The following is a 108,906-nucleotide window of genomic DNA, read 5'->3' on the forward strand; positions in this document are numbered from 1 at the left end:
CGGGCCCAAGGATCTAAGGGTCTCAGCAGCCCCGGAAGTCATGGCCGGCCCCTAGGCTCCCTCAGGGTAGAGCACCTGGTGGGACGTGGCTGCTCAGGGCATGAGTGTGGCAGCAGGGGTGAGAGCAGGGCCAGAAGCAGGGCTGGGAGACAGGCTGTGGTGGTGGCGAGTGCAGGGAGCCTCCAGTCCGGGGACTACATGGCAGGGGGCAGGGGGACTGGAAGGGGAGGTCTCAGGGACACTGTGGAGAGAAGGCTCCCAGTACACAGCCACTGTGAAGGGGAGAGAGAGGAGCAGGAAGGAGACTTAGGCACCAAGAGAGCTCTGACAGGGCTCCCTTCCCCTACACTCCTCCTCTGGGAACCCACAGAAGGAGAGCTTCCCAAACCTCTAAAGGCCAAAGCCTTCCTGGCTTGACCTGTCATAGCATGTGTCCTCTTAAAACACTTATAGCCCCTTAGCTGTGTGTCACTAAATGTCCATGTCAAGGTCAATACCGTCCCATGTGGTCCACCTCTTCCCTGGGGGTCCATACTCACCCTCCAGGAGCTTGGGCACAAAGTGGGCGGCTGCCTTGGTCTTCTTGACTCGATTTCCCTTCATGACTCGGCCCTCCTTGTCCAGGCCCATGTACCAGGCCCGGCCAGAACGACGCTGGCGATAGAGTGCAGAGGCGTACAGGACATAGTAACTCTCAAAGATGCACTCCTTAAAGCGACACTCAGCTGTGAAATGTGGCTGAGGAGACAAAGACCCAGAAAGGCACACAGACAGAAAGACAAAAAGACACATCACTGAACAGAAGGGAGCCCTGGGAAGAACAAGGCAGGATATAATCCATACGTTTGAGACTGCGAGAGCCAACTTCTGAGTCCACGCAGGAACTGGGAGAAAGGGAGGATGAGGAAGAGTCTGGTGGCCCCCCGAGGGCCGGGAACTAGACTTCTGGGGGCCTGGGATAAGAAGATAACTTCTCTCTGCTCTACTCCCAACCTCTCACCATCCAGGGCACCTGGAGGGAATTTCTGCTTGGAGGAGTTCCTGAATCCTTCCCCAGCATCCTGAATGACTCTGGGGAAGTGAGTAATAATGAGGTCTAGAGGAGGTTGGAGAAGACACAGGGGTCCTAAAAGGTTGAAAGAGTTGGACATTCAAAGAGCCTGGGGGTATTTAGGAGGCTATTGGAGGAGAAGGGATTGGAGGGACGCTAGAGGAGGTGCTTGGGAGCGGGCAGTGAGGACAGGGTGTCGGCAAGAGCTGGAGGGAGAGGAAGCCCTGAGCTGCAAGATATCTGTAGTTGGGAAGGCTGTAGCTAGGGGACTCCCCTGACTGCAGGCCACCCTGCCCCCTTGTCTCACCGAGCTGTAGAGCAGCCCCTCAGCGTTCATGGCCACGTAGTGACCCAGCTTGGCACTCTGGATGGTGACTACACGGAGCCCCACAGGGATCAGGTTGAAGTGGGCTGGGGGTGGAGAGAAGGGGTATCGGTACCCCAAGCCTCCAATCCCCATCTGAGCCCCCCCTCAATTATGGTCCTAGTTCTACTTCTTCCTTTGCGGGGTCAAAGAGCCAGACTGAAAACAACAGAACCTGAAGCCACAATAGGACTGTCATCTCCTATGCCTGCGCTCCCCCTTCCCACCCAGCAGCTGGATTCCCCTCTCACTGAAAGAGCTGGTGTCTTCTGGGGTGCCCTGGATGCTCCCATCGGGATTCGCCTGGAGGTAGAAACCCTGGCGGCAGAACAGTTTGGTGACGATGCCTTTGAGCTGAGGCTCTGGAGAGAGAGACATTCATCTTGGAACATGACATCTCTGTTCCCAGAAACATTGCTACACTTGGCGGGATCAGAGGAGAGAAAGAAAGGAGGATGGAGGGAAGGAAGAGGGTCCCAGGGCCCCAGCTCCCTGACCCTCTAAGCAAGCTCTCTCCCACCTCTCTTTGACTCCAGAGGAAGCTGGGGTGTGGGTCCCTTCTGCTTCCTCTAACCAGCTTTCAGTTTAATTGATTGAAATGTATTTAAAGGCTTAATTCCTACTCTACAGCTCAACCAGGATGGGGGGAGGGGAGAAGAAGGAAGAGGAAAGGGAGAGAGATATGGAAACGCAGAGGACAGAGGGAGACAGGCAGAGCTGCTGAAAGTGCAGTGTGTTTGCGAATGTGGGGGGCATTAAGGTGACCCCAGGGTAGGGTCGCACCCTCAGGAGTGGGGGTGGGACTGGACCTGACGCTGACTCAGCACCTGCTGCTGCAGCTGCCGCTCGCTTCGCGCGGGCCTCGCCTTGGCCCACCGCCGGCCTGTCTGACACTGACCCATCTGTCTGTCTGTCTGTCTGTCAGTCTGCTGGCTCACGGGGGCCCAGCCCTCCCTGAGGCTCAGCCTCTCCCCTTCAGCCAGGTAATCCACCTGGGATGGGGGATATTCGGTACTAAACCAAGGAAATGGGGGAGGGGCCAGGAAGCTGGTGAGGCAGGCTGACTCACGTGGGGGCTGGGTCCCACACAAAGGGTGGGCTGCTGACCGTACCACTGCGGAGGGCCGGCGGCGGGGGGAGGAGGATGCCAGCGGGGGGGTGGGGGGTCTCCCCCTAGGGGAGCTGAGAGCGGACGGGAGCGAGGCCAGAGGGACTTCCCGCCTGTCGCACCGGGACGGGGACCACAGGCTAACCTTCACAACTCTCTTTGCCTGGCGCTTGCGGCCGAGTTCCCGGTACCCCCTCGTAGATGGTACGACCACCAGTCTCCGTGCGGCTATCCAGCCGTGTAGTGTGTCTGAGTTCCTCGCGGCAGAGGGTCTCCTGAGCCCGTGGGGCCCGATTTCTGAGCCGCGTAGGCGGTCATCGGGGAGTGCCCAGCTCCCTTCTTGAAGTGCAGGTCACGGGAGGAGGGCGCACAGAGGGGCGGACTCGCGAGGTAGCTGCAAGGACACCCGGGGGAGAGCTGGGGAGATTGGTACCGAGCCAGGCAAGCTCGGCGAGGAGGAACGGAGCCAAGGCTCGGAGGAGCGGGAGAACCGGGGCGGGGACGGGGCTTCCGGAGCCGCAGAAACCCTCTGGGTGACCCAGGCTTCCGGAACCCCCAGGCCCCTCCGCTCGGCATTGAAAGAATCGAGAGAGGGGGCACGTAGTAAGAGGATGGTGGGGGTGGGGACTCCTGTGTTGGGAGGGGGGCGAGCGGGAGCACCAGGCTTAGCCCCTCAAGCCTTCCCCTTGCCCTCGAAAGCGAGGAGACTCGGGGTTATGGACGCGAGACAAGGGAAACTGAGGCATCGTCTGGCCGAGGGTTTGTGGTCCAGGCCCACCCCCTTTCACTTTCGGGCAGTCCCCGTCAGTCGGGCCCCGCTCTTCCGAGTCCCTGGCCTCAACCTCCCAGGCAGAGAGACCCCCGGCCCGGAGACCCCGCCCCAGCCACTCACCCGGGCAGCGGTCCGGTCGCGCGCGCCGCCCCCCCCGCCCCCCCCGCACATGCGCACCTTGGACAGCAGGATGAGGAGCTGCTTCTGGCAAAGGAACTTGGTGCCCCGGGGACACACGCGCCGCTGCGCCGACACGGGCCGGCTGCCCCCGGGCTCGTGGACCTCCCGCTTCTGCCGGATGAGGCTGCTGGCCAGTGCCGCCATGGCGCCCCGGGAGGAGACACCCCAAAACCGGCAGGCTCCCGGAGCGCGCTGGGCCACCCCGGAGAAGCCCGCTAGCTCACCAGGACATGCTCTTGACTCTCCGGTCCGACTCGCCGCCTCACCCACGGGACCTGAGGATAAGCCCTAGACGACCCCCACCCCAGGCACCAGCTCCCACCCTTGGGCCTCGTGCTAGCTTCGCCAGACCCAGCAGCCTATGTACCTCTCAGTTGACCCCACCCTCCACCTTTGCCCCCCACAGAAAACTCCCCCTTCTCTGATCTCCAGTGTCCCTGTCCCCCACTAACACTATCCCAAAGCCAAGACACTCAAATTTTCCAGGATGTGGTTCCAATATCCCCAGGCACCTTTCCACCCTATTTCCGGGCCCTGCACTCCTGCCAAAGCCACTCTTGTAATTTTAAGGGTGTGGGTCCTTAGCTTTGGGGATATTAGCTCACCCCACCCCTGCTGGGGTGCTGCCAGTGTCTAGGAAGAACCCAACCTTGGTGTCTTTTCTTTTGCCACCCTCTAATTGAAGAATCCCCCACTTTTTTTCACTGAAGTCCCCAGAAAAGTATGCCTTGAAATATCCAGACTGTTGCCAATCAGCAAGAAGAGGTTCCCAGACCCTGTCTCTGGATGATACCGCTTTTTACCAAGTCACCCCCATTTCTAGTGGCACAGCATTCCAGCTGCTGAGCCCCTTTCCTCACCTTGTTACCATCCACTCCTTTTGAAGTCACCTCCAAATCCGCCCTTCCTAGTGGTTACACCAGGTGGTTGTCTGGAGGGCCCTGTGTCACCTCGGAATAAGGAGCATAGGTTTTTGGCTTTTTTCCTTTTTTCTGACAGCCCCTAATTTCCTCGGGGACAGCTGGTGCTGTTTAGATCCCACGCCCTCCGATCCAACCAGCCCCCCGAGAGAGGAGTGCACCCACGTTGTCACGGGTCCCCAAATGTGAACAGACCCGCTATAAGTCAGAGCGCATCAGAGCTTTCTGCGACAGGGCTTCCTTGTCCTCCCTGGGACTGCCTATAGCGCCCCCTCTTCCTTCCCCGACGCCCCTCAACCTGTCCTCTCTTGTCGATCCGGGGACAGCTGGCGCTGGCTCCGGTTCCAGGCTCCTCCCTCCCTGTAGCCCACAAGCGGAGCTTCCCCCCACGCCCGGCTAGGCGTCCCGGACCCCAGGAAGGAGTGAGAGTGTCTCCGCAGAGCGCGCTGGTCTGGCGAAGTGAGCGCTGGGCCTGGCGGCTGGACCAAGCGGAGCGGCGGCAGCGGTAGCGGCTGTGGGAGGCTGAGGCGGCGGCGGCAGCGACAGCGACTTCCCCCTCCCCCGAGAGCCGGTCCGGGGGCGGAGACGCCTGGAAATAGGGGGAGGTGAAGCTGGGCGGGCGGAACCCCGGGGTTCCTTGGAGGCAGGGAGTGGCGACGGTCTTAGAGACTGGCGGAGCCGAGGCAAGGCCGCATGTCTCGCATGTCTCCGGGTTCAGAGGAGGAGGGACAAGGAGGCGACTTCACTGAATGGAACTCTGGATGGGGGGAGAGGTTGGGCTTAGATAGATGGAATGGCGGATGCCCCGAGAATGGAGAAAGGGACCCTACTGCCCGGGATGGAGGACAGAACTGGATGAGGAAGGTGGGGGGAATAACTGAAGAGATAGCGGTGGTGGTGAGGTCTAGCCTGGGGTGAAATCCGGCCTCCTTAATGTCTCTGCTTTTGTGTGAGACAAATTGGTCAGTCCCTGGTCTCCATACCTTTCTCCTTTACACGTTCTTTCAGCAAATATATTACCCCCACCCCTATTGACTCCTAAGAGAAAAGACCATAAGAACAGGCGAGAGATGGATGCCAGAGGCTGCACCGGAGTGGGAGAGGTGCTGGCCACAGATTTGGAAAGTGGAGAGGCCAGAATGGAACGACCTGTGCCAGGGATGGGGCGGGAGGAGGGTGGGAGGAAGCGGAGGAACCGGCGAGGAGGCTTTCTAGAACGGGCTCTTCACGCTCAAAGGGCTCAGCCTGTCTCCCAGGTGAGGGGAGAGCAGTCCCCTCCACATCCCGCTGGCCAACAGAAGCACATTCCAGGTTAGTAGGAACAGCGTCTTTAATGGGCCCCGCCTCCCACGCCGGCTAAGCCGCCCCCCCTTGCGTGCAGCCTTGGCCGCTTCCACAGCGGCGCGCGGAGCGCGGGCAGGGTCCCTGCGAAGCAGGGCCAACGGCCCGAGCAGCGAAGCGGCGCCGTCCCCCGCACGGAGCTTTTGGCCACTCAGAAAATAGTGGGGCAGCGTCCCGGCCTCGAGCGCCCAGCAGCCGCTCACACGCCCAGTAGAGCAACGTCCGCAGGAGGTGGGGCGCCGCGACCCTAGTCCTGGCCACCAGAGGGCGCAGGAGCGCCTGAGCCGCCGCTCAGCAGGGGAACGGATATGCGCGTCTTGAGCGCGAGCTCTTGGCGGGCGAAGCAGAGCTGCCAGCCGGAGGCGTCCGGCCGCTCTGTGCCGCCGCCGCAGGGCACCAGCTAGAAGGAAGACGACTCCGAGGCCAGCGGGCCGGCCCACGAGTGGCTCCGAGGCCCCTGGGGCCAGCCGGCCACGGACACCACGGGGATCAAGTCGAAAAGCAGGAGGCGGCGCGGGGGCCCAGGCGCAGCCAGGAGGATGGTGGTGACTCCCGAGTGGCGGTCTGCGTGGACTAAGCGCGGGGCACCCGGAACCGGAAACGGGGACTCAGTGACCGCAGCCAGCGAAGCAGAGAACCAGGCAGCCACCTGGGCGGGGCACAATGTGGGCCACGCCTCCGGAGCCTCCAACGGCTGTGGCACTGGGCTAACGTCGGTTGCTTTGGTGACGTCACCATTCCGTTTTTTTCAGTGGTGAGGGAAAGCCAACATCGGTTACGTCTTGTTGAGGCAACTCTGGCACTGAAACATTACTAGGTGAGTTTTCCAAAGACTCGTGTGCCTCAGGCTCAGTGACGTGTAGCTGGTCCACGGAGATTTGCGGATCCTTGGGAGTTTCTTTGCTTTGGGCTGGGTGGATCGAATCACGTCCTCCTGGGACTAGGGGTCCTAGGCAATCCTGCCATGCCTCCCGGGCCGAGGTTCCGCGTACCTGCTCTGGGAGGAAGAGCCATGTGTAACAGGATCCCACGTCCGGTTGCAGCTCCTGCCCAGTGCCATCTAGCGAAAGCACGGGCACCAGGAGTGTGAAGCCGGCGTCGTAGTGAGGTCCCCGAGCGTAGGGACCTAGAGGCGCAGGCCCCAGATCCAGGGAGCCCTCGCGAATCCCGCAACGAAGCAGCAGGAGCTCTGCCTGAGGAGGAAAGCGAGGGTCCCGGCGGTGAACGAGACCTAAGGAAAGAGAAGGGATCGTAAAGTCGTGATCCAGAGCCGGGGCGGGGTGAGGCGGAGCTGAGAGCTGCAAGTTCCCGAAGGCTGGGAGGGTTACTTAGCAAGCAAAGAGAAAACAAAGTCCTTGGCCTGGAGGAGATCTGGTCCTGGCTTGGGACCTTCACTCCAGCTCGCCTGCACACCCAGCTCCTGGATCAGCTGGGTTAGTTCTTGCAGCTGCGCCCCAGAGCAGAAGTCGATGTCCGTGAGCGGCCGGGCTGGGGCTGGGAGCGGTGGGCCCCACCAGGGAGCACTCCCCCAGACCGCGGAAGCCGTATGGCTCTGTCGTTTGGGGGCTAGGAAATACACAAACGGGAGGAAGCCCAGACGGGCCGTACCTTTTGCTGCGGAAAACTGGCCCCCGTTCTTGGCTCTTCCAGAGGCCAAGAGGGTTCCCAAGACACAGTCCGCCTATGGGTCTGCAGACGAAGGGCCCTAAATTTAGTCTTGAAAGAGAACAAATAAATACCTCCTCCGTCCTTGCCCTTTTCTCATATGCTGGTCCCCGCCCCCATGCAACGGTTCACCTGACTCAGCAGGTAGAAAGTAGCTGTTTGGCCCCTCCTAAGGAATGCAATAGCCTCCTTCGCTGCCCCTTGTCTACGTCCCCTTACCTCTTTTTCAGAAGAGGCTAGTGGTTTGCGGCTTCCCTCTTAGGGTTAGCTACAAAGGCTGGGAAGAGAATGGATAGGAAGATTCAACAGGTAACTTCTTCCCGCTGCCTGTAAGGCCACGCCCTTAAATTATAACCACGCCCCTTTCTGGAGACTGTCGGGGTGGTTCCGGACCAGCCCGGCCTCCAGTCAGAGTTCAGTCACTCCTTTCGCTCTGCAGAGATCTCGCGGCCATCCTGGGAGTTGTAGTTTGTCTTCAAAGCTACCAGGGCGTTGGGGCCACGCCCCCACATCCTTTCCTGTTCCGTTGAAGTAGTGCCTGATGGAAGCTGTAGTTTCTATGGAGGTAAGCTATTCTCTGTCTTTATGATAAACTATTCTGTGTCTTTACAAGGCCAGGTGAAGCGCACAAACACTCCTTGCGGTTAGAACAGAGGCCTAACAGGATGGATCTGAATAGCAAACAATAATGAGGGACATACACTAGGGAATGCGGAAAATTGGGGACTCTACATCTCACTTGGGAGTAGAGGAGCCCTGGTCATTTAAATCTAGAAGGGTTCTTGCATGCAATTATAACTTCAGTTTAGAGATGAGACTGCAAGCCTAGAAAGGTTGCACATGACTTGTCCAAGTTCAGAGCTCAGCCAGAGAGCTGTTGGAAATGGGCTCTCCAGCTGGGACGTATCTCCTTGGAATCGGTGGTGGTAACGTTAGACAAGAACACACCGATAGTGTGCATGTAGTGACCCAGGGATGGACATCTGACTCAGGGAAGGGACATATTAGTGTTGCCCACCTCAGACACACAAGTGGTGTCAGGGAAAACACTTTGGAATCTCGCAGTTTATGTGTGTATACAGAAGAGTTATCAGGACTGAAAATCAAGTCCAGAGGAAACTCCAGCTGGGCTAGGGCAGGGCAATGAAAAATTATCAGGGGAAGGAAATGGCTTTCAGCGACCAGTGCTATCATGGACACAGCTTAAGTCCAGGATGAACCTAGGAGTAAGAATAATAGGACAGAAAGATAGGACACCAGAGACACGCTCACAGATTAGACCAATGCATACTGGACCAGGAATTCTAACATTCTTTTTCCTAGGGGTCTGTCTCCCCAGTGAACTAGGCCTAAGTCCATGGGCAAGAAAACTAAGTGGAGACACCTCGAACTATTTAGAGGCCTATGAAGGAGGGGACCCTCAGAATCCAGGGCTCAATTTGGGGAGCCTAAAACACAAGGTTTCCTAGTCACTGACAAAGAGAGGTCTTCTCCCTCAGTAACCAAGAGCCCCAAACACAGCCCAGAATGGGGGAGGTAAGTTTCCATACATCTGGTCGTGAGCCAAGAGACCAGATGAGGAAAACTGAAGCCTGGCCTCTTTCTCACAGTCCGGGGAAATCAGGCACTGGGTGTCCATCCCCACATCTTACCTCCTCCGTAGAGGGTGGCTTCTGAGCCACGCTAAAAATAGCTAAGTTCTCTGGTCTCTGGGGGAGCTTTAAGATGCCGGGGGTGGGTGACAGGGAAAGGAAAATTGCTCTAAACTCTAAAGCACTGCTCTCCGATAGCATTGTCCATGATGATGCAAATGTTCCAAATCTGTGCCGTCAAATGCAGTAGCGGCTAGCTCCATGTGCCTACTGTGCACTTAGAAGGTCGTGGCACTGAGGAACAGAATTTTTTGTTTTTTTTTTTGGCCAAGCCATGAAGCTTGCGGGTTCTCAGTTCCCCGACCAAGGATTGAAACCCAGCCACAGCAGTGAAAGCACCAGGTCCCAACAACTGGACCGCCAGGGAACAGAATTGGATGCCAGGGAAATTCTGTTCCCTGAGGAAGAGAATTTTTAACATTTTAACTTAATTTTTAACAGAATTAATTTTCCTTAATTTTAACTAATTTACATTCTAATAGGCATTTGGCTAGTGGCTACTGTAATTGACAGTGCAGCTCTAGGGCTTGGGGATAACGGATTTAGCTAGACAGCGATGGAGGGAAAGCAGGGATACTTTAGGTCCTCATCAGGTCCTGTGGAATTGGGCTGGAGTGGATGTCCTAAACCACCGACAGAACACTTCTCTTGTCTCTTTACTCCTCATGCATATCTGTCCCCTCTTTTTCTAAGTTGCTCTGAGCACACTGATATCCCCACACCTTGATGGTCTCCGGTGAGTTGTTGGATGTCTCTCGGTGAAGGCGCCTGGGAGACAGAGCTTCTCACTTGTCCCTGCCTGCTCTGAACTGTCTCTGGCGGGCGTCAAACACCACATGCCCTAGCCGGGTGCCTGACCCAGGACAGTAGGGCTTCCAGCTGGTTTTGGGAGGCGTAGACATCTGGCGATAGTTCTGGCAGGCTGGAGGAACTGTATCCATGCGGTGCTACACCCAGTCTTGGCTGCCTGCTCGCCGGGAGGGTGATTGGAGCTCAATCAGTACAGGTACTTCTGAGAAGATTTGCGGGTCATTGTAGGCCACCTGAGCCCTGGGAGAGCAGGAGTTCTGACTGGATGGGACAGAAAAGTCCATGGTATGCGCTGCCCAGCATCCTACTTTCGAGGAACTGCCTCAGATATAAATGACTGTCGGGTCTGATGTGGGCCCAAAACTTGGACAGAGTCAGTTCCTAGAGGGTTCTTGTGGAGGCCGGGGTTTGGGATAAGGCATGAGTTGTTATGGAGGCCTGATCTCTTGGATAAGCCAGAGTCTTGAGTAAGGGCTGGACACTTATGGGGGCCAGGATCTCGATTAATTCCCGAGTATTTGTGGAAGTTAAGGTCATGTGTATGTTCTGAGCTCCTGTAATTTCCAGCATCTTAGGTAAGGCCACATCTCCTTTTGACTTCAGTGGCTTGGGTAAGGCCTGGTTTCTTATGGAGGTCAGAATCTTGAGTAAGGCCTTGGGTCCTGCAGACTCCAGAATCTTGGGTAAGACCTGGATTCTTGTAGTCTCCTGAGTCTCAGGTAAGGCTTGAGCCCTTATGGAGGCGAGGGGTTTGCACAAGGCCTGGGCTCTTCAGATTCCTGGCAAAGGCCTGAGCTCTCGTTGACTCCAGAGTCTTGGGCAAGGTACGGACGCTTCTCTGGCCCAGAATCTTGGGTAAAGTCTGGACTCCTAGAGACTCCTGAATCTTGGGCATTACCTGTACTCTTGTCACATCCAGAATGTTGACAAGGGTGTGGGCTATTATGGAAGCCAGTTTTTTGGGAGAGCTCTTGACTTTTATAGAATACAGTCTCTTGCTTTTGTTCCAGATTCCTATAGACTCGAGAATCACGCATAAAGCCTGAGCTCCTCTGAATGTCAGAAGTTTGGAGAAATGGTGTGTTCTTGTGGAGACCAGAGGGTTGGGTGAGATATGGGCGTATAAAGAAACGTCTATCTCGAGTAGAACCTAAGCTCTTCTGGGAGCCAGAATCTTGGGTAATGACTGGATTCTTCTGAAGATCAGAGTCGTGGGAAAGGCTTGGATTCTTGCAGAGGTAAGGGTCTTGGGTAAGGCCTGGAAGCTTGTGGAGGCCTGGATCTTGAGCAAGGCCTGGGTTCTTGGGGAGACCTGGGTCTCGGGTAAGGCCTGGGTTCTTGTGGAGGCCTGGGTCTTGGATAAGGCCTGGGTCCTTGTGGAGGCCTGGATTTGGGGTAAGCCCTGGGTTTCTGAAAACTCTACAGTGTTTTGAAGGGCCTGGGGTCCTTTGGAGGACAGAGCCTTGGTTGAGGCCTAGACTCTCATGAAGTTCAGGGGGTTGGGGCTGGTTTGGGGTTTGGGAAGTAGTGGATAACTGGGGAGGGATGGGGCCCTGGGAAGAGAGGACAGACTGAGGAGACTTGGAGGTTGGGGGAAAGGTGGGGGTTTGTATTAAGGTGGAGGGCTTCTGGTGGTTGCTGTGTTGAAGGACAAAGGATCTGGGAGAAACAAGAGGCAGAGAAAGAGTGCATGGTGGGGGCATGGTGCATGGTGAGCTCTGGGCACTGGTTGGAGAATGGAAGCAAGGTTGAGAAGGTGCAGCATCCTTGGAGTACACCAAGAATGTGGGGTAGACTGGAGTCTGGGGGTCTGTGTTTCTCTTTTCAAAACTGCCAGGATGGAAGCTGCAGTAAGGGAAGGTCTTGGACTGTACCAATTTGTCTTTGGCATCATTTGAGATCTTCCCTTCCATATTCCCCAACTCCAGGTAACCAAGTATGGATCCTGTGGAGGGCTTGGCACTGTCCCTACTACATTGCTTCAGTGTTTGCTCTGCTGTACCAGAGCTCACCAGACCATGCCCCTCTTGGGGCCTGGAGGGGGTACCAGCCCGTCCACACTGAGGCGGCATCCAGCAGCAAGTTCTTTCTGGAATATCCAGAGTTCTGAGGCGGACACACATGGAATAAGTTCTGCTTTACCCTGCGGTCATGGTAGACCACATGGCCGGAGGAGAGGCCTTGGCTAAAGGCAGACAAGGTAGAGGGAATAGAACCTAGGATGGGCGTAGGGGTGGTGGACGGGACTTGAGTGTTCGTCAGGGCCATGCCCAGCCCTGGGACAGAGGTTGTGGCAGAGATCGGGACAGGGACTGGTGTAGGGGCTAGGGCAGGAGTAGTAGCAGGGGCAGAAGTTGGGAGAGGGACCAGAGTGTTGGCATGGATATAGGTCAGATGAGCATGGGTCAGGGTGCAGACAGATATTTGGCCCAGGGACTGGGCTGAGGCATGTGAGGTGTCCTGGTCTTGGGCCTGGGCTGGGGTCTGGGCTGAGGTATGCTCAGGGCCATGGACCTGGGCAGGGCTGTGCTCAGGGGTGAGGGCTGGGGAGGGGGTCTGGGCCTGGGGGGTGGTGTGCTCAGGGGAGTGGAATGTGGAGCAAGTCTGGGCCTGAAGTGGGGCGTGCTCAGAGGGGTGGGTGGAGGAGAAGTTCTGGGCTTTGACAGGAGTGTTCCCAGTGGGGTGCACTAGGGAGAAGGCCTGGGCCTGGGCGGAAGTGTGCTCATGGGCGTGGCCTCCGGAGCAGGTCTCAGCCTGGGTGGGGGGCGGGTGTGCTCAGGGGTTTGGGCTGAGGAGGTGGGCTGGGCCATGGCAGGAGCATGCGCAGGGGGCTGAACTGGGGGGCGGGTCTGGGCCCGGGCTGGGACCTGGGCTATGTCAGAGTCTGGTGTCTTAGTCTTGCTGTCTTGGGGCAGGTGGAGTGGAACCACGTCCACCTTGCTCATCCTGTGGAGCTTGGAAGATGCCTCCTGCCTGGAGTACAAGGTGGCTTGGGACTTTAAGGCTGTGAGCGGAGGGGCCTCCCCAGCTCCCACTACCCACTCCATACACAGTCCCCGTGGAGCCTCCGTGGAAGCCCCAGCCCGTCCACACTGAGGCGGCATCCAGCAGCACTCAGAAGAATTCTCGTCATTTGTGTCTGGTATCCAGGAGATTGGGTGGTGGTTTGGGTGCCGAGCAGGAAGCTTGGGCGATGGGGGAAGCGGTAAGAAACTCTTGAGCACAGGTTCTTGGGATCCACGGAGCAGCGCATGCACATGCGATGGCTGCCTACACAGCTGGCTTCCTTGTCTGGGGGAAAGGCGAGATGGGTCAGGGCCTGGCTTCCTGAGGGGCTGAGAATCAAGGTAGGGATAGAAGAAAGGGCACAGGCCCACATCCCCTGAGCTCACGCTGGCGCCCACTCACCCTTGGAGAGCATACGATTGAAAAGTACCCGCAAATAACCCTTCAGATGCCTCCAGAGCTGAGGGAAGCAGGGGAGGGGGGAGACCGAGAGCAGGGTTAGCCCTGAAATCCAACCCTTGTCCGGCCACACCCAAGCAGCCCTCCCATCTCAGCCCCTTCAAGGCCCCAGGGCTCCCCCAACTCCGCTGCCCAGATCCTGCTCTGACCATAGTCACCACATTCATCCCCAAGTTGAGGAAGATGAATCTGATTAGGAGCAAAAGAATTGAGTCTCCTAGCTCCTGGCATTTCCTGGGGATGGTGCCAGAGCATGGCTCGGCTCGGTAGAGGGCTCGCTCACCCATGACCAGGGGTCCAAGGACTGCCTGGGTCCCCTGGCCTCCACATAGTCACTGGGAGCCAGACTGGGTCATAATGGGGCAGGTGGTGAGGTCACAGTGAGGGAGGGGGATGAAAAGGAGGACCCAGGGTAGCATTCCCTGGTAACCAGGGTCAGGTAGGCTGAGCCTGGACAGTCAAACAGGGCCCGGTGGCCGGCACACCTCCCCTCGAGTGGTCATTCATTTGCTCACCACCCACTGACTCACTTGTTCAAATGACACATTCCGTCTCTTGGCCCCTCTTGAGACTAGGAAGACCTCGGCCTCAGAGGCCTGCTGAAGACCTGGTTGGAGTCCAGAGCCTCAGCCTTCTTCATGCCCTTCACTGGGCGTGGAGCTGGACCTGCCCAGATGTGGAAACTCCCAGGTTGGAAGCAGCTTCTTGTATGAGGCTCTTTGGGGACAGGGACAGCTGAGACACAGAGGAGGTGCCCAGACACCAGTGGTTTGGAGTCTGCAGCTGCAGAACTACTTAGTGCATGGTATAGGACCAGGAGGGGCCTGCTGTCAGGACTGTGCCCACTAAATCAAGGGGACCCTCAGGCCAAGAAGGGGACACTGGCTTCTTATTGCAGGAAGCCAAGGGCAGGGACCAAGGCTGGCAGAAGGAGTGGCGCTTCCAAGCCACAGACCACCAATGTTTCCTGGACTCTGGCGCTCTTTATTCCTCTCTCCATGCCCTGCCCCCCCGCCCCCCCGCGACCGCCCCCATTTGCCGCCGGTCAGTTCATTTTCCCAGTCTGGCTCCTGTGCAGAGAGGGCCTCGAGGCCGAGGTGGAAGGTAGCAGTGACTTGGCCCACGTTTGGCTCTCCTGCGGTTGCCGCTTCCGCTCCAGGCTGTCATACACCTGATAGTTGGCATTGCCCCCCGGGTTCCGACTGAGTGGCATGAAGGTGGGTGGAGGTGGAGGGTGCTCGTTAGCCTGGACGTCGGGCAGGGGCTGGGAGGGGCGGAGGAGCAGCGCTGAGCTGGGAGCCGGGGCCCGCTTGTACGAGGCCCCGGCCAGCACCGTGAGGGAGGCGGACGTGGCCAGAGGGCGCCGCACGGGCAGCATCTCGGCCCATTCGGCCACCCGGCGCCGCACCTCGTGGGGATCCCGGGAGTAGTTCAAGTGTCCCGTGAAGGGGTGCGGGCTGCGGTTGGGCTGGCTGTGAGCACAGCTGGGGAGGCTCCGTCTGTGGGCCGGGGGGGAGTTGCGCCGCCAGGCTCCGGGCCGGCAGCCCAGGAATTCTTACATTCCTTTTTCCCAGGGGTCTGTCTCCACAGTGAACTAGGCCTAAGTCCGTGGGCAAGAAAATTAAGTGGAGACACCTCGAAAAATTTAGAGGCCTATGAAGGAGGGGACCCTCAGAATCCAGGGCTCAAGTTGGGCAGCCTAAAACACAAGTTTTCCTAGTCACTGACAAAGAGAGGTCTTCTCCCTCAGTAACCAAGAGCCCCAAACACAGCCCAGAACGGGGGAGGCAAGTTTCCATACATCTGATCGTGACCCAAGAGACCAGATGACGAAAACTGAAGCCTGGGCTCTTTCTCACAGTCTGGGGAAATCAGGCATTGGCTGTCCATCCCCACATCTTACCTCCTCCCCAGAGGGTGGCCTCTGAGCCACCCTAAAAAGAGCTAAGTTCTCTGAGCTCTGGGGGAGCTTTAAGGTGCTGGGGGTGGGTGACAGGGAAAGGAAAATTGCTCTAAACTCTAAAGCACTGCTCTCTAATAGCATTTTCCATGATGATGGAAATGTTCTAAATCTGTGCCGTCCAATACAGTAGCCGCTAGCTCCATGTGCCTACTGAGCACTTAGAAGGTCATGGCACTGAGTAACAGAATTTTTTTTTTTTTGGCCAAAGCATGAAGCTTGCGGGGTCTGAGTTCCCAGACCAGGGATTGAAACCCAGCCACAGCAGTGAAAGCGCCAGGTCCCAACACCTGGACCACCAGGGAACAGAATTGTATGCCAGGGATATTCCGTTCCCTGAGGAAGAGAATTTTTAACTTAATTTTTAACAGAATTAATTTTCCTTAAATTTAACTAATTTACATTCTAATAGACATTTGGCTAGTGGCTACTGTAATTGACAATGCAGCTCTAGGGCCTTGGGGATGACAGATTCAGCTAGAGAGCGATGGAGGGAAAGCAGGGATAGCTTAGGTCCTCATCAGGCCCTGTGGGATGGGGCTAGGGTGAATGTCCTCAAACAACCGCAGAACACTTCTCTTGTCTCTTCATTCCTCGTGCATATCTGTCCCCTCTTTTTCTAAGTTGCTCATCACACACTGATATCCCCACTCCTTGATGGTCTCCGGTGAGTTGTTGGATGTCTCTCGGTGAAGGTGCCTGGGAGACAGAGCTGCTCACTTGTCCATGCCTGCTCTGAACTGTCTCTGGCGGGCGTCAAAGACGACATGCCCGAGCCGGGTGCCTGACCCAGGACAGTAGGGCTTCCAGCTGGTTTTGGGAGGCGTAGACATCTGGCGATAGTTCTGGCAGGCTGGAGGAACTGTATCCATGGGGTGGTACACCCAGTCTTGGCTGCCTGCTCGCCGGGAGGATGATTGCAGCTCAATCAGTACAGGTACTTCTGAGAAGGTTTGCAGGTCATTGTAGGCCACCTGAGCCTTGGGCGAGCAGGAGTTCTGACTGGGTGGGATAGAAGTCCATGGTATGTGCTGCCCTGCATCCTCCTTTTGAGGAACTGCCTCAGATATAAATGACTGTCGGGTCTGATGTGGGCCCAAAACTTGGACAGAGTCAGTTCCTAGAGGGTTCTTGTGGAGGCCAGGATTTGGGATAAGGCATGAGTTGTTATGGAGGCCCTATCTCTTGGATGAGCCAGAGTATTGAGTAAGGGCCAGACTCGTATGGGGGCCAGGATCTCGATGAATTCCTGAGTACTTGTGTAAGCTAGGGTCATGTGTATGTTCTGAGCCCCTGTAAATTCCAGCATGTTCGGGAAGGCCTGGAAGCTTGTGGAGGCCTTGGTCTTGAGCAAGGGCTGGGTTCTTGGGGAGGCCTGGGTTTGTGGTTAGGCCTGGGTGTCAGGAAACTCTGCAGACTTTGGAAGGGCCTGGGGTCCTTGGGAGGACAGAGCCTTGGTTGAGGCCTTGACTCTCAGGAAGTTCATGGGTTTGGGCCTGGCTTGGGATTTGGGAAGTAATGGATAACTGGGGAGGGATGGGGACCTGGGAAGAGAGGACAGACTGAGAAGACTTGGAGGTTGGGGGAAAGGTGGGGGTTTGTATTAAGTTGGAGGGCTTCTGGCTGTTGCTGTGTTGATGAAGGACCCGGTATCTGAAAGAAACAAGGGGCAGATAAAGAGTGCATGGTGGAGGCATGGTGCATGGTGAGTTCTGCGTACTCGTTGCAGAATGGAGGCAAGGTTGAGAAGGTGCAGCATCCTTGGAGTACAGGAATTTGGGGTAGACTGGAGTCTGGGGGTCCGGTTTCTCTTCTCAGACCTGCAAGGAATGAAGCTCCAGTAAAGGAAGGTCTTGGACTGTTCAAATTTGTCTTTGGCATCATTTGAGATCTTCCATTCCATATTCCCCATATTCTGGGCCTGGGCGGAAGTGTGCTCATGGGCGTGGCCTCAGGAGCAGATCTCAGAATGGGGGATGGGTGTGCTCAGTGGGGTGGGCTGAGGAGGAGGTCTGGGCCTTGGCAGGTTCATGCGCAGGGGGCTGAACTGGGGGGCGGGTCTGGGCCCTGGCTGGGGACTGGGCTGTGTCAGAGTCTGGGGTCTTAGTCTTGGTCTCTTGGGGCAGGCAGAGAGGAACCACGTCCACCTTGCTCATCCTGTGGAGCTTGGAAGATGTCTCTTACCTGGAGTAAAAGTTGGCTTGGGACTTTAAGACTGTGACCGGAGGGGCCTCCCCAGCTCTCACTACCCGCTCCTTCCACAGTCCCCGTGGAGCCTCCGTGGAAGCCGCAGCCCGTCCACACTGAGGCGGCATCCAGCAGCACTTAGAAGCCTTTTCATAATTTTTGTCTGGTATCCAGGAGTCAAGGTGGTTTGGGTGCCCGAGCAGGAAGCTTGGGCCATGGCGGAAGCGGGAAGAAACTCTTGAGCACAGGTTCTTGGGATCCACGGAGCAGCGCATGCACATGCGATGGCTGCCTACACAGCTGACTTGCTTGTCTGCGGGGAAAGGCGAGACGGGTCAGGGCCTGGCTTCCTGAGGGGCTGAGAATCAAGGCAGGGATAGAAGAAAGGGGACAGGCCCACATCCCCTGAGCTCACGCTGGCGCCCACTCACCCTTGGGGAGAATACGATTGAAAAGTACCCGCAAGTAACACTTCAGATGCCTCCAGAGCTGAGGGAAGCAGGGGAGGGGGGAGACCGAGAGCAGGGTTAGCCCTGAAATCCAACCCTTGTCCGACCACACCCCAGCAGCCCTCCCATCTCAGCCCCTTCAAGGCCCCAGGGCTCCCCCAACTCCGCTGCCCAGATCCTGCTCTGACCATAGTCACCACGTTCATTCCCAAGTTGAGGAAGGTGAATCTGATCAGGAGCAAAAGAATTGAGTCTCCTAGCTCCTGGCATTTCCTGGGGATGGTGCCAGAGCATGGCTCGGCTCGGTAGAGGGCTCGCTCGCCCATGACCAGGGGTTCAAGGACTGCCTGGGTCCCCTGGCCTCCACATAGTCACTGGGAGCCAGACTGGGTCATAATGGGGCAGGTGGTGAGGTCACAGTGAGGGAGGGGGACGAAAAGGAGGACCCAGGGTAGCATTCCCTGGTAACCAGGGTCAGGTAAGCTGAGCCTGGACAGTCAAACAGGGCCCGGTGGCCGGCACACCTCCCCTCGAGTGGTCATTCATTTGCTCACCACCCACTGACTCACTTGTTCAAATGACACATTCCGTCTCTTGGTCCCTCTTGAGACTAGGAAGACCTCGGCCTCAGAGGCCTGCTGAAGGCCTGGTTGGAGTCCAGAGCCTCAGCCTTCTTCATGCCCTTCACTGGGCCTGCAGCTGGACCTGCCCAGGTGTGGCACCTCCCACTTTGGAAGCAGCTTCTTGTATGAGGCTCTTTGGGGACAGGGACAGCTGAGACACAGAGGAGGTGCCCAGAGACCAGGGGTTTGGAGTCTGCAGCTGCAGATGTACTTAGTGCATGGTATAGGACCAGGAGGGGCCTGCTGGCAGAACTGTGGCCACTAAACCAAGGGGACCCTCAGGCCAAGAAGGGGACACTGGCTTCTTATTGCAGGAAGCCAAGGGCAGGGACCAAGGCTGGCAGAAGGAGTGGCGCTTCCAAGCCACAGACCACCAATGTTTCCTGGACTCTGGCGCTCTTTATTCCTCTCTCCATGCCCTGCCCCCCCGCCCCCCCGCGACCGCCCCCATTTGCCGCCGGTCAGTTCATTTTCCCAGTCTGGCTCCTGTGCAGAGAGGGCCTCGAGGCCGAGGTGGAAGGTAGCAGCGAGTTGGCCCGTGCTTGGCTCTCCTGCGGTTGCCACTTCCGCTCCAGGCTGTCATACACCTGGTAGTTGGCATTGCCCCCCGGGTTCCGGCTGAGTGGCATGAAGGTGGGTGGAGGTGGAGGGTGCTCGTTAGCCTGGACGTCGGGCAGGGGCTGGGAGGGGCGGAGGAGCAGCGCTGAGCTGGGAGCCGGGGCCCGCTTGTACGAGGCCTCGGCCAGCACCGTGAGGGAGGCGGACGTGGCCAGAGGGCGCCGACGGGCAGCATCTCGGCCCATTCGGCCGCCCGGCGCCGCACCTCGTGGGGATCCCAGGAGTAGTTCAAGTGTCCCGTGAAGGGGTGCGGGCTGCGGTTGGGCTGGCTGTGAGCACAGCTGGGGAGGTTCCGTCCGTGGGCCGGGGGGGAGTTGCGCCGCCAGGCTTCGGGCCGGCAGCCCAGGAATTCTTACATTCCTTTTTCCCAGGGGTCTGTCTCCACAGTGAACTAGGCCTAAGTCCATGGGCAAGAAAATTAAGTGGAGACACCTCGAAAAATTTAGAGGCCTATGAAGGAGGGGACCTTCAGAATCCAGGGCTCAAGTTGGGCAGCCTAAAACACAAGGTTTCCTAGTCTCTGACAAAGAGAGGTCTTCTCCCTCAGTAACCAAGAGCCCCAAACACAGCCCAGAACGGGGGAGGCAAGTTTCCATACATCTGATCGTGACCCAAGAGACCAGATGACGAAAACTGAAGCCTGGACCGTTTCTCACAGTCCGGGGAAATCAGGCATTGGCTGTCCAGCCCCACATCTTACCTCCTCCCCAGAGGGTGGCCTCTGAGCCACCCTAAAAAGAGCTAAGTTCTCTGAGCTCTGGGGGAGCTTTAAGGTGCTGGGGGTGGGTGACAGGGAAAGGAAAATTGCTCTAAACTCTAAAGCACTGCTCTCTAATGGCATTTTCCATGATGATGGAAATGTTCTAAATCTGTGCCGTCCAATACAGTAGCCGCTAGCTCCATGTGCCTACTGAGCACTTAGAAGGTCATGGCACTGAGTAACAGAATTTTTTTTTTTTTGGCCAAAGCATGAAGCTTGCGGGGTCTGAGTTCCCAGACCAGGGATTGAAACCCAGCCACAGCAGTGAAAGCGCCAGGTCCCAACACCTAGACCACCAGGGAACAGAATTGGATGCCAGGGAAATTCCGTTCCCTGAGGAAGAGAATTTTTAACTTAATTTTTAACAGAATTAATTTTCCTTAATTTTAACTAATTTACATTCTAATAGGCATTTGGCTAGTGGCTACTGTAATTGACAATGCAGCTCTAGGGCCTTGGGGATGACAGATTCAGCTAGAGAGCGATGGAGGGAAAGCAGGGATAGCTTAGGTCCTCATCAGGCCCTGTGGGATGGGGCTGGGGTGAATGTCCTCAAACAACCGCAGAACACTTCTCTTGTCTCTTCATTCCTCGTGCATATCTGTCCCCTCTTTTTCTAAGTTGCTCATCACACACTGATATCCCCACTCCTTGATGGTCTCCGGTGAGTTGTTGGATGTCTCTCGGTGAAGGTGCCTGGGAGACAGAGCTGCTCACTTGTCCATGCCTGCTCTGAACTGTCTCTGGCGGGCGTCAAAGACGACATGCCCGAGCCGGGTGCCTGACCCAGGACAGTAGGGCTTCCAGCTGGTTTTGGGAGGCGTAGACATCTGGCGATAGTTCTGGCAGGCTGGAGGAACTGTATCCATGGGGTGGTACACCCAGTCTTGGCTGCCTGCTCGCCGGGAGGATGATTGCAGCTCAATCAGTACAGGTACTTCTGAGAAGGTTTGCAGGTCATTGTAGGCCACCTGAGCCTTGGGCGAGCAGGAGTTCTGACTGGGTGGGATAGAAGTCCATGGTATGTGCTGCCCTGCATCCTCCTTTCGAGGAACTGCCTCAGATATAAATGACTGTCGGGTCTGATGTGGGCCCAAAACTTGGACAGAGTCAGTTCCTAGAGGGTTCTTGTGGAGGCCAGGATTTGGGATAAGGCATGAGTTGTTATGGAGGCCCTATCTCTTGGATGAGCCAGAGTATTGAGTAAGGGCCAGACTCGTATGGGGGCCAGGATCTCGATGAATTCCTGAGTACTTGTGTAAGCTAGGGTCATGTGTATGTTCTGAGCCCCTGTAAATTCCAGCATGTTCGGGAAGGCCTGGAAGCTTGTGGAGGCCTTGGTCTTGAGCAAGGCCTGGGTTCTTGGGAAGGCCTGGGTTTGTGGTTAGGCCTGGGTGTCAGGAAACTCTGCAGACTTTGGAAGGGCCTGGGGTCCTTGGGAGGACAGAGCCTTGGTTCAGGCCTTGACTTTCAGGAAGTTCATGGGTTTGGGCCTGGCTTTGGATTTGGGAAGTAATGGATATCTTGGGAGGGATGGGGACCTGGGAAGAGAGGACAGACTGAGAAGACTTGGAGGTTTGGGGAAAGGTGGGGGTTTGTGTTAAGTTGGAGGGCTTCTGGCTGTTGCTGTGTTGATGAAGGACCCGGTATCTGAAAGAAACAAGGGGCAGATAAAGAGTGTATGGTGGAGGCATGGTGCATGGTGAGCTTTGGGCACTCGTTGCAGAATGGAGGCAAGGTTGAGAAGGTGCAGCATCCTTGGAGTACAGGAATTTGGGGTAGACTGGAGTCTGGGGGTCCGTGTTTCTCTTCTCGGACCTGCAAGGAAGGAAGCTGCAGTAAGGGAAGGTCTTGGACTGTTCACATTTGTCTTTGGCATCATTTGAGATCTTCCATTCCATATTCCCCATATTCTGGGCCTGGGCGGAAGTGTGCTCATAGGCGTGGCCTCAGGAGCAGATCTCAGAATGGGGGATGGGTGTGCTCAGTGGGGTGGGCTGAGGAGGAGGTCTGGGCCTTGGCAGGTTCATGCGCAGGGGGCTGAACTGGGGGGCGGGTCTGGGCCCGGGCTGCGGACTGGGCTGTGTCAGAGTCTGGGGTCTTAGTCTTGGTCTCTTGGGGCAGGCAGAGAGGAACCACGTTCACCTTGCTCATCCTGTGGAGCTTGGAAGATGTCTCTTACCTGGAGTAAAAGTTGGCTTGGGACTTTGAGACTGTGACCGGAGGGGCCTCCCCAGCTCTCACTACCCGCTCCTTCCACAGTCCCCGTGGAGCCTCCGTGGAAGCCGCAGCCCGTCCACACTGAGGCGGCATCCAGCAGCACTTAGAAGCCTTTTCATAATTTTTGTCTGGTATCCAGGAGTCAAGGTGGTTTGGGTGCCCGAGCAGGAAGCTTGGGCCATGGCGGAAGCGGGAAGAAACTCTTGAGCACAGGTTCTTGGGATCCACGGAGCAGCGCATGCACATGCGATGGCTGCCTACACAGCTGACTTACTTGTCTGCGGGGAAAGGCGAGATGGGTCAGGGCCTGGCTTCCTGAGGGGCTGAGAATCAAGGCAGGGATAGAAGAAAGGGGACAGGCCCACATCCCCTGAGCTCACGCTGGCGCCCACTCACCCTTGGGGAGAATACGATTGAAAAGTACCCGCAAGTAACCCTTCAGATGCCTCCAGAGCTGAGGGAAGAAGGGGAGGGGGGAGACCGAGAGCAGGGTTAGCCCGGAAATCCAACCCTTGTCCGACCACACCCCAGCAGCCCTCCCACCTCAGCCCCTTCAAGGCCCCAGGGCTCCCCCAACTCCGCTGCCCAGATCCTGCTCTGACCATAGTCACCACGTTTATTCCCAAGTTGAGGAAGGTGAATCTGATCAGGAGCAAAAGAATTGAGTCTCCTAGCTCCTGGCATTTCCTGGGGATGGTGCCAGAGCATGGCTCGGCTCGGTAGAGGGCTCGCTCGCCCATGACCAGGGGTTCAAGGACTGCCTGGGTCCCCTGGCCTCCACATAGTCACTGGGAGCCAGACTGGGTCATAATGGGGCAGGTGGTGAGGTCACAGTGAGGGAGGGGGACGAAAAGGAGGACCCAGGGTAGCATTCCCTGGTAACCAGGGTCAGGTAAGCTGAGCCTGGACAGTCAAACAGGGCCCGGTGGCCGGCACACCTCCCCTCGAGTGGTCATTCATTTGCTCACCACCCACTGACTCACTTGTTCAAATGACACATTCCGTCTCTTGGTCCCTCTTGAGACTAGGAAGACCTCGGCCTCAGAGGCCTGCTGAAGGCCTGGTTGGAGTCCAGAGCCTCAGCCTTCTTCATGCCCTTCACTGGGCCTGCAGCTGGACCTGCCCAGGTGTGGCACCTCCCACTTTGGAAGCAGCTTCTTGTATGAGGCTCTTTGGGGACAGGGACAGCTGAGACACAGAGGAGGTGCCCAGAGACCAGGGGTTTGGAGTCTGCAGCTGCAGATGTACTTAGTGCATGGTATAGGACCAGGAGGGGCCTGCTGGCAGAACTGTGGCCACTAAACCAAGGGGACCCTCAGGCCAAGAAGGGGACACTGGCTTCTTATTGCAGGAAGCCAAGGGCAGGGACCAAGGCTGGCAGAAGGAGTGGCGCTTCCAAGCCACAGACCACCAATGTTTCCTGGACTCTGGCGCTCTTTATTCCTCTCTCCATGCCCTGCCCCCCCGCCCCCCCGCGACCGCCCCCATTTGCCGCCGGTCAGTTCATTTTCCCAGTCTGGCTCCTGTGCAGAGAGGGCCTCGAGGCCGAGGTGGAAGGTAGCAGCGAGTTGGCCCGTGCTTGGCTCTCCTGCGGTTGCCACTTCCGCTCCAGGCTGTCATACACCTGGTAGTTGGCATTGCCCCCCGGGTTCCGGCTGAGTGGCATGAAGGTGGGTGGAGGTGGAGGGTGCTCGTTAGCCTGGACGTCGGGCAGGGGCTGGGAGGGGCGGAGGAGCAGCGCTGAGCTGGGAGCCGGGGCCCGCTTGTACGAGGCCTCGGCCAGCACCGTGAGGGAGGCGGACGTGGCCAGAGGGCGCCGACGGGCAGCATCTCGGCCCATTCGGCCGCCCGGCACCGCACCTCATGGGGATCCCAGGAGTAGTTCAAGTGTCCCGTGAAGGGGTGCGGGCTGCGGTTGGGCTGGCTGTGAGCACAGCTGGGGAGGTTCCGTCCGTGGGCCGGGGGGGAGTTGCGCCGCCAGGCTTCGGGCCGGCAGCCCAGGAATTCTTACATTCCTTTTTCCCAGGGGTCTGTCTCCACAGTGAACTAGGCCTAAGTCCATGGGCAAGAAAATTAAGAGGAGACACCTCGAAAAATTTAGAGGCCTATGAAGGAGGGGACCTTCAGAATCCAGGGCTCAAGTTGGGCAGCCTAAAACACAAGTTTTCCTAGTCACTGACAAAGAGAGGTCTTCTCCCTCAGTAACCAAGAGCCCCAAACACAGCCCAGAACGGGGGAGGCAAGTTTCCATACATCTGATCGTGACCCAAGAGACCAGATGAGGAAAACTGAAGCCTGGGCTCTTTCTCACAGTCTGGGGAAATCAGGCATTGGCTGTCCATCCCCACATCTTACCTCCTCCCCAGAGGGTGGCCTCTGAGCCACCCTAAAAAGAGCTAAGTTCTCTGAGCTCTGGGGGAGCTTTAAGGTGCTGGGGGTGGGTGACAGGGAAAGGAAAATTGCTCTAAACTCTAAAGCACTGCTCTCTAATAGCATTTTCCATGATGATGGAAATGTTCTAAATCTGTGCCATCCAATACAGTAGCCGCTAGCTCCATGTGCCTACTGAGCACTTAGAAGGTCATGGCACTGAGTAACAGAATTTTTTTTTTTTTTTTGGCCAAAGCATGAAGCTTGCGGGGTCTGAGTTCCCAGACCAGGGATTGAAACCCAGCCACAGCAGTGAAAGCGCCAGGTCCCAACACCTGGACCACCAGGGAACAGAATTGGATGCCAGGGATATTCCGTTCCCTGAGGAAGAGAATTTTTAACTTAATTTTTAACAGAATTAATTTTCCTTAATTTTAACTAATTTACATTCTAATAGGCATTTGGCTAGTGACTACTGTAATTGACAATGCAGCTCTAGGGCCTTGGGGATGACAGATTCAGCCAGACAGCGATGGAGGGAAAGCAGGGATAGCTTAGGTCCTCATCAGGCCCTGTGGGATGGGGCTGGGGTGAATGTCCTCAAACAACCGCAGAACACTTCTCTTGTCTCTTTATTCCTCGTGCATATCTGTCCCCTCTTTTTCTAAGTTGCTCATCACACACTGATATCCCCACTCCTTGATGGTCTCCGGTGAGTTGTTGGATGTCTCTCGGTGAAGGCGCCTGGGAGACAGAGCTTCTCACTTGTCCCTGCCTGCTCTGAACTGTCTCTGGCGGGCGTCAAAGACGACATGCCCGAGCCGGGTGCCTGACCCAGGACAGTAGGGCTTCCAGCTGGTTTTGGGAGGCGTAGACATCTGGCGATAGTTCTGGCAGGCTGGAGGAACTGTATCCATGGGGTGGTACACCCAGTCTTGGCTGCCTGCTCGCCGGGAGGATGATTGCAGCTCAATCAGTACAGGTACTTCTGAGAAGGTTTGCAGGTCATTGTATGCCACCTGAGCCTTGGGCGAGCAGGAATTCTGACTGGGTTGGATAGAAGTCCATGGTATGTGCTGCCCTGCATCCTCCTTTTGAGGAACTGCCTCAGATATAAATGACTGTCGGGTCTGATGTGGGCCCAAAACTTGGACAGAGTCAGTTCCTAGAGGGTTCTTGTGGAGGCCAGGATTTGGGATAAGGCATGAGTTGTTATGGAGGCCCTATCTCTTGGATGAGCCAGAGTATTGAGTAAGGGCCAGACTCTTATGGGGGCCAGGATCTCGATGAATTCCTGAGTACTTGTGTAAGCTAGGGTCATGTGTATGTTCTGAGCCCCTGTAAATTCCAGCATGTTCGGGAAGGCCTGGAAGCTTGTGGAGGCCTTGGTCTTGAGCAAGGCCTGGGTTCTTGGGAAGGCCTGGGTTTGTGGTTAGGCCTGGGTGTCAGGAAACTCTGCAGACTTTGGAAGGGCCTGGGGTCCTTGGGAGGACAGAGCCTTGGTTGAGGCCTTGACTCTCAGGAAGTTCATGGGTTTGGGCCTGGCTTTGGATTTGGGAAGTAATGGATATCTTGGGAGGGATGGGGACCTGGGAAGAGAGGACAGACTGAGAAGACTTGGAGGTTTGGGGAAAGGTGGGGGTTTGTGTTAAGTTGGAGGGCTTCTGGCTGTTGCTGTGTTGATGAAGGACCCGGTATCTGAAAGAAACAAGGGGCAGATAAAGAGTGTATGGTGGAGGCATGGTGCATGGTGAGCTTTGGGCACTCGTTGCAGAATGGAGGCAAGGTTGAGAAGGTGCAGCATCCTTGGAGTACAGGAATTTGGGGTAGACTGGAGTCTGGGGGTCCGTGTTTCTCTTCTCGGACCTGCAAGGAAGGAAGCTGCAGTAAGGGAAGGTCTTGGACTGTTCACATTTGTCTTTGGCATCATTTGAGATCTTCCATTCCATATTCCCCATATTCTGGGCCTGGGCGGAAGTGTGCTCATAGGCGTGGCCTCAGGAGCAGATCTCAGAATGGGGGATGGGTGTGCTCAGTGGGGTGGGCTGAGGAGGAGGTCTGGGCCTTGGCAGGTTCATGCGCAGGGGGCTGAACTGGGGGGCGGGTCTGGGCCCGGGCTGCGGACTGGGCTGTGTCAGAGTCTGGGGTCTTAGTCTTGGTCTCTTGGGGCAGGCAGAGAGGAACCACGTTCACCTTGCTCATCCTGTGGAGCTTGGAAGATGTCTCTTACCTGGAGTAAAAGTTGGCTTGGGACTTTGAGACTGTGACCGGAGGGGCCTCCCCAGCTCTCACTACCCGCTCCTTCCACAGTCCCCGTGGAGCCTCCGTGGAAGCCGCAGCCCGTCCACACTGAGGCGGCATCCAGCAGCACTTAGAAGCCTTTTCATAATTTTTGTCTGGTATCCAGGAGTCAAGGTGGTTTGGGTGCCCGAGCAGGAAGCTTGGGCCATGGCGGAAGCGGGAAGAAACTCTTGAGCACAGGTTCTTCGTATCCACGGAGCAGCGCATGCGCATGCGATGGCTGCCTACACAGCTGGCATACTTGTCTGCGGGGAAAGGCGAGATGGGTCAGGGCCTGGCTTCCTGAGGGGCTGAGAATCAAGGCAGGGATAGAAGAAAGGGGACAGGCCCACATCCCATGAGCCCATGCTGGCGCCCACTCACCTTTGGGGAAAAGACGTTTGAAAAGCGCCCGCAAGAATCTCTTCAGATGCCTCCAGAGCTGAGGGAAGAAGGGGAGGGGGGAGACCGAGAGCAGGGTTAGCCCGGAAATCCAACCCTTGTCCGGCCACACCCCAGCAGCCCTCCCACCTCAGCCCCTTCAAGACCCCAGGGCTCCCCCAACCCCGCTGCACATATCCTGCCCTGACCATAATCACCATGTTGATCCCCACGTTGACGAAGATCAAGCTGACCAGGAGCAGAAGAATTGCGTCTCCTTGCTCCTGGCATTTCCTGGGAATGGGGCCAGGGAACGGCTCAGCTCCATAGTAGGTTCGCTCACCCATGGCCGTTGCTCCCAGGACTGCCTGGGCCCCCTGCCCTCCACTTTTAACTGGGAGCTTGACTGGGTCATAATGGGGCAGGTGGTGAGGTCACAGTGAGGGAGGGGGACGAAAAGGAGGGCCCAGGGTGGCATTCCCTGGTAACCAGGGTGAGGTAAGCTGAGCCTGGACAGTCAAACATGGCCCGAAGGCCGGCACACCTCCACTTGAGTGATCAATCATTCACTCACCGCCCGCTGACTCACTTGTTCAAATGACACATTCCATTTCTTGGCCCTCCTGAGAATATGAAGACCTTGGCCTCAGAGCCCTTTGGAAGGCCTGGCTGCAGTCAAGAGCCTCAGCCTACTTCATGCCCTTCACTGGGCGTGGAGCTGGACCTGCCCAGATGTGGAACCTCCCAGGTTGGAAGCAGCTTCTTGTATGAGGCTCTTTGTGGACAGGGACAGCTGAGACACAGAGGAGGTGCCCAGACACCAGTGGTTTGGAGTCTGCAGCTGCAGAACTACTTAGTGCATGGTATAGGACCAGGAGGGGCCTGCTGTCAGGACTGTGCCCACTAAACCAAGGGGACCCTCAGGCCAAGAAGGGGACACTGGCTTCTTATTGCAGGAAGCCAAGGGCAGGGACCAAGGCTGGCAGAAGGAGTGGCGCTTCCAAGCCACAGACCACCAATGTTTCCTGGACTCTGGCGCTCTTTATTCCTCTCTCCATGCCCTGCCCCCCCGCCCCCCCGCGACCGCCCCCATTTGCCGCCAGTCAGTCCATTTTCCCAGTCTGGCTCCTGTGCAGAGAGGGCCTCGAGGCCGAGGTGGAAGGTAGCAGTGACTTGGCCCACGTTTGGCTCTCCTGCGGTTGCCGCTTCCGCTCCAGGCTGTCATACACCTGGTAGTTGGCATTGCCCCCCGGGTTCCGACTGAGTGGCATGAAGGTGGGTGGAGGTGGAGGGTGCTCGTTAGCCTGGACGTCGGGCAGGGGCTGGGAGGGGCGGAGGAGCAGCGCTGAGCTGGGAGCCGGGGCCCGCTTGTACGAGACCTCGGCCAGCACCGTGAGGGAGGCGGACGTGGCCAGAGGGCGCCGCACGGGCAGCATCTCGGCCCATTCGGCCGCCCGGCGCCGCACTTCGTGGGGATCCCGGGAGTAGTTCAAGTGTCCCGTGAAGGGGTGCGGGCTGCGGTTGGGCTGGCTGTGAGCACAGCTGGGGAGGCTCCGTCCGTGGGCCGGGGGGGAGTTGCGCCGCCAGGCTCCGGGCCGGCAGCCCAGGAATTCTTACATTCCTTTTTCCCAGGGGTCTGTCTCCACAGTGAACTAGGCCTAAGTCCATGGGCAAGAAAATTAAGTGGAGACACCTCGAAAAATTTAGAGGCCTATGAAGGAGGGGACCCTCAGAATCCAGGGCTCAAGTTGGGCAGCCTAAAACACAAGGTTTCCTAGTCTCTGACAAAGAGAGGTCTTCTCCCTCAGTAACCAAGAGCCCCAAACACAGCCCAGAACGGGGGAGGCAAGTTTCCATACATCTGATCGTGACCCAAGAGACCAGATGACGAAAACTGAAGCCTGGACCGTTTCTCACAGTCCGGGGAAATCAAGCATTGGCTGTCCAGCCCCACATCTTACCTCCTCCCCAGAGGGTGGCCTCTGAGCCACCCTAAAAAGAGCTAAGTTCTCTGAGCTCTGGGGGAGCTTTAAGGTGCTGGGGGTGGGTGACAGGGAAAGGAAAATTGCTCTAAACTCTAAAGCACTGCTGTCTAATGGCATTGTCCACGGTGATGCAAATGTTCTAAATCTGTGCCGTCCAATGCAGTAGCCGCTAGCTCCATGTGCCTACTGAGCTCTTAGAAGGCCGTGGCAATGAGGGACAGAATTTTTTTTTTTTTTTGGCCATACCATGAAGCTTGCGGGGTCTGAGTTCCCCGACCAGGGATTGAACCCCAGCCACAGCAGTGAAAGTGCCAAATCCCAACAACTGGACCGCCAGGGAACAGAATTGGATGCCAGGGAAATTCTGTTCCCTGAGGAAGAGAATTTTCAACTTTTTAACTTAATTTTTAACAGAATTAATTTTCCTTAATTTTAAATAATTTACATTCTAATAGGCATTTGGCTAGTGGCTACTGTAATTGACAATGCAGCTCTAGGGCCTTGGGGATAACGGATTTAGCTAGAGAGTGATGGAGGGAAAGCAGGGATAGCTTAGGTCCTCATCAGGCCCTGTGGGATGGGGCTGGGGTGGATGTCCTCAACCACCCACAGAACACTTCTCTTGTCTCTTTATTCCTCATGCATATCTGTCCCCTCTTTTTCTAAGTTGCTCTGAGCACACTGATGTCCCCAAACCTTGGTGGTCTCCGGTGAGTTGTTGGATGTCTGTCGGTGAAGGCGCCTGAGAGACAGAGCTTCTCACTTGTCCCTGCCTGCTCTGAACTGTCTCTGGCGGGCGTCAAAGACCATATGCCCTAGCCCGGTGCCTGACCCAGGACAGTAGGGCTTCCAGCTGGTTTTGGGAGGCGTAGACATCTGGCGATAATTCTGGCAGGCTGGAGGAACTGTATCCATGGGGTGCTACACCCCTTCTTGGGTGCCTGCTCGCCGGGAGGATGATTGCAGCTCAATCAGTACAGGTACCTCTGTGAAGGTTTGCAGGTCATTGTAGGCCACCTGAGCCTTGGGAGAGCATGAGTTCTGACTGGGTGGGACAGAAGTCCATGGTGTGTGCTGCCAAGCACCCTCCTTTCGAGGAACTGCCTCATATATAAATGAGTTGTGGGTCTGATATGCGCCCAAAACTTGGACAGAGTCAGTTCCTAGATGGTTCTTGTGGAGGTCAGGGTTTGGGATAAGGCATGAGTTGTTATGGAGGCCTGATCTCTTGGATAAGCCAGAGTCTTGAGTAAGGGCTGGGCACTTATGGGGGCCAGGATCTCGATTACTTCCTGAGTACTTGTGGAAGTTAGGGTCATGGGTATGTTCTGAGCTCCTCTAATTTCCAGCATCTTGGGTAAGGCCACATCTCCTTTTGACTTCAGTGGCTTGGGTAATGCCTGGATTCTTATGGAGGTCAGAATCTTGACTAAGGCCTTGGCTCCTGCAGACTCCAGAATCTTGGGTAAGACCTGGATTCTTGTAGTCTGCTGAGTCTCATGTAAGGCTTGAGCCCTTATGGAGGCGAGGGGTTTGCACAAGGCCTGGGCTCTTCAGATTCCTGGCAAAGGCCTGAACTCTTGTTGACTCCAGAGTCTTGGGCAAGGTATGGACGCTTCTCTGGCCCAGATCTTGGGTAAAGTCTGGACTCCTAGAGACTCCTGAATCTTGGGCATTACCCGTACTCTTGTCACATCCAGAATCTTGAGAAGGGTGTGGGCTATTACGGAAGCCAGTTTTTTGGGAGAGCTCTTGACTTTTACACAGTACAGTCTCTTGCTTTTGTTCCAGATTCCTATAGACTCGAGAATCATGCATAAAGCCTGAGCTCCTCTGAATGTCAGAAGTTTGGAGAAATGGTGTGTTTTTGTGGAGACCAGAGGGCTGGGTGAGGTATGGGCGTGTCAAGAAATGTCTGTCTTGAGTAGAACCTAAGCTCTTCTGGGAGCCAGAATCTTGGGTAGTGACTGGATTCTTCTGAAGGTCAGAGTCGTGGGAAAGGCTTGGATTCTTGCAGAGGTAAGGGTCTTGGGTAAGGCCCAGAAGCTTGTGGAGGTCTGGATCTTGAGCAAGGCCTGGGTTCTTGGGGAGGCCTGGGCCTCAGGTAAGGCCTGGGTTCTTGTGGAGGCAGTCCTGGGATCATTGCTGGGGTTCATTGCTGAGGTCTGTGAAAGTGGTACCTGGCGATCCTCAAGTCATTTTGTTTGCACAATGAACATCTCAACAGATATAGAGGAATATAGACCTCACCTTCCATACCAGCTGCGTTCCTGGAATGTGAGCAGATAGGCCTTTTATGAATCACCCTGCTTCTCTGTTCATTTTCATTTGACTAACGTTATTGATCATTTTAAGCTGATTCCATTACGTGGGTCTATATTGAGCACCTGCTATGTGTTTGGAGTCTTGATGGAAAATGCCCACTGGCTGTTTCTATTTCTTTCTCTCTTTTTTTTTCTTTTTGGCCATGCAGTGTGGTTTGCAGGATCTTAGTTCCCCGACCAGGGATTGAACTGGGGCCGTCAGCAATGAAAGCGTGTAGTCCTAATCACTGGACGTCCCGGGAATTCCCTGTGGCTGTGTGGGCCCTGGCACCCCGCACACCACCACAAACCACCTCCTCTCTTCTTTCTATTCTTCTCCCAGTCACCTCTCTGTCAGGGAACGGTATACCTAGGCCTTTCCCGTCCCCTCAGCCGTGCTGGATCCAGAGACCGGGAGGTAACAGTGGGACAGGGCCTCCACCTCCCTGGTCAGCTCCCGCAGCTGCCGTCTCACGTCTCTGGCATTATAGGCTACGCGCCCTGAGGAGCGGCGCCGGGGGATGTCTGCGACGTGGGCCGGGCCCAGGATGGGTGGCTGGGCTGGCGGGCACTGCTCCTGTTCTGCTTGGGGCACCCCCCAACCGTTCTTGTGGCTCAGGGCCTGAGGGCTGTGGGGCGGGGGTTCACAGGGTACGCGTAGGCCTGTAGGCCCAGCTCTGACTGCCTCTCTTTTGAGCGGCCTTCCCTCTACAGTTTGCTGGAAGCAGATGGTCTGGGTAGGTGGCTCCATAGCATCCTGGGCCCAGGGAGTCCAGAACCCCTGGGTGGACTGAAAGCCTTCCCAGTCCTTGGGGCAATTCCAGTTGTGGGAGCAGATTGTTGTGTGCTGACGTGGGGGCTTCTCGTCATCGCTGTCAGTTGTCAGGGGCCCAGGCTACGGGGCGGTGGGCGTGGCGTGCCACAGAGTCTCGACGGCGATGGCGGCGAGTGGGTGGGGGGGACACGATCATTTTCACAGGGTCCATGGTGCACCGAAGGCAGACTGCAGGGGTGCTCTGCTTCGGGGGCTGGGTCTGCTTCCCAGGTGAGCATAACTTAGAAGCTTCTGTGGATCGGGGACAGGTGGGGAGCCTGGCTCCTCCAGGGATGGAGAGGCAGGTTGCAGGAAGAGAAGCTGCATAGTTATGGTGTCTGAGCAGGGAGAGCGGGAGGGGAAGGGGCCCACTTAAGGTCAGGGCTAGAACACCTGGTTTCTGCCTTTCCTATTCCCCAACCTCCCCATCCTCCACTTACCTTTCTCACAAATAACACGAAACACTTGGTGTAAGAAGCCACGGAGTCTGCGCCAGAGCTAGGTGGGGGAGGACACAGTGACTGCGTGGCCGTGGCCATGGGGGTCCCCAGGGCCCCAACCTACTGTGCCCACAGTACTACCGGCCGCCTTCCTGTCCCAGCGGCTCCTGGGGTTAAGCGGGTCACAATGATGTGGGGCTCTCCCTCACAGTGTGCCAAGAGGGAGAGTCCTGGGCCTGTGTTTGACCCTCCAGCCTGGGCCAGGGCTTAGCAGAGACCAAACCCTTCACCTTGCATGTCTCTCCTGTAGCCAGCCACCTGCACCAGCCCATAGGCCCTCTGGCCTGTTTGGTGTCTGTCCCCATCAGCCCCTGCCTGGTCCTCTACACCAGGCTCTGACCTCTGCACAAACACTGGTCCTGATCTTAACTCCCCGAACAACCCCATTACCAATGACCACCTCACCCCAGCACTCACTCCCCCTTTCTCTCTGACCTCAGAGCTGTTCACTGGAAGGGGCTGTGGGCTCGGACCCCCTCCTCCTCCCTCACTGGCAGAGTCACTTCTCCAGGGTTTGTTTCTTCAGAGCCCCACCCCTACCCCCCAACATAACAGCAGGCAAAACCAGCAGTTAAACTTCTATATTTACAATATTCCATCCTGGAGTCCCTGCGCAGTGACAAAGTCATGATGCAATCAAAGGCAGGACTGCAAAGCAGCACTGTGCCAGGACGGTGGACTACATCTCTATTGATTTGTTTGGTTGTGTTAAGCTTATATATGGAAACAGCACAAGGGGGATTTGCGTCCAGGGTTAGGAAAATGAGAAAAACTACTACCCCCCCTACTATTGTTATTACAAAATGGAAAGTACCTATTTCGGCCCCAGGAAACTGGGAACGCAATACACAAATGGAAATATAGGGATGTTCCTATGGAAAACACCCCCAATTGAACAACAGTGGCCCTACGAAGGGGTTGTTGATGATTTTGCTTTCATATGGGTCCACTCTAAAGAAAGGTTAATACTCTGGCAACAATTGCCAGGTGATAAACAGGAGCGTAGGAGGTATTGTAAGTGCTACTAGTGGAGTCAGGTACACAGGAACTGTAGGATATATCGTAAATATTTTTAAGGCACTATTCAAAAAACTTGCCCATGCATTTAAGAAAAAAAAATGTCATGAAGAACCTAGGGGTAAGAGAGGAATAAAGACACAGACCTACTGGAGAACGGACTTGAGGATATGGGGAGGGGGAAGGGTGAGCTGTGACAAAGCGAGAGAGAGGCACGGACATATATACACTACCAAACGTAAGGTAGATGGCTAGTGGGAAGCAGCCGCATAGCACAGGGAGATCAGCTCGGTGCTTTGTGACCGCCTGGAGGGGTGGGAGGGAGGGAGACGCAAGAGGGAAGAGATATGGGAACATATGTATATGTATAACTGATTCACTTTGTTATAAAGCAGAAACTAACACACCATTGTAAAGCAATTATACCCCAATAAAGATGTTAAAAAAAAAAAACTTGCCCATGCAGAAAGAACACGAAGATTGCACTTCTGTATTAAAGACTTACATAATAGCTTGGCTTAACTATTAGAAAATAACCTGCAACTAATGAGAACTTGGGGAATTATCTTGTTAGTACATCTAGAAACTGGGGACATTTTCAGAAAACTGACAAAAATATTTTGAGGTTAGAACATGTTGAGATGTTTTGATTTTGTACATGATGATGAAACCTGCCTATATATAAATACCCGCTCTGAAAAATAAATTTGTGCTTGACGTGCTGACATCTACAAAGGGTGTCAGGTCTTGTTTCCTTCGCCGACGCCGTCCATCCCTCGGGTTTACCTGGACTCGTTGGAGCTGGACTCCGACAATTTACAATATTCTCTTCATCTTTCGCCAGGTTTAAAAATGTGTACAGAGCCACGAAGGGTTGGGGTGGGGACATGGGATTGTCAAGGAATTGTTCTGGGGACAGGGGCTGGGCATTGGAGTCCGTGGCTGAATCATGGGGTCCCCCAGCCCCCCTCCCATGCCCCAGTTTGGGGGGCATCTGTCTACAGGGTTCAGGGCCCAGGTCCCTAGCATTTAGAAGGCAGGGCTGTTTGGAAAGGAGCTAGACCAGGCAGGGGAAGGGGTGGGAAAAGAACTAAGTTTCCATGGGTGGAGGTGGGGGCAGAAGGGACAGTCAGGAGGCAAAGTTCTGGGGAGCCAAGACCAGGGATTTGGGGGTCAGTGGAAGACAGCACTCCACCCCCTATTCAGATTTGGCACTAATGAACCCACAAAATGCCAGCAGGCGAGGATTGGCTCCTTCTCGGCTGGTGTCCCTTGAAACCCTTCCCGACATTGTTCCTCTCCCCAGAGGCCCAAACCGTTTCTCTTTGGGCAGTCACCTTACACACATCCTTTCAAATCAAATTCTTCCTGCTGGTGTCTGCCCAAGCGCCGTCCCCCACTGCCCCCTCCATCTGTTCCTCAGTACAGCTGACCCCGTTCTGTGCCCCAACCTGTCCGGGGAAGCCTTTCTCCCCTGCTCTCCTCCCCTCCCCCCTCCACTGCTCCTTTCCTTCAGCCCTGGGGGCCCAGGGGAGAGGGGGCAGGTCAAAGGAGGGGGTGGGCAGCTGAGGGGAGAAGCTGGCTTGAGACCAGGAAGGGATGTCTTCAGAGGGGGACGGCGAAGGGGGGAGGGAAAACGGGGGCAGAGAGGGAGGGATGAGACATGGCGAGAAGAGGGACGCAGGCGGGACCCCTTTAGCTGCCACCTCCCCCTCTCCTGTATCCTACCTGCCCTGGCCCAGGGCTGAGGAATCCTTGGCACGTTTTGGGGGGTCTTCGCCCCTCAAACCCACCTCAGCAGTTTGGCACGGATGAGCGACTGTCTGAGGACTGAGGGAAGAAGGGCTGCCCTCAGACCGCGGTGAGGGCTTTGGTCAAACATGCACGGCCTCTGTGGGTGGCAGGTGCCACGCAGCCCCCCACCCCACCCCACCCCCCGAACTCTAGGGGAAGGAAGGGCAGAGCTTAGGGTCTGTTCATCTCCTCAGGGTTTGTCCCTCCCCCTCAGCTTCTGTCAGTTTGAAGTCCTTTCACACCTGCTGTGTGAGAAGTTAAGTGCTGGGCCTGAGGCCCTAAGATGCAGGGAAGTGCTGCAGAGAAAGGGGCCGTCTGCATGGGAAAACGTACATCCACACGCAAGAACATGTTTCCACTCAGAAATGCATCCTGGACCCAGGGGAAGACAAGTTCCCAGGCAGCACAGGGATGCAAGATCTCCTCTCTTCCCCGTGGCAGGGAATGTGTGTCTGTCATCTGTGGAAGGCGAGGCCTGCCCGGGGGAGACCGTGCTTCACCTCACTTGTACCACGGGGGATACACATGATTCGCTGGGGCGGGAGGGCTGGGGGCAGGGCAGGGGGGCTGTGATTTCCTCGCTACTTCCCAGGCACCACCCTGCGTCGTCCGGTGGCCAAGGGTCGCTGTTTGTGAACACACCACTTCCAGGGTCTCCAGGGGGTGGGAGGAGGGAGGAGGTGGGGGCACAAATCCCCACAGAAATTCTTTGAGGGAGCCAACATTTGTCCAGGGCGGCAAAAAAAAACCCTCACCCTGCACATGGTTTCTCACCCCCTCATGAGACAGCACACCTCCACGTGGGAAAATACTTCCACGTCCCCACACACCGAAGACGGGTGTCCAGACGACGGAGGGGAAAAAACACCCCCCCAGTTGTTCAAAGGCCCGGGTCCAGAGAAGAGAACGGGCCACTCCGCGCGGGAGAAGCGCACACATCCCGGCGAGGAAACCCATGTCCACCTAAAGCTCCTCGATGTGTCACAGCTCCACACGACAAAAGCCTGTCGCCAAGCCCTCCTCCCTGCCTTCTGAGCTGGCCGGGAGGGCCGGGGAGGGGGGCCTCCCCGAGCCGCCCCCTATACCCGAGTGGTGGAGTGGGGATGGGGGAGCGTGTTGTTGTGGCTGGTAGCGGTGGGGGGAGGCGAGGGGAAGGGCCCAAAGGGATGGAGGGAGGGGGGCGGCGGGGGAGGGGGTGGCCCCAGGCCGCTGGGCAGCAGGGTCAGGGCCCCGGGGGCCAAGAGTGGCAAATCGTCTGGCGCCCGGCGCAGGGCCAGGGTGTAGTCGAGCGGGCAGGCGGGGCCCAGGGCCTCCGCAGGTTTCGCCCCGACGCCCCCGCCCCGCTTCAGCTGCAGCGACACCAGCTCCTCCTCGGGTGGCAGCTCACGGCCGGCAGCAGGGAGCAGGGTGCCCCCGCCGGGCACGCCGGTGCCCGAGCCGCCGGGGCGGGGCGGGGGGGGGGGTGGGGGGGGGGGGAGGCTGAGCCGCCTGCACCGCAGCTCCTGCCGCCGGTCCCGCTTGTAGTAGAGGGCGGCGAAGGCAAGGATGCTGAGGAAGAGGAGGGAGGCGCCCACGGCCACGGTGACGCTGAGCTCCGTGGAGTAGTCTCGGGAGTCCCCGGGGAAGCGGTCGTAGGCCCGGGGGCCCGGCTCGGGCTTGGGCTCGGGCGGCAGGGCGGCCGGAGGCGGGGGAGCGGCGAGTGCCGGGGGCACCAGGGGGCGGGCGCGGCGGCCGGCGCGTGGCATAGGGAGGGAGGCGCGTGGTGGTGGTGAAGAGCTCCGAGTGCAGGTTGTGCAGGTGCGGCACGAGCTCCAGCCAGAAGGCCACCTTGTTGGCGCGGTAGTTGGCGCGCACGCGCGGCTTCAAGCCGATGTGCAGGTACTGCTTCTCCTTGCTGTTGAACTTGCTCCACACCACCTCCTCGAGGCGGTTGCGCTTGGTGTGGATGAACTTGGTGTCCTGTGGCACCGTCTGGTTGGGGTCGCTGTGGACACAGCGCGGCAGGGAAAGGAGGAGTAAGGGTGAGGCTCCCATGAAAGGCAGGGGTGGGGGCGTGCTATGGGAGGAATGAGGAGAGAGATGGACAGAGATGCAGAGAGCTGGGGAGACGGGAAGAGAGACAGAGACGGATACGAAGAGACAGAGAAACTGCCAGAGACGGACGGACAGACAGACAAATAGGGATGAAGCCAGACTGCCAGAGACAGTCTGAGATGAGGACAGAGGGGCAGAGAGGGAAGAGACAGACCACCAGTGACAGAGGCAGAGTCTGAGAATGAATGAGATAGAGACATATGGAAACAGAGACACAAAAGGACATGAGAGACAGCCAGGGGGAAACCAGCGAGTACAGAGTAACCAGATCAAAGCAAGCAGAGATATCAATAGATTTCAAAAGAGAGGGGCAGAGACAGCAATAGACAGACAGACACAAACCCTCACACACACTCAGATACACAGATGGGAGCACTCAGACAGCGGGCCGAGCTCTGGGAGGAGAAGGAGAGAGCTGGGTGGGCAAGGGAGGGAAGGAGAGACAGACACGGAGCCAAAGGCACCAAGTGAGCCCGCCCCCCAGAAAAGACAGGGACCTCTCTGTCCAACTCTTCTGAGTCTTCAACACACACAGAAGAGCTGTCCGGCAGGTGTCTGAGTCGAGAAGGCAAGAGTGCCTTGATGGAGGAATGATGGCCGTGTGAAGGAGAGGGAGAGAAGGGGCTGAGGATGGAGGCGGTGTGTGCCCTGAACTGCAGGGATGCCCGACCCAGCCCCTCCCTCTGGCCCTCACCCGGTCTTGGCGAAGTTGGTCCAGTAGGTCATGACCACGGCGCTGAGCATGACATCATTCTTGGAGAAGTTGCAGGGGAAGAGGTCGGTGGCACCCACCATGGGCACATCAGAGACGTAGGGTAGCTCATCCCCGTGCGCTGCATCTGCCCACTCGGGCTGGCCCTCAGCCTGGCAGTGGTGGTAGAAGGTGTAAAAGTAGACAGGGGACTGGTAGTCAGCGTGCAACTTGGCGGTGGCCACAGCCGGTGCCACCCACTGGTGGCCGGTAAAGAGTGCCAGCAGGGTCTTGCGCCACATCTCGCCATTGTCCCTGTCGGCCCAGTCCGTGTACATAAACCTGATGGTCTCCCGCAGCACATCCTTCCCTCCGGGTAGCCATACAGGTTGTCCACAAAGTTGGAGACGGTGAAGTCGAAGGCGCTGGCGGACACGCCGTCCTCGCTCTTCGCCGAGTCCTCCACGAACTTGAGGCCCTCTCCCTGGTTGACACCGATGAGCATGTCGTAGTTGAGGAATTCTCCCTGCTGCATGAGGATCTCAGGGTCATCGGGGACTATGTCACCGTCCACCACGGGCCCAAAGGCGATATGGTAGCTGGGGAGAAGGGGTCAAGGTCACATCACCTGTTCACCGGCCTCCTCTCAGCTCACAGCCTGCTGAGTCCTCTGCTCAGAAGACCCCTCTCCCCTAGTTAAAACCTTCTGAGCCCTTCAGGGTACTTGACCTCTCAGGAGGAAGTCCTCCCTCAAGCACTTCATGGAGCCTCGTGCACACTGGCTCTCTTTAGGCACCTCCGCCTAGGGAAGGCTTCTGGGAGAAGGCAGGGCCCCGGGAGGGCCTTGAAGTCCACCTCTCCTGGCTAAATGGAATGCTTGTGGCCTGCGGGCACCTCTCACCCTCAACCTCCTTGGAACCAGCAAGGAGAATGGAGGCCTGGACCTGGCCCTCTCCCACCCGCATACCTGGCGGGTGGTGCTGGGCCACCCCGAAGAAGCCCGCTAGCTCACCAGGACATGCTCTTGACTCTCCGGTCCGACTCGCCGCCTCACCCACGGGACCTGAGGATAAGCCCTAGACGACCCCCACCCCAGGCACCAGCTCCCACCCTTGGGCCTCGTGCTAGCTTCGCCAGACCCAGCAGCCTATGTACCTCTCAGTTGACCCCACCCTCCACCTTTGCCCCCCACAGAAAACTCCCCCTTCTCTGATCTCCAGTGTCCCTGTCCCCCACTAACACTATCCCAAAGCCAAGACACTCAAATTTTCCAGGATGTGGTTCCAATATCCCCAGGCACCTTTCCACCCTATTTCCGGGCCCTGCACTCCTGCCAAAGCCACTCTTGTAATTTTAAGGGTGTGGGTCCTTAGCTTTGGGGATATTAGCTCACCCCACCCCTGCTGGGGTGCTGCCAGTGTCTAGGAAGAACCCAACCTTGGTGTCTTTTCTTTTGCCACCCTCTAATTGAAGAATCCCCCACTTTTTTTCACGGAAGACCCCAAAAAAGTATGCCTTGAAATATCCAGACTGTCGCCAATCAGCAAGAAGAGGTTCCCAGACCCTGTCTCTGGACGATACCGCTTTTTACCAAGTCACCCCCATTTCTAGTGGCACAGCATTCCAGCTGCTGAGCCCCTTTCCTCACCTTGTTACCATCCACTCCTTTTGAAGTCACCTCCAAATCCGCCCTTCCTAGTGGTTACACCAGGTGGTTGTCTGGAGGGCCCTGTGTCACCTCGGAATAAGGAGCATAGGTTTTTGGCTTTTTTCCTTTTTTCTGACAGCCCCTAATTTCCTCGGGGACAGCTGGTGCTGTTTAGATCCCACGCCCTCCGATCCAACCAGCCCCCCCGAGAGAGGAGTGCACCCACGTTGTCACGGGTCCCCAAATGTGAACAGACCCGCTATAAGTCAGAGCGCATCAGAGCTTTCTGCGACAGGGCTTCCTTGTCCTCCCTGGGACTGCCTATAGCGCCCCCTCTTCCTTCCCCGACGCCCCTCAACCTGTCCTCTCTTGTCGATCCGGGGACGGCTGGCGCTGGCTCCGGTTCCAGGCTCCTCCCTCCCTGTAGCCCACAAGCGGAGCTTCCCCCCACGCCTGGCTAGGCGTCCCGGACCCCAGGAAGGAGTGAGAGTGTCTCCGCAGAGCGCCCTGGTCTGGCGAAGTGAGCGCTGGGCCTGGCGGCTGGACCAAGCAGAGCGGCGGCAGCGGTAGCGGCTGTGGGAGGCTGAGGCGGCGGCGGCAGCGACAGCGGCTTCCCCCTCCCCCGAGAGCCGGTCCGGGGGCGGAGACGCCGGGAAAGAGGGGGAGGTGAAGCTGGGCGGGCGGAACCCCGGGGTTCCTTGGAGGCAGGGAGTGGCGACGGTCTTAGAGACTGGTGGAGCTGAGGCAAGGCCGCATGTCTCGCATGTCTCCGGGTTCAGAGGAGGAGGGACAAGGAGGCGACTTCACTGAATGGAACTCTGGATGGGGGGAGAGGTTGGGCTTAGATAGATGGAATGGCGGATGCCCCGAGAATGGAGAAAGGGACCTTACTGCCTGGGATGGAGGACAGAACTGGATGAGGAAGGTGGGGGGAATAACTGAAGAGATAGCGGTGGTGGTGAGGTCTAGCCTGGGGTGAAATCCGGCCTCCTTAATGTCTCTGCTTTTGTGTGAGACAAATTGGCCAGTCCCTGGTCTCCATACCTTTCTCCTTTACACGTTCTTTCAGCAAATATATTACCCCCACCCCTATTGACTCCTAAGAGAAGAGACCATAAGAACAGGCGGGAGATGGATGCCAGAGGCTGCACCGGAGTGGGAGGGGTGCTGGCCACAGATTTGGAAAGTGGAGAGGCCAGAATGGAACGACCTGTGCCAGGGATGGGGTGGGAGGAGGGTGGGAGGAAGCGGAGGAACCGGCGAGGAGGCTTTCTAGAACGGGCTCTTCAGGCTCAAAGGGCTCAGCCTGTCTCCCAGGTGAGGGGAGAGCAGTCCCCTCCACATCCCGCTGGCCAACAGAAGCACATTCCAGGTTAGTAGGAACAGCGTCTTTAATGGGCCCCGCCTCCCACGCCAGCTAAGCCGCCCCCTGTTGCGTGCAGCCTTGGCCTCTTCCACAGCGGCTCGCAGGGCACCGGCAGTGTCCCTGCGAAGCAGGGCCAACGGCCCGAACAGCGAAGCGGTGCCGTCCCCCGCACGGAGCTTTTGGCCACTCAGAAAATAGTGGGGCAGCGTCCCGGCCTCGAGCGCCCGGCCCAGCTCATCCAGCAGCCCGAGGCAGCAGGCGCCCGCATTCTCGGCTCGCGCCAGAGAGGGCGCGGGCAGCCGCTCACACGCCCAGTAGAGCAACGTCCGCAGGAGGTAGGGCGCCGCGACCCTAGTCCTGGCCACCAGAGGGCGCAGCAGCGCCTGAGCCGTCGCGTGCCCTTGCAGCAGGGGAACGGATATGCGCGTCTTGAGCGCCAGCTCTTGGCGGGCGAAGCAGAGCTGCCAGCCGGAGGTGTCCGGCCGCTCTGTGCCGCCGCCGCCTGGCACAAGCTAGAAGGAAGACGACTCCGAGGCCAGCGGGCCGGCCCACGAGTGGCTCCGAGGCTCCTGGGGTCAGCCGGCCACGGACACCACGGGGATCAAGTCGAAAAGCAGGAGGCGGCGCGGGGGCCCGGGCGCAGCCAGGAGGATGGTGGTGACCCCCGCGTGGCGGTCTGCGTGGACCAAGCGCGGGGCACCCGGAACCGGAAACGGGGACTCAGTGACCGCAGCCAGCGAAGCAGAGAACCGGGCAGTCACCTGGGCGGGGCACAATGTGGGCTACGCCTCCGGAGCCTCCAACGGCTGTGGCACTGGGCTAACGTCGGTTGCTTTGGTGACGTCACCATTCCGTTTTTTTCAGTGGTGAGGGAAAGCCAACATCGGTTACGTCTTGTTGAGGCAACTCTGGCACTGAAACATTACTAGGTGAGTTTTCCAAAGACTCGTGTGCCTCAGGCTCAGTGACGTGTAGCTGGTCCACGGAGATTTGTGGATCCTTGGGAGTTTCTTTGCTTTGGGCTGGGTGGATCGAATCACGTCCTCCTGGGACCAGGGGTCCTAGGCAATCCTGCCATGCCTCCCGGGCCGAGGTTCCGCGTACCTGCTCTGGGAGGAAGAGCCATGTGTAACAGGATCCCACGTCCGGTTGCAGCTCCTGCCCAGTGCCATCTAGCGAAAGCACGGGCACCAGGAGTGTGAAGCCGGCGTCGTAGTGAGGTCCCCGAGCGTAGGGACCTAGAGGCGCAGGCCCCAGATCCAGGGAGCCCTCGCGAATCCCGCAACGAAGCAGCAGGAGCTCTGCCTGAGGAGGAAAGCGAGGGTCCCGGCGGTGAACGAGACCTAAGGAAAGAGAAGGGATCGTAAAGTCGTGATCCAGAGCCGGGGCGGGGTGAGGCGGAGCTGAGAGCTGCAAGTTCCCGAAGGCTGGGAGGGTTACTTAAGGCTGGGAGGATTACTTAGCAAGCAAAGAGAAAACAAAGTCCTTGGCCTGGAGGAGATCTGGTCCTGGCTTGGGACCTTCTCTCCAGCTCGCCTGCACACCCAGCTCCTGGATCAGCTGGGTTAGTTCTTGCAGCTGTGCCCCAGAGCAGAAGTCGATGTCCGTGAGCGGCCGGGCTGGGGCTGGGGGCAGTGGGCCCCACCAGGGAGCACTCCCCCAGACCGCGGAAGCCATATGGCTCTGTCGTTTGGGGGCTAGGAAATACACAAACGGGAGGAAGCCCAGACGGGCCGTACCTTTTGCTGCGGAAAACTGGCCCCCGTTCTTGGCTCTTCCAGAGGCCAAGAGGGTTCCCAAGACACAGTCCGCCTATGGGTCTGCAGACGAAGGGCCCTAAATTTAGTCTTGAAAGAGAACAAATAAATACCTCCTCCGTCCTTGCCCTTTTCTCATATGCTGGTCCCCGCCCCCATGCAACGGTTCACCTGACTCAGCAGGTAGAAAGTAGCTGTTTGGCCCCTCCTAAGGAATGCAATAGCCTCCTTCGCTGCCCCTTGTCTACGTCCCCTTACCTCTTTTTCAGAAGAGGCTAGTGGTTTGCGGCTTCCCTCTTAGGGTTAGCTACAAAGGCTGGGAAGAGAATGGATAGGAAGATTCAACAGGTAACTTCTTCCTGCTGCCTGTAAGGCCACGCCCTTAAATTATAACCACGCCCCTTTCTGGAGACTGTCGGGGTGGTTCCGGACCAGCCCGGCCTCCAGTCAGAGTTCAGTCACTCCTTTCGCTCTGCAGAGATCTCGCGGCCATCCTGGGAGTTGTAGTTTGTCTTCAAAGCTACCAGGGCGTTGGGGCCACGCCCCCACATCCTTTCCTGTTCCGTTGAAGTAGTGCCTGATGGAAGTCGTATTTCTATGGAGGTAAGCTATTCTCTGTCTTTATGATAAACTATTCTGTGTCTTTATGATAAACTATTCTGTGTCTTTACAAGGCCAGGTGAAGCGCACAAACACTCCTTGCGGTTAGAACAGAGGCCTAATAGGATGGATCTGAATAGCAAACAATAATGAGGGACATACACTAGGGAATGCGGAAAATTGGGGACTCTACATCTCACTTGGGAGTAGAGGAGCCCTGGTCATTTAAATCTAGAAGGGTTCTTGCATGCAATTATAACTTCAGTTTAGAGATGAGACTGCAAGCCTAGAAAGGTTGCACATGACTTGTCCAAGTTCAGAGCTCAGCCAGAGAGCTGTTGGAAATGGGCTCTCCAGCTGGGACGTATCTCCTTGGAATCGGTGGTGGTAACGTTAGACAAGAACACACCGATAGTGTGCATGTAGTGACCCAGGGATGGACATCTGACTCAGGGAAGGGACATATTAGTGTTGCCCACCTCAGACACACAAGTGGTGTCAGGGAAAACACTTTGGAATCTCGCAGTTTATGTGTGTATACAGAAGAGTTATCAGGACTGAAAATCAAGTCCAGAGGAAACTCCAGCTGGGCTAGGGCAGGGCAATGAAAAATTATCAGGGGAAGGAAATGGCTTTCAGCGACCAGTGCTATCATGGACACAGCTTAAGTCCAGGATGAACCTAGGAGTAAGAATAATAGGACAGAAAGATAGGACACCAGAGACACGCTCACAGATTAGACCAATGCATACTGGACCAGGAATTCTAACATTCCTTTTTCCTAGGGGTCTGTCTCCCCAGTGAACTAGGCCTAAGTCCATGGGCAAGAAAACTAAGTGGAGACACCTCGAACTATTTAGAGGCCTATGAAGGAGGGGACCCTCAGAATCCAGGGCTCAATTTGGGGAGCCTAAAACACAAGGTTTCCTAGTCACTGACAAAGAGAGGTCTTCTCCCTCAGTAACCAAGAGCCCCAAACACAGCCCAGGACGGGGGAGGTAAGTTTCCATACATCTGATCGTGACCCAAGAGACCAGATGAGGAAAACTGAAGCCTGGGATCTTTCTCACAGTCTGGAGAAATCAGGCATTGGCTGTCCATCCCCACATCTTACCTCCTCCGTAGAGGGTGGCTTCTGAGCCACGCTAAAAATAGCTAAGTTCTCTGGTCTCTGGGGGAGCTTTAAGATGCCGGGGGTGGGTGACAGGGAAAGGAAAATTGCTCTAAACTCTAAAGCACTGCTCTCCGATAGCATTGTCCATGATGATGCAAATGTTCTAAATCTGTGCCGTCCAATGCAGTAGCCACTAGCTCCATGTGCCTACTGAGCACTTAGATGGCCGTGGCAATGAGGAACAGAATTTTTTTTTTTGGCCAAACCATGAAGCTTGCGGGGTCTGAGTTCCCCGACCAGGGATTAAACACCAGCCACAGCAGTGAAAGCGCCAAGTCCCAACAACTGGACCGCCAGGGAACAGAATTGGATGCCAAGGAAATTCCGTTCCCTGAGGAAGAGAATTTTTAATTTTTTAACTTAATTTTTAACAGAATTAATTTTCCTTAATTTTAACTAATTTACATTCTAATAGGCATTTGGTTAGTGGCTACTGTAATTGACAATGCAGCTCTAGGGCCATGGGGATAACGGATTTAGCTAGACAGTTATGGAGGGAAAGCAGGGATAGTTTAGGTCCTCATCAGGCCCTGTGGGATGTGGCTGGGTTGGATGTCCTCAAGCAACCACAGAACACTTCTCTTGTCTCTTTATTCCTCAAGCATATCTGTCCCCTCTTTTTCTAAGTTGCTCATCACACACTGATATCCCCACTCCTTGATGGTCTCCGGTGAATTGTTGGATGTCTCTCGGTGAAGGCGCCTGGGAGACAGAGCTTCTCACTTGTCCCTGCCTGATCTGAACTGTCTCTGGCGGGCGTCAAAGACCACAAGCCCTAGCCGAGTGCCTGACCCAGGACAGTGGGGCTTCCAGCTGGTTTAGGGAGGCATAGACATCTGGCGATAGTTCTGGCAGGCTGGAGGAACTGTATCCATGTGGTGGTACACCCAGATCTTGGCTGCCTGCTCGTCGTAAGGGTGATTGCAACTCAATCAGTACAGGTACCTCTGAGAAGGTTTGCAGGTCGTTGCCTACAGTTTAAATCTCGGGTAAGACCTGGGTTCTTGTGGAGGCCTGGGTCGTGGATAAGGCCTGGGTCCCTGTGGAGGCCTGGATTTGGGGTAAGGCCTGCGTTTCTGAAAACTCTACAGTCTTTTGAAGGTCCTGAGGTCCTTTGGAGGACAGAGCCTTGGTTGAGGCCAAGACTCTCATGAAGTTCAGGGGGTTGGGGCTGGTTTGGGGTTTGGGAAGTAGTGGATAACTGGGGAGGGATGGGGCCCTGGGAAGAGAGGACAGACTGAGGAGACTTGGAGTTTGGGGTAAAGGTGGGGGCTTGTATTAAGGTGGAGGGCTTCTGGTGGTCGCTGTGTTGATGAAGGACAAAGGATCTGGGAGAAACAAGAGGCAGATAAAGAGTGCATGGTGGAGGCATGGTGCATGATGAGCTCTGGGCACTGGTTGGAGAATGGAATCAAGGTTGAGAAGGTGCTGCTGGGGTGTGACCGGACAAGGGTTAGATTTCAGGGCTAACCCTGCTCCCGGCCTCCCCCCTCCCCTTCTTCCCTCAGCTCTGGAGGCATCTGAAGAGATTCTTGCGGGCACTTTTCAATCGTATTTTCCCCAAAGGTGAGTGGGCGCCAGTGTGGGCTCAGGGGATGTGGGCCTGTCCCCTTTCTTCTATCCCTGCCTTGATTCTCAGCCCCTCAGGAAGCCAGGCCCTGACCCATCTTGCCTTTCCCCGCAGACAAGCAAGCCAGCTGTGTAGGCAGCCATCGCATGTGCATGCGCTGCTCCGTGGATCCCAAGAACCTGTGCTCAAGAGTTTCTTCCCGCTTCCGCCATGGCCCAAGCTTCCTGCTCGGGCACCCAAACCACCTTGACTCCTGGATACTAGACACAAATGATGAGAAGGCTTCTAAGTGCTGCTGGATGCCGCCTCAGTGTGGACGGGCTGGGGCTTCCACGGAGGCTCCACGGGGACTGTGGAAGGAGGGGGTAGTGAGTGCTGGGGAGGCCCCTCCGGTCACAGCCTTAAAGTCCCAAGCCACCTTGTACTCCAGGTAGGAGACATCTTCGAAGTACCGAAGGATGAACAAGGTGGACGTGTTTCCACTCCACCTGCCCCAAGAGAGCAAGATTAAGACCCCAGACTATGACCCAGCCCAGGCCCCAGCCCGGGCCCAGACCCACCCCCAGTTCAGCCCCCTGCGCATGCTCCTGCGAAGGCCCAGACCTTCTTCTCAGCCCAACCCCCTGCGCACAACACCCCAGGCCGAGACCTGCTCCCGAGGCCATGCCCATGAGCACACTTCCGCCCAGGCCCAGGCCTTCTCCCTAGTGCACCCCACTGGGAACGCTCCTGCCAAAGCCCAGACCTTCTCCTCCACCCACCCCTTTGAGCACGCCCCACCTCAGGCCCAGACTTGCTCCACATTCCACTCCCCTGAGCACACCACCCCCCAGGCCCAGACCCCCACCCGAGCCCTCACCCCTGAGCACAGCCCTGCCCAGGTCCATGGCCCTGAGCATACCTCAGCCTATACCCCAGTCCAGGACCAAGCCCAGGACACCTCACATGCCTCAGCCCAGTCCCTGGGCCAAATATCTGTCTGCACCCTGACCCATGCTCATCTGACCTATACCCATGCCAACACTCTGGTCCCTCCCCCAACTTCTGCCCCTAATACTACTCCTGCCCTAGCCCCTACACCAGTCCCTGTCCCGATCTCTGCCACAACCTCTGTCCCAGCACTGGTCATGGCCCTGACCACCACTCCAGTCCCTTCTACCACCCCTACCCCATCCTAGGTTCTATTTCCTCTACCTTGTCTGCCTTCATCCAAGGCCTCTCCTCCGGCCGTGTGGTCTACGATGACCGCAGGGTAAAGCAGAACTTATTCCATGTGTGTTCCCCTCAGAACTCTGGGTATTCCAGAAAGGACTTGGGTACCCTCTCCAGACCGCAAGAGGGGCATGGTCTGGTGAGCTCTGGTACAGCAGAGCAAACACTGAAGCAATGTAGTGGGGACAGTGCCAAGCCCTCCACAGGATTCATACTGGGTTACCCGGGGTTGGGGAATATGGAAGGGAAGATCTCAGATGATGCCAAAGACAAATTTGTACAGTCCAAGACCTTCCCTTACTGCAGCTTCCATCCTTGCAGTTCTGAGAAGAGAAACACGGACCCCCAGACTCCAGTCTACCCCAAATTCCTGTACTCCAAGGGTGCTGCACCTTGTCAACCTTGCTTCCATTCTCCAACCAGTGCCCAGAGCTCACCATGCACCATGCCTCCACCTTGCACTCTTTATCTGCCTCTTGTTTCTCCCAGATCCTTTGTCCTTCATCAACACAGCAACCACCAGAAGCCCTCCACCTTAATACAAACCCCCACCTTTCCCCCAACCTCCAAGTCTCCTCAGTCTGTCCTCTCTTCCCAGGGCCCCATCCCTCCCCAGTTATCCACTACTTCCCAAACCCCAAATCAGCCCCAACCCCCTGAACTTCATGAGAGTCTAGGCCTCAACCAAGGCTCTGTCCTCCAAAGGACCCCAGGCCCTTCAAAAGACTGTGGAGTTTTCAGAAACGCAGGCCTTACCCCAAATCCAGGCCTCCACAGGGACCCAGGCCTTATCCAAGACCCAGGCCTGCACAAGAATACAGGCCTCCCCAAGAACCCAGGCCTTGCTCAAGATCCAGGCCTCCACAAGCTTCCAGGCCTTACCCAAGATCCTTACCTCTGCAAGAATCCAAGCCTTTCCCACGACTCTGATCTTCAGAAGAATCCAGTCATTACCCAAGATTCTGGCTCCCAGAAGAGCTTAGGTTCTACTCGAGACAGACGTTTATTTAAACGCCCATATCTCACCCAACCCTCTGGTCTCCACAAAAACACACCATTTCTCCAAACTTCTGACATTCAGAGGAGCTCAGGCTTTATGCATGATTCTCGAGTCTATAGGAATCTGGAACGAAAGCAAGAGACTGTACTCTATAAAAGTCAAGAGCTCTCCCAAATAACTGGCTTCCATAATAGCCCACACCCTTGTCAACATTCTGGATGTGACAAGAGTACAGGTAATGCCCAAGATTCAGGAGTCTCTAGGAGTCCAGACTTTACCCAAGATCTGGGCCAGAGAAGCGTCCATACCTTGCCCAAGACTCTGGAGTCAACAAGAGTTCAGGCCTTTGCCAGGAATCTGAAGAGCCCAGGCCTTGTGCAAACCCCTCGCCTCCATAAGGGCTCAAGCCTTACCTGAGACTCAGAAGACTACAAGAATCCAGGTCTTACCCAAGATTCTGGAGTCTGCAGGAGCCAAGGCCTTACTCAAGATTCTGACCTCCATAAGAATCCAGGCCTTACCCAAGCCACTGAAGTCAAAAGGAGATGTGGACTTACCCAAGAGGCTGGAAATTACAGGAGGTCAGAACATACCCATGACCCTATCTTCCACAAGTACTCAGGAATCGAGATCCTGGCCCCCATAAGTGTCCAGCCCTTACTCAAGACTCTGGCTCATCCAAGAGATCAGGCCTCCATAACAACTCATGCCTTATCCCAAATCCTGGCCTCCACAAGAACCCTCTAGGAACTGACTCTGTCCAGGAACTGACTCTTTCAGGCCCACATCAGACCCGAAAGTCATTTATATCTGAGGCAGTTCCTCGAAAGGACTCCCTCCTTGTCCTTTCTACCTCTTTGGAACCTGTATATTAAACAGGTCTCCCATGTTTCCTATGACCTTGAACTTCTCACACACACTAAATTCTGTGTTTTTTGAATCTTCAAGTATCCTACTTTCCATATATGAGAAAATTTTGTTGGGTGATGAGAAACCCAAATGAAGTATCTTATAAAAGGCAATTTCCCACATCAGATGAAAAGAAAATTGGGGATGATTGCCTTGCAGTGGTGTATTGGAACTGATTCTTACTGGCTCGAGAGCCATTTGTTAACTTTTCAGGAATGTTTTGAGCCAGTTGTTAAACAGTCATTACTAAAAATTAAGTTTTATAAAGTTACAGTTCAATAAATTGTATTTAAAACAAATTTATTTATTTTTTTCTTCTTTGTGGTATGCGGGCCCCTCACTGTTGTGGCCTCTCCCGTTGCGGAGCACAGGCTCCAGACGCGCAGGCTCAGCGGCCATGGCTCACGGGCCCAGCCGCTCCGCGCCATGCGGGATCTTCCCGGACCGGGGCACGAACCCGTGTCCCCTGCATCGGCAGGCGGACTCTCAACCACTGCGCCACCATGGAGGCCCGAGACATTTGGACTGTTTTGGAATTTGGGAAATATAACATTTGAAGAAACAATTTTAATTTGGAGCAAAATAACATTTGAAAAAAACAAGTTTAAGTTGGCAAATGGATGACACAATCGAAACAGCAGAAACCTGCTACAGTTTCCAAAAAAAAAAGCCTGTCCAATGCAGAAAACGCACAATTGAAACAAATTAAAGAATTTGGACATTTTTCAAAACAGCCCGGGCAGGGAATGCAAGGGAGGAGAGCCGCGCAGGCATGGCCTGTGGTTCTGGAGGCCGGGGCTCTGTTTAAGACTCCACCTGCACTCTTTGGGACCCTATCAACTAATTTCCCCTTCTCTCTCACCGGGCCCCGATTTCTTCTTTCTGTAAAAACGAGGAGGTTGCACGCTAGCCTCTAAAACAGTGGTTTTCAAACTGCAGTTAACGACCCTTTTCATAGGTCCGGAATCAAATGAGTGGCCCCAAACCAGTGTTAAAAAAAGTTTAGAGTGAAAAATGCATGGAATGCAGCTCCCATAGTAAAGATAGGTATTGTTTCCTGAAGCTTCTGTTTCAGTTATAAATGTGTTTTCTGAGGCCGTGATGCAAAAAAAAAAAAAAAAAAAACTTACTGGGCGGGACATTCGAGGATATTATAAAAGCAGCGGGACGCCCGCCCTTTCCCACCCTGCGGGGGTCTCCGTACCAGGTCTAAGCAGATCTTTGTGCTCATCTCCTCATCCTTCTCGTCCTAGAAGGGAAAAGTTTAAAGGGTAGATATGATGTCAGTGTAGAGAAATGAGGGGCTCGGTGGGTAAACTCTCCCTGGAAACTCCCCTCTTTTTCTGAGTCGCACCCTCTTGGGTTCAAGCCCCACCTCCTATAAACTGCGTTGGCTTAAGCTCCGCCTCCATCTCGTAAACTTCCTGCTGGCCGTACAGCCAGCCAGTTCATTTACCAGTCCCGGCCCCGGCCGGAGTGAATCTCTGCCCGCTGTCCTTTATTGACCCTGTCCGGCACCAAGGTCCGCCCCAGCCTGTGACCCCGCCTCAAGGTCCGCTCTCCGGCCCGTCCATCGGCCCCAGCTCCAATTTGAGATCCGCCCACAGGCCCGTTCATCATCTTGCCGGGCTCAATCCTGGCCCGTCCAGCAGCCACGCCCACAGCTTGTCCATTGGTCCGATTTCGACCCAACCTCTACTAACGGCCCGTCAGTCATCCAGCCTGGCCTCGCCCCGGGCCCCGCCCCCAGTGGTCCCTGGGTTCCGCCCTGCCTAAAGCCACGCCCCCCAGCCGGCTAGTGGGCCAGGCCTCAACTCCCCGCGTGCGCCCTCACCAGGCTGATTAATTGCGCTAGGCTGAGACCAATGCTAACCCCGACGCGGTCTCCCACCTCCCGCGCCGGCCTCACCGAGCTATCATAGCCCGAGAAAAGTTTCTCGCGGAGTCGGCCCTCCGCCTCCGAGCCGCGGGCGCCTGGAGGAGGAGAGAACTGAGTGAAGCCCTGGTGCCCGACCACGACCTCTGGCCCTGTCACTGCCCCTTTGACGCCCAGACTTACCCGAGGCGAATGGCGCCCCCAACGTCCCCAGCAGCAGCAGCAGCAGCAGCGCCCCTGGGGTCATAGCCCGCCCGCGTCGCTCAGTGAGTCCGCTTGGGTGAGCCGCCAGGAGAGCCAGCGCAGGGGAAGTGACGAGGTGCCCATGAATGTGCACCTGTTATTGGGGGGCAGCCGCCAGCCTACCCTCCCCGCCCTTGGGACTTGATCCCTCCCCGAGCAACTGCCAAAGCCTGCTACCCACAGATGGCAGACAACACTTCAATTGTATAAATCGTCTTTAATTGAGAAAGCATGGAGCGGAGACTGGTTCCCTGGGAGCAGAGCCTTTTTGGGTACCTAACACCCAGCTGAGGTAAAGCAACTTCTATTCAGTTAGAAGCTGGAGGGGTGTATGAGGTCTAGAGACCAAGAGGCCCTCACCCTCCTTGGCCTGACCTGTAGGGGAGAAGGGTGGGACTTATTGCTGAATTGGTGTCTCCTCATTTGAGGGGGGTCAAAGCTATGTCCCATTTGTCTTTTTTATTCTAGATCCATTACCCCAAAGACCTCAGCTTTAAAGGGGACCTGGAAGGAATTTCTGCTGAGGTAGCTAAGTGTTCATGTCCCCCCAACCCAGGCACAGGTCCAGTCATGCCATGGTTCTGGCCACTTTCCCATCCTAGCTGCCCTTCTATGAGCCAGGGATTCCTTCCAAAACTCCTCTGCCCTTCCTCAGCCTCTGTTCCCTGGCAGGGCCCCAGCTGAGTTGCAGGAGCTAGAAACTGCATGTAAAAAATAAGGTGAGCATTCTAAAGGAAGAATGAGATTTTTGGAAAATTGTCTAGGGTAAACAAGAAGTTCTGGATGATCCATCCAGAACTTAGTTCTTTGTGGATCATAGCTGGGTCCTTTCCAGAGCTCCTGCTTAACAGGTATCACGAGAGAAGGTGGGAGCGTGGGTCTAGAACTCTTACCCTAGACCAATAACATACCTATATAGGCTCTAGTTCCATCCTAGAGGGAAGGGCTGAGAGGTGGTCTATGTCCTAGAGCTGAGATTCAGAAGGAAGTATGGCTCCATATGTGTCTAGAACACCACGCTCTAGAATTGGGTGTCTCTGGGGTAAGAAAGTTAAACCTGTGGTGATCTGAGACTGGCCCAATTCAGGCCAAGACCAACAGCTGGACAGGGCCCAAATCCAGCCTCTCTCTAGTTGGAAAACAGGGGTCCATCTGGGTGAAGAACAGAAGCCTGATGGATCCAGAACAGAGCCTGGCAGCATGCCTGTGTTCCAGCACAGACCCTGGGTGCAGAAATTGCCCTGGCTGGGGTGCCTGGTGTTCCAGAACCTGTCTGGAACAAGGCAAAAGGTGGAGTAGCGAAAGGAGGAAACTAATCCTGAGCTGCAGTGGACCTATAAGTCTATGGCTTGGTGGCCATGAAAAGGGCAAAGGGCTCCAGGAACTGGCTGAGCCCGGGGTGGGGCAGATTTATGCCCTGGTTTTGTCAGTTTGGGAACCCCCCGCGCCATCTCGAGAAAAGGCTTTGGAGGGTGTGAGTGTGGAAGGAAAGAAGTGATCAGCCAGGACCATTGTCAGACATCCCCCTCTCTGACCCCTTTCCCGGGCCCAAGGATCTAAGGGTCTCAGCAGCCCCGGAAGTCATGGCCGGCCCCTAGGCTCCCTCAGGGTAGAGCACCTGGTGGGACGTGGCTGCTCAGGGCATGAGTGTGGCAGCAGGGGTGAGAGCAGGGCCAGAAGCAGGGCTGGGAGACAGGCTGTGGTGGTGGCGAGTGCAGGGAGCCTCCAGTCCGGGGACTACATGGCAGGGGGCAGGGGGACTGGAAGGGGAGGTCTCAGGGACACTGTGGAGAGAAGGCTCCCAGTACACAGCCACTGTGAAGGGGAGAGAGAGGAGCAGGAAGGAGACTTAGGCACCAAGAGAGCTCTGACAGGGCTCCCTTCCCCTACACTCCTCCTCTGGGAACCCACAGAAGGAGAGCTTCCCAAACCTCTAAAGGCCAAAGCCTTCCTGGCTTGACCTGTCATAGCATGTGTCCTCTTAAAACACTTATAGCCCCTTAGCTGTGTGTCACTAAATGTCCATGTCAAGGTCAATACCGTCCCATGTGGTCCACCTCTTCCCTGGGGGTCCATACTCACCCTCCAGGAGCTTGGGCACAAAGTGGGCGGCTGCCTTGGTCTTCTTGACTCGATTTCCCTTCATGACTCGGCCCTCCTTGTCCAGGCCCATGTACCAGGCCCGGCCAGAACGACGCTGGCGATAGAGTGCAGAGGCGTACAGGACATAGTAACTCTCAAAGATGCACTCCTTAAAGCGACACTCAGCTGTGAAATGTGGCTGAGGAGACAAAGACCCAGAAAGGCACACAGACAGAAAGACAAAAAGACACATCACTGAACAGAAGGGAGCCCTGGGAAGAACAAGGCAGGATATAATCCATACGTTTGAGACTGCGAGAGCCAACTTCTGAGTCCACGCAGGAACTGGGAGAAAGGGAGGATGAGGAAGAGTCTGGTGGCCCCCCGAGGGCCGGGAACTAGACTTCTGGGGGCCTGGGATAAGAAGATAACTTCTCTCTGCTCTACTCCCAACCTCTCACCATCCAGGGCACCTGGAGGGAATTTCTGCTTGGAGGAGTTCCTGAATCCTTCCCCAGCATCCTGAATGACTCTGGGGAAGTGAGTAATAATGAGGTCTAGAGGAGGTTGGAGAAGACACAGGGGTCCTAAAAGGTTGAAAGAGTTGGACATTCAAAGAGCCTGGGGGTATTTAGGAGGCTATTGGAGGAGAAGGGATTGGAGGGACGCTAGAGGAGGTGCTTGGGAGCGGGCAGTGAGGACAGGGTGTCGGCAAGAGCTGGAGGGAGAGGAAGCCCTGAGCTGCAAGATATCTGTAGTTGGGAAGGCTGTAGCTAGGGGACTCCCCTGACTGCAGGCCACCCTGCCCCCTTGTCTCACCGAGCTGTAGAGCAGCCCCTCAGCGTTCATGGCCACGTAGTGACCCAGCTTGGCACTCTGGATGGTGACTACACGGAGCCCCACAGGGATCAGGTTGAAGTGGGCTGGGGGTGGAGAGAAGGGGTATCGGTACCCCAAGCCTCCAATCCCCATCTGAGCCCCCCCTCAATTATGGTCCTAGTTCTACTTCTTCCTTTGCGGGGTCAAAGAGCCAGACTGAAAACAACAGAACCTGAAGCCACAATAGGACTGTCATCTCCTATGCCTGCGCTCCCCCTTCCCACCCAGCAGCTGGATTCCCCTCTCACTGAAAGAGCTGGTGTCCTCTGGGGTGCCCTGGATGCTCCCATCGGGATTCGCCTGGAGGTAGAAACCCTGGCGGCAGAACAGTTTGGTGACGATGCCTTTGAGCTGAGGCTCTGGAGAGAGAGACATTCATCTTGGAACATGACATCTCTGTTCCCAGAAACATTGCTACACTTGGCGGGATCAGAGGAGAGAAAGAAAGGAGGATGGAGGGAAGGAAGAGGGTCCCAGGGCCCCAGCTCCCTGACCCTCTAAGCAAGCTCTCTCCCACCTCTCTTTGACTCCAGAGGAAGCTGGGGTGTGGGTCCCTTCTGCTTCCTCTAACCAGCTTTCAGTTTAATTGATTGAAATGTATTTAAAGGCTTAATTCCTACTCTACAGCTCAACCAGGATGGGGGGAGGGGAGAAGAAGGAAGAGGAAAGGGAGAGAGATATGGAAACGCAGAGGACAGAGGGAGACAGGCAGAGCTGCTGAAAGTGCAGTGTGTTTGCGAATGTGGGGGGCATTAAGGTGACCCCAGGGTAGGGTCGCACCCTCAGGAGTGGGGGTGGGACTGGACCTGACGCTGACTCAGCACCTGCTGCTGCAGCTGCCGCTCGCTTCGCGCGGGCCTCGCCTTGGCCCACCGCCGGCCTGTCTGACACTGACCCATCTGTCTGTCTGTCTGTCTGTCAGTCTGCTGGCTCACGGGGGCCCAGCCCTCCCTGAGGCTCAGCCTCTCCCCTTCAGCCAGGTAATCCACCTGGGATGGGGGATATTCGGTACTAAACCAAGGAAATGGGGGAGGGGCCAGGAAGCTGGTGAGGCAGGCTGACTCACGTGGGGGCTGGGTCCCACACAAAGGGTGGGCTGCTGACCGTACCACTGCGGAGGGCCGGCGGCGGGGGGAGGAGGATGCCAGCGGGGGGGTGGGGGGTCTCCCCCTAGGGGAGCTGAGAGCGGACGGGAGCGAGGCCAGAGGGACTTCCCGCCTGTCGCACCGGGACGGGGACCACAGGCTAACCTTCACAACTCTCTTTGCCTGGCGCTTGCGGCCGAGTTCCCGGTACCCCCTCGTAGATGGTACGACCACCAGTCTCCGTGCGGCTATCCAGCCGTGTAGTGTGTCTGAGTTCCTCGCGGCAGAGGGTCTCCTGAGCCCGTGGGGCCCGATTTCTGAGCCGCGTAGGCGGTCATCGGGGAGTGCCCAGCTCCCTTCTTGAAGTGCAGGTCACGGGAGGAGGGCGCACAGAGGGGCGGACTCGCGAGGTAGCTGCAAGGACACCCGGGGGAGAGCTGGGGAGATTGGTACCGAGCCAGGCAAGCTCGGCGAGGAGGAACGGAGCCAAGGCTCGGAGGAGCGGGAGAACCGGGGCGGGGACGGGGCTTCCGGAGCCGCAGAAACCCTCTGGGTGACCCAGGCTTCCGGAACCCCCAGGCCCCTCCGCTCGGCATTGAAAGAATCGAGAGAGGGGGCACGTAGTAAGAGGATGGTGGGGGTGGGGACTCCTGTGTTGGGAGGGGGGCGAGCGGGAGCACCAGGCTTAGCCCCTCAAGCCTTCCCCTTGCCCTCGAAAGCGAGGAGACTCGGGGTTATGGACGCGAGACAAGGGAAACTGAGGCATCGTCTGGCCGAGGGTTTGTGGTCCAGGCCCACCCCCTTTCACTTTCGGGCAGTCCCCGTCAGTCGGGCCCCGCTCTTCCGAGTCCCTGGCCTCAACCTCCCAGGCAGAGAGACCCCCGGCCCGGAGACCCCGCCCCAGCCACTCACCCGGGCAGCGGTCCGGTCGCGCGCGCCGCCCCCCCCGCCCCCCCCGCACATGCGCACCTTGGACAGCAGGATGAGGAGCTGCTTCTGGCAAAGGAACTTGGTGCCCCGGGGACACACGCGCCGCTGCGCCGACACGGGCCGGCTGCCCCCGGGCTCGTGGACCTCCCGCTTCTGCCGGATGAGGCTGCTGGCCAGTGCCGCCATGGCGCCCCGGGAGGAGACACCCCAAAACCGGCAGGCTCCCGGAGCGCGCTGGGCCACCCCGGAGAAGCCCGCTAGCTCACCAGGACATGCTCTTGACTCTCCGGTCCGACTCGCCGCCTCACCCACGGGACCTGAGGATAAGCCCTAGACGACCCCCACCCCAGGCACCAGCTCCCACCCTTGGGCCTCGTGCTAGCTTCGCCAGACCCAGCAGCCTATGTACCTCTCAGTTGACCCCACCCTCCACCTTTGCCCCCCACAGAAAACTCCCCCTTCTCTGATCTCCAGTGTCCCTGTCCCCCACTAACACTATCCCAAAGCCAAGACACTCAAATTTTCCAGGATGTGGTTCCAATATCCCCAGGCACCTTTCCACCCTATTTCCGGGCCCTGCACTCCTGCCAAAGCCACTCTTGTAATTTTAAGGGTGTGGGTCCTTAGCTTTGGGGATATTAGCTCACCCCACCCCTGCTGGGGTGCTGCCAGTGTCTAGGAAGAACCCAACCTTGGTGTCTTTTCTTTTGCCACCCTCTAATTGAAGAATCCCCCACTTTTTTTCACTGAAGTCCCCAGAAAAGTATGCCTTGAAATATCCAGACTGTTGCCAATCAGCAAGAAGAGGTTCCCAGACCCTGTCTCTGGATGATACCGCTTTTTACCAAGTCACCCCCATTTCTAGTGGCACAGCATTCCAGCTGCTGAGCCCCTTTCCTCACCTTGTTACCATCCACTCCTTTTGAAGTCACCTCCAAATCCGCCCTTCCTAGTGGTTACACCAGGTGGTTGTCTGGAGGGCCCTGTGTCACCTCGGAATAAGGAGCATAGGTTTTTGGCTTTTTTCCTTTTTTCTGACAGCCCCTAATTTCCTCGGGGACAGCTGGTGCTGTTTAGATCCCACGCCCTCCGATCCAACCAGCCCCCCGAGAGAGGAGTGCACCCACGTTGTCACGGGTCCCCAAATGTGAACAGACCCGCTATAAGTCAGAGCGCATCAGAGCTTTCTGCGACAGGGCTTCCTTGTCCTCCCTGGGACTGCCTATAGCGCCCCCTCTTCCTTCCCCGACGCCCCTCAACCTGTCCTCTCTTGTCGATCCGGGGACAGCTGGCGCTGGCTCCGGTTCCAGGCTCCTCCCTCCCTGTAGCCCACAAGCGGAGCTTCCCCCCACGCCCGGCTAGGCGTCCCGGACCCCAGGAAGGAGTGAGAGTGTCTCCGCAGAGCGCGCTGGTCTGGCGAAGTGAGCGCTGGGCCTGGCGGCTGGACCAAGCGGAGCGGCGGCAGCGGTAGCGGCTGTGGGAGGCTGAGGCGGCGGCGGCAGCGACAGCGACTTCCCCCTCCCCCGAGAGCCGGTCCGGGGGCGGAGACGCCTGGAAATAGGGGGAGGTGAAGCTGGGCGGGCGGAACCCCGGGGTTCCTTGGAGGCAGGGAGTGGCGACGGTCTTAGAGACTGGCGGAGCCGAGGCAAGGCCGCATGTCTCGCATGTCTCCGGGTTCAGAGGAGGAGGGACAAGGAGGCGACTTCACTGAATGGAACTCTGGATGGGGGGAGAGGTTGGGCTTAGATAGATGGAATGGCGGATGCCCCGAGAATGGAGAAAGGGACCCTACTGCCCGGGATGGAGGACAGAACTGGATGAGGAAGGTGGGGGGAATAACTGAAGAGATAGCGGTGGTGGTGAGGTCTAGCCTGGGGTGAAATCCGGCCTCCTTAATGTCTCTGCTTTTGTGTGAGACAAATTGGTCAGTCCCTGGTCTCCATACCTTTCTCCTTTACACGTTCTTTCAGCAAATATATTACCCCCACCCCTATTGACTCCTAAGAGAAAAGACCATAAGAACAGGCGAGAGATGGATGCCAGAGGCTGCACCGGAGTGGGAGAGGTGCTGGCCACAGATTTGGAAAGTGGAGAGGCCAGAATGGAACGACCTGTGCCAGGGATGGGGCGGGAGGAGGGTGGGAGGAAGCGGAGGAACCGGCGAGGAGGCTTTCTAGAACGGGCTCTTCACGCTCAAAGGGCTCAGCCTGTCTCCCAGGTGAGGGGAGAGCAGTCCCCTCCACATCCCGCTGGCCAACAGAAGCACATTCCAGGTTAGTAGGAACAGCGTCTTTAATGGGCCCCGCCTCCCACGCCGGCTAAGCCGCCCCCCCTTGCGTGCAGCCTTGGCCGCTTCCACAGCGGCGCGCGGAGCGCGGGCAGGGTCCCTGCGAAGCAGGGCCAACGGCCCGAGCAGCGAAGCGGCGCCGTCCCCCGCACGGAGCTTTTGGCCACTCAGAAAATAGTGGGGCAGCGTCCCGGCCTCGAGCGCCCAGCAGCCGCTCACACGCCCAGTAGAGCAACGTCCGCAGGAGGTGGGGCGCCGCGACCCTAGTCCTGGCCACCAGAGGGCGCAGGAGCGCCTGAGCCGCCGCTCAGCAGGGGAACGGATATGCGCGTCTTGAGCGCGAGCTCTTGGCGGGCGAAGCAGAGCTGCCAGCCGGAGGCGTCCGGCCGCTCTGTGCCGCCGCCGCAGGGCACCAGCTAGAAGGAAGACGACTCCGAGGCCAGCGGGCCGGCCCACGAGTGGCTCCGAGGCCCCTGGGGCCAGCCGGCCACGGACACCACGGGGATCAAGTCGAAAAGCAGGAGGCGGCGCGGGGGCCCAGGCGCAGCCAGGAGGATGGTGGTGACCCCCGAGTGGCGGTCTGCGTGGACTAAGCGCGGGGCACCCGGAACCGGAAACGGGGACTCAGTGACCGCAGCCAGCGAAGCAGAGAACCAGGCAGCCACCTGGGCGGGGCACAATGTGGGCCACGCCTCCGGAGCCTCCAACGGCTGTGGCACTGGGCTAACGTCGGTTGCTTTGGTGACGTCACCATTCCGTTTTTTTCAGTGGTGAGGGAAAGCCAACATCGGTTACGTCTTGTTGAGGCAACTCTGGCACTGAAACATTACTAGGTGAGTTTTCCAAAGACTCGTGTGCCTCAGGCTCAGTGACGTGTAGCTGGTCCACGGAGATTTGCGGATCCTTGGGAGTTTCTTTGCTTTGGGCTGGGTGGATCGAATCACGTCCTCCTGGGACTAGGGGTCCTAGGCAATCCTGCCATGCCTCCCAGGCCGAGGTTCCGCGTACCTGCTCTGGGAGGAAGAGCCATGTGTAACAGGATCCCACGTCCGGTTGCAGCTCCTGCCCAGTGCCATCTAGCGAAAGCACGGGCACCAGGAGTGTGAAGCCGGCGTCGTAGTGAGGTCCCCGAGCGTAGGGACCTAGAGGCGCAGGCCCCAGATCCAGGGAGCCCTCGCGAATCCCGCAACGAAGCAGCAGGAGCTCTGCCTGAGGAGGAAAGCGAGGGTCCCGGCGGTGAACGAGACCTAAGGAAAGAGAAGGGATCGTAAAGTCGTGATCCAGAGCCGGGGCGGGGTGAGGCGGAGCTGAGAGCTGCAAGTTCCCGAAGGCTGGGAGGGTTACTTAAGGCTGGGAGGATTACTTAGCAAGCAAAGAGAAAACAAAGTCCTTGGCCTGGAGGAGATCTGGTCCTGGCTTGGGACCTTCTCTCCAGCTCGCCTGCACACCCAGCTCCTGGATCAGCTGGGTTAGTTCTTGCAGCTGTGCCCCAGAGCAGAAGTCGATGTCCGTGAGCGGCCGGGCTGGGGCTGGGGGCAGTGGGCCCCACCAGGGAGCACTCCCCCAGACCGCGGAAGCCATATGGCTCTGTCGTTTGGGGGCTAGGAAATACACAAACGGGAGGAAGCCCAGACGGGCCGTACCTTTTGCTGCGGAAAACTGGCCCCCGTTCTTGGCTCTTCCAGAGGCCAAGAGGGTTCCCAAGACACAGTCCGCCTATGGGTCTGCAGACGAAGGGCCCTAAATTTAGTCTTGAAAGAGAACAAATAAATACCTCCTCCGTCCTTGCCCTTTTCTCATATGCTGGTCCCCGCCCCCATGCAACGGTTCACCTGACTCAGCAGGTAGAAAGTAGCTGTTTGGCCCCTCCTAAGGAATGCAATAGCCTCCTTCGCTGCCCCTTGTCTACGTCCCCTTACCTCTTTTTCAGAAGAGGCTAGTGGTTTGCGGCTTCCCTCTTAGGGTTAGCTACAAAGGCTGGGAAGAGAATGGATAGGAAGATTCAACAGGTAACTTCTTCCTGCTGCCTGTAAGGCCACGCCCTTAAATTATAACCACGCCCCTTTCTGGAGACTGTCGGGGTGGTTCCGGACCAGCCCGGCCTCCAGTCAGAGTTCAGTCACTCCTTTCGCTCTGCAGAGATCTCGCGGCCATCCTGGGAGTTGTAGTTTGTCTTCAAAGCTACCAGGGCGTTGGGGCCACGCCCCCACATCCTTTCCTGTTCCGTTGAAGTAGTGCCTGATGGAAGCTGTAGTTTCTATGGAGGTAAGCTATTCTCTGTCTTTATGATAAACTATTCTGTGTCTTTACAAGGCCAGGTGAAGCGCACAAACACTCCTTGCGGTTAGAACAGAGGCCTAACAGGATGGATCTGAATAGCAAACAATAATGAGGGACATACACTAGGGAATGCGGAAAATTGGGGACTCTACATCTCACTTGGGAGTAGAGGAGCCCTGGTCATTTAAATCTAGAAGGGTTCTTGCATGCAATTATAACTTCAGTTTAGAGATGAGACTGCAAGCCTAGAAAGGTTGCACATGACTTGTCCAAGTTCAGAGCTCAGCCAGAGAGCTGTTGGAAATGGGCTCTCCAGCTGGGACGTATCTCCTTGGAATCGGTGGTGGTAACGTTAGACAAGAACACACCGATAGTGTGCATGTAGTGACCCAGGGATGGACATCTGACTCAGGGAAGGGACATATTAGTGTTGCCCACCTCAGACACACAAGTGGTGTCAGGGAAAACACTTTGGAATCTCGCAGTTTATGTGTGTATACAGAAGAGTTATCAGGACTGAAAATCAAGTCCAGAGGAAACTCCAGCTGGGCTAGGGCAGGGCAATGAAAAATTATCAGGGGAAGGAAATGGCTTTCAGCGACCAGTGCTATCATGGACACAGCTTAAGTCCAGGATGAACCTAGGAGTAAGAATAATAGGACAGAAAGATAGGACACCAGAGACACGCTCACAGATTAGACCAATGCATACTGGACCAGGAATTCTAACATTCTTTTTCCTAGGGGTCTGTCTCCCCAGTGAACTAGGCCTAAGTCCATGGGCAAGAAAACTAAGTGGAGACACCTCGAACTATTTAGAGGCCTATGAAGGAGGGGACCCTCAGAATCCAGGGCTCAATTTGGGGAGCCTAAAACACAAGGTTTCCTAGTCACTGACAAAGAGAGGTCTTCTCCCTCAGTAACCAAGAGCCCCAAACACAGCCCAGAATGGGGGAGGTAAGTTTCCATACATCTGGTCGTGAGCCAAGAGACCAGATGAGGAAAACTGAAGCCTGGCCTCTTTCTCACAGTCCGGGGAAATCAGGCACTGGGTGTCCATCCCCACATCTTACCTCCTCCGTAGAGGGTGGCTTCTGAGCCACGCTAAAAATAGCTAAGTTCTCTGGTCTCTGGGGGAGCTTTAAGATGCCGGGGGTGGGTGACAGGGAAAGGAAAATTGCTCTAAACTCTAAAGCACTGCTCTCCGATAGCATTGTCCATGATGATGCAAATGTTCCAAATCTGTGCCGTCAAATGCAGTAGCGGCTAGCTCCATGTGCCTACTGTGCACTTAGAAGGTCGTGGCACTGAGGAACAGAATTTTTTGTTTTTTTTTTTTGGCCAAGCCATGAAGCTTGCGGGTTCTCAGTTCCCCGACCAAGGATTGAAACCCAGCCACAGCAGTGAAAGCACCAGGTCCCAACAACTGGACCGCCAGGGAACAGAATTGGATGCCAGGGAAATTCTGTTCCCTGAGGAAGAGAATTTTTAACATTTTAACTTAATTTTTAACAGAATTAATTTTCCTTAATTTTAACTAATTTACATTCTAATAGGCATTTGGCTAGTGGCTACTGTAATTGACAGTGCAGCTCTAGGGCTTGGGGATAACGGATTTAGCTAGACAGCGATGGAGGGAAAGCAGGGATACTTTAGGTCCTCATCAGGTCCTGTGGAATTGGGCTGGAGTGGATGTCCTAAACCACCGACAGAACACTTCTCTTGTCTCTTTACTCCTCATGCATATCTGTCCCCTCTTTTTCTAAGTTGCTCTGAGCACACTGATATCCCCACACCTTGATGGTCTCCGGTGAGTTGTTGGATGTCTCTCGGTGAAGGCGCCTGGGAGACAGAGCTTCTCACTTGTCCCTGCCTGCTCTGAACTGTCTCTGGCGGGCGTCAAACACCACATGCCCTAGCCGGGTGCCTGACCCAGGACAGTAGGGCTTCCAGCTGGTTTTGGGAGGCGTAGACATCTGGCGATAGTTCTGGCAGGCTGGAGGAACTGTATCCATGCGGTGCTACACCCAGTCTTGGCTGCCTGCTCGCCGGGAGGGTGATTGGAGCTCAATCAGTACAGGTACTTCTGAGAAGATTTGCGGGTCATTGTAGGCCACCTGAGCCCTGGGAGAGCAGGAGTTCTGACTGGATGGGACAGAAAAGTCCATGGTATGCGCTGCCCAGCATCCTACTTTCGAGGAACTGCCTCAGATATAAATGACTGTCGGGTCTGATGTGGGCCCAAAACTTGGACAGAGTCAGTTCCTAGAGGGTTCTTGTGGAGGCCGGGGTTTGGGATAAGGCATGAGTTGTTATGGAGGCCTGATCTCTTGGATAAGCCAGAGTCTTGAGTAAGGGCTGGACACTTATGGGGGCCAGGATCTCGATTAATTCCCGAGTATTTGTGGAAGTTAAGGTCATGTGTATGTTCTGAGCTCCTGTAATTTCCAGCATCTTAGGTAAGGCCACATCTCCTTTTGACTTCAGTGGCTTGGGTAAGGCCTGGTTTCTTATGGAGGTCAGAATCTTGAGTAAGGCCTTGGGTCCTGCAGACTCCAGAATCTTGGGTAAGACCTGGATTCTTGTAGTCTCCTGAGTCTCAGGTAAGGCTTGAGCCCTTATGGAGGCGAGGGGTTTGCACAAGGCCTGGGCTCTTCAGATTCCTGGCAAAGGCCTGAGCTCTCGTTGACTCCAGAGTCTTGGGCAAGGTACGGACGCTTCTCTGGCCCAGAATCTTGGGTAAAGTCTGGACTCCTAGAGACTCCTGAATCTTGGGCATTACCTGTACTCTTGTCACATCCAGAATGTTGACAAGGGTGTGGGCTATTATGGAAGCCAGTTTTTTGGGAGAGCTCTTGACTTTTATAGAATACAGTCTCTTGCTTTTGTTCCAGATTCCTATAGACTCGAGAATCACGCATAAAGCCTGAGCTCCTCTGAATGTCAGAAGTTTGGAGAAATGGTGTGTTCTTGTGGAGACCAGAGGGTTGGGTGAGATATGGGCGTATAAAGAAACGTCTATCTCGAGTAGAACCTAAGCTCTTCTGGGAGCCAGAATCTTGGGTAATGACTGGATTCTTCTGAAGATCAGAGTCGTGGGAAAGGCTTGGATTCTTGCAGAGGTAAGGGTCTTGGGTAAGGCCTGGAAGCTTGTGGAGGCCTGGATCTTGAGCAAGGCCTGGGTTCTTGGGGAGACCTGGGTCTCGGGTAAGGCCTGGGTTCTTGTGGAGGCCTGGGTCTTGGATAAGGCCTGGGTCCTTGTGGAGGCCTGGATTTGGGGTAAGCCCTGGGTTTCTGAAAACTCTACAGTGTTTTGAAGGGCCTGGGGTCCTTTGGAGGACAGAGCCTTGGTTGAGGCCTAGACTCTCATGAAGTTCAGGGGGTTGGGGCTGGTTTGGGGTTTGGGAAGTAGTGGATAACTGGGGAGGGATGGGGCCCTGGGAAGAGAGGACAGACTGAGGAGACTTGGAGGTTGGGGGAAAGGTGGGGGTTTGTATTAAGGTGGAGGGCTTCTGGTGGTTGCTGTGTTGAAGGACAAAGGATCTGGGAGAAACAAGAGGCAGAGAAAGAGTGCATGGTGGGGGCATGGTGCATGGTGAGCTCTGGGCACTGGTTGGAGAATGGAAGCAAGGTTGAGAAGGTGCAGCATCCTTGGAGTACACCAAGAATGTGGGGTAGACTGGAGTCTGGGGGTCTGTGTTTCTCTTTTCAAAACTGCCAGGATGGAAGCTGCAGTAAGGGAAGGTCTTGGACTGTACCAATTTGTCTTTGGCATCATTTGAGATCTTCCCTTCCATATTCCCCAACTCCAGGTAACCAAGTATGGATCCTGTGGAGGGCTTGGCACTGTCCCTACTACATTGCTTCAGTGTTTGCTCTGCTGTACCAGAGCTCACCAGACCATGCCCCTCTTGGGGCCTGGAGGGGGTACCAGCCCGTCCACACTGAGGCGGCATCCAGCAGCAAGTTCTTTCTGGAATATCCAGAGTTCTGAGGCGGACACACATGGAATAAGTTCTGCTTTACCCTGCGGTCATGGTAGACCACATGGCCGGAGGAGAGGCCTTGGCTAAAGGCAGACAAGGTAGAGGGAATAGAACCTAGGATGGGCGTAGGGGTGGTGGACGGGACTTGAGTGTTCGTCAGGGCCATGCCCAGCCCTGGGACAGAGGTTGTGGCAGAGATCGGGACAGGGACTGGTGTAGGGGCTAGGGCAGGAGTAGTAGCAGGGGCAGAAGTTGGGAGAGGGACCAGAGTGTTGGCATGGATATAGGTCAGATGAGCATGGGTCAGGGTGCAGACAGATATTTGGCCCAGGGACTGGGCTGAGGCATGTGAGGTGTCCTGGTCTTGGGCCTGGGCTGGGGTCTGGGCTGAGGTATGCTCAGGGCCATGGACCTGGGCAGGGCTGTGCTCAGGGGTGAGGGCTGGGGAGGGGGTCTGGGCCTGGGGGGTGGTGTGCTCAGGGGAGTGGAATGTGGAGCAAGTCTGGGCCTGAAGTGGGGCGTGCTCAGAGGGGTGGGTGGAGGAGAAGTTCTGGGCTTTGACAGGAGTGTTCCCAGTGGGGTGCACTAGGGAGAAGGCCTGGGCCTGGGCGGAAGTGTGCTCATGGGCGTGGCCTCCGGAGCAGGTCTCAGCCTGGGTGGGGGGCGGGTGTGCTCAGGGGTTTGGGCTGAGGAGGTGGTCTGGGCCATGGCAGGAGCATGCGCAGGGGGCTGAACTGGGGGGCGGGTCTGGGCCCGGGCTGGGACCTGGGCTATGTCAGAGTCTGGTGTCTTAGTCTTGCTGTCTTGGGGCAGGTGGAGTGGAACCACGTCCACCTTGCTCATCCTGTGGAGCTTGGAAGATGCCTCCTGCCTGGAGTACAAGGTGGCTTGGGACTTTAAGGCTGTGAGCGGAGGGGCCTCCCCAGCTCCCACTACCCACTCCATACACAGTCCCCGTGGAGCCTCCGTGGAAGCCCCAGCCCGTCCACACTGAGGCGGCATCCAGCAGCACTCAGAAGAATTCTCGTCATTTGTGTCTGGTATCCAGGAGATTGGGTGGTGGTTTGGGTGCCGAGCAGGAAGCTTGGGCGATGGGGGAAGCGGTAAGAAACTCTTGAGCACAGGTTCTTGGGATCCACGGAGCAGCGCATGCACATGCGATGGCTGCCTACACAGCTGGCTTCCTTGTCTGGGGGAAAGGCGAGATGGGTCAGGGCCTGGCTTCCTGAGGGGCTGAGAATCAAGGTAGGGATAGAAGAAAGGGCACAGGCCCACATCCCCTGAGCTCACGCTGGCGCCCACTCACCCTTGGAGAGCATACGATTGAAAAGTACCCGCAAATAACCCTTCAGATGCCTCCAGAGCTGAGGGAAGCAGGGGAGGGGGGAGACCGAGAGCAGGGTTAGCCCTGAAATCCAACCCTTGTCCGGCCACACCCAAGCAGCCCTCCCATCTCAGCCCCTTCAAGGCCCCAGGGCTCCCCCAACTCCGCTGCCCAGATCCTGCTCTGACCATAGTCACCACATTCATCCCCAAGTTGAGGAAGATGAATCTGATTAGGAGCAAAAGAATTGAGTCTCCTAGCTCCTGGCATTTCCTGGGGATGGTGCCAGAGCATGGCTCGGCTCGGTAGAGGGCTCGCTCACCCGTGACCAGGGGTCCAAGGACTGCCTGGGTCCCCTGGCCTCCACATAGTCACTGGGAGCCAGACTGGGTCATAATGGGGCAGGTGGTGAGGTCACAGTGAGGGAGGGGGATGAAAAGGAGGACCCAGGGTAGCATTCCCTGGTAACCAGGGTCAGGTAGGCTGAGCCTGGACAGTCAAACAGGGCCCGGTGGCCGGCACACCTCCCCTCGAGTGGTCATTCATTTGCTCACCACCCACTGACTCACTTGTTCAAATGACACATTCCGTCTCTTGGCCCCTCTTGAGACTAGGAAGACCTCGGCCTCAGAGGCCTGCTGAAGACCTGGTTGGAGTCCAGAGCCTCAGCCTTCTTCATGCCCTTCACTGGGCGTGGAGCTGGACCTGCCCAGATGTGGAAACTCCCAGGTTGGAAGCAGCTTCTTGTATGAGGCTCTTTGGGGACAGGGACAGCTGAGACACAGAGGAGGTGCCCAGACACCAGTGGTTTGGAGTCTGCAGCTGCAGAACTACTTAGTGCATGGTATAGGACCAGGAGGGGCCTGCTGTCAGGACTGTGCCCACTAAATCAAGGGGACCCTCAGGCCAAGAAGGGGACACTGGCTTCTTATTGCAGGAAGCCAAGGGCAGGGACCAAGGCTGGCAGAAGGAGTGGCGCTTCCAAGCCACAGACCACCAATGTTTCCTGGACTCTGGCGCTCTTTATTCCTCTCTCCATGCCCTGCCCCCCCGCCCCCCCGCGACCGCCCCCATTTGCCGCCGGTCAGTTCATTTTCCCAGTCTGGCTCCTGTGCAGAGAGGGCCTCGAGGCCGAGGTGGAAGGTAGCAGTGACTTGGCCCACGTTTGGCTCTCCTGCGGTTGCCGCTTCCGCTCCAGGCTGTCATACACCTGATAGTTGGCATTGCCCCCCGGGTTCCGACTGAGTGGCATGAAGGTGGGTGGAGGTGGAGGGTGCTCGTTAGCCTGGACGTCGGGCAGGGGCTGGGAGGGGCGGAGGAGCAGCGCTGAGCTGGGAGCCGGGGCCCGCTTGTACGAGGCCCCGGCCAGCACCGTGAGGGAGGCGGACGTGGCCAGAGGGCGCCGCACGGGCAGCATCTCGGCCCATTCGGCCACCCGGCGCCGCACCTCGTGGGGATCCCGGGAGTAGTTCAAGTGTCCCGTGAAGGGGTGCGGGCTGCGGTTGGGCTGGCTGTGAGCACAGCTGGGGAGGCTCCGTCTGTGGGCCGGGGGGGAGTTGCGCCGCCAGGCTCCGGGCCGGCAGCCCAGGAATTCTTACATTCCTTTTTCCCAGGGGTCTGTCTCCACAGTGAACTAGGCCTAAGTCCGTGGGCAAGAAAATTAAGTGGAGACACCTCGAAAAATTTAGAGGCCTATGAAGGAGGGGACCCTCAGAATCCAGGGCTCAAGTTGGGCAGCCTAAAACACAAGTTTTCCTAGTCACTGACAAAGAGAGGTCTTCTCCCTCAGTAACCAAGAGCCCCAAACACAGCCCAGAACGGGGGAGGCAAGTTTCCATACATCTGATCGTGACCCAAGAGACCAGATGAGGAAAACTGAAGCCTGGGCTCTTTCTCACAGTCTGGGGAAATCAGGCATTGGCTGTCCATCCCCACATCTTACCTCCTCCCCAGAGGGTGGCCTCTGAGCCACCCTAAAAAGAGCTAAGTTCTCTGAGCTCTGGGGGAGCTTTAAGGTGCTGGGGGTGGGTGACAGGGAAAGGAAAATTGCTCTAAACTCTAAAGCACTGCTCTCTAATAGCATTTTCCATGATGATGGAAATGTTCTAAATCTGTGCCGTCCAATACAGTAGCCGCTAGCTCCATGTGCCTACTGAGCACTTAGAAGGTCATGGCACTGAGTAACAGAATTTTTTTTTTTTTGGCCAAAGCATGAAGCTTGCGGGGTCTGAGTTCCCAGACCAGGGATTGAAACCCAGCCACAGCAGTGAAAGCGCCAGGTCCCAACACCTGGACCACCAGGGAACAGAATTGTATGCCAGGGATATTCCGTTCCCTGAGGAAGAGAATTTTTAACTTAATTTTTAACAGAATTAATTTTCCTTAAATTTAACTAATTTACATTCTAATAGACATTTGGCTAGTGGCTACTGTAATTGACAATGCAGCTCTAGGGCCTTGGGGATGACAGATTCAGCTAGAGAGCGATGGAGGGAAAGCAGGGATAGCTTAGGTCCTCATCAGGCCCTGTGGGATGGGGCTAGGGTGAATGTCCTCAAACAACCGCAGAACACTTCTCTTGTCTCTTCATTCCTCGTGCATATCTGTCCCCTCTTTTTCTAAGTTGCTCATCACACACTGATATCCCCACTCCTTGATGGTCTCCGGTGAGTTGTTGGATGTCTCTCGGTGAAGGTGCCTGGGAGACAGAGCTGCTCACTTGTCCATGCCTGCTCTGAACTGTCTCTGGCGGGCGTCAAAGACGACATGCCCGAGCCGGGTGCCTGACCCAGGACAGTAGGGCTTCCAGCTGGTTTTGGGAGGCGTAGACATCTGGCGATAGTTCTGGCAGGCTGGAGGAACTGTATCCATGGGGTGGTACACCCAGTCTTGGCTGCCTGCTCGCCGGGAGGATGATTGCAGCTCAATCAGTACAGGTACTTCTGAGAAGGTTTGCAGGTCATTGTAGGCCACCTGAGCCTTGGGCGAGCAGGAGTTCTGACTGGGTGGGATAGAAGTCCATGGTATGTGCTGCCCTGCATCCTCCTTTCGAGGAACTGCCTCAGATATAAATGACTGTCGGGTCTGATGTGGGCCCAAAACTTGGACAGAGTCAGTTCCTAGAGGGTTCTTGTGGAGGCCAGGATTTGGGATAAGGCATGAGTTGTTATGGAGGCCCTATCTCTTGGATGAGCCAGAGTATTGAGTAAGGGCCAGACTCGTATGGGGGCCAGGATCTCGATGAATTCCTGAGTACTTGTGTAAGCTAGGGTCATGTGTATGTTCTGAGCCCCTGTAAATTCCAGCATGTTCGGGAAGGCCTGGAAGCTTGTGGAGGCCTTGGTCTTGAGCAAGGGCTGGGTTCTTGGGGAGGCCTGGGTTTGTGGTTAGGCCTGGGTGTCAGGAAACTCTGCAGACTTTGGAAGGGCCTGGGGTCCTTGGGAGGACAGAGCCTTGGTTGAGGCCTTGACTCTCAGGAAGTTCATGGGTTTGGGCCTGGCTTGGGATTTGGGAAGTAATGGATAACTGGGGAGGGATGGGGACCTGGGAAGAGAGGACAGACTGAGAAGACTTGGAGGTTGGGGGAAAGGTGGGGGTTTGTATTAAGTTGGAGGGCTTCTGGCTGTTGCTGTGTTGATGAAGGACCCGGTATCTGAAAGAAACAAGGGGCAGATAAAGAGTGCATGGTGGAGGCATGGTGCATGGTGAGTTCTGCGTACTCGTTGCAGAATGGAGGCAAGGTTGAGAAGGTGCAGCATCCTTGGAGTACAGGAATTTGGGGTAGACTGGAGTCTGGGGGTCCGGTTTCTCTTCTCAGACCTGCAAGGAATGAAGCTCCAGTAAAGGAAGGTCTTGGACTGTTCAAATTTGTCTTTGGCATCATTTGAGATCTTCCATTCCATATTCCCCATATTCTGGGCCTGGGCGGAAGCGTGCTCATGGGCGTGGCCTCAGGAGCAGATCTCAGAATGGGGGATGGGTGTGCTCAGTGGGGTGGGCTGAGGAGGAGGTCTGGGCCTTGGCAGGTTCATGCGCAGGGGGCTGAACTGGGGGGCGGGTCTGGGCCCTGGCTGGGGACTGGGCTGTGTCAGAGTCTGGGGTCTTAGTCTTGGTCTCTTGGGGCAGGCAGAGAGGAACCACGTCCACCTTGCTCATCCTGTGGAGCTTGGAAGATGTCTCTTACCTGGAGTAAAAGTTGGCTTGGGACTTTAAGACTGTGACCGGAGGGGCCTCCCCAGCTCTCACTACCCGCTCCTTCCACAGTCCCCGTGGAGCCTCCGTGGAAGCCGCAGCCCGTCCACACTGAGGCGGCATCCAGCATCACTTAGAAGCCTTTTCATAATTTTTGTCTGGTATCCAGGAGTCAAGGTGGTTTGGGTGCCCGAGCAGGAAGCTTGGGCCATGGCGGAAGCGGGAAGAAACTCTTGAGCACAGGTTCTTGGGATCCACGGAGCAGCGCATGCACATGCGATGGCTGCCTACACAGCTGACTTGCTTGTCTGCGGGGAAAGGCGAGACGGGTCAGGGCCTGGCTTCCTGAGGGGCTGAGAATCAAGGCAGGGATAGAAGAAAGGGGACAGGCCCACATCCCCTGAGCTCACGCTGGCGCCCACTCACCCTTGGGGAGAATACGATTGAAAAGTACCCGCAAGTAACCCTTCAGATGCCTCCAGAGCTGAGGGAAGCAGGGGAGGGGGGAGACCGAGAGCAGGGTTAGCCCTGAAATCCAACCCTTGTCCGACCACACCCCAGCAGCCCTCCCACCTCAGCCCCTTCAAGGCCCCAGGGCTCCCCCAACTCCGCTGCCCAGATCCTGCTCTGACCATAGTCACCACGTTCATTCCCAAGTTGAGGAAGGTGAATCTGATCAGGAGCAAAAGAATTGAGTCTCCTAGCTCCTGGCATTTCCTGGGGATGGTGCCAGAGCATGGCTCGGCTCGGTAGAGGGCTCGCTCACCCATGACCAGGGGTTCAAGGACTGCCTGGGTCCCCTGGCCTCCACATAGTCACTGGGAGCCAGACTGGGTCATAATGGGGCAGGTGGTGAGGTCACAGTGAGGGAGGGGGACGAAAAGGAGGACCCAGGGTAGCATTCCCTGGTAACCAGGGTCAGGTAAGCTGAGCCTGGACAGTCAAACAGGGCCCGGTGGCCGGCACACCTCCCCTCGAGTGGTCATTCATTTGCTCACCACCCACTGACTCACTTGTTCAAATGACACATTCCGTCTCTTGGTCCCTCTTGAGACTAGGAAGACCTCGGCCTCAGAGGCCTGCTGAAGGCCTGGTTGGAGTCCAGAGCCTCAGCCTTCTTCATGCCCTTCACTGGGCCTGCAGCTGGACCTGCCCAGGTGTGGCACCTCCCACTTTGGAAGCAGCTTCTTGTATGAGGCTCTTTGGGGACAGGGACAGCTGAGACACAGAGGAGGTGCCCAGAGACCAGTGGTTTGGAGTCTGCAGCTGCAGATGTACTTAGTGCATGGTATAGGACCAGGAGGGGCCTGCTGGCAGAACTGTGGCCACTAAACCAAGGGGACCCTCAGGCCAAGAAGGGGACACTGGCTTCTTATTGCAGGAAGCCAAGGGCAGGGGCCCAGGCTGGCAGAAGGAGTGGCGCTTCCAAGCCACAGACCACCAATGTTTCCTGGACTCCGGCGCTCTTTATTCCTCTCTCCATGCCCTGCCCCCGCCCGCCACCGCCCCCATTTGCCGCCGGTCAGTTCATTTTCCCAGTCTGTCTCCTGTGCAGAGAGGGCCTCGAGGCCGAGGTGGAAGGTAGCAGCGAGTTGGCCCGTGCTTGGCTCTCCTGCGGTTGCCGCTTCCGCTCCAGGCTGTCATACACCTGGTAGTTGGCATTGCCCCCCGGGTTCCGGCTGAGTGGCGTGAAGGTGGGTGGAGGTGGAGGGTGCTCGGTAACCTGGACGTCGGGCAGGGGCTGGGAGGGGTGGAGGAGCAGCGCTGAGCTGGGAGCCGGGGCCCGCTTGTACGAGGCCTCGGCCAGCACCGTGAGGGAGGCGGACGTGGCCAGAGGGCGCCGACGGGCAGCATCTCGGCCCATTCGGCCGCCCGGCGCCGCACCTCGTGGGGATCCCGGGAGTAGTTCAAGTGTCCCGTGAAGGGGTGCGGGCTGCGGTTGGGCTGGCTGTGAGCACAGCTGGGGAGGTTCCGTCCGTGGGCCGGGGGGGAGTTGCGCCGCCAGACTTCGGGCCGGCAGCCCAGGAATTCTTACATTCCTTTTTCCCAGGGGTCTGTCTCCACAGTGAACTAGGCCTAAGTCCATGGGCAAGAAAATTAAGAGGAGACACCTCGAAAAATTTAGAGGCCTATGAAGGAGGGGACCTTCAGAATCCAGGGCTCAAGTTGGGCAGCCTAAAACACAAGGTTTCCTAGTCACTGACAAAGAGAGGTCTTCTCCCTCAGTAACCAAGAGCCCCAAACACAGCCCAGAACGGGGGAGGCAAGTTTCCATACATCTGATCGTGACCCAAGAGACCAGATGAGGAAAACTGAAGCCTGGGCTCTTTCTCACAGTCTGGGGAAATCAGGCATTGGCTGTCCATCCCCACATCTTACCTCCTCCCCAGAGGGTGGCCTCTGAGCCACCCTAAAAAGAGCTAAGTTCTCTGAGCTCTGGGGGAGCTTTAAGGTGCTGGGGGTGGGTGACAGGGAAAGGAAAATTGCTCTAAACTCTAAAGCACTGCTCTCTAATAGCATTTTCCATGATGATGGAAATGTTCTAAATCTGTGCCGTCCAATACAGTAGCCGCTAGCTCCATGTGCCTACTGAGCACTTAGAAGGTCATGGCACTGAGTAACAGAATTTTTTTTTTTTTTGGCCAAAGCATGAAGCTTGCGGGGTCTGAGTTCCCAGACCAGGGATTGAAACCCAGCCACAGCAGTGAAAGCGCCAGGTCCCAACACCTGGACCACCAGGGAACAGAATTGGATGCCAGGGATATTCCGTTCCCTGAGGAAGAGAATTTTTAACTTAATTTTTAACAGAATTAATTTTCCTTAATTTTAACTAATTTACATTCTAATAGGCATTTGGCTAGTGACTACTGTAATTGACAATGCAGCTCTAGGGCCTTGGGGATGACAGATTCAGCCAGACAGCGATGGAGGGAAAGCAGGGATAGCTTAGGTCCTCATCAGGCCCTGTGGGATGGGGCGGGGGTGAATGTCCTCAAACAACCGCAGAACACTTCTCTTGTCTCTTTATTCCTCATGCATCCCCTCTTTTTCTAAGTTGCTCATCACACACTGATATCCCCACTCCTTGATGGTCTCCGGTGAGTTGTTGGATGTCTCTCAGTGAAGGCGCCTGGGAGACAGAGCTTCTCACTTGTCCCTGCCTGCTCTGAACTGTCTCTGGCAGGCGTCAAAGACGACATGCCCGAGCCGGGTGCCTGACCCAGGACAGTAGGGCTTCCAGCTGGTTTTGGGAGGCGTAGACATCTGGCGATAGTTCTGGCAGGCTGGAGGAACTGTATCCATGGGGTGGTACACCCAGTCTTGGCTGCCTGCTCGCCGGGAGGATGATTGCAGCTCAATCAGTACAGGTACTTCTGAGAAGGTTTGCAGGTCATTGTAGGCCACCTGAGCCTTGGGCGAGCAGGAGTTCTGACTGGGTGGGATAGAAGTCCATGGTATGTGCTGCCCTGCATCCTCCTTTTGAGGAACTGCCTCAGATATAAATGACTGTCGGGTCTGATGTGGGCCCAAAACTTGGACAGAGTCAGTTCCCAGAAGGTTCTTGTGGAGGCCAGGATTTGGGATAAGACATGAGTTGTTATGGAGGCCCTATCTCTTGGATGAGCCAGAGTATTGAGTAAGGGCCAGACTCTTATGGGGGCCAGGATCTCGATGAATTCCTGAGTACTTGTGTAAGCTAGGGTCATGTGTATGTTCTGAGCCCCTGTAAATTCCAGCATGTTCGGGAAGGCCTGGAAGCTTGTGGAGGCCTTGGTCTTGAGCAAGGCCTGGGTTCTTGGGAAGGCCTGGGTTTGTGGTTAGGCCTGGGTGTCAGGAAACTCTGCAGACTTTGGAAGGGCCTGGGGTCCTTGGGAGGACAGAGCCTTGGTTGAGGCCTTGACTCTCAGGAAGTTCATGGGTTTGGGCCTGGCTTTGGATTGGGGAAGTAATGGATATCTTGGGAGGGATGGGGACCTGGGAAGAGAGGACAGACTGAGAAGACTTGGAGGTTGGGGGAAAGGTGGGGGTTTGTGTTAAGTTGGAGGGCTTCTGGCTGTTGCTGTGTTGATGAAGGACCCGGTATCTGAAAGAAACAAGGGGCAGATAAAGAGTGTATGGTGGAGGCATGGTGCATGGTGAGCTTTGGGCACTCGTTGCAGAATGGAGGCAAGGTTGAGAAGGTGCAGCATCCTTGGAGTACAGGAATTTGGGGTAGACTGGAGTCTGGGGGTCCGTGTTTCTCTTCTCGGACCTGCAAGGAAGGAAGCTGCAGTAAGGGAAGGTCTTGGACTGTTCACATTTGTCTTTGGCATCATTTGAGATCTTCCATTCCATATTCCCCATATTCTGGGCCTGGGCGGAAGTGTGCTCATAGGCGTGGCCTCAGGAGCAGATCTCAGAATGGGGGATGGGTGTGCTCAGTGGGGTGGGCTGAGGAGGAGGTCTGGGCCTTGGCAGGTTCATGCGCAGGGGGCTGAACTGTGGGGCGGGTCTGGGCCCGGGCTGCGGACTGGGCTGTGTCAGAGTCTGGGGTCTTAGTCTTGGTCTCTTGGGGCAGGCAGAGAGGAACCACGTTCACCTTGCTCATCCTGTGGAGCTTGGAAGATGTCTCTTACCTGGAGTAAAAGTTGGCTTGGGACTTTAAGACTGTGACCGGAGGGGCCTCCCCAGCTCTCACTACCCGCTCCTTCCACAGTCCCCGTGGAGCCTCCGTGGAAGCCGCAGCCCGTCCACACTGAGGCGGCATCCAGCAGCACTTAGAAGCCTTTTCATAATTTTTGTCTGGTATCCAGGAGTCAAGGTGGTTTGGGTGCCCGAGCAGGAAGCTTGGGCCATGGCGGAAGCGGGAAGAAACTCTTGAGCACAGGTTCTTCGTATCCACGGAGCAGCGCATGCGCATGCGATGGCTGCCTACACAGCTGGCATACTTGTCTGCGGGGAAAGGCGAGATGGGTCAGGGCCTGGCTTCCTGAGGGGCTGAGAATCAAGGCAGGGATAGAAGAAAGGGGACAGGCCCACATCCCATGAGCCCATGCTGGCGCCCACTCACCTTTGGGGAAAAGACGTTTGAAAAGCGCCCGCAAGAATCTCTTCAGATGCCTCCAGAGCTGAGGGAAGCAGGGGAGGGGGGAGACCGAGAGCAGGGTTAGCCCGGAAATCCAACCCTTGTCCGGCCACACCCCAGCAGCCCTCCCACCTCAGCCCCTTCAAGACCCCAGGGCTCCCCCAACCCCGCTGCACATATCCTGCCCTGACCATAATCACCATGTTGATCCCCACGTTGACGAAGATCAAGCTGACCAGGAGCAGAAGAATTGCGTCTCCTTGCTCCTGGCATTTCCTGGGAATGGGGCCAGGGAACGGCTCAGCTCCATAGTAGGTTCGCTCACCCATGGCCGTTGCTCCCAGGACTGCCTGGGCCCCCTGCCCTCCACTTTTAACTGGGAGCTTGACTGGGTCATAATGGGGCAGGTGGTGAGGTCACAGTGAGGGAGGGGGACGAAAAGGAGGGCCCAGGGTGGCATTCCCTGGTAACCAGGGTGAGGTAAGCTGAGCCTGGACAGTCAAACATGGCCCGAAGGCCGGCACACCTCCACTTGAGTGATCAATCATTCACTCACCGCCCGCTGACTCACTTGTTCAAATGACACATTCCATTTCTTGGCCCTCCTGAGAATATGAAGACCTTGGCCTCAGAGCCCTTTGGAAGGCCTGGCTGCAGTCAAGAGCCTCAGCCTACTTCATGCCCTTCACTGGGCGTGGAGCTGGACCTGCCCAGATGTGGAACCTCCCAGGTTGGAAGCAGCTTCTTGTATGAGGCTCTTTGGGGACAGGGACAGCTGAGACACAGAGGAGGTGCCCAGACACCAGTGGTTTGGAGTCTGCAGCTGCAGAACTACTTAGTGCATGGTATAGGACCAGGAGGGGCCTGCTGTCAGGACTGTGCCCACTAAACCAAGGGGACCCTCAGGCCAAGAAGGGGACACTGGCTTCTTATTGCAGGAAGCCAAGGGCAGGGACCAAGGCTGGCAGAAGGAGTGGCGCTTCCAAGCCACAGACCACCAATGTTTCCTGGACTCTGGCGCTCTTTATTCCTCTCTCCATGCCCTGCCCCCCCGCCCCCCCGCGACCGCCCCCATTTGCCGCCGGTCAGTTCATTTTCCCAGTCTGGCTCCTGTGCAGAGAGGGCCTCGAGGCCGAGGTGGAAGGTAGCAGTGACTTGGCCCACGTTTGGCTCTCCTGCGGTTGCCGCTTCCGCTCCAGGCTGTCATACACCTGGTAGTTGGCATTGCCCCCCGGGTTCCGACTGAGTGGCATGAAGGTGGGTGGAGGGGGAGGGTGCTCGTTAGCCTGGACGTCGGGCAGGGGCTGGGAGGGGCGGAGGAGCAGCGCTGAGCTGGGAGCCGGGGCCCGCTTGTACGAGACCTCGGCCAGCACCGTGAGGGAGGCGGACGTGGCCAGAGGGCGCCGCACGGGCAGCATCTCGGCCCATTCGGCCGCCCGGCGCCGCACTTCGTGGGGATCCCGGGAGTAGTTCAAGTGTCCCGTGAAGGGGTGCGGGCTGCGGTTGGGCTGGCTGTGAGCACAGCTGGGGAGGCTCCGTCCGTGGGCCGGGGGAGAGTTGCGCCGCCAGGCTCCGGGCCGGGAGCCCAGGAATTCTTACATTCCTTTTTCCCAGGGGTCTGTCTCCACAGTGAACTAGGCCTAAGTCCATGGGCAAGAAAATTAAGTGGAGACACCTCGAAAAATTTAGAGGCCTATGAAGGAGGGGACCCTCAGAATCCAGGGCTCAAGTTGGGCAGCCTAAAACACAAGGTTTCCTAGTCTCTGACAAAGAGAGGTCTTCTCCCTCAGTAACCAAGAGCCCCAAACACAGCCCAGAACGGGGGAGGCAAGTTTCCATACATCTGATCGTGACCCAAGAGACCAGATGACGAAAACTGAAGCCTGGACCGTTTCTCACAGTCCGGGGAAATCAAGCATTGGCTGTCCATCCCCACATCTTACCTCCTCCCCAGAGGGTGGCCTCTGAGCCACCCTAAAAAGAGCTAAGTTCTCTGAGCTCTGGGGGAGCTTTAAGGTGCTGGGGGTGGGTGACAGGGAAAGGAAAATTGCTCTAAACTCTAAAGCACTGCTCTCTAATGGCATTTTCCATGATGATGGAAATGTTCTAAATCTGTGCCGTCCAATACAGTAGCCGCTAGCTCCATGTGCCTACTGAGCACTTAGAAGGTCATGGCACTGAGTAACAGAATTTTTTTTTTTTGGCCAAAGCATGAAGCTTGCGGGGTCTGAGTTCCCCCACCAGGGATTGAAACCCAGCCACAGCAGTGAAAGCGCCAGGTCCCAACACCTAGACCACCAGGGAACAGAATTGGATGCCAGGGAAACTCCGTTCCATGAGGAAGAGAATTTTTAACTTAATTTTTAACAGAATTAATTTTCCTTAATTTTAACTAATTTACATTCTAATAGGCATTTGGCTAGTGGCTACTGTAATTGACAATGCAGCTCTAGGGCCTTGGGGATGACAGATTCAGCTAGAGAGCGATGGAGGGAAAGCAGGGATAGCTTAGGTCCTCATCAGGCCCTGTGGGATGGGGCTAGGGTGAATGTCCTCAAACAACCGCAGAACACTTCTCTTGTCTCTTCATTCCTCGTGCATATCTGTCCCCTCTTTTTCTAAGTTGCTCATCACACACTGATATCCCCACTCCTTGATGGTCTCCGGTGAGTTGTTGGATGTCTCTCGGTGAAGGTGCCTGGGAGACAGAGCTGCTCACTTGTCCATGCCTGCTCTGAACTGTCTCTGGCGGGCGTCAAAGACGACATGCCCGAGCCGGGTGCCTGACCCAGGACAGTAGGGCTTCCAGCTGGTTTTGGGAGGCGTAGACATCTGGCGATAGTTCTGGCAGGCTGGAGGAACTGTATCCATGGGGTGGTACACCCAGTCTTGGCTGCCTGCTCGCCGGGAGGATGATTGCAGCTCAATCAGTACAGGTACTTCTGAGAAGGTTTGCAGGTCATTGTAGGCCACCTGAGCCTTGGGCGAGCAGGAGTTCTGACTGGGTGGGATAGAAGTCCATGGTATGTGCTGCCCTGCATCCTCCTTTCGAGGAACTGCCTCAGATATAAATGACTGTCGGGTCTGATGTGGGCCCAAAACTTGGACAGAGTCAGTTCCTAGAGGGTTCTTGTGGAGGCCAGGATTTGGGATAAGGCATGAGTTGTTATGGAGGCCCTATCTCTTGGATGAGCCAGAGTATTGAGTAAGGGCCAGACTCGTATGGGGGCCAGGATCTCGATGAATTCCTGAGTACTTGTGTAAGCTAGGGTCATGTGTATGTTCTGAGCCCCTGTAAATTCCAGCATGTTCGGGAAGGCCTGGAAGCTTGTGGAGGCCTTGGTCTTGAGCAAGGGCTGGGTTCTTGGGGAGGCCTGGGTTTGTGGTTAGGCCTGGGTGTCAGGAAACTCTGCAGACTTTGGAAGGGCCTGGGGTCCTTGGGAGGACAGAGCCTTGGTTGAGGCCTTGACTCTCAGGAAGTTCATGGGTTTGGGCCTGGCTTGGGATTTGGGAAGTAATGGATAACTGGGGAGGGATGGGGACCTGGGAAGAGAGGACAGACTGAGAAGACTTGGAGGTTGGGGGAAAGGTGGGGGTTTGTATTAAGTTGGAGGGCTTCTGGCTGTTGCTGTGTTGATGAAGGACCCGGTATCTGAAAGAAACAAGGGGCAGATAAAGAGTGCATGGTGGAGGCATGGTGCATGGTGAGTTCTGCGTACTCGTTGCAGAATGGAGGCAAGGTTGAGAAGGTGCAGCATCCTTGGAGTACAGGAATTTGGGGTAGACTGGAGTCTGGGGGTCCGGTTTCTCTTCTCAGACCTGCAAGGAATGAAGCTCCAGTAAAGGAAGGTCTTGGACTGTTCAAATTTGTCTTTGGCATCATTTGAGATCTTCCATTCCATATTCCCCATATTCTGGGCCTGGGCGGAAGCGTGCTCATGGGCGTGGCCTCAGGAGCAGATCTCAGAATGGGGGATGGGTGTGCTCAGTGGGGTGGGCTGAGGAGGAGGTCTGGGCCTTGGCAGGTTCATGCGCAGGGGGCTGAACTGGGGGGCGGGTCTGGGCCCTGGCTGGGGACTGGGCTGTGTCAGAGTCTGGGGTCTTAGTCTTGGTCTCTTGGGGCAGGCAGAGAGGAACCACGTCCACCTTGCTCATCCTGTGGAGCTTGGAAGATGTCTCTTACCTGGAGTAAAAGTTGGCTTGGGACTTTAAGACTGTGACCGGAGGGGCCTCCCCAGCTCTCACTACCCGCTCCTTCCACAGTCCCCGTGGAGCCTCCGTGGAAGCCGCAGCCCGTCCACACTGAGGCGGCATCCAGCATCACTTAGAAGCCTTTTCATAATTTTTGTCTGGTATCCAGGAGTCAAGGTGGTTTGGGTGCCCGAGCAGGAAGCTTGGGCCATGGCGGAAGCGGGAAGAAACTCTTGAGCACAGGTTCTTGGGATCCACGGAGCAGCGCATGCACATGCGATGGCTGCCTACACAGCTGACTTGCTTGTCTGCGGGGAAAGGCGAGACGGGTCAGGGCCTGGCTTCCTGAGGGGCTGAGAATCAAGGCAGGGATAGAAGAAAGGGGACAGGCCCACATCCCCTGAGCTCACGCTGGCGCCCACTCACCCTTGGGGAGAATACGATTGAAAAGTACCCGCAAGTAACCCTTCAGATGCCTCCAGAGCTGAGGGAAGCAGGGGAGGGGGGAGACCGAGAGCAGGGTTAGCCCTGAAATCCAACCCTTGTCCGACCACACCCCAGCAGCCCTCCCACCTCAGCCCCTTCAAGGCCCCAGGGCTCCCCCAACTCCGCTGCCCAGATCCTGCTCTGACCATAGTCACCACGTTCATTCCCAAGTTGAGGAAGGTGAATCTGATCAGCAGCAAAAGAATTGAGTCTCCTAGCTCCTGGCATTTCCTGGGGATGGTGCCAGAGCATGGCTCGGCTCGGTAGAGGGCTCGCTCACCCATGACCAGGGGTTCAAGGACTGCCTGGGTCCCCTGGCCTCCACATAGTCACTGGGAGCCAGACTGGGTCATAATGGGGCAGGTGGTGAGGTCACAGTGAGGGAGGGGGACGAAAAGGAGGACCCAGGGTAGCATTCCCTGGTAACCAGGGTCAGGTAAGCTGAGCCTGGACAGTCAAACAGGGCCCGGTGGCCGGCACACCTCCCCTCGAGTGGTCATTCATTTGCTCACCACCCACTGACTCACTTGTTCAAATGACACATTCCGTCTCTTGGTCCCTCTTGAGACTAGGAAGACCTCGGCCTCAGAGGCCTGCTGAAGGCCTGGTTGGAGTCCAGAGCCTCAGCCTTCTTCATGCCCTTCACTGGGCCTGCAGCTGGACCTGCCCAGGTATGGAACCTCCCACTTTGGAAGCAGCTTCTTGTATGAGGCTCTTTGGGGACAGGGACAGCTGAGACACAGAGGAGGTGCCCAGAGACCAGGGGTTTGGAGTCTGCAGCTGCAGAACTACTTAGTGCATGGTATAGGACCAGGAGGGGCCGCTGGCAGAACTGTGGCCACTAAACCAAGGGGACCCTCAGGCCAAGAAGGGGACACTGGCTTCTTATTGCAGGAAGCCAAGGGCAGGGGCCCAGGCTGGCAGAAGGAGTGGCGCTTCCAAGCCACAGACCACCAATGTTTCCTGGACTCCGGCGCTCTTTATTCCTCTCTCCATGCCCTGCCCCCGCCCGCCACCGCCCCCATTTGCCACCGGTCACTTCATTTTCCCAGTCTGGCTCCTGTGCAGAGAGGGCCTCGAGGCCGAGGTGGAAGGTAGCAGCGAGTTGGCCCGTGCTTGGCTCTCCTGCGGTTGCCGCTTCCGCTCCAGGCTGTCATACACCTGGTAGTTGGAATTGCCCCCCGGGTTCCGGCTGAGTGGCATGAAGGTGGGTGGAGGTGGAGGGTGCTCGTTAGCCTGGACGTTCGGGCAGGGGCTGGGAGGGGCGGAGGAGCAGCGCTGAGCTGGGAGCCGGGGCCCGCTTGTACGAGGCCTCGGCCAGCACCGTGAGGGAGGCGGACGTGGCCAGAGGGCGCCGCACGGGCAGCATCTCGGCCCATTCGGCCGCCCGGCGCCGCACCTCGTGGGGATCCCGGGAGTAGTTCAAGTGTCCCGTGAAGGGGTGCGGGCTGCGGTTGGGCTGGCTGTGAGCACAGCTGGGGAGGCTCCGTCCGTGGGCCGGGGGGGAGTTGGGCCGCCAGGCTTCGGGCCGGCAGCCCAGGAATTCTTACATTCCTTTTTCCCAGGGGTCTGTCTCCACAGTGAACTAGGCCTAAGTCCATGGGCAAGAAAATTAAGTGGAGACAGCTCGAAAAATTTAGAGGCCTATGAAGGAGGGGACCCTCAGAATCCAGGGCTCAAGTTGGGCAGCCTAAAACACAAGGTTTCCTAGTCTCTGACAAAGAGAGGTCTTCTCCCTCAGTAACCAAGAGCCCCAAACACAGCCCAGAACGGGGGAGGCAAGTTTCCATACATCTGATCGTGACCCAAGAGACCAGATGATGAAAACTGAAGCCTGGACCGTTTCTCACAGTCCGGGGAAATCAAGCATTGGCTGTCCAGCCCCACATCTTACCTCCTCCCCAGAGGGTGGCCTCTGAGCCACCCTAAAAAGAGCTAAGTTCTCTGAGCTCTGGGGGAGCTTTAAGGTGCTGGGGGTGGGTGACAGGGAAAGGAAAATTGCTCTAAACTCTAAAGCACTGCTCTCTAATGGCATTTTCCATGATGATGGAAATGTTCTAAATCTGTGCCGTCCAATACAGTAGCCGCTAGCTCCATGTGCCTACTGAGCACTTAGAAGGTCATGGCACTGAGTAACAGAATTTTTTTTTTTTTTTTGGCCATACCATGAAGCTTGCGGGGTCTGAGTTCCCCGACCAGGGATTGAACTCCAGCCACAGCAGTGAAAGTGCCAACTCCCAACAACTGGACCGCCAGGGATCAGAATTGGATGCCAGGGAAATTCCGTTCCCTGAGGAAGAGAATTTTCAACTTTTTAACTTAATTTTTAACAGAATTAATTTTCCTTAATTTTAACTAATTTACATTCTAATAGGCATTTGGCTAGTGGCTACTGTAATTGACAATGCAGCTCTAGGGCCTTGGGGATGACAGATTCAGCTAGAGAGCGATGGAGGGAAAGCAGGGATAGCTTAGGTCCTCATCAGGCCCTGTGGGATGGGGCTGGGGTGAATGTCCTCAAACAACCGCAGAACACTTCTCTTGTCTCTTCATTCCTCGTGCATATCTGTCCCCTCTTTTTCTAAGTTGCTCATCACACACTGATATCCCCACTCCTTGATGGTCTCCGGTGAGTTGTTGGATGTCTCTCGGTGAAGGTGCCTGGGAGACAGAGCTGCTCACTTGTCCATGCCTGCTCTGAACTGTCTCTGGCGGGCGTCAAAGACGACATGCCCGAGCCGGGTGCCTGACCCAGGACAGTAGGGCTTCCAGCTGGTTTTGGGAGGCGTAGACATCTGGCGATAGTTCTGGCAGGCTGGAGGAACTGTATCCATGGGGTGGTACACCCAGTCTTGGCTGCCTGCTCGCCGGGAGGATGATTGCAGCTCAATCAGTACAGGTACTTCTGAGAAGGTTTGCAGGTCATTGTAGGCCACCTGAGCCTTGGGCGAGCAGGAGTTCTGACTGGGTGGGATAGAAGTCCATGGTATGTGCTGCCCTGCATCCTCCTTTTGAGGAACTGCCTCAGATATAAATGACTGTCGGGTCTGATGTGGGCCCAAAACTTGGACAGAGTCAGTTCCTAGAGGGTTCTTGTGGAGGCCAGGATTTGGGATAAGGCATGAGTTGTTATGGAGGCCCTATCTCTTGGATGAGCCAGAGTATTGAGTAAGGGCCAGACTCGTATGGGGGCCAGGATCTCGATGAATTCCTGAGTACTTGTGTAAGCTAGGGTCATGTGTATGTTCTGAGCCCCTGTAAATTCCAGCATGTTCGGGAAGGCCTGGAAGCTTGTGGAGGCCTTGGTCTTGAGCAAGGGCTGGGTTCTTGGGGAGGCCTGGGTTTGTGGTTAGGCCTGGGTGTCAGGAAACTCTGCAGACTTTGGAAGGGCCTGGGGTCCTTGGGAGGACAGAGCCTTGGTTGAGGCCTTGACTCTCAGGAAGTTCATGGGTTTGGGCCTGGCTTGGGATTTGGGAAGTAATGGATAACTGGGGAGGGATGGGGACCTGGGAAGAGAGGACAGACTGAGAAGACTTGGAGGTTGGGGGAAAGGTGGGGGTTTGTATTAAGTTGGAGGGCTTCTGGCTGTTGCTGTGTTGATGAAGGACCCGGTATCTGAAAGAAACAAGGGGCAGATAAAGAGTGCATGGTGGAGGCATGGTGCATGGTGAGTTCTGCGTACTCGTTGCAGAATGGAGGCAAGGTTGAGAAGGTGCAGCATCCTTGGAGTACAGGAATTTGGGGTAGACTGGAGTCTGGGGGTCCGGTTTCTCTTCTCAGACCTGCAAGGAATGAAGCTCCAGTAAAGGAAGGTCTTGGACTGTTCAAATTTGTCTTTGGCATCATTTGAGATCTTCCATTCCATATTCCCCATATTCTGGGCCTGGGCGGAAGCGTGCTCATGGGCGTGGCCTCAGGAGCAGATCTCAGAATGGGGGATGGGTGTGCTCAGTGGGGTGGGCTGAGGAGGAGGTCTGGGCCTTGGCAGGTTCATGCGCAGGGGGCTGAACTGGGGGGCGGGTCTGGGCCCTGGCTGGGGACTGGGCTGTGTCAGAGTCTGGGGTCTTAGTCTTGGTCTCTTGGGGCAGGCAGAGAGGAACCACGTCCACCTTGCTCATCCTGTGGAGCTTGGAAGATGTCTCTTACCTGGAGTAAAAGTTGGCTTGGGACTTTAAGACTGTGACCGGAGGGGCCTCCCCAGCTCTCACTACCCGCTCCTTCCACAGTCCCCGTGGAGCCTCCGTGGAAGCCGCAGCCCGTCCACACTGAGGCGGCATCCAGCAGCACTTAGAAGCCTTTTCATAATTTTTGTCTGGTATCCAGGAGTCAAGGTGGTTTGGGTGCCCGAGCAGGAAGCTTGGGCCATGGCGGAAGCGGGAAGAAACTCTTGAGCACAGGTTCTTGGGATCCACGGAGCAGCGCATGCACATGCGATGGCTGCCTACACAGCTGACTTGCTTGTCTGCGGGGAAAGGCGAGACGGGTCAGGGCCTGGCTTCCTGAGGGGCTGAGAATCAAGGCAGGGATAGAAGAAAGGGGACAGGCCCACATCCCCTGAGCTCACGCTGGCGCCCACTCACCCTTGGGGAGAATACGATTGAAAAGTACCCGCAAGTAACACTTCAGATGCCTCCAGAGCTGAGGGAAGCAGGGGAGGGGGGAGACCGAGAGCAGGGTTAGCCCTGAAATCCAACCCTTGTCCGACCACACCCCAGCAGCCCTCCCATCTCAGCCCCTTCAAGGCCCCAGGGCTCCCCCAACTCCGCTGCCCAGATCCTGCTCTGACCATAGTCACCACGTTCATTCCCAAGTTGAGGAAGGTGAATCTGATCAGGAGCAAAAGAATTGAGTCTCCTAGCTCCTGGCATTTCCTGGGGATGGTGCCAGAGCATGGCTCGGCTCGGTAGAGGGCTCGCTCGCCCATGACCAGGGGTTCAAGGACTGCCTGGGTCCCCTGGCCTCCACATAGTCACTGGGAGCCAGACTGGGTCATAATGGGGCAGGTGGTGAGGTCACAGTGAGGGAGGGGGACGAAAAGGAGGACCCAGGGTAGCATTCCCTGGTAACCAGGGTCAGGTAAGCTGAGCCTGGACAGTCAAACAGGGCCCGGTGGCCGGCACACCTCCCCTCGAGTGGTCATTCATTTGCTCACCACCCACTGACTCACTTGTTCAAATGACACATTCCGTCTCTTGGTCCCTCTTGAGACTAGGAAGACCTCGGCCTCAGAGGCCTGCTGAAGGCCTGGTTGGAGTCCAGAGCCTCAGCCTTCTTCATGCCCTTCACTGGGCCTGCAGCTGGACCTGCCCAGGTGTGGAACCTCCCACGTTGGAAGCAGCTTCTTGTATGAGGCTCTTTGGGGACAGGGACAGCTGAGACACAGAGGAGGTGCCCAGAGACCAGGGGTTTGGAGTCTGCAGCTGCAGAACTACTTAGTGCATGGTATAGGACCAGGAGGGGCCTGCTGGCAGAACTGTGGCCACTAAACCAAGGGGACCCTCAGGCCAAGAAGGGGACACTGGCTTCTTATTGCAGGAAGCCAAGGGCAGGGGCCCAGGCTGGCAGAAGGAGTGGCGCTTCCAAGCCACAGACCACCAATGTTTCCTGGACTCCGGCGCTCTTTATTCCTCTCTCCATGCCCTGCCCCCGCCCGCCACCGCCCCCATTTGCCACCGGTCAGTTCATTTTCCCAGCCTGTCTCCTGTGCAGAGAGGGCCTCGAGGCCGAGGTGGAAGGTAGCAGCGAGTTGGCCCGTGCTTGGCTCTCCTGCGGTTGCCGCTTCCGCTCCAGGCTGTCATACACCTGGTAGTTGGCATTGCCCCCCGGGTTCCGGCTGAGTGGCATGAAGGTGGGTGGAGGTGGAGGGTGCTCGTTAGCCTGGACGTCGGGCAGGGGCTGGGAGGGGCGGAGGAGCAGCGCTGAGCTGGGAGCCGGGGCCCGCTTGTATGAGGCCTCGGCCAGCACCGTGAGGGAGGCGGATGTGGCCAGAGGGCGCCGCACGGGCAGCATCTCGGCCCATTCGGCCGCCCGGCGCCGCACCTCGTGGGGATCCCGGGAGTAGTTCAAGTGTCCCGTGAAGGGGTGCGGGCTACGGTTGGGCTGGCTGTGAGCACAGCTGGGGAGGCTCCGTCCGTGGGCCGGGGGAGAGTTGCGCCGCCAGGCTTCGGGCCGGCAGCCCAGGAATTCTTACATTCCTTTTTCCCAGGGGTCTGTCTCCACAGTGAACTAGGCCTAAGTCCATGGGCAAGAAAATTAAGTGGAGACACCTCGAAAAATTTAGAGGCCTATGAAGGAGGGGACCCTCAGAATCCAGGGCTCAAGTTGGGCAGCCTAAAACACAAGGTTTCCTAGTCTCTGACAAAGAGAGGTCTTCTCCCTCAGTAACCAAGAGCCCCAAACACAGCCCAGAACGGGGGAGGCAAGTTTCCATACATCTGATCGTGACCCAAGAGACCAGATGATGAAAACTGAAGCCTGGACCGTTTCTCACAGTCCGGGGAAATCAAGCATTGGCTGTCCAGCCCCACATCTTACCTCCTCCCCAGAGGGTGGCCTCTGAGCCACCCTAAAAAGAGCTAAGTTCTCTGAGCTCTGGGGGAGCTTTAAGGTGCTGGGGGTGGGTGACAGGGAAAGGAAAATTGCTCTAAACTCTAAAGCACTGCTCTCTAATGGCATTTTCCATGATGATGGAAATGTTCTAAATCTGTGCCGTCCAATACAGTAGCCGCTAGCTCCATGTGCCTACTGAGCACTTAGAAGGTCATGGCACTGAGTAACAGAATTTTTTTTTTTTTTTGGCCATACCATGAAGCTTGCGGGGTCTGAGTTCCCCGACCAGGGATTGAACTCCAGCCACAGCAGTGAAAGTGCCAAATCCCAACAACTGGACCGCCAGGGAACAGAATTGGATGCCAGGGAAATTCCGTTCCCTGAGGAAGAGAATTTTCAACTTTTTAACTTAATTTTTAACAGAATTAATTTTCCTTAATTTTAACTAATTTACATTCTAATAGGCATTTGGCTAGTGGCTACTGTAATTGACAATGCAGCTCTAGGGCCTTGGGGATAACGGATTTAGCTAGAGAGTGATGGAGGGAAAGCAGGGATAGCTTAGGTCCTCATCAGGCCCTGTGGGATGGGGCTAGGGTGGATGTCCTCAACCACCCACAGAACACTTCTCTTGTCTCTTTATTCCTCATGCATATCTGTCCCCTCTTTTTCTAAGTTGCTCTGAGCACACTGATATCCCCAAACCTTGGTGGTCTCCGGTGAGTTGTTGGATGTCTGTCGGTGAAGGCGCCTGGGAGACAGAGCTTCTCACTTGTCCCTGCCTGCTCTGAACTGTCTCTGGCGGGCGTCAAAGACCATATGCCCTAGCCCGGTGCCTGACCCAGGACAGTAGGGCTTCCAGCTGGTTTTGGGAGGCGTAGACATCTGGCGATAATTCTGGCAGCCTGGAGGAACTGTATCCATGGGGTGCTACACCCAGTCTTGGGTGCCTGCTCGCCAGGAGGATGATTGCAGCTCAATCAGTACAGGTACCTCTGAGAAGGTTTGCAGGTAATTGTAGGCCACCTGAGCCTTGGGAGAGCATGAGTTCTGACTGGGTGGGACAGAAGTCCATGGTGTGTGCTGCCAAGCACCCTCCTTTCGAGGAACTGCCTCATATATAAATGACTTGTGGGTCTGATATGCGCCCAAAACTTGGACAGAGTCAGTTCCTAGATGGTTCTTGTGGAGGTCAGGGTTTGGGATAAGGCATGCGTTGTTATGGAGGCCTGATCTCTTGGATAAGCCAGAGTCTTGAGTAAGGGCTGGGCACTTATGGGGGCCAGGATCTCGATTACTTCCTGAGTACTTGTGGAAGTTAGGGTCATGGGTATGTTCTGAGCTCCTCTAATTTCCAGCATCTTGGGTAAGGCCACATCTCCTTTTGACTTCAGTGGCTTGGGTAATGCCTGGATTCTTATGGAGGTCAGAATCTTGACTAAGGCCTTGGCTCCTGCAGACTCCAGAATCTTGGGTAAGACCTGGATTCTTGTAGTCTGCTGAGTCTCATGTAAGGCTTGAGCCCTTATGGAGGCGAGGGGTTTGCACAAGGCCTGGGCTCTTCAGATTCCTGGCAAAGGCCTGAACTCTTGTTGACTCCAGAGTCTTGGGCAAGGTATGGACGCTTCTCTGGCCCAGAATCTTGGGTAAAGTCTGGACTCCTAGAGACTCCTGAATCTTGGGCATTACCCGTACTCTTGTCACATCCAGAATCTTGAGAAGGGTGTGGGCTATTACGGAAGCCAGTTTTTTGGGAGAGCTCTTGACTTTTACACAGTACAGTCTCTTGCTTTTGTTCCAGATTCCTATAGACTCGAGAATCATGCATAAAGCCTGAGCTCCTCTGAATGTCAGAAGTTTGGAGAAATGGTGTGTTTTTGTGGAGACCAGAGGGCTGGGTGAGGTATGGGCGTGTCAAGAAATGTCTGTCTTGAGTAGAACCTAAGCTCTTCTGGGAGCCAGAATCTTGGGTAGTGACTGGATTCTTCTGAAGGTCAGAGTCGTGGGAAAGGCTTGGATTCTTGCAGAGGTAAGGGTCTTGGGTAAGGCCCAGAAGCTTGTGGAGGTCTGGATCTTGAGCAAGGCCTGGGTTCTTGGGGAGGCCTGGGCCTCAGGTAAGGCCTGGGTTCTTGTGGAGGCAGTCCTGGGATCATTGCTGGGGTTCATTGCTGAGGTCTGTGAAAGTGGTACCTGGCGATCCTCAAGTCATTTTGTTTGCACAATGAACATCTCAACAGATATAGAGGAATATAGACCTCACCTTCCATACCAGCTGCGTTCCTGGAATGTGAGCAGATAGGCCTTTTATGAATCACCCTGCTTCTCTGTTCATTTTCATTTGACTAACGTTATTGATCATTTTAAGCTGATTCCATTACGTGGGTCTATATTGAGCACCTGCTATGTGTTTGGAGTCTTGATGGAAAATGCCCACTGGCTGTTTCTATTTCTTTCTCTCTTTTTTTTTCTTTTTGGCCATGCAGTGTGGTTTGCAGGATCTTAGTTCCCCGACCAGGGATTGAACTGGGGCCGTCAGCAATGAAAGCGTGTAGTCCTAATCACTGGACGTCCCGGGAATTCCCTGTGGCTGTGTGGGCCCTGGCACCCCGCACACCACCACAAACCACCTCCTCTCTTCTTTCTATTCTTCTCCCAGTCACCTCTCTGTCAGGGAACGGTATACCTAGGCCTTTCCCGTCCCCTCAGCCGTGCTGGATCCAGAGACCGGGAGGTAACAGTGGGACAGGGCCTCCACCTCCCTGGTCAGCTCCCGCAGCTGCCGTCTCACGTCTCTGGCATTATAGGCTACGCGCCCTGAGGAGCGGCGCCGGGGGATGTCTGCGACGTGGGCCGGGCCCAGGATGGGTGGCTGGGCTGGCGGGCACTGCTCCTGTTCTGCTTGGGGCACCCCCCAACCGTTCTTGTGGCTCAGGGCCTGAGGGCTGTGGGGCGGGGGTTCACAGGGTACGCGTAGGCCTGTAGGCCCAGCTCTGACTGCCTCTCTTTTGAGCGGCCTTCCCTCTACAGTTTGCTGGAAGCAGATGGTCTGGGTAGGTGGCTCCATAGCATCCTGGGCCCAGGGAGTCCAGAACCCCTGGGTGGACTGAAAGCCTTCCCAGTCCTTGGGGCAATTCCAGTTGTGGGAGCAGATTGTTGTGTGCTGACGTGGGGGCTTCTCGTCATCGCTGTCAGTTGTCAGGGGCCCAGGCTACGGGGCGGTGGGCGTGGCGTGCCACAGAGTCTCGACGGCGATGGCGGCGAGTGGGTGGGGGGGACACGATCATTTTCACAGGGTCCATGGTGCACCGAAGGCAGACTGCAGGGGTGCTCTGCTTCGGGGGCTGGGTCTGCTTCCCAGGTGAGCATAACTTAGAAGCTTCTGTGGATCGGGGACAGGTGGGGAGCCTGGCTCCTCCAGGGATGGAGAGGCAGGTTGCAGGAAGAGAAGCTGCATAGTTATGGTGTCTGAGCAGGGAGAGCGGGAGGGGAAGGGGCCCACTTAAGGTCAGGGCTAGAACACCTGGTTTCTGCCTTTCCTATTCCCCAACCTCCCCATCCTCCACTTACCTTTCTCACAAATAACACGAAACACTTGGTGTAAGAAGCCACGGAGTCTGCGCCAGAGCTAGGTGGGGGAGGACACAGTGACTGCGTGGCCGTGGCCATGGGGGTCCCCAGGGCCCCAACCTACTGTGCCCACAGTACTACCGGCCGCCTTCCTGTCCCAGCGGCTCCTGGGGTTAAGCGGGTCACAATGATGTGGGGCTCTCCCTCACAGTGTGCCAAGAGGGAGAGTCCTGGGCCTGTGTTTGACCCTCCAGCCTGGGCCAGGGCTTAGCAGAGACCAAACCCTTCACCTTGCATGTCTCTCCTGTAGCCAGCCACCTGCACCAGCCCATAGGCCCTCTGGCCTGTTTGGTGTCTGTCCCCATCAGCCCCTGCCTGGTCCTCTACACCAGGCTCTGACCTCTGCACAAACACTGGTCCTGATCTTAACTCCCCGAACAACCCCATTACCAATGACCACCTCACCCCAGCACTCACTCCCCCTTTCTCTCTGACCTCAGAGCTGTTCACTGGAAGGGGCTGTGGGCTCGGACCCCCTCCTCCTCCCTCACTGGCAGAGTCACTTCTCCAGGGTTTGTTTCTTCAGAGCCCCACCCCTACCCCCCAACATAACAGCAGGCAAAACCAGCAGTTAAACTTCTATATTTACAATATTCCATCCTGGAGTCCCTGCGCAGTGACAAAGTCATGATGCAATCAAAGGCAGGACTGCAAAGCAGCACTGTGCCAGGACGGTGGACTACATCTCTATTGATTTGTTTGGTTGTGTTAAGCTTATATATGGAAACAGCACAAGGGGGATTTGCGTCCAGGGTTAGGAAAATGAGAAAAACTACTACCCCCCCTACTATTGTTATTACAAAATGGAAAGTACCTATTTCGGCCCCAGGAAACTGGGAACGCAATACACAAATGGAAATATAGGGATGTTCCTATGGAAAACACCCCCAATTGAACAACAGTGGCCCTACGAAGGGGTTGTTGATGATTTTGCTTTCATATGGGTCCACTCTAAAGAAAGGTTAATACTCTGGCAACAATTGCCAGGTGATAAACAGGAGCGTAGGAGGTATTGTAAGTGCTACTAGTGGAGTCAGGTACACAGGAACTGTAGGATATATCGTAAATATTTTTAAGGCACTATTCAAAAAACTTGCCCATGCATTTAAGAAAAAAAAATGTCATGAAGAACCTAGGGGTAAGAGAGGAATAAAGACACAGACCTACTGGAGAACGGACTTGAGGATATGGGGAGGGGGAAGGGTGAGCTGTGACAAAGCGAGAGAGAGGCACGGACATATATACACTACCAAACGTAAGGTAGATGGCTAGTGGGAAGCAGCCGCATAGCACAGGGAGATCAGCTCGGTGCTTTGTGACCGCCTGGAGGGGTGGGAGGGAGGGAGACGCAAGAGGGAAGAGATATGGGAACATATGTATATGTATAACTGATTCACTTTGTTATAAAGCAGAAACTAACACACCATTGTAAAGCAATTATACCCCAATAAAGATGTTAAAAAAAAAAAACTTGCCCATGCAGAAAGAACACGAAGATTGCACTTCTGTATTAAAGACTTACATAATAGCTTGGCTTAACTATTAGAAAATAACCTGCAACTAATGAGAACTTGGGGAATTATCTTGTTAGTACATCTAGAAACTGGGGACATTTTCAGAAAACTGACAAAAATATTTTGAGGTTAGAACATGTTGAGATGTTTTGATTTTGTACATGATGATGAAACCTGCCTATATATAAATACCCGCTCTGAAAAATAAATTTGTGCTTGACGTGCTGACATCTACAAAGGGTGTCAGGTCTTGTTTCCTTCGCCGACGCCGTCCATCCCTCGGGTTTACCTGGACTCGTTGGAGCTGGACTCCGACAATTTACAATATTCTCTTCATCTTTCGCCAGGTTTAAAAATGTGTACAGAGCCACGAAGGGTTGGGGTGGGGACATGGGATTGTCAAGGAATTGTTCTGGGGACAGGGGCTGGGCATTGGAGTCCGTGGCTGAATCATGGGGTCCCCCAGCCCCCCTCCCATGCCCCAGTTTGGGGGGCATCTGTCTACAGGGTTCAGGGCCCAGGTCCCTAGCATTTAGAAGGCAGGGCTGTTTGGAAAGGAGCTAGACCAGGCAGGGGAAGGGGTGGGAAAAGAACTAAGTTTCCATGGGTGGAGGTGGGGGCAGAAGGGACAGTCAGGAGGCAAAGTTCTGGGGAGCCAAGACAAGGGATTTGGGGGTCAGTGGAAGACAGCACTCCACCCCCTATTCAGATTTGGCACTAATGAACCCACAAAATGCCAGCAGGCGAGGATTGGCTCCTTCTCGGCTGGTGTCCCTTGAAACCCTTCCCGACATTGTTCCTCTCCCCAGAGGCCCAAACCGTTTCTCTTTGGGCAGTCACCTTACACACATCCTTTCAAATCAAATTCTTCCTGCTGGTGTCTGCCCAAGCGCCGTCCCCCACTGCCCCCTCCATCTGTTCCTCAGTACAGCTGACCCCGTTCTGTGCCCCAACCTGTCCGGGGAAGCCTTTCTCCCCTGCTCTCCTCCCCCTCCCCCCTCCACTGCTCCTTTCCTTCAGCCCTGGGGGCCCAGGGGAGAGGGGGCAGGTCAAAGGAGGGGGTGGGCAGCTGAGGGGAGAAGCTGGCTTGAGACCAGGAAGGGATGTCTTCAGAGGGGGACGGCGAAGGGGGGAGGGAAAACGGGGGCAGAGAGGGAGGGATGAGACATGGCGAGAAGAGGGACGCAGGCGGGACCCCTTTAGCTGCCACCTCCCCCTCTCCTGTATCCTACCTGCCCTGGCCCAGGGCTGAGGAATCCTTGGCACGTTTTGGGGGGTCTTCGCCCCTCAAACCCACCTCAGCAGTTTGGCACGGATGAGCGACTGTCTGAGGACTGAGGGAAGAAGGGCTGCCCTCAGACCGCGGTGAGGGCTTTGGTCAAACATGCACGGCCTCTGTGGGTGGCAGGTGCCACGCAGCCCCCCACCCCACCCCACCCCCCGAACTCTAGGGGAAGGAAGGGCAGAGCTTAGGGTCTGTTCATCTCCTCAGGGTTTGTCCCTCCCCCTCAGCTTCTGTCAGTTTGAAGTCCTTTCACACCTGCTGTGTGAGAAGTTAAGTGCTGGGCCTGAGGCCCTAAGATGCAGGGAAGTGCTGCAGAGAAAGGGGCCGTCTGCATGGGAAAACGTACATCCACACGCAAGAACATGTTTCCACTCAGAAATGCATCCTGGACCCAGGGGAAGACAAGTTCCCAGGCAGCACAGGGATGCAAGATCTCCTCTCTTCCCCGTGGCAGGGAATGTGTGTCTGTCATCTGTGGAAGGCGAGGCCTGCCCGGGGGAGACCGTGCTTCACCTCACTTGTACCACGGGGGATACACATGATTCGCTGGGGCGGGAGGGCTGGGGGCAGGGCAGGGGGGCTGTGATTTCCTCGCTACTTCCCAGGCACCACCCTGCGTCGTCCGGTGGCCAAGGGTCGCTGTTTGTGAACACACCACTTCCAGGGTCTCCAGGGGGTGGGAGGAGGGAGGAGGTGGGGGCACAAATCCCCACAGAAATTCTTTGAGGGAGCCAACATTTGTCCAGGGCGGCAAAAAAAAACCCTCACCCTGCACATGGTTTCTCACCCCCTCATGAGACAGCACACCTCCACGTGGGAAAATACTTCCACGTCCCCACACACCGAAGACGGGTGTCCAGACGACGGAGGGGAAAAAACACCCCCCCAGTTGTTCAAAGGCCCGGGTCCAGAGAAGAGAACGGGCCACTCCGCGCGGGAGAAGCGCACACATCCCGGCGAGGAAACCCATGTCCACCTAAAGCTCCTCGATGTGTCACAGCTCCACACGACAAAAGCCTGTCGCCAAGCCCTCCTCCCTGCCTTCTGAGCTGGCCGGGAGGGCCGGGGAGGGGGGCCTCCCCGAGCCGCCCCCTATACCCGAGTGGTGGAGTGGGGATGGGGGAGCGTGTTGTTGTGGCTGGTAGCGGTGGGGGGAGGCGAGGGGAAGGGCCCAAAGGGATGGAGGGAGGGGGGCGGCGGGGGAGGGGGTGGCCCCAGGCCGCTGGGCAGCAGGGTCAGGGCCCCGGGGGCCAAGAGTGGCAAATCGTCTGGCGCCCGGCGCAGGGCCAGGGTGTAGTCGAGCGGGCAGGCGGGGCCCAGGGCCTCCGCAGGTTTCGCCCCGACGCCCCCGCCCCGCTTCAGCTGCAGCGACACCAGCTCCTCCTCGGGTGGCAGCTCACGGCCGGCAGCAGGGAGCAGGGTGCCCCCGCCGGGCACGCCGGTGCCCGAGCCGCCGGGGGGGGGCGGGGGGGGGGGTGGGGTGGGGGGGAGGCTGAGCCGCCTGCACCGCAGCTCCTGCCGCCGGTCCCGCTTGTAGTAGAGGGCGGCGAAGGCAAGGATGCTGAGGAAGAGGAGGGAGGCGCCCACGGCCACGGTGACGCTGAGCTCCGTGGAGTAGTCTCGGGAGTCCCCGGGGAAGCGGTCGTAGGCCCGGGGGCCCGGCTCGGGCTTGGGCTCGGGCGGCAGGGCGGCCGGAGGCGGGGGAGCGGCGAGTGCCGGGGGCACCAGGGGGCGGGCGCGGCGGCCGGCGCGTGGCATAGGGAGGGAGGCGCGTGGTGGTGGTGAAGAGCTCCGAGTGCAGGTTGTGCAGGTGCGGCACGAGCTCCAGCCAGAAGGCCACCTTGTTGGCGCGGTAGTTGGCGCGCACGCGCGGCTTCAAGCCGATGTGCAGGTACTGCTTCTCCTTGCTGTTGAACTTGCTCCACACCACCTCCTCGAGGCGGTTGCGCTTGGTGTGGATGAACTTGGTGTCCTGTGGCACCGTCTGGTTGGGGTCGCTGTGGACACAGCGCGGCAGGGAAAGGAGGAGTAAGGGTGAGGCTCCCATGAAAGGCAGGGGTGGGGGCGTGCTATGGGAGGAATGAGGAGAGAGATGGACAGAGATGCAGAGAGCTGGGGAGACGGGAAGAGAGACAGAGACGGATACGAAGAGACAGAGAAACTGCCAGAGACGGACGGACAGACAGACAAATAGGGATGAAGCCAGACTGCCAGAGACAGTCTGAGATGAGGACAGAGGGGCAGAGAGGGAAGAGACAGACCACCAGTGACAGAGGCAGAGTCTGAGAATGAATGAGATAGAGACATATGGAAACAGAGACACAAAAGGACATGAGAGACAGCCAGGGGGAAACCAGCGAGTACAGAGTAACCAGATCAAAGCAAGCAGAGATATCAATAGATTTCAAAAGAGAGGGGCAGAGACAGCAATAGACAGACAGACACAAACCCTCACACACACTCAGATACACAGATGGGAGCACTCAGACAGCGGGCCGAGCTCTGGGAGGAGAAGGAGAGAGCTGGGTGGGCAAGGGAGGGAAGGAGAGACAGACACGGAGCCAAAGGCACCAAGTGAGCCCGCCCCCCAGAAAAGACAGGGACCTCTCTGTCCAACTCTTCTGAGTCTTCAACACACACAGAAGAGCTGTCCGGCAGGTGTCTGAGTCGAGAAGGCAAGAGTGCCTTGATGGAGGAATGATGGCCGTGTGAAGGAGAGGGAGAGAAGGGGCTGAGGATGGAGGCGGTGTGTGCCCTGAACTGCAGGGATGCCCGACCCAGCCCCTCCCTCTGGCCCTCACCCGGTCTTGGCGAAGTTGGTCCAGTAGGTCATGACCACGGCGCTGAGCATGACATCATTCTTGGAGAAGTTGCAGGGGAAGAGGTCGGTGGCACCCACCATGGGCACATCAGAGACGTAGGGTAGCTCATCCCCGTGCGCTGCATCTGCCCACTCGGGCTGGCCCTCAGCCTGGCAGTGGTGGTAGAAGGTGTAAAAGTAGACAGGGGACTGGTAGTCAGCGTGCAACTTGGCGGTGGCCACAGCCGGTGCCACCCACTGGTGGCCGGTAAAGAGTGCCAGCAGGGTCTTGCGCCACATCTCGCCATTGTCCCTGTCGGCCCAGTCCGTGTACATAAACCTGATGGTCTCCCGCAGCACATCCTTCCCTCCGGGTAGCCATACAGGTTGTCCACAAAGTTGGAGACGGTGAAGTCGAAGGCGCTGGCGGACACGCCGTCCTCGCTCTTCGCCGAGTCCTCCACGAACTTGAGGCCCTCTCCCTGGTTGACACCGATGAGCATGTCGTAGTTGAGGAATTCTCCCTGCTGCATGAGGATCTCAGGGTCATCGGGGACTATGTCACCGTCCACCACGGGCCCAAAGGCGATATGGTAGCTGGGGAGAAGGGGTCAAGGTCACATCACCTGTTCACCGGCCTCCTCTCAGCTCACAGCCTGCTGAGTCCTCTGCTCAGAAGACCCCTCTCCCCTAGTTAAAACCTTCTGAGCCCTTCAGGGTACTTGACCTCTCAGGAGGAAGTCCTCCCTCAAGCACTTCATGGAGCCTCGTGCACACTGGCTCTCTTTAGGCACCTCCGCCTAGGGAAGGCTTCTGGGAGAAGGCAGGGCCCCGGGAGGGCCTTGAAGTCCACCTCTCCTGGCTAAATGGAATGCTTGTGGCCTGCGGGCACCTCTCACCCTCAACCTCCTTGGAACCAGCAAGGAGAATGGAGGCCTGGACCTGGCCCTCTCCCACCCGCATACCTGGCGGGTGGTGCTGGGCCACCCCGAAGAAGCCCGCTAGCTCACCAGGACATGCTCTTGACTCTCCGGTCCGACTCGCCGCCTCACCCACGGGACCTGAGGATAAGCCCTAGACGACCCCCACCCCAGGCACCAGCTCCCACCCTTGGGCCTCGTGCTAGCTTCGCCAGACCCAGCAGCCTATGTACCTCTCAGTTGACCCCACCCTCCACCTTTGCCCCCCACAGAAAACTCCCCCTTCTCTGATCTCCAGTGTCCCTGTCCCCCACTAACACTATCCCAAAGCCAAGACACTCAAATTTTCCAGGATGTGGTTCCAATATCCCCAGGCACCTTTCCACCCTATTTCCGGGCCCTGCACTCCTGCCAAAGCCACTCTTGTAATTTTAAGGGTGTGGGTCCTTAGCTTTGGGGATATTAGCTCACCCCACCCCTGCTGGGGTGCTGCCAGTGTCTAGGAAGAACCCAACCTTGGTGTCTTTTCTTTTGCCACCCTCTAATTGAAGAATCCCCCACTTTTTTTCACGGAAGACCCCAAAAAAGTATGCCTTGAAATATCCAGACTGTCGCCAATCAGCAAGAAGAGGTTCCCAGACCCTGTCTCTGGACGATACCGCTTTTTACCAAGTCACCCCCATTTCTAGTGGCACAGCATTCCAGCTGCTGAGCCCCTTTCCTCACCTTGTTACCATCCACTCCTTTTGAAGTCACCTCCAAATCCGCCCTTCCTAGTGGTTACACCAGGTGGTTGTCTGGAGGGCCCTGTGTCACCTCGGAATAAGGAGCATAGGTTTTTGGCTTTTTTCCTTTTTTCTGACAGCCCCTAATTTCCTCGGGGACAGCTGGTGCTGTTTAGATCCCACGCCCTCCGATCCAACCAGCCCCCCCGAGAGAGGAGTGCACCCACGTTGTCACGGGTCCCCAAATGTGAACAGACCCGCTATAAGTCAGAGCGCATCAGAGCTTTCTGCGACAGGGCTTCCTTGTCCTCCCTGGGACTGCCTATAGCGCCCCCTCTTCCTTCCCCGACGCCCCTCAACCTGTCCTCTCTTGTCGATCCGGGGACGGCTGGCGCTGGCTCCGGTTCCAGGCTCCTCCCTCCCTGTAGCCCACAAGCGGAGCTTCCCCCCACGCCTGGCTAGGCGTCCCGGACCCCAGGAAGGAGTGAGAGTGTCTCCGCAGAGCGCCCTGGTCTGGCGAAGTGAGCGCTGGGCCTGGCGGCTGGACCAAGCAGAGCGGCGGCAGCGGTAGCGGCTGTGGGAGGCTGAGGCGGCGGCGGCAGCGACAGCGGCTTCCCCCTCCCCCGAGAGCCGGTCCGGGGGCGGAGACGCCGGGAAAGAGGGGGAGGTGAAGCTGGGCGGGCGGAACCCCGGGGTTCCTTGGAGGCAGGGAGTGGCGACGGTCTTAGAGACTGGTGGAGCTGAGGCAAGGCCGCATGTCTCGCATGTCTCCGGGTTCAGAGGAGGAGGGACAAGGAGGCGACTTCACTGAATGGAACTCTGGATGGGGGGAGAGGTTGGGCTTAGATAGATGGAATGGCGGATGCCCCGAGAATGGAGAAAGGGACCTTACTGCCTGGGATGGAGGACAGAACTGGATGAGGAAGGTGGGGGGAATAACTGAAGAGATAGCGGTGGTGGTGAGGTCTAGCCTGGGGTGAAATCCGGCCTCCTTAATGTCTCTGCTTTTGTGTGAGACAAATTGGCCAGTCCCTGGTCTCCATACCTTTCTCCTTTACACGTTCTTTCAGCAAATATATTACCCCCACCCCTATTGACTCCTAAGAGAAGAGACCATAAGAACAGGCGGGAGATGGATGCCAGAGGCTGCACCGGAGTGGGAGGGGTGCTGGCCACAGATTTGGAAAGTGGAGAGGCCAGAATGGAACGACCTGTGCCAGGGATGGGGTGGGAGGAGGGTGGGAGGAAGCGGAGGAACCGGCGAGGAGGCTTTCTAGAACGGGCTCTTCAGGCTCAAAGGGCTCAGCCTGTCTCCCAGGTGAGGGGAGAGCAGTCCCCTCCACATCCCGCTGGCCAACAGAAGCACATTCCAGGTTAGTAGGAACAGCGTCTTTAATGGGCCCCGCCTCCCACGCCAGCTAAGCCGCCCCCTGTTGCGTGCAGCCTTGGCCTCTTCCACAGCGGCTCGCAGGGCACCGGCAGTGTCCCTGCGAAGCAGGGCCAACGGCCCGAACAGCGAAGCGGTGCCGTCCCCCGCACGGAGCTTTTGGCCACTCAGAAAATAGTGGGGCAGCGTCCCGGCCTCGAGCGCCCGGCCCAGCTCATCCAGCAGCCCGAGGCAGCAGGCGCCCGCATTCTCGGCTCGCGCCAGAGAGGGCGCGGGCAGCCGCTCACACGCCCAGTAGAGCAACGTCCGCAGGAGGTAGGGCGCCGCGACCCTAGTCCTGGCCACCAGAGGGCGCAGCAGCGCCTGAGCCGTCGCGTGCCCTTGCAGCAGGGGAACGGATATGCGCGTCTTGAGCGCCAGCTCTTGGCGGGCGAAGCAGAGCTGCCAGCCGGAGGTGTCCGGCCGCTCTGTGCCGCCGCCGCCTGGCACAAGCTAGAAGGAAGACGACTCCGAGGCCAGCGGGCCGGCCCACGAGTGGCTCCGAGGCTCCTGGGGTCAGCCGGCCACGGACACCACGGGGATCAAGTCGAAAAGCAGGAGGCGGCGCGGGGGCCCGGGCGCAGCCAGGAGGATGGTGGTGACCCCCGCGTGGCGGTCTGCGTGGACCAAGCGCGGGGCACCCGGAACCGGAAACGGGGACTCAGTGACCGCAGCCAGCGAAGCAGAGAACCGGGCAGTCACCTGGGCGGGGCACAATGTGGGCTACGCCTCCGGAGCCTCCAACGGCTGTGGCACTGGGCTAACGTCGGTTGCTTTGGTGACGTCACCATTCCGTTTTTTTCAGTGGTGAGGGAAAGCCAACATCGGTTACGTCTTGTTGAGGCAACTCTGGCACTGAAACATTACTAGGTGAGTTTTCCAAAGACTCGTGTGCCTCAGGCTCAGTGACGTGTAGCTGGTCCACGGAGATTTGTGGATCCTTGGGAGTTTCTTTGCTTTGGGCTGGGTGGATCGAATCACGTCCTCCTGGGACCAGGGGTCCTAGGCAATCCTGCCATGCCTCCCGGGCCGAGGTTCCGCGTACCTGCTCTGGGAGGAAGAGCCATGTGTAACAGGATCCCACGTCCGGTTGCAGCTCCTGCCCAGTGCCATCTAGCGAAAGCACGGGCACCAGGAGTGTGAAGCCGGCGTCGTAGTGAGGTCCCCGAGCGTAGGGACCTAGAGGCGCAGGCCCCAGATCCAGGGAGCCCTCGCGAATCCCGCAACGAAGCAGCAGGAGCTCTGCCTGAGGAGGAAAGCGAGGGTCCCGGCGGTGAACGAGACCTAAGGAAAGAGAAGGGATCGTAAAGTCGTGATCCAGAGCCGGGGCGGGGTGAGGCGGAGCTGAGAGCTGCAAGTTCCCGAAGGCTGGGAGGGTTACTTAAGGCTGGGAGGATTACTTAGCAAGCAAAGAGAAAACAAAGTCCTTGGCCTGGAGGAGATCTGGTCCTGGCTTGGGACCTTCTCTCCAGCTCGCCTGCACACCCAGCTCCTGGATCAGCTGGGTTAGTTCTTGCAGCTGTGCCCCAGAGCAGAAGTCGATGTCCGTGAGCGGCCGGGCTGGGGCTGGGGGCAGTGGGCCCCACCAGGGAGCACTCCCCCAGACCGCGGAAGCCATATGGCTCTGTCGTTTGGGGGCTAGGAAATACACAAACGGGAGGAAGCCCAGACGGGCCGTACCTTTTGCTGCGGAAAACTGGCCCCCGTTCTTGGCTCTTCCAGAGGCCAAGAGGGTTCCCAAGACACAGTCCGCCTATGGGTCTGCAGACGAAGGGCCCTAAATTTAGTCTTGAAAGAGAACAAATAAATACCTCCTCCGTCCTTGCCCTTTTCTCATATGCTGGTCCCCGCCCCCATGCAACGGTTCACCTGACTCAGCAGGTAGAAAGTAGCTGTTTGGCCCCTCCTAAGGAATGCAATAGCCTCCTTCGCTGCCCCTTGTCTACGTCCCCTTACCTCTTTTTCAGAAGAGGCTAGTGGTTTGCGGCTTCCCTCTTAGGGTTAGCTACAAAGGCTGGGAAGAGAATGGATAGGAAGATTCAACAGGTAACTTCTTCCTGCTGCCTGTAAGGCCACGCCCTTAAATTATAACCACGCCCCTTTCTGGAGACTGTCGGGGTGGTTCCGGACCAGCCCGGCCTCCAGTCAGAGTTCAGTCACTCCTTTCGCTCTGCAGAGATCTCGCGGCCATCCTGGGAGTTGTAGTTTGTCTTCAAAGCTACCAGGGCGTTGGGGCCACGCCCCCACATCCTTTCCTGTTCCGTTGAAGTAGTGCCTGATGGAAGTCGTATTTCTATGGAGGTAAGCTATTCTCTGTCTTTATGATAAACTATTCTGTGTCTTTATGATAAACTATTCTGTGTCTTTACAAGGCCAGGTGAAGCGCACAAACACTCCTTGCGGTTAGAACAGAGGCCTAATAGGATGGATCTGAATAGCAAACAATAATGAGGGACATACACTAGGGAATGCGGAAAATTGGGGACTCTACATCTCACTTGGGAGTAGAGGAGCCCTGGTCATTTAAATCTAGAAGGGTTCTTGCATGCAATTATAACTTCAGTTTAGAGATGAGACTGCAAGCCTAGAAAGGTTGCACATGACTTGTCCAAGTTCAGAGCTCAGCCAGAGAGCTGTTGGAAATGGGCTCTCCAGCTGGGACGTATCTCCTTGGAATCGGTGGTGGTAACGTTAGACAAGAACACACCGATAGTGTGCATGTAGTGACCCAGGGATGGACATCTGACTCAGGGAAGGGACATATTAGTGTTGCCCACCTCAGACACACAAGTGGTGTCAGGGAAAACACTTTGGAATCTCGCAGTTTATGTGTGTATACAGAAGAGTTATCAGGACTGAAAATCAAGTCCAGAGGAAACTCCAGCTGGGCTAGGGCAGGGCAATGAAAAATTATCAGGGGAAGGAAATGGCTTTCAGCGACCAGTGCTATCATGGACACAGCTTAAGTCCAGGATGAACCTAGGAGTAAGAATAATAGGACAGAAAGATAGGACACCAGAGACACGCTCACAGATTAGACCAATGCATACTGGACCAGGAATTCTAACATTCCTTTTTCCTAGGGGTCTGTCTCCCCAGTGAACTAGGCCTAAGTCCATGGGCAAGAAAACTAAGTGGAGACACCTCGAACTATTTAGAGGCCTATGAAGGAGGGGACCCTCAGAATCCAGGGCTCAATTTGGGGAGCCTAAAACACAAGGTTTCCTAGTCACTGACAAAGAGAGGTCTTCTCCCTCAGTAACCAAGAGCCCCAAACACAGCCCAGGACGGGGGAGGTAAGTTTCCATACATCTGATCGTGACCCAAGAGACCAGATGAGGAAAACTGAAGCCTGGGATCTTTCTCACAGTCTGGAGAAATCAGGCATTGGCTGTCCATCCCCACATCTTACCTCCTCCGTAGAGGGTGGCTTCTGAGCCACGCTAAAAATAGCTAAGTTCTCTGGTCTCTGGGGGAGCTTTAAGATGCCGGGGGTGGGTGACAGGGAAAGGAAAATTGCTCTAAACTCTAAAGCACTGCTCTCCGATAGCATTGTCCATGATGATGCAAATGTTCTAAATCTGTGCCGTCCAATGCAGTAGCCACTAGCTCCATGTGCCTACTGAGCACTTAGATGGCCGTGGCAATGAGGAACAGAATTTTTTTTTTTGGCCAAACCATGAAGCTTGCGGGGTCTGAGTTCCCCGACCAGGGATTAAACACCAGCCACAGCAGTGAAAGCGCCAAGTCCCAACAACTGGACCGCCAGGGAACAGAATTGGATGCCAAGGAAATTCCGTTCCCTGAGGAAGAGAATTTTTAATTTTTTAACTTAATTTTTAACAGAATTAATTTTCCTTAATTTTAACTAATTTACATTCTAATAGGCATTTGGTTAGTGGCTACTGTAATTGACAATGCAGCTCTAGGGCCATGGGGATAACGGATTTAGCTAGACAGTTATGGAGGGAAAGCAGGGATAGTTTAGGTCCTCATCAGGCCCTGTGGGATGTGGCTGGGTTGGATGTCCTCAAGCAACCACAGAACACTTCTCTTGTCTCTTTATTCCTCAAGCATATCTGTCCCCTCTTTTTCTAAGTTGCTCATCACACACTGATATCCCCACTCCTTGATGGTCTCCGGTGAATTGTTGGATGTCTCTCGGTGAAGGCGCCTGGGAGACAGAGCTTCTCACTTGTCCCTGCCTGATCTGAACTGTCTCTGGCGGGCGTCAAAGACCACAAGCCCTAGCCGAGTGCCTGACCCAGGACTGTGGGGCTTCCAGCTGGTTTAGGGAGGCATAGACATCTGGCGATAGTTCTGGCAGGCTGGAGGAACTGTATCCATGTGGTGGTACACCCAGATCTTGGCTGCCTGCTCGTCGTAAGGGTGATTGCAACTCAATCAGTACAGGTACCTCTGAGAAGGTTTGCAGGTCGTTGCCTACAGTTTAAATCTCGGGTAAGACCTGGGTTCTTGTGGAGGCCTGGGTCGTGGATAAGGCCTGGGTCCCTGTGGAGGCCTGGATTTGGGGTAAGGCCTGCGTTTCTGAAAACTCTACAGTCTTTTGAAGGTCCTGAGGTCCTTTGGAGGACAGAGCCTTGGTTGAGGCCAAGACTCTCATGAAGTTCAGGGGGTTGGGGCTGGTTTGGGGTTTGGGAAGTAGTGGATAACTGGGGAGGGATGGGGCCCTGGGAAGAGAGGACAGACTGAGGAGACTTGGAGTTTGGGGTAAAGGTGGGGGCTTGTATTAAGGTGGAGGGCTTCTGGTGGTCGCTGTGTTGATGAAGGACAAAGGATCTGGGAGAAACAAGAGGCAGATAAAGAGTGCATGGTGGAGGCATGGTGCATGATGAGCTCTGGGCACTGGTTGGAGAATGGAATCAAGGTTGAGAAGGTGCTGCTGGGGTGTGACCGGACAAGGGTTAGATTTCAGGGCTAACCCTGCTCCCGGCCTCCCCCCTCCCCTTCTTCCCTCAGCTCTGGAGGCATCTGAAGAGATTCTTGCGGGCACTTTTCAATCGTATTTTCCCCAAAGGTGAGTGGGCGCCAGTGTGGGCTCAGGGGATGTGGGCCTGTCCCCTTTCTTCTATCCCTGCCTTGATTCTCAGCCCCTCAGGAAGCCAGGCCCTGACCCATCTTGCCTTTCCCCGCAGACAAGCAAGCCAGCTGTGTAGGCAGCCATCGCATGTGCATGCGCTGCTCCGTGGATCCCAAGAACCTGTGCTCAAGAGTTTCTTCCCGCTTCCGCCATGGCCCAAGCTTCCTGCTCGGGCACCCAAACCACCTTGACTCCTGGATACTAGACACAAATGATGAGAAGGCTTCTAAGTGCTGCTGGATGCCGCCTCAGTGTGGACGGGCTGGGGCTTCCACGGAGGCTCCACGGGGACTGTGGAAGGAGGGGGTAGTGAGTGCTGGGGAGGCCCCTCCGGTCACAGCCTTAAAGTCCCAAGCCACCTTGTACTCCAGGTAGGAGACATCTTCGAAGTACCGAAGGATGAACAAGGTGGACGTGTTTCCACTCCACCTGCCCCAAGAGAGCAAGATTAAGACCCCAGACTATGACCCAGCCCAGGCCCCAGCCCGGGCCCAGACCCACCCCCAGTTCAGCCCCCTGCGCATGCTCCTGCGAAGGCCCAGACCTTCTTCTCAGCCCAACCCCCTGCGCACAACACCCCAGGCCGAGACCTGCTCCCGAGGCCATGCCCATGAGCACACTTCCGCCCAGGCCCAGGCCTTCTCCCTAGTGCACCCCACTGGGAACGCTCCTGCCAAAGCCCAGACCTTCTCCTCCACCCACCCCTTTGAGCACGCCCCACCTCAGGCCCAGACTTGCTCCACATTCCACTCCCCTGAGCACACCACCCCCCAGGCCCAGACCCCCACCCGAGCCCTCACCCCTGAGCACAGCCCTGCCCAGGTCCATGGCCCTGAGCATACCTCAGCCTATACCCCAGTCCAGGACCAAGCCCAGGACACCTCACATGCCTCAGCCCAGTCCCTGGGCCAAATATCTGTCTGCACCCTGACCCATGCTCATCTGACCTATACCCATGCCAACACTCTGGTCCCTCCCCCAACTTCTGCCCCTAATACTACTCCTGCCCTAGCCCCTACACCAGTCCCTGTCCCGATCTCTGCCACAACCTCTGTCCCAGCACTGGTCATGGCCCTGACCACCACTCCAGTCCCTTCTACCACCCCTACCCCATCCTAGGTTCTATTTCCTCTACCTTGTCTGCCTTCATCCAAGGCCTCTCCTCCGGCCGTGTGGTCTACGATGACCGCAGGGTAAAGCAGAACTTATTCCATGTGTGTTCCCCTCAGAACTCTGGGTATTCCAGAAAGGACTTGGGTACCCTCTCCAGACCGCAAGAGGGGCATGGTCTGGTGAGCTCTGGTACAGCAGAGCAAACACTGAAGCAATGTAGTGGGGACAGTGCCAAGCCCTCCACAGGATTCATACTGGGTTACCCGGGGTTGGGGAATATGGAAGGGAAGATCTCAGATGATGCCAAAGACAAATTTGTACAGTCCAAGACCTTCCCTTACTGCAGCTTCCATCCTTGCAGTTCTGAGAAGAGAAACACGGACCCCCAGACTCCAGTCTACCCCAAATTCCTGTACTCCAAGGGTGCTGCACCTTGTCAACCTTGCTTCCATTCTCCAACCAGTGCCCAGAGCTCACCATGCACCATGCCTCCACCTTGCACTCTTTATCTGCCTCTTGTTTCTCCCAGATCCTTTGTCCTTCATCAACACAGCAACCACCAGAAGCCCTCCACCTTAATACAAACCCCCACCTTTCCCCCAACCTCCAAGTCTCCTCAGTCTGTCCTCTCTTCCCAGGGCCCCATCCCTCCCCAGTTATCCACTACTTCCCAAACCCCAAATCAGCCCCAACCCCCTGAACTTCATGAGAGTCTAGGCCTCAACCAAGGCTCTGTCCTCCAAAGGACCCCAGGCCCTTCAAAAGACTGTGGAGTTTTCAGAAACGCAGGCCTTACCCCAAATCCAGGCCTCCACAGGGACCCAGGCCTTATCCAAGACCCAGGCCTGCACAAGAATACAGGCCTCCCCAAGAACCCAGGCCTTGCTCAAGATCCAGGCCTCCACAAGCTTCCAGGCCTTACCCAAGATCCTTACCTCTGCAAGAATCCAAGCCTTTCCCACGACTCTGATCTTCAGAAGAATCCAGTCATTACCCAAGATTCTGGCTCCCAGAAGAGCTTAGGTTCTACTCGAGACAGACGTTTATTTAAACGCCCATATCTCACCCAACCCTCTGGTCTCCACAAAAACACACCATTTCTCCAAACTTCTGACATTCAGAGGAGCTCAGGCTTTATGCATGATTCTCGAGTCTATAGGAATCTGGAACGAAAGCAAGAGACTGTACTCTATAAAAGTCAAGAGCTCTCCCAAATAACTGGCTTCCATAATAGCCCACACCCTTGTCAACATTCTGGATGTGACAAGAGTACAGGTAATGCCCAAGATTCAGGAGTCTCTAGGAGTCCAGACTTTACCCAAGATCTGGGCCAGAGAAGCGTCCATACCTTGCCCAAGACTCTGGAGTCAACAAGAGTTCAGGCCTTTGCCAGGAATCTGAAGAGCCCAGGCCTTGTGCAAACCCCTCGCCTCCATAAGGGCTCAAGCCTTACCTGAGACTCAGAAGACTACAAGAATCCAGGTCTTACCCAAGATTCTGGAGTCTGCAGGAGCCAAGGCCTTACTCAAGATTCTGACCTCCATAAGAATCCAGGCCTTACCCAAGCCACTGAAGTCAAAAGGAGATGTGGACTTACCCAAGAGGCTGGAAATTACAGGAGGTCAGAACATACCCATGACCCTATCTTCCACAAGTACTCAGGAATCGAGATCCTGGCCCCCATAAGTGTCCAGCCCTTACTCAAGACTCTGGCTCATCCAAGAGATCAGGCCTCCATAACAACTCATGCCTTATCCCAAATCCTGGCCTCCACAAGAACCCTCTAGGAACTGACTCTGTCCAGGAACTGACTCTTTCAGGCCCACATCAGACCCGAAAGTCATTTATATCTGAGGCAGTTCCTCGAAAGGACTCCCTCCTTGTCCTTTCTACCTCTTTGGAACCTGTATATTAAACAGGTCTCCCATGTTTCCTATGACCTTGAACTTCTCACACACACTAAATTCTGTGTTTTTTGAATCTTCAAGTATCCTACTTTCCATATATGAGAAAATTTTGTTGGGTGATGAGAAACCCAAATGAAGTATCTTATAAAAGGCAATTTCCCACATCAGATGAAAAGAAAATTGGGGATGATTGCCTTGCAGTGGTGTATTGGAACTGATTCTTACTGGCTCGAGAGCCATTTGTTAACTTTTCAGGAATGTTTTGAGCCAGTTGTTAAACAGTCATTACTAAAAATTAAGTTTTATAAAGTTACAGTTCAATAAATTGTATTTAAAACAAATTTATTTATTTTTTTCTTCTTTGTGGTATGCGGGCCCCTCACTGTTGTGGCCTCTCCCGTTGCGGAGCACAGGCTCCAGACGCGCAGGCTCAGCGGCCATGGCTCACGGGCCCAGCCGCTCCGCGCCATGCGGGATCTTCCCGGACCGGGGCACGAACCCGTGTCCCCTGCATCGGCAGGCGGACTCTCAACCACTGCGCCACCATGGAGGCCCGAGACATTTGGACTGTTTTGGAATTTGGGAAATATAACATTTGAAGAAACAATTTTAATTTGGAGCAAAATAACATTTGAAAAAAACAAGTTTAAGTTGGCAAATGGATGACACAATCGAAACAGCAGAAACCTGCTACAGTTTCCAAAAAAAAAAGCCTGTCCAATGCAGAAAACGCACAATTGAAACAAATTAAAGAATTTGGACATTTTTCAAAACAGCCCGGGCAGGGAATGCAAGGGAGGAGAGCCGCGCAGGCATGGCCTGTGGTTCTGGAGGCCGGGGCTCTGTTTAAGACTCCACCTGCACTCTTTGGGACCCTATCAACTAATTTCCCCTTCTCTCTCACCGGGCCCCGATTTCTTCTTTCTGTAAAAACGAGGAGGTTGCACGCTAGCCTCTAAAACAGTGGTTTTCAAACTGCAGTTAACGACCCTTTTCATAGGTCCGGAATCAAATGAGTGGCCCCAAACCAGTGTTAAAAAAAGTTTAGAGTGAAAAATGCATGGAATGCAGCTCCCATAGTAAAGATAGGTATTGTTTCCTGAAGCTTCTGTTTCAGTTATAAATGTGTTTTCTGAGGCCGTGATGCAAAAAAAAAAAAAAAAAAAAAACTTACTGGGCGGGACATTCGAGGATATTATAAAAGCAGCGGGACGCCCGCCCTTTCCCACCCTGCGGGGGTCTCCGTACCAGGTCTAAGCAGATCTTTGTGCTCATCTCCTCATCCTTCTCGTCCTAGAAGGGAAAAGTTTAAAGGGTAGATATGATGTCAGTGTAGAGAAATGAGGGGCTCGGTGGGTAAACTCTCCCTGGAAACTCCCCTCTTTTTCTGAGTCGCACCCTCTTGGGTTCAAGCCCCACCTCCTA

General features: G+C 56.3%; 7 protein-coding genes and 19 pseudogenes across 7 annotated transcripts; 2 read left to right on the plus strand and 24 right to left on the minus strand.

The window, feature by feature from the left end:
- Positions 1–462: 462 nt before the first annotated feature.
- Positions 463–1,522, minus strand: LOC149746666 (fibroblast growth factor 11-like). Its single transcript, XM_089900850.1, has 2 exons — positions 1,359–1,522; positions 463–738 (listed from the first exon to the last, which is right to left on the minus strand). Exons 1-2 carry the CDS (start codon positions 1,509–1,511, stop codon positions 472–474), a joined length of 420 nt encoding a protein of 139 aa, XP_089756976.1. The 5' UTR covers positions 1,512–1,522; the 3' UTR covers positions 463–471.
- Positions 1,523–5,725: 4,203 nt separating this feature from the next.
- LOC149746667 (transmembrane protein 102-like) lies at positions 5,726–7,913 on the minus strand (annotated as a pseudogene).
- A 1,492-nt stretch (positions 7,914–9,405) lies between these two features.
- Positions 9,406–13,730, minus strand: LOC149746668 (uncharacterized protein SPEM3-like; annotated as a pseudogene).
- Positions 13,731–15,670: 1,940 nt separating this feature from the next.
- On the minus strand, positions 15,671–18,250 carry LOC149746669 (uncharacterized; annotated as a pseudogene).
- A 2,411-nt stretch (positions 18,251–20,661) lies between these two features.
- Positions 20,662–22,750, minus strand: LOC149746670 (uncharacterized protein SPEM3 pseudogene; annotated as a pseudogene).
- A 2,822-nt stretch (positions 22,751–25,572) lies between these two features.
- On the minus strand, positions 25,573–27,523 carry LOC149746671 (uncharacterized protein SPEM3-like; annotated as a pseudogene).
- Positions 27,524–28,290: 767 nt separating this feature from the next.
- LOC149746672 (uncharacterized) lies at positions 28,291–31,418 on the minus strand (annotated as a pseudogene).
- Positions 31,419–31,807: 389 nt separating this feature from the next.
- LOC149746673 (spermatid maturation protein 1 pseudogene) lies at positions 31,808–33,165 on the minus strand (annotated as a pseudogene).
- Positions 33,166–36,596: 3,431 nt separating this feature from the next.
- LOC149746674 (neuroligin-2-like) lies at positions 36,597–39,394 on the minus strand. The gene is given in 5 exon segments (XM_089901806.1): positions 36,597–37,280; positions 37,282–37,573; positions 38,378–38,747; positions 38,750–38,973; positions 39,387–39,394. Coding segments are annotated over 5 exon segments (1,506 nt in total). The 3' UTR covers positions 36,597–36,668.
- A 1,377-nt stretch (positions 39,395–40,771) lies between these two features.
- LOC149746675 (uncharacterized protein SPEM3-like) lies at positions 40,772–47,538 on the plus strand. Its single transcript, XM_089900851.1, has 4 exons — positions 40,772–42,317; positions 43,624–43,748; positions 46,428–46,485; positions 46,604–47,538. The coding sequence occupies exons 2-4, from the start codon at positions 43,743–43,745 to the stop codon at positions 46,921–46,923; spliced, it is 384 nt and encodes a 127-aa protein (XP_089756977.1). The 5' UTR covers positions 40,772–42,317; positions 43,624–43,742; the 3' UTR covers positions 46,924–47,538.
- On the minus strand, positions 41,414–45,922 carry LOC149746676 (transmembrane protein 102-like; annotated as a pseudogene).
- Positions 47,539–53,734: 6,196 nt separating the features above from the next.
- LOC149746677 (fibroblast growth factor 11-like) lies at positions 53,735–56,109 on the minus strand (the record flags this gene model as incomplete). Its single annotated transcript, XM_089901807.1, has 4 exons — positions 53,735–54,010; positions 54,631–54,734; positions 54,939–55,049; positions 55,941–56,109. Coding segments are annotated over 4 exons (651 nt in total), but the record flags the coding sequence as incomplete, so codon positions are not given.
- A 470-nt stretch (positions 56,110–56,579) lies between these two features.
- LOC149746678 (fibroblast growth factor 11 pseudogene) lies at positions 56,580–56,891 on the minus strand (annotated as a pseudogene).
- A 2,106-nt stretch (positions 56,892–58,997) lies between these two features.
- LOC149746679 (transmembrane protein 102-like) lies at positions 58,998–60,640 on the minus strand (annotated as a pseudogene).
- Positions 60,641–62,697: 2,057 nt separating this feature from the next.
- LOC149746680 (uncharacterized protein SPEM3 pseudogene) lies at positions 62,698–65,235 on the minus strand (annotated as a pseudogene).
- Positions 65,236–65,252: 17 nt separating this feature from the next.
- Positions 65,253–66,600, minus strand: LOC149746681 (uncharacterized; the record flags this gene model as incomplete). Its single annotated transcript, XM_089901808.1, is given in 3 exon segments — positions 65,253–65,918; positions 65,921–66,330; positions 66,333–66,600. Coding segments are annotated over 3 exon segments (1,278 nt in total), but the record flags the coding sequence as incomplete, so codon positions are not given.
- A 2,362-nt stretch (positions 66,601–68,962) lies between these two features.
- Positions 68,963–70,902, minus strand: LOC149746682 (uncharacterized protein SPEM3-like; annotated as a pseudogene).
- A 2,974-nt stretch (positions 70,903–73,876) lies between these two features.
- Positions 73,877–75,116, minus strand: LOC149746683 (uncharacterized protein SPEM3-like; annotated as a pseudogene).
- A 52-nt stretch (positions 75,117–75,168) lies between these two features.
- On the minus strand, positions 75,169–76,166 carry LOC149746684 (uncharacterized protein SPEM3 pseudogene; annotated as a pseudogene).
- Positions 76,167–78,214: 2,048 nt separating this feature from the next.
- LOC149746685 (uncharacterized protein SPEM3-like) lies at positions 78,215–81,755 on the minus strand (annotated as a pseudogene).
- Positions 81,756–83,220: 1,465 nt separating this feature from the next.
- Positions 83,221–85,438, minus strand: LOC149746686 (uncharacterized protein SPEM3 pseudogene; annotated as a pseudogene).
- A 2,227-nt stretch (positions 85,439–87,665) lies between these two features.
- Positions 87,666–89,330, minus strand: LOC149746687 (uncharacterized; annotated as a pseudogene).
- Positions 89,331–89,719: 389 nt separating this feature from the next.
- LOC149746688 (spermatid maturation protein 1 pseudogene) lies at positions 89,720–91,077 on the minus strand (annotated as a pseudogene).
- A 3,432-nt stretch (positions 91,078–94,509) lies between these two features.
- LOC149746689 (neuroligin-2-like) lies at positions 94,510–97,307 on the minus strand. The gene is given in 5 exon segments (XM_089901810.1): positions 94,510–95,193; positions 95,195–95,486; positions 96,291–96,660; positions 96,663–96,886; positions 97,300–97,307. Coding segments are annotated over 5 exon segments (1,506 nt in total). The 3' UTR covers positions 94,510–94,581.
- Positions 97,308–98,684: 1,377 nt separating this feature from the next.
- LOC149746690 (uncharacterized protein SPEM3-like) lies at positions 98,685–105,451 on the plus strand. The gene is made up of 4 exons (XM_089900856.1): positions 98,685–100,230; positions 101,537–101,661; positions 104,341–104,398; positions 104,517–105,451. The coding sequence occupies exons 2-4, from the start codon at positions 101,656–101,658 to the stop codon at positions 104,834–104,836; spliced, it is 384 nt and encodes a 127-aa protein (XP_089756982.1). The 5' UTR covers positions 98,685–100,230; positions 101,537–101,655; the 3' UTR covers positions 104,837–105,451.
- On the minus strand, positions 99,327–103,565 carry LOC149746691 (transmembrane protein 102-like; annotated as a pseudogene).
- Positions 105,452–108,906: the final 3,455 nt, after the last annotated feature.

The sequence above is a fragment of the Delphinapterus leucas genome, chromosome 19, assembly GCF_059928025.1.
Source record: "Delphinapterus leucas isolate spDelLeu-1000000601 "Yukka" chromosome 19, BTC_Dleu_Yukka2, whole genome shotgun sequence".
NCBI classification, from domain to species: Eukaryota; Metazoa; Chordata; class Mammalia; order Artiodactyla; family Monodontidae; genus Delphinapterus; species Delphinapterus leucas.

What these genes read in the sequence shown, in the direction of transcription:
- LOC149746666 (XM_089900850.1), bottom strand. Translation starts at nt 1,511, where the DNA reads ATGGGGATTGGAGGCTTGGGGTACCGATACCCCTTCTCTCCACCCCCA. An exon ending in AGGGGCTGCTCTACAGCTCG is followed by an intron (nt 739 to 1,358) that starts GTGAGACAAGGG and finishes TTGTCTCCTCAG; the next exon opens with CCACATTTCACAGCTGAGTG.
- LOC149746675 (XM_089900851.1), top strand. An exon ending in CAATCGTATTTTCCCCAAAG is followed by an intron (nt 46,486 to 46,603) that starts GTGAGTGGGCGC and finishes CTTTCCCCGCAG; the next exon opens with ACAAGCAAGCCAGCTGTGTA.
- LOC149746690 (XM_089900856.1), top strand. An exon ending in CAATCGTATTTTCCCCAAAG is followed by an intron (nt 104,399 to 104,516) that starts GTGAGTGGGCGC and finishes CTTTCCCCGCAG; the next exon opens with ACAAGCAAGCCAGCTGTGTA.